Source organism: Erpetoichthys calabaricus, chromosome 10 (genome assembly GCF_900747795.2).
Source record: "Erpetoichthys calabaricus chromosome 10, fErpCal1.3, whole genome shotgun sequence".
In the NCBI taxonomy this organism is placed as follows: domain Eukaryota; kingdom Metazoa; phylum Chordata; class Cladistia; order Polypteriformes; family Polypteridae; genus Erpetoichthys; species Erpetoichthys calabaricus.
In genome coordinates, this window is record NC_041403.2 from 158,289,794 (window position 1) to 158,433,972 (window position 144,179).

At 42.7% G+C, this 144,179-nt stretch overlaps 3 protein-coding genes across 6 annotated transcripts; all 3 read left to right on the forward strand.

Annotated features, from left to right (window-relative positions):
- The first annotated feature begins 11,370 nt into the window (after positions 1-11,370).
- Positions 11,371-69,965, forward strand: LOC114659630 (plasma protease C1 inhibitor-like). Of its 2 annotated transcripts, none has more exons than XM_051932548.1 (12): positions 11,371-11,520; positions 16,809-16,902; positions 26,976-27,329; positions 32,036-32,380; positions 35,844-36,179; positions 39,788-40,126; positions 46,608-46,907; positions 52,368-52,508; positions 53,327-53,530; positions 57,348-57,487; positions 62,408-62,630; positions 69,419-69,965. In XM_051932548.1, the coding sequence occupies exons 2-12, from the start codon at positions 16,839-16,841 to the stop codon at positions 69,685-69,687; spliced, it is 2,715 nt and encodes a 904-aa protein (XP_051788508.1). In that variant the 5' UTR covers positions 11,371-11,520; positions 16,809-16,838; the 3' UTR covers positions 69,688-69,965. The 2 variants fall into 2 exon arrangements, with proteins under 2 accessions (XP_051788508.1, XP_028668046.2); XM_028812213.2 differs by having other exon boundaries at positions 11,378-11,541.
- Positions 69,966-92,679: 22,714 nt separating this feature from the next.
- LOC114659632 (leucine-rich repeat-containing protein 55-like) lies at positions 92,680-105,638 on the forward strand. The gene is made up of 3 exons (XM_028812216.2): positions 92,680-93,037; positions 93,345-94,877; positions 104,171-105,638. Exons 2-3 carry the CDS (start codon positions 94,079-94,081, stop codon positions 104,407-104,409), a joined length of 1,038 nt encoding a protein of 345 aa, XP_028668049.1. The 5' UTR covers positions 92,680-93,037; positions 93,345-94,078; the 3' UTR covers positions 104,410-105,638.
- Positions 105,639-113,955: 8,317 nt separating this feature from the next.
- nudt8 (nudix (nucleoside diphosphate linked moiety X)-type motif 8) lies at positions 113,956-138,745 on the forward strand. 3 transcript variants are annotated; one of them, XM_028812217.2, is made up of 5 exons: positions 113,956-114,171; positions 120,596-121,316; positions 130,889-131,021; positions 138,250-138,327; positions 138,432-138,745. In XM_028812217.2, the coding sequence occupies exons 2-5, from the start codon at positions 120,865-120,867 to the stop codon at positions 138,633-138,635; spliced, it is 867 nt and encodes a 288-aa protein (XP_028668050.2). In that variant the 5' UTR covers positions 113,956-114,171; positions 120,596-120,864; the 3' UTR covers positions 138,636-138,745. The 3 variants fall into 3 exon arrangements, with proteins under 3 accessions (XP_028668050.2, XP_051788552.1, XP_051788553.1); XM_051932592.1 differs by having other exon boundaries at positions 113,956-114,166; XM_051932593.1 differs by having other exon boundaries at positions 113,957-114,171; positions 120,596-121,298.
- The last annotated feature ends 5,434 nt before the right edge of the window (positions 138,746-144,179 follow it).

A 144,179-nucleotide genomic window follows, 5' to 3' on the forward strand; every position in this document is an offset into this window, starting at 1 on the left:
TTGGTACCCCTCCATGAAAAATGAAAAACCCACAATTGTCTCTGAAATAACCTGAAACTGAAAAAACAAATCAACATCCATCCTTGTTTATTGTGTATTTAACAAAAATCAGACTTTTGATTCAAGCGAGCATTTCGCATAATGACACAAAGGAAAATGGCACAGACAAAAATAGCAGGACCCTCCACCTAATATTTTTTGCACCTCCTTTAGAGTTTCTTGGAGCTCTCCTTGAGACTTCTGCACCTGTCCACAGGTCATTTGGCTCACTTGTCCTGACCAGAGTACTCCCGATGGGTCAGGTTTGTAGGGGGTCTTCTCCAGACTGCATGTGTCAACTCTTTTCATAGATGTTTGATGGGATTCCAATCGGGCCTCCTAGAAGTCCAATATTTTGTTCTTTGCCGTTCTTGGTTCTTTTCTCTGTGTGTTTTGGCTCCTTATCCTGTTGAATGGTCCATGACCAGCAACTGAAATGGAGCTTTCGAACACTGGTCAGTATGTTTCACTCTAGAATGTCTTGATAGTCTCAAGATTTCATTGTTCCCCACACAGACTCCAGGCACCCGATGCCAGATGCAGCAAAGCAGCCACAAAATATAGCCAGGCCTCCTCCATGTTCCACAGTAGGTCTGCTGTTCTTTTCATTGAAAGCTTCACTTTTCTCGTCTGTTGACATGCAGCTGATGTGGCTCACAAAGAAGCTCCGGTTTGGTCTCATCTGTCCAAAAGACCCAGAAGTATTGTGGTTTCGATTGAAGCAAACTCCAGTCTGGATTTTTTTTTTACCATTGGAACCCTCCTGGGTCATCTTCTTCCTTTCAGCCCACTGTCACTCAATAAGAGATGGATGGTGTAATCAGACCCTGATGGACCCTGACCTTGGAGTTCAGCTTGTATCTCTTTGGAATGTGTCCTTTGGCTTTTTGTCTACCATTCTCAATATCGTTCTGCCCATTCTAGGGTTGAATTTCATCTAGTAGGCCGTGTCCAGGGAGGTTGTCAACAGCCCCATGGAAATTAAACTTCTTAATTACTGTATTTTTCCAACTGTTGTTTCAGAAACATCAAGCTGTTTGGAGATGATGGTCTTCTAGCCTTTCACATGCTTGTCTTTCATTCTCCTTCTGATTTCCTCAGACGACTCTCTCCTTTGCTTTCTCTTCCATGTTCAGTGTGGGACACACAATGACACCAAACAGCAGGGTGATGACTTTTGTCCACTTAAATTGGATGAATGATTGATTGTACGATTGGAGATATGTGATGTTAATTCAAGAAAATGGCTAGTTTGAAAAATTACTTTAATTAAATACTTTAGGATCTGTTCTAGGGTTACCAACAAGTGTGTCCAGGTCTATTTTAGAAGATCTTTGTAGAATAAGCAACACTTGTCACACTTGCTTTGCTTTACTCGATGACATATCAAATGCACGCAGGTACACTGGGGACAATGGCTTTTCATGTCATCAGTTTTCAGGGGGCATACAGCACTCTTTAAATGAGCTGTAAGGGGACCAACAAATGTGTCCATTTCTGTACGTGGAGATGAAGCCTGCAAACAAAACGTGTGGCTCTGTTACACAGAAAAGTCACTTGTCATGAAATATATAACTAATATGTTATCAGGCAAAGACTGTTGCTTCTTCACCTGGAACATTTCATTTTGTGCTAAAGTCTGAAGATGAATAGTAACTTCTTTAATAGTGTCCTGCAATCTCCCATCAGCCCCTGTGCTCTCCTGCTGAATGCTGGGAATTGAAGTGCTTTTCAGTACAACTGCCATCACATCATCCCGATAACGAGCTTGTTAATTGTACAACTGAATACAGCAAAGCCTGCGTGGGGATTCCAGTCTTCCTTTTTTTCTGTTCTAAGAAAATCTCCACCCTCTTTCTTGAATCTTCCTGATTTAAATGGAGTAGACTGCTGTCACTCAAATCTCTAGCCCCACCCACGCTCCTCCCAATCACTCCTCTTGCCCTGTCCATATTCCTGATTTAAATGGAGTGGACTGCTGTCACTCAGATCTCTAGCCCCACCCACGCTCCTCCCAATCACTCCTCTTGCCCTGTCCATCTTCCTGATTTAAATGGAGTGGACTGCTGTCACTCAAATCTCTAGCCCCACCCACACCCCTCCCAGTCACTCCTCTTGCCCTGTCCATCTTCCTGATTTAAATGGAGTGGACTGCTGTCACTCAAATCTCTAGCCCCACCCACGCCTCTCCCAGTCACTCCTCTTGCCCTGTCCAGACTGTGCTACATGACCAGACCACCAACCTTCCAGTCCTGCCAGTAAAGAGCTCTCTGCACTGTGTTGCAATGTTTTCTTGCAAAATCAGTAATGGGCGGCGAGTCATTGATAAGGACATGGAACACAACGCCTCAGCTTCTCATGGTTTGATTTAGCCTAAAAAAATGCACCAAGAAACTTGTTTCTGTTTTCAAAAATGTATACTACTTTTTTGTGGTTGGCTCTGTGTAGATCTAATGAGGGGTTCCCTTTGGTTAGTGGGGCGTCCCCTGGTTAAATAGCATTTCAGTGCTCTCTCACGTGTCAAAAATATGCAGGTTAGTTTGGGGGAAAAGCTCAAGGCTTTGCATCTTGATTCTCCTCTAATCCCCTGGATTATGGACTACCTGACTAACACACAGCAGTTTGTGAGGCTGAAGGACTGCGTGCCAGAAATGGTGGTGTGTAACACTGGAGCAGGAAACTGTCCTGTCGCCCTCCCTGCTTGCCCCTCTACATACCCGACTTCCAACACAATACCAGCACTTGTCACTTACAGAAATGTTCAGATGACTCCTCCAGCTCTTCAGCAGGTTTGACTCATTTTTGTCAGTCAAGCCTCCCCCAACACTGCTAGCCTCTGTTAGCAAGCAGAGGAGGTTCTGGAATCCCAACTGCCATCTGCGTCCTACATGATCTTCTCCTACAATAACACCTGTGTCTCTAGCCCCCCATCCACTCCCTGGGTTGTGTGTCTCTGCTGATCAAGTGATGAGAGAGCTGGGAAAACTCTGCTTAAACGAGGCTTCAGGACCACATGGAATCACCCCCAGGGTGCTGAAAACATGTGCCAGACAGCTCTGCCTGGTCCTTCAGCATCTGTTCTCCCTTTCCCCGAATTTGTAAAAGGTTCTCCAGCTATGGAAAACGTCCTGTGTGCATCTGCATTAATAATAACAGAGATTAGTCAGAGTACAGGAAGGATGTGGAGTGCTTTGTCTTGTGGTGCAGGGACATCAACCTGCAACTTGACATCAATGGGATTAAAGAGCTGAGGCTGGACATCAGATGTGCCAGTGGGATCCTAAGACCTGTCACCATTCAGGGGGAGGATGTGGAAGTGGTGTAGAGCTACAAGTACCTGGGGGTACACATGAACAACAAACTGTGGACTGGTCTGACTACACAAAAAGGACCAGAGCAGACTGGACTTGCTAAGGAGATTCAGATCCTTTGATGTGTGTAACAAGATGCTGGAAATGTTCTACCAGTCCATAGTAGCCATTGTGGTGTTCTACGCCATGGTATCCAGGGCAAACAAAAGAGGCGCAGTGGCTGACCTAACTTATCAGGAAAGCCTGCTCCATCACAGAGTGAACCATACCAACAGTGGAAGCAGTTGTGGAAAAGAGGATGGAGGCAAAATTGGGATACCATCATGAAAAATCCCCTAAATCCACTACAGGAGATGCTTTCTTGGAGACCCTTTGGCTAAAAACTCATTCCACCTGCTATCGGGTAATTCAATGCTTCCACCCAATGTACTTGCTAGGTTTATTTTTATTGATTGATTGATTGATTGATTGATGGATTGGTTGATTTATCTGCGGTGGGCTGGCACTCTGCCCGGGGTTTGTTTCCTGCCTTGAGCCCTGTGTTGGCTGGGATTGGCTCCAGCAGACCCTCGTGACCCTGTAGCTAGGATATAGCGGGTTGGATAATGGATGGATGAATGATTGATTTATTAATTGAGTGGTTGGTTGGTTGTTTGATTGTATTGTGAGTCTATATCCTTGTTTTTCTATGTTTCTGCTGCTGTATGTGTCTGAAGTTCCCCCATGAGATTAATCTATCCATCCATCCATCCATTGTCCAACCCGCTGAATCTGAACACAGGGTCACGGGGGTCTGCTGGAGCCAATCCCAGCCAACACAGGGCACAAGGCAGGAACCAAGCCCGGGCAGGGTGCCAACCCACCGCAGGACGAGATTAATCTAATCTAATCTAATCTAATCTAATCTAATCTAATCTAATCTAATCTAATCTAATCTAATCCACATTGGCCCGTTCTGAGTGTAGATGTGTGTATGACGGTGGTCTATGATAAATCAATGTCCTGTCCAGGGTGGGTACCTGCAAGAATCCATTCTGACCACTCACACCTCCGTAACAGAAAGAATGGCCTTCAAAAATGGATGAATGGATGGAGTTGTTAAATGAATTTCACGCCAAAGCAATACTTCAAATGGAACTTGATTAAAGATACCTATGAGCAAAAGAAATCAAATTTGAGCACATTTAGTTTTCTTGTCCACTGTACATATTGCAGATGAGTAATCACGTTATTTCTCAATTGAAAGCCATATTTAGTAAAGTGAAGAAGACGAATCCGTCACATTCACACAATAAAGTGTCTTTCTCTGAAGTTTCCCATTGATGAGTGGGCATCAACATACATCAATATTATATCGCCAACATCACTGCCATCATCATCATCATCATTGTTACCAGTTTAATGGTAATTTCCAGGGTTTAAATGGGTTAGCTCAGAATTATTTAGACAATGGAGTAAAACAAAGTGTGCTAAAGACCAGTTAAAAAGTAACATGGAGCAACACGCAGACAGAGCAGGCAACAAAATGGGCGAACTGTGCGCCCAAGCAGCCTGCCAAGAAGCACAGGCTAATCCAAACAGCCCCATTGAATAAACATTAACAAAAACAAATATCAACAACATAGAGAAATGGATGGCATTTCCCAGAAATCACCTGCAGTGCCTGGCAAAGGCGCATTGGCACACAGTTATGAAACTCCTTTCTGTGATGCCAAAAAATGAAAGATACTCTTGGAGCTGGAAGATGCCCATCTGCACTCTCTTCTTTCATTTTTTTTCCCGATCTTAAGGATCCAAAACATTTCCATATAAAGAGGAGGTTTAAACTGCTACATTTTACTTTTTATATTTTTCTTTGCATTATACCATCCATCCATTATCCAACCTGCTATTTCCTAACTACAGGGTCACGGGGGTCTGCTGGAGCCAATCCCAGCCAACACAGGGTGCAAGGCAGGGCGCCAGCCCACCGGAGGGCACACACACACTAGGGACAATTTAGAATCTCCAGTGCGCCTAACCTGCATATCTTTGGACTGTGGGAGGAAACTCACGCAGACATGGGGAGAACATGCAAACTCCACACAGGGAGGACCTGAGAAGCCAACCCGAGTCTCCTAACTGCGAGGCAGCAGTGCTACCCACTGCGCCACCGTGTCGCCCCTTGCATTATACCATTTGCTCATTTTGTATTAACTTCATGAAATTAAACAGAATGATAATAGTAATAATAATAATTCATTACATTTATATAGCGCTTTTCTCAGTACTCAAAGCGCTATCCACACAGGGAGGAACCGGGAAGCGAACCCACAATCTTCCACAGTCTCCTTACTGCAAAGCAGCAATTCTCCCCCCATAAACGTGGAACAAATTCCAAGCAGACATTTTTGAAAGTATGAAAGATAAACCTTATAGTAGTTTCTCAGTGTTTGCATTAAATATCAGAAATTAAATTATAATGGAATAAAAAATCCTGGGAAGTCAATCATTTAATAAGACGTACGTTTCAAAACTGAAGCCGATTCTGAAGTACTGTCTGATGTGGAAACTTCTCCATACTGCTTTAAATGGAAACTGAAGCGTTTCAATGGCGACATGAGGTGCTGAACCACTCTGTGATTTGTATCAGACAATGTCATAATTCTGAGTGGCGTAGCAGTTGGCACTGCTGCATTACAAGTCTAGAGACCCGAGTTCCAATCCTCCTCTGGCTTCCAATCACAAATTCAATGATGCACTTCAGACCCTGACTGGCAACTCTAAACTACAGACGTGAGTAAGAGCCCACACTTCTGTGATTTGACATCCTCTCTGAGGCCGACTCCTGCTTTGTGGAGTGACACGGAAAGGGCATGACTTTATATTATCTGTCCATCTGCCCACCCACACACAGGCCATTTAATCCATTTCAAGGTGGCAGAGGTCAGAGCCTAGCCTAGACGTATTAGGCACAAGGCAGGAGCCAACACCAAATGAGGTCCAGTCCATCGCAGGTCACACTTTGTCATACCAGGCACCATAACACTCATATCTGCTTGGAGACAAAACTGATGAGCCCAAAAAAGAAAAAAGACACCAACATGGGGGTGAACAGACACACAGCTCACACATGCTGCCCTGCTTAGGAGCTGACCACTGGACCATCGTACACCCACCCACCCATCCATTTAAATGTTTAGTCTCTAATCTCTGTATCCAGTTCACAGTCATAGGGGGGGGGCTTTAGCAGCACTGAAAGCAAATAGGATATCACTTACGGACAGGACACTAGTCCATTGCACTCACGTGTATTATATTATATTATATTATATTATATTATATTATATTATATTATATTATATTATATTATATTATATTATATTATATTATATTATATTATATTATATTGGGAGGCCAAAGTGGAGGTAGATGTATAAAGTAAAAGAAGATCTGAAGGAAAAAAGCCTGACAGGTGAGGAAGTGCAAGACTGGGCTGTATGGAGAAGGGTGATCAAGAACACTGGCCCCACATTGAAGTGGAAAAAGAGGATGATGAAGAAGAATATTATATCATATTATATTACAGTAAAAATCCAAAAATTTGGATGACAAAAATCCAGGAACACCTTAGAATACAGATAAAAAAAAAAAAAAAAAAAAAAAACTTTTTAAAAGTTTCTGTGCTTTCATGTGTGAGAGTGCATGCAAACATGTGATCACTACCGGTAAACACAGCGCTATACAAAAGTATTTGAAGGAAATGGAGGAGCTCCTCAAGGAACCGTTCTTTATTTGCTTTATTCCTCATTCTGTATACCTCTGACTACAATTAAAACGGCAGGTCATGTCACTTGCAGAAATCTTCAGAAGATTCTGAACCTAAGGTTGTGTATTTATAGAGGAGGACGAGGCAGATGAAAAGAGTCAAGGGGAGAAGTTTGGGAATTGTCTGCAACTTAACATCAGCACAACCAAGGAGCTGCTTATTGGTGTTTGCCACAGCAAAGACCCTCTGTGTCTGGTCACTATTCAGGGAATGGATGTAGAGGTGGTCCACTCCTACAAGTACTTGGGGGTCCACATTAATGACAGGTTGGACTGGTCTCAGAACACAGAGGAACAATATAAGAAAGAGCTGCGCAGGCTATTTATCCTTTTCAGACTGCCTTACTTTACTGTGGGAAGTGACGTCTTTCATATCTTCTGTGATGGCCAGTGGTGGTGGTCTTTCTATCTATCTATCTATCTATCTATCTATCTATCTATCTATCTATCTATCTATCTATCTATCTATCTATCTATCTATCTATCTATCTATCTATCTATCTATCTATCATATAGTGCCATTCATATCTATCTATCTATTGTGATAGATGGCCGGGGCCCATGCCTGCCCGGGATGCCCCTGCACCATATGTACCAGGTGGGCAAGGGTGGGAAACCCAGTATCTCCCCTGGAAGCTAGATGGCAGCCTCCCTGGGTTGCAGCAGTGCCTCAGAGTCCCCCAGGGCTTCATGGGGGTTGAAGTTCTGTGCAGCCCTGTTGGGTTCTGCAGGTGCCGCCAGGGGGTGCTGCAGCAGGATCTGCTGGCCCCTTTTGGGCATTGGTTTTGACTTACCCATCAATCAAGCACCTGGAGCACCCAATGTGTACCCAATAAAGGGAGCCAGCGACCACCACTCAGGAGCCAGAGTCGGGTGGAGGAGGACACGTTTGCCTGGGAGGAGTGGTGGTGCCAGAAAAGAAGAGTGTTTAGTGCTTGTGTTGGTACTTTGAGACTGTGTTGTGGCTGAGGGACACGGGGAAGACGTGCCCTTCAGCTGAAGAAAATAAAAGATTCCTTGGTTTTTATACATGCCTCCATGTCCAGTCTGTGTAGTGTCGGGCACAATATAGCGCCTTTGTTACACTATCTATCTATCTATCTATCTATCTATCTATCTATCTATCTATCTATCTATCTGTCTGTCTGTCTGTCTGTCTGTCTGTCTGTCTGTCTGTCTGTCTGTCTGTCTGTCTGTCCATAGAAGCATCAGCAGATCAAACTATTGCCCAATTGACAAGCAATGCCATAAAAATCATGGGGATGATTGATTAAATATTTTCATTAAAATAATGCATTCTGTATTTGTTAATGAACGAACCAACAAAATGTGTCTGTCATTTTTATTCTTCCTTAAATTTTAATTTTAAAAAGCCCTGCCTGAGATTACAGAAAATCTGAAAATCTGGACTGACTAAATGCCTGAGCCGTCTGAAATTGTGGACCTTCAGTCTTGTCACACATCTGTGTCTGTGGACTACTCTTCAGGCTGATCAGATGTATGTAATACCACTTCACTTCACTGACATTCTCCTCCTCTGTTCCCACTGTCCCTGAGCTACAAATCCCGCTGCTGATGGGAGGAGTTGTGAAAAAAATATTCTGTTTGGAATTAAACAGGGACGAACGGGTTGGCACCCCAAACAGTTTCCAGGGGCGACTTACAATTCCTTCACTTGACCACACTGTGTATTATATTATACTAGCAAAATACCTGCGCTTTGCAGCGGCGAAGTACTGCTTTAAAATTTTTATGAAGAAGAAAAGTAAACCTTTTTAAACTGAGGGAAAATATACCAATAATTATTTGTTAAGGATCTCTTTGCATATCACGTTGTCAGTTCGGCCCTCCGGTTGTAATATGACCAAGTTGTGCGCTGAGCTTACTCTTGAGCATGCAACGTATAGTTGGCCATGTGAAAAGCAATCTCGCCTCAAATCAATGCCAACCTTTTGTAGGGTCTGTCCCTGAGACTTATTAATTGTCATTGCGAAGCAGAGCCTTACTGGAAATTGGAGGTGATTGAATTGAAATGGGTTTAATTGATAAATTGGCATCCAGCTTTTGAGAGTTTAAACATTCATAAACATCAAAGTGTCCACTACTCAAATCGTCACCTGTGAATCTAAGATGTTTAAGAGGCATTGGCGGTTGTCCAAAGGTATAAAATATTTGGCCATTTCAGTACACTTGAAAGCGACAACCAAACAATTCAGCAGCAGCCATCAACTCACATGCAGAACCATAGGTGAAGGGCTTAAGCATTTCACTCTTCTAGTGCTCCTGTGTAGTATAATTATCTCCTGTACCGTCATCAGTCCACACCTTGAACCTGTCCCAGTCATTCAATACATAAGACACAATGTTCTTCCGGATATCAAGAATGAGCCTGTATGGCCGTGCAATATGTAACACAGAGAATGGAAAAGGCAGGCGCAATCTCCAGGCATAGAAATCACTCGGTAAGTGACAGTTCTTTGATCGATGGTGATCACCTCAATAGACTTGTTAATGGGGGTACAGTTGGAATGATAAAGGAAATGGGTACCTGAACAATGTCTAAATTACCTACACAATAACTATAATCGTAATAAACGAACAATAAAACAGCGGAGAGGCCGTGGATTAAATAAAAAGGCTGCAGTTATCAGCAGGGAGATGTGAATACCGTGGCGAAGCAAGGAAGGGAATGAAGAGATCGGAGCGACGGACGGCCTTATATAGGTAGGCAGCCAACTACGTGGGAGGCGTGGGGATGGGGGACCCAACGCCGCCTCACACGGTGACCGAGCTGTAGGCTGTGGACGTATATATGTATGTAAGTAGGATTCAGTTAGCGTTGGGAACCCGCTTAACAAATTTCTTGAAGATGGGCCCATAAGTAACAAAGACCATTGGAAAGTTCAATATGGCGGCTGACAGTGGCGTCATACAACCGAAATAAGTACATACATCAGTTTCGGTTAGCGCAGGGAAGACGCCTACCAAATTTGGTGCCATAAATGAGAAAGTTTAACATGGCAAACGTTGTCGACCGTTACGTGTAGAATTTCAAAATGAAACCTGCTTAACTTTTGTAAGTAAGCTGTAAGGAATAAACCTGCCAATTTCAGCCTTCTACCTACACAGGAAGTTGGAGAGTTAGTGATGAGTGAGTCAGTGAGGGCTTTGCCTTTTATTAGTATAGATATTATATTATATTCCATCCATCCATCCATTTTCCAATCCGCTGAATCCAAACACAGGGTCACGGGGGTCTGCTGGAGCCAATCCCAGCCAACACAGAGCACAAGGCAGGAAACAATCCCGGGCAGGGAGCCAACTCACCGCAGGACACACACAAACACACCCACACACCAAGCACACACTACGGCCAATTTAGAATCGCCGATCCACCTAACCTGCATGTCTTTGGACTGTGGGAGGAAACCCACGCAGACACGGGGAGAACATGCAAACTCCACGCAGGGAGGACCTGGGAAGCGAACCCAGGTCCCCAGGTCTCCCAACTGCGAGGCAGCAGCGCTACCCACTGCGCCACCGTGCCGCCCACTTATATTATATTATATTATATTATATTATATTATATTATATTATATTATATTATATTATATTATATTATATTATATTATATTATATTATACTATCGTACATTTCCAAACACATGGAATCCAATTCGGAGTCGCAGGTAGTTGGAGCCTTTCCTAACAACATCAGGTCCCAAACAGCCCTGGGCAGATCCCAGTTGCGCTCCCACTCAGTCCATTTAGACTTATCCAGAATCCAAGCCTGCAAGTGTTTGAGGATGTGGAAGGAAAACTGAAGACTGCATGCAGCCATACTGTGGGACAATAACCAGAGGCAGGATTCCAGCCCTGAAACCAGATCAGTGTGGCTGCAGCGCTACCCACTGTGCCAACATGCTGCCCCTGTTCTGTTCTACCCCTGGTATTTTTGCAGTATTTTCCACAACACAAATCGTCATTTCACATGTGAGCTTATGCTTTTTGAAGATCGCAAAAGATTTAATGGAGACGTCTGCTTCTATCATTGTGACTTTACAGGTGACCAGCACCTCGCTGGACTCTCTTTATATAAAGGAGACATCTAAGTTGAAAATTAACTTACAACTGTGTAACAGACACACTGGTGCATCTGCCAAATCTCGACGGTAAATATGTGTGACTTACAGGAAAGAGGATCAATATTTTCAGGTTAAAAGTTGTACCCTTAGCACCCAGAATGCATTGCAAAGGCACAATCCCAGAAGCTGGTGAGCAGCACTCACTCGAGCAGCACAGCCGAGGCGTTTTGGTGAGACAGACGGCGACACCAAAAGGGATTTGTTCAGACCCCGAAACTGGTGGGTGTTTCCTGGCAGTTGGTGAGTTTCAGAGCTTTGGGGTTTCATTGTTGCATTTTATGTTTAAAAAATGTCTGAATGGCTATGTTGAGTGTTGTTGATGTTGCGCTACTTTAAGGTGGGTTTTGTTTTTGTTTGTCTGCTAAACTTAATTGTGGTGTTAATAAGAATAGAATACAAAAAATCAACTAAAGAAGGAATGATCACCCTCTTGAATCACTGTGCGTTCATTTTTTATTTCTAAAATATGTACAGAGAGAGGTGGCACTACTGCCTCTCAAGAAGGAGAATCGGGTTCAAGTCCCCAGGTGCTCCCTTGCATGTTCTCCCTGTGTCTGTGTTTATTTCCTTCCACAGTCCGAAGACATGCAGGTCAGGCGCACTGGCCATACTAAACTAGCTCCCTGAAGTGCGAGGGTCTTCACCCAGCGACGGACTAGCATCCTGTCCAGGGATTACTGCTTCCTTGCATCTTAGGATTGCTGGGTTAGGCACCAGCGTCCCCACAACATTACGTTTAGAAAATGGACGGGCGCATGTGCAGGAATCACCATCAGCCACTTCTTCAGTCTCCCCAGACTGCCTCATTGGAAGCAGCACCTTACACAGTGGGCATCATCAGAAGGCCTTTGACTGGCACAGACACACAATTTGTGGCATATCAATTGTTTACTTCAGGGGTGTTGAACTCCGGGCCTGGAGTGCCGCAGTGGCTGCAGGTTTTCATTGTAACCCTTTTCCTAATCAGTGACCAGTTTTCACTGCTAATTAACTCCTTTTCCTTTCATTTCAATAGTCCTGTTCTTAAGGCTCCAGTCCTCTGAGTTAATTCTTTTCTTCATTAAATGACAGCCAAACAGAGATGAGATGAGACCAGATTTTCCTACTAATTAACTTCCTTTGCTTTAGTTTTAATTAACTCGACTCAGGCCCCTTAGTTGTCTCTTTTTCTTTAATTAGCAGCCAAACAATAATGAGACACAAAACAAGATGCCACGTGACCAGCTCACCTGTGCCCAGCACACAATATCTGAAAATAAAGAAAGGTGAAGGTCTCGGTAAGGTGGATCTCTCAGGTCACCAAAACATCTCGACAGAGTTCTTAGGAAAAACAGAAAAATCAAGATTTTTGGAAATGTCTGCTGTGGCAGAACGAGAGCAGCGACAGGCCATGGAATTAAATAACGGCCTTAATTAACAGCAAGAATCGGCTTCTCATTAAGAAACTGGTTGGAGTGCGAAGATCCCAGTTTAGCTGGTCATCTGCTGGCTCGTTTCACGTCTCGTGTCTGTTTGGCTGCCATTTAATGAAGAAAAGAATCAATTCAGAGGACTGAAACCTTAAGAACAGAGCTATTAGAATGAAGGGAAAAGGAGTTAATTAGCAGTGAAAACTGGTCACTGATTAGGAAAAGGGTTAGAATGAAAACCAGCAGCTACTGCGGTCCCCCAGGCCTGGAGTTTGACACCTGTGGTTTAACTCATGTAATATCCTTCATTCAAAGCTGTGACACACCTTGTTTTATGAATTAATTTTAGCACAATATGAATCAATGTAGAGACACTGAATATCTTTAAAATGAAGCGCCTTACACTCCCTGTAAATACAGGACTACTGACAAAACACGTTGGACATTTGAGCACGGCACCCTGATCACATGAAAAGACAGTGTCCTCTCAAGGATTAACACAGTCCGTCAAATCAAAAAATAAACACGTTAAATTACTGCCATGGCATTCATGTGCTTCCAATCAAAGACAGAATGAAGCAGAATTAAATATGTGAAATTGCTAACCCAAACAAGAGATCTTCTTTATATCTTTTTGGTTTCTCCTCGACAGCAATGAGATCAGAAAGAAAGAAAATCGCGACCTGGGGCCTCATGTATAAATAGTGCATACGCACAAAAATGTTGCGTCCTCCCGTTTCCACGTTCAAATCGTGATGTATAAAACCTAAACTTGGCGTAAAGCCACGCATTTTTCCACGGTACCTCATACCCTGGAGTACGTAAGTTCTACGCTCGGTTTTGCACACTGGCGGCACCCAGCGTCAAAGCGGTGCTACTGTTCCTGTGTGGTTACCCTTTCTTTTTTAGGTCCACATCCCTGACACGGCTTTATACTGTAAATACACTGAAATTAACCGCATATTGTTTATTAGTTTAATGCATCTGATTGTAATTAACCAGTAACAATACAGTATAATGGTCCATAGAATGGTCATATTATTCCAAATACCATAACTGCTTTAGCGTTGTTACTCTCACTGCACCTTCTTCTTCTTCTGTCAGCTGCTCCCGTTAGGTGTTGCCACAGCGGATCATCTTTTTCCATATTACTCTCATTGCACCACTCAGAGTATTTATATCACTGTATCTGAGTGTGAATCACAGCTGTACAGCAGCTGATCGGAAAGAGAATTATCGATATACAGCATCAAGCACACGCTGCCTCAGCCATGCTGTCTATTGAACTGTTCTCATACAGCAAATGCTTCAGAGCTGTTTCTGTACTGAGCTCGCGGTTCACAAACAGTTTCATGCCAAGAACTGTAAACGCACTCAATCAGTCCATCAAGTGCTCCTTGTAGAACTGTTTGGACTTATAAGTACAATCACCTCACTGTAAACTTGCAATACAGTTATAATAATGCACAACTTGATCCACTTTATAAAGCGCGTATTTACATATAATGACGATATCATTTTTAAGATGAAATGCAGCAAAATATGTTTATTATATTATACAGATAAAACTTTAACTTTAACTACACGGTGTCACAGCGCTAGCGAGGAGCTGGCGCTCAGTTCACGGATTGTTCCTGCCTTGCACTGTATTCTTGCTGTGGCTGGCGCTACACTGGATGGATAGAATAATTAAAATGTTCCTTAAAAATTTTGAAGAATCGGCGTTCTGAGCTTACCGATGGCTTACCGTCTATTACAGAGCTGATTGTGTGGCGATTGGAGAAAGAAAAGGAAGGACAGGAATTGGAAATTAGTACATTTGAAAGAGACAGTACTGCTACAATAAAGTATTTCATCGAAGGTCGCGCATGGCACAGCAAGCCTCTTGCGTGAGACATGAACAATCACTGCGCCACCGTGTTCCCATGTTTAATAACATGCTTTAACTCCTATCATCATGAAAATGATATCACGTATACATCTCAGTATTTTAATTATTCAGAGAGCTGTAATATCACAAATGCAATGGATTCTGTGTCCCAAAGCCCAAAAGCACATAGTGCTTAACGTACTACTTTAGTTACGATGAGATTTGAGAAACTAGTAAATTAAACGATTTTAAGATGAAGTTTGTGATATAATAAGCTACGTGATTAAAGTGGAAATATCAAGATTAAAGTTGACATTTCGTGCTTTTTTCTCTCTGTGTGCCTATTTGTTTTCTCTGTACCCTAATAAGCTTTCATATGACACTCAGACTGTGGGCTACGATTCGGCTTTTCACAGCGACTTTGATATGTGACATCTTTTTTATTTCAGCACTGTGCGACTTTGTGAACTTGAGCTTTCGAGTTTCTCCAACACTCTGTCACTCGATCAACTTCCTTTTGTTGTTTATACCACTGTTTAAACCAACAAATAGTACGTTTTTTCTTTGCCTCCACTTGGTATTCGCTGAAATTCTTCTATTTTCCCCCGTGCTTTTGCCATTGTCTTTTCACAGAAGGCTGATCTTAAGGGCTATTTATATTGATTTGCATATTCAAAGAGGTGTAATTCTGGGAGGAGTTGGGGCAGGAAAGAAGGCGCATGCACGTGTGTTACTTTTCACGCTGACCGGGATTTATGGAGCGGAAGAACTGGTGTTCGCACAGATTTATGCATCTGGATTTTTTTGTGCGTAGGCACATTTCCGCTTTTGTGCTTACGTCATGTTATAGTGCGAATTCTACGCATGCCCCTGGTCTTTCTTCTCGTGCTTGTCAGATTCTTCTCCTGAATCCTTTACCCCATTCTCTCACAAGGGTCTCCTCGTAGCAAAGTCACACGATGGGCTCACATTCTCCAAGCAGCATCTTGATGATTTTTTTTTGTAATTTCAAAGTATTAGCATTGTGTGCTCAGTAATTTCCGGTGAAATGTATGGACAGCCATTTGTGGTAATAAAACGCTTTACTCAGATTACAAAACTGTAGTCCTTGTTTCTGATTAACACTGTTCATTGCTCTAATTTATATTGCTGTGCCCCAAATAGATCACAATCATCAGAAAAGAGGCAGGCAGAGTAGCACTGGCATTGAGACTTTGGACTTCAAACCCTGACTGAAGTCGTGGGTTTAAAATCCCACTGCTGACACCAGCGTGTGACCACAAGAAGTCACTTCATCTGCCTCTGCTCCGATTGACATGTAACCAATCATATCTCAGACATTGTAAGTCATGTGGATAAGGGCGTCAGTCTGATAACAAATATGAAGTCTTGAAAGAGATTAAAAGAAAACGAGAAGGAGCTCTCACAAAATATACTGTGCTCTTCAAACCAAATCTTCTACTTTGATCCCTTTTACCTCAGTTGTATCTCATGTCTCCTTTTTGTCTCTTTTTCTCCCTGTGGTCCACTTGGTTCCCCCTTTAACACCCCCCCCCCCCCCCCAAACCCATAGCATCAATTGATAACTTGAATTTCCCAAGTTTTAATGTGCTATAATAATAATAATTAATAATTATTTGCATTTATATAGCACTTTTCTCACTACTCAAAGCAGTCAGCAATTGCAGGTTAAGGGTCTTGCTCAAGGGCCCAACGGAGCAGAGTCCCAATTGCCATATAAAGAAGTGACCGTTTACTCTTTCGCTGCTGACATGGACACCCCCACCCCACAGTCCCAAGGTTCACCCAGAAGACTAACATCAAATGGTGAGAAAATGTCCTCAGTGGTTTGGTACTTTCAGATTTAGAAGAGCGTGTCTATTATTTGAAAGGAATTCATATCCATTTCTTCTAGGCAGCAGACTGATGATCCATCTTGGATTAGTGCAGTGGCCTCTGCGTCCCGTGCTATTTAACCGTATAAAGATGTGTTATATCTAAATAAATGTTTGGATTATACTTTGCATTTTTCAGAAGAATCTTTTTAGTGTTCCCTTTTGCTAAATGTTACAAACAATGACACGTTTGCTTGCTTTACACAGGGTAACTGGAACAAAGTTGTAGTTGTGACCTACGGCTGAAATAAATCAAGCAGACTGACCTGTGCTGAAGTGAACATTTCAACACCCGGACATCTCATTTTACAAACATTCTTTTTATTCTTGCAGACCATCAGAAGTGCTCTAAGTACACTGGCAATGGCTAAGGCTGGAATTTTAGCCCTGACGGTCACCGTTCTGCTGCTCTGCAGACTTTCCTCAGGTTGGGTACTCTAAAGCAATTTTTACTATTTAGTTACATTGTCCTTTTTTTAGGTTTTAGTTATTTAAAAATTAATCTAATTATGACAATGCCTGTGAATTGTAGCAATCAACACACTCCTGGATCACTAATGATTTTTTTATTGCTGTGGAGCATACAGCCAAGAAAAGCGAATTTGTTAGGTTAAAGCAGGGGTCTCCAGCTCTGGTCCTGGGGTGCCGCAGTGGCTGCAGGTTTTCATTCTGACCCTTTTCATTAATTAGTGACCTGTTTTGACTGCTAACTAACTTCTTTAGTATTTTAATTTGACTTGCTCTTGAAGACTTAGATCCCTTAATTGTTTCTTTTTCCTTAATTAGCAGCCAAAACAATAATGAGACACAAAACAAGCTGCCACATGACCAGCTAACCTGAAAATAAAGAAAAATGAAGGTCTCAGGAATGTTGATCTGCTCTTAGAAAAGAGAAAATTAACAATTTCAGAAATGTCTGCTATTACACAATGAGAGCAGCAACAAGCCATGGAATTAAAGAATGGGTTTAATTAATGATGAGACTCGGCGCCTAATGAAGCAACTAGTTGGAGTGAAATTGGTTGGAGTTTGAGGCCCTGACTTAGCTGGTCATCTGTTGGCTCACTCACCTCAAGTTTCACTTCTGTTTGGGTGCCATTTAAGGAAATAAATGAAACAATTCAGAGGAACAAACCTTAAAAAACAAGTCAAGTCAAAGGAATGTAAAAGGAGTTAATTAGCAGCAAAAACAGGTCACCAATTAAGAAAAGGGTTAGAATGAAACCCTGCAGCCACTGCGGCCCTACAGGACCGGAGTTGGGGACCCCTGTGTTAAAGGCATTAAATAAATAAAATCTTCTTCTTCTTCTTCTTCTTCTTCTTCTTCTTCTTCTTCTTCTTCTTCTTCTTCTTCTTCTTCTTCTTCTTCTTCCCATTATGGGATGCCACAGTGGATCATCCTTTTCCATAAGTTCCTGTTGTCTCCATCTTGCTCTGTCACACCCACCACCTGCATGTCTTCTATCACCATATCCATAGACCTTCTCTTAGGCCTTCCATTTTTCCTCGTGACTGCCAACATACAAAATTCTTACCCTCAGTTCCACTCTCTTTACCTTCCTCCTCTCCTCTTTCCTCCGGACATGTCTCTCCCCACTCTTCTTCTCCTTCTTCATCCAACAGTAGCCCAATATCCACCAGCACCCTGTTGGCTAACAGTACTGTTGGCAGTCGTTGTTAACCTGGGACTCGACCGATCCGGCATGTATTGTTGTCCGCATGTTGATCTACCCTTCCTAACGTAACCCTCACTGCAGAATTACACAGAGGAATATAAACCTACGTGTCATCAGTATAAGAGTGAAAGGAAACATTAAAGTTCCTCAAAAATAGTTCCTAGAGGATGACGAGATATGGAAAATAAAATATATATAAAATAAGTCAAAGGAATGTAAAAGGAGTTAATTAGCAGCAAAAACAGGTCACCAATTAAGAAAAGGGTTAGAATGAAAACCTGCAGCAACTGGGGCCCTCCAGGACCGGAGTTGGGGACCCCTGTGTTAAAGGCATTAAATAAATAAAATCATCTTCTTCTTCTTCTTCTTCTTCTTCTTCTTCTTCTTCTTCTTCTTCTTCTTCTTCTTCTTATTATTATTATTATTATTATTATTATTATTATTATTATTATGCTGACTTGCTGTTTGCCCAAATAATCTAATAATCTTCCCTCACACTAACGAACCAATCAGAGTAAATGTCAGGTGATATGTAAGCCTTAACTCAGCACTGTTATGTAAGTTCAGTTGTCTATGGGTATGTGTCTCTGTACCTCTGCTCAGGGTACTGTCCTTTAGTAGACTGCTGTAATGGGGGCATCCCTCTTCATGAAGAGAAATTAAAAGACACATGAATAAGCTTCCTCCTGCTTGGTTTCTGACTCAAAGAGGTCTTAGTTGAGGACAAAATTACTTTCTTTAATATGCTTCCAATTTATTTCTTCCACACTGGTGTTCAGTGTTTTTATGAGGGGGAGGTTGGGAGCATGAGCTGATAGTGCTTTGTCACACCCACCACATGATGACCCATCTAGATTGGGACCCGAGTGTAGTGGGTTACCCCTCAGCACTACATTGGAACAGTGGGCAGTTTTATTACAGTGGCTGGTGTGCCAATCCTCCCACCAACCCCCAAGTTTTCCCTGTAAGTTGAAGGACCTGCTCGCAGGGCTAGATGGAGATTAACATCATACCCAGGACAGAGTAATTGCAGGTTAAGGGTCTTGCTCAAGCACCCTACAGAGTAGAGAAGGCGTTTATGGAATTTGAACCAGCAACCTAACGAGTGCTGGCACAGATCCCTAGCCTCAGAGCCACCACTCCATCCTAGTTAGCTATACAGGACAGGAGACATAAAAAAGGTTTGGGGTATCCACCCTTTGTATTATGCCCTGGCTGCAAAACGGTTATTTTTTTGGAAGAGTTGTGTCTGGTTCAATGTACAAAAAAACAGAGCTGATGACATGTGGCAAAGGTGGCCGGCTTTAAAGGTCTGGGCAGGAAGTGATGTCATCATGGGCGCCAGAATCGGAAGTGATGTCACTGTGGGGCACCAGAACCCTGTGGAATTTCCCACAAATGTTCTGTAGAGGATTGAGAGAAAAAGTCAGTACACTCTGTCACCCCCTGGTCAGACATGGAATTGTCACTATTTGAGCCCTTTAGCTGCCTCCCATGCGCACGTGTGTGATGCTGATGTCTGTAAGAATGCCAGCATGTAGTCTTTACCAATGTCATTTTGATCAGCTTTCTTACAAATCAGCAAGATAAACAGAAAATGCAAAAATCGATGGAGATGTTAAAATGTTGACACTATTGAGCATTTAAATGCAATACCAGTGTAAGATTGCGTTAGTTTGGACATGTGCAGAGGAGAGATGCTGAGTATATTGGGAGAAGGGTGCTAAGGATAGAGCTGCCAGGGAAGAGGACAAGAGGAAGGCCTAAGAGGAGGTTTATGAATGTGGTGAGAGAGGACATGCAGGTGATGAGTGTGACAGAACAAGATGACTGTGGCAACCCCTAACAGGAGCAGCTGAAAGAAGAAGAAGAAGAAGAAGACCAGTGTAAGAAATTTCACAGTCATCTCTGAACAGAAATACCCCATACATGCTATTTGTATAGGGGGTCTTCAGTGGCTCAGCTGTTTAGCTCACTTGCAGGTCTTGACTCACGTACAATATTTAATTTTTCAAATCCTTCAAGACTGTTAATTTCCAAAGCTATCTCAGTCACTGTTCGTATGTAGTGAACAGCCAAGTCATCCGTACATTTTACTTTTTCACTGCTGTGGTGGGAAGAATGGAGTCCCATTTTGAGTCAAATATCTGAAGTCCGGTGCTGAACTTGCTACAATATGAACGGTTTATTTGGTCAGACTCATTAAGAATATAAGAAATTTGAAAAGCGTTCAGGAGACCATTCAGTCCATCAAGCTTCCTTGATTTGCTGTGTGATAAGGTCAGCCCCCGGACACAGACAGACAGCGAATGTCCCAAACACACACTATTTATTAATCTAAATTATATAAACACTACCACAATGCCTAAATCAGCCAACTCGGTCCCTTCTTCTTTCTTCTCTTTCTGCCACCCTTACTCCTCCACACACAACCTCCGTCTCCTTCCTCCCGACTCCGCCTCTCGAGTGGAGAAAGGCGGCCTCTTTTATAATCACCCGGATCTGCTCCAGGTGATCCTTGACGACCTTCCGGTGGAAGCGCTGACATCCAGGGGTCATCAATCCTCCGGGTGCCCCCTTGTGGTGACCACGGGCCCCAATACGGTTGAGCTTCCATGCTCGGTTCCTGTGGCCCCTATACAGGTCAGGGCGGCTGCCCTCTGGTGTAGTCTCTCTCCCAGTCCCTACCAGGTGTTCCAGCTGGGCATAAACCCCAGCTGACAGGATCATCCAGATCCTTCTTAAAGGTTCTCAAGGTTTCTGCTTCAACTCCATGTCTCGGTAGTTTGTTTCAGATTCCACCAACTATTTGCCTAAAGTAGTGCTTCCTGGCTTCATTCCTAAACGCTCTTCCATTCAGATGAGTTGGTAGGCTACACCAGTATTTGTGAGGTTTTGAGGTCCCCGATGATAATGCAAATCTGTTGTAGTCTACTGATGTAAAGTCATCAGTTAGGTAGCATCCCATTCTTTGTCCACCAAGCTTACTCTTTGTGATGTGCGCACTTTTACTTTACCAAATCGCTAATCTTATTGAGCCCAGATGTATCTCTCTCTCTCTTGACTAGACGCGAAGTCCCCATTATAACGATAAACTGTCTGCCTCCAAAATGGCTGAATTAACTCTTTCAAGGCTGATGTTGACTTTTGTCAAAATTCAGGGGTAGAGGATGGTAATCAGCTGTAATCTGATACAAAACTCATCCTTTCTTTAGTTTGAATCTCTTTGCTTGAAGGAAAGTTACGTAGCTTTGTTAATTTGACCTCGATTCCCTGCGTGTGCATGAGAAGTGAAGAGCAAACAGCCTTTAAAATGGCATCAGCATCTGGCGAGACTAAAACAAATGTTCAAAGCAAAATACTCCATGGACATTTTCTGTATTATCACTGAATCAGACTCTGATTTTTCGGACACTGAGTTTGATGCAAGTGATCTAGAGATGGATATCAAAAATGAAAGTGACTGTACCAGCATCAGCCTATTGGTCCCCAGCTGAACGTGGTGCTGAACATGTTTGTGTAGCTGATATGCTTACAGCAGCGTTTGTATAGGAGGGCCACCACTTATGATGACAAGAGGTACAAACCATATTGCGGCACACTACGACTGCCACCATCGCCCACCTGCTGTAGGAAGGCAGAGAGGTAGCCGGCCCACCGTGCATTCCTGCTGTCCATCAAGCTGCCCCTGCGCAGCCACTGCTACCAGAAATGCTGAACAGGATCATCTCCAGACAGAGGAGCAGCTTCAGCGACAGACTGCTGTCACCGTCCTGCTCCACTGACAGACTGAGGAGATCGTTCCTCCCCCAAACTATGCGGGTGGTGGGTTGGGTAAACGTTAACATTATACAAAGTTATTGTCTGTTTTTACCTGCATTGTTATCACTCTTTAATTTAATATTGTTTTTTGTATCAGTATGCTGCTGCTGGAGTATGGGAATTTCCCCTTGGGATTAATAAAGTATCTATCTATCTATCTATCTATCTATCTATCTATCTATCTATCTATCTATCTATCTATCTATCTATCTATCTATCTATCTATCTATCTATCTATCTATCTATCTATCTATCTATCTATCTATCTATCTATCTATCTATCTATCTATCTATCTATCTATCTATCTATCTATCTATCTATCTATCTATCTATCTTCTTCTTTTGGCTGTTCCCATTTTGGGGTCACCACAACAGATCATCTGTCTCCATCTATCCCCATTTTCTGCCACCTCTACTGCCTTCATGTTCTCCCTCACCACATCCATAAACCTCCTCTTTGGCCTTCCTCTTTTCCTCTTACCTGGTACTTCCAGCCTTAACATTCTTTTCCTGATGTACCCCTCATCTCTTCTCTGCACCTGCCCAAACCATCTCAATCTAGTGTCTCTCACTTGGTCACCAAACTGTCGCACCTGTGTTGTCCCCTCTAATATACGTTGTTTCTAATCCTGTCTACCATCGTTACTCTGAGTAAAAATTGTAGCATCTCCAGCTCTGCCACTTCAGGCTCTGCCTCTTGTCTTTTCGTCAGTGCCACCGTCTCCACACCATACAGCATAGTTGGTCTCACTGTCATTTTATGGACCTTCCCTTTCACTCTTGCAAGTGCTCTTCTATCACAAATCTCTCCTGTCACTATTCTCCACCCAGTCCACCCTGCCTGCACTGTCTTCTTTACCTTTCTGCTGCACCCTCCGTTGGTTTGGACTTTTCAACCCAAGGATTTAAATTTGTCCACCTTCACCACCTCTGCTCCTTCCAACTCCTTCCCTCTCATTCACTCACATGTACCCCTTCTTACTCCTACCGACTCTCATTCCTCTTCTCTCCCATCTGCCCTTCATCGTTTCTCTCCCTAACACCATACCTGCCCATCGCCTCCTCATCACCACTGTTCTCTTCACCAACGTGCTACCACTCTCTCTTCTTTTGGTATACTTTTCACCATTTTGTCTATCGGTAGAAAATACCTACAGATCTATCTATCTATCTATCTATCTATCTATCTATCTATCTATCTATCTATCTATCTATCTATCTATCTATCTATCTATCTATCTATCTATCTATCTATCTATCTATCTATCTATCTATCTATCTATCTATCTATCTATCTATCTATCTATCATATAGTGCCATTCATATCTATCTATCTATCTATCTATCTATCTATCTATCTATCTATCTATCTATCTATCTATCTATCTATCTATCTATCTATCTATCTATCTATCTATCTATCTATCTATCTATCTATTGCATTGTGTGCTTTTCAGAAAACTGAGTTTTTTGGAAAAAATATTCAGCCCTCAAAGAGTTAAGATACAGTGGGTTGAAAAAGTATTCAACCCCCTCTGGAAAGCCACCGTATTTCCATCTTACATCATTACAGCCCATAAAAATCACAAAGTATCAGAATATCACAGTGATCTTTTATTTCTCTGTGTACATATTTTGAAGCATTTTGAGCTTGGTGAACTAAACAAATGCAAATTGACAGCCACGTTGTGAAAAATGCTGATGAAAAAGTAATGGACCCCTTCACATGATACCCAGTCATGGTAGCAGCACCCTTACCCAATAACAGCTTGTAATCGCTTTGGATAGCCATCTACAAGTTTAGCACACTTGGACGGAGGCCATTTCTTCTCCATTCTTCCTTGCAGAACTTCTCCAACTGGGAAAAGTTTGAAGGCTTTCATTTGTGAACTGCAATTTTGAGATCACTCCACATGATTCAGATCTGGACTCCGGCTGGGCCACTGCAAAACCTGGATCTTCTTTTTGTCAAACCCTGCTTTGGTTACTTTTGCACGGTGTTTCAGGTTGTTGTCCTACTGAAAGTGGCAGTGGCAGATTCATCCGAATCCCAATTTCATGGCTGATGTTTGAAGGTTTTCTTCCAAAATCTGGATATACCTCTTACTATCCATTCTTCCTTCAGTACGGACAAGGAACCCAGTGCCTGTCCTGGTGAAGCAGCCCCAAAGCATGATGCTCTCCCCAACATGCTTGATGGTAGGTATGGTGTTTGCTGCATCATTGGCAGTCCCTTCCATCCACCAGACAAACGCCTTTGTGTTGAGGCCAAAAAGTTCAATTTTGGTCTCATCAGACTCCAGAATGCAGGAGTCTTGTCAAGATGTCTGTTAGCAAATTCTAATCGAGCTTTCAGATGACATTTTTTAGTAGTGGCTTTTTTTCTGGCAGCTCTCTGTGCAAAACCTTCGATATTGTAGTCTTGTGCACATCCACTCCAGCTGCAGGTCACTGAGAGTCACCTTAGCATTTGCTCTGACTTCTCCAACTAGTTTTGATGTTGACATTTTCTTTGTTATTTTAAAAGGCCGGTTCACTATGCTTCCAGTTGTCTTCCACTTCACTATGATGGCCTTCACAGTGGACACAGTGAGGCTAAGGAGCTTGGCAATCTTCTTGGCACCACTGCCATCTTTAAATTTCTTACTCACAGTGCGTCTCAAGTCATTCGAAAGTTCCTTTGTCTTCATTTTTGTCAGTTTTCGTGGTTTCACCTAATAAGTCACTTGTACTGATTTCTCAGTTGTATGTTCCTAAAGTAATCACTTATAGACCAGTCAGCAAGCTAAAGGATCAATTGCTTGATTGTTTATGCCTGTTTTCATTCCCCTTATTGCATTGTTAACAATTATACAGTCTCCAAGCCATTAGGGGTCCAATACTTAACACTCAACAGCACATTTCACTGTCTGCTGCAGCATGCGTCGCGTCGTGTGAAGTATAAATCCGGCCTTAAGCTTCAGCAGGAGTTTGCTCTCATTTTTCATGTATTCTTTCTTTCCCTGTCTTTGAGGAGTTTGTGACGCTATGCCGCCACAGTTTGTGCGTGGTCATGTGACTGCATGGCTACGTCTGATTGGTGAAATGGAGCCATGTGATTATTGTTGCTACGTCTGATTGGTGAAACGGAGCCATGTGATTATTGTTGCTACGTCTGATTGGTGAAATGGAGCCATGTGATTATTGTTGCTACGTCTGATTGGTGAAACGGAGCCATGTGATTATTGTTGCTACGTCTGATTGGTGAAACGGAGCCATGTGATTATTGTTGCTACGTCTGATTGGTGAAACGGAGCCATGTGATTACTGTTGCTACATCTGATTGGTGAAACGGAGTCTTGTAATTATTGTTGCTACGTCTGATTGGTGAAACGGAGTCTTGTGATTATTGTTGCTACGTCTGATTGGTGAAACGGAGCCATGTGATTATTGTTGCTACGTCTGATTGGTGAAACGGAGTCTTGTGATTATTGTTGCTACATCTGATTGGTGAAACGGAGTCTTGTGATTATTGTTGCTACGTCTGATTGGTGAAACGGAGCCATGTGATTATTGTTGCTACGTCTGATTGGTGAAACGGAGTCTTGTGATTATTGTTGCTACATCTGATTGGTGAAACGGAGTCTTGTGATTATTGTTGCTACGTCTGATTGGTGAAACAGAGTCTTGTGATTATTGTTGCTACGTCTGATTGGTGAAACGGAGCATGTGATTATTGTTGCTATGTCTGATTGGTGAAATGGAGCCATGTGATTATTGTTGCTACGTCTGATTGGTGAAACAGAGTCTTGTGATTATTGTTGCTATGTCTGATTGGTGAAATGGAGCCATGTGATTATTGTTGCTACGTCTGATTGGTGAAACGGAGCATGTGATTATTGTTGCTATGTCTGATTGGTGAAACAGAGTCTTGTGATTATTGTTGCTACGTCTGATTGGTGAAACGGAGCCATGTGATTATTGTTGCTATGTCTGATTGGTGAAACGGAGCCATGTGATTATTGTTGCTACGTCTGATTGGTGAAACGGAGCCATGTGATTACTGTTGCTACGTCTGATTGGTGAAACGGAGCCATGTGATTACTGTTGCTATGTCTGATTGGTGAAACGGAGCCATGTGATTACTGTTGCTACGTCTGATTGGTGAAACGGAGGGTGAAACGGAGCCATGTGATTATTGTTGCTACATCTGATTGGTGAAACGGAGCCATGTGATTATTATTGCTATGTCTGATTGGTGAAACGGAGACATGTGATTATTGTTGCTATGTCTGATTGGTGAAACGGAGCCATGTGATTATTGTTGCTACGTCTGATTGGTGAAACGGAGTCTTGTGATTACTGTTGCTACGTCTGATTGGTGAAACGGAGCCATGTGATTACTGTTGCTACGTCTGATTGGTGAAACGGAGCCATGTGATTATTGTTGCTACGTCTGATTGGTGAAACAGAGCCATGTGATTATTATTGCTATGTCTGATTGGTGAAACGGAGACATGTGATTATTGTTGCTACGTCTGATTGGTGAAACGGAGCCATGTGATTACTTTTGCTACGTCTGATTGGTGAAACGGAGCATGTGATTATTGTTACTATGTCTGATTGGTGAAACGGAGCCATGTGATTATTGTTGCTACGTCTGATTGGTGAAACGGAGCCATGTGATTATTGTTGCTATGTCTGATTGGTGAAACGGAACCATGTGATTATTGTTGCTATGTCTGATTGGTGAAACAGTCATGCAGTAGGTCCACTGGCGGCTTCTCTCTGGCAAAAATATAGCGAATATAATGGAAAAAAAGTAACAATTAGTATGTTGCCCAATGTGGCAGTGTAAGAGTAGCGTTTCTTCTTCACAAATGTACTCAAGTAAAAGTAAAAAGTATGGTGCAGTAAAACTACTCTTAGAAGTAGTTACTTCTAAGTTACTCAAGTAAATGTAACGGAGTAAATGTAACTCGTTACTACCCACCTCTGACCACTTTATTATTCTTTTCACAGGCAAGACTGTTGTGGAGATTGTGCAGTCCCCTCCTTTTGTGACAGCAGTAGAGAAAGAGTCCGTAGTTTTGCAATGCACCGTCAAACATCATCTGTCTGGTTTCCAAATGCGGTGGTACCGGGAAACGGCCAAGAGTAAGGGTCACTTCTACTCGGCCACCCCGCCACTTCATCGACTGAATGATGGCAGAGCTCGATTAATGAAGGAAGATGGGTATATGGTGTGGTCGCTAAACATCAGCGATCTGAAAGAGGAGGATTCTGGGGTGTACTACTGTCAAATGTATGAAATGATGGAGACAGGAAAAGAGGAGCTGAAGGCTTCAGGAACTGGAACTCATCTGATTGTAGAAGGTAAGATGTTCTTAAACTATCAGTGCAGCACAACAGAAACTTCTTGCACAGGTTTTCTTTTAAACTAGTCAAATTACCCATCAACAACAGGTGATAGAGTAAATATAAAAATATTTGATATCTCTTGCCCTTATTTGTACCTCTGTATCCTTCTCAAATGTCTCCAATGATTTTCCATAAAGCCTGCTTCTCATTTTGAGGCACCTCCTGTCTGCTTTTATACCTCCCGTCTTTGAAGGCGACTCTTAGGGTGCCTCCTAAGCTTTTACTTCTCCTTATTTGTCTCTCACTTGCATCACCAAAGCCAAAGTAACCAATCAGATTACTCTGAGAGACCGGACACACACACACACACACACACACCTTGGTGTTTAATTATACAGTAAACATTCCATCCAAAGGATTGTGATGGTGCAGGTCCGGCTCCATTGCTCCCTCTTCTCATTTAGGAGCCTCTTGAACTCCTTCTTTAGTCAGAACTGGGATGAGCCGTACAAACACCACATGGAACAAGGGGAAGGTGTAAAAGTGTTCAGTTTCTTTTATTAAAAACAATCCAAAAGAAGTGCTCAAAAGTGCAGTGCATAACAATATTCAATAAATAAATAAATCCAATAAAAATAGGTGCAAAACGTAGAGCTTAAAATCAAAACAAATCTTTTCCAAAGCAAGGTTAAAATCCACTGGCAGGTACAGTCCCCTGCGGTGGGTTGGCACCCTGCCCGGGATTGGTTCCTGCCTTGTGCCCTGTGTTGGCTGGGATTAGCTCCAGCAGACCCCCGTGACCCTGTGTTCGGATTCAGCGGGTTGGAAAATGGATGGATGGATGGATGGTACAGTCCCTTCTAAAAGCCCGGGACCTTCTTCTTTTAACACTGCTTATCCCGTAGGTCCTTGCAGCAGAGGAGTCGCCTTACCGACAGGTGCAGCTGACTTTCCACAGGTCTGGTTGCCTGCCGTCCCTTTTGGCTACAGACTGGCTCTCTCGCTGGACCGAGACTCGGGTCCCCAACGGCCATGGTGCTCACGCTAGGCCTCTGCTCCCAAGGCCGCTGCTTTCTCGGTCTCCTGTGGCAGGTCATGCAAACTCCCAGTCACTCCCGCTCCTTGTAACAGCTCAGCTGGAGCAACCGCTTCCGACTCACCCGAATGTCGGCTGCACACTCCTTCCCATGCTGCCTGCCTTCTCTCCCATGAGCCTGCGCTGTTTCACTCTCTCGCTTATGCCAATCAGATGCTGATCAGCAGCGGACCTCCCTTTACCAGAAGGATGACACCATTTTTACAGCATGCTGGGGTATTGGGATCCACAATCAGACAACAGGGTAAGCGCTCTCTGCTGACCTCACCAACACCTCTTCCAGTAGCAAGCCAAGCTTTTCCTAGATGGTCTCCCATCCAAGTACTGGCTGGACCTGCACAGGCTTAACTCTTTGAGGGCTGAATATTTTTTCCAAAAATTTCACTTTTCTGCAAAGCACAAAAAGCTAAGGTTTCACACATAAATTGTCTGCTGCTGCACTTGTTTTGGCATCTCTGCCAGCAGCAGCTGCTGTGTGGGGCAGCTTGATGGCCAGCAGGAATACGCGGCAGGCCAGCCTGGCTGTCTTTGCACGGTGGTGACAGTTTAGTTTGTACCTCTTGTCATCGTAAGTGTATCAGCCACACGAGCGTGTTCAGCACTGCGATCAGTTGATGCTGTAACCTCACTTTCGTTTTCGATCTCCAGATCACTTGCAGCGAAATCGTAGTCTGATTCAGTGATAATTCACAAAACCGTCATCCACAGAGTACTTCACTTTGCGCATTCGTTTTGGTCTCTCACCAGATCTCGATGCCACTTTAGAGGTTACTGGCTCTTCACACCTCACTCACGCACGTGGAATCAAAGTCAAATCAACGAAAACTAACTTTCCTTCTAGCAAGGAGAGTCGAACTAAAACGTAACGGCGAGTTTTGTCTCAGCTGATTACCCTCCTCTACCCCAAAAGTCGACAACTGCCCTCAAAGAGTTAACTTCAGGTGGATGGCCTCTTCTGAAGTTGAGGTGGTGTGTTTGCTGACAGAGGTGTGTGACGATGTGGGTTCGCTCCACGCTCCCATGCAGCTTCAGGGAGCTCTTGAACCCGACGCCGTCGGTAATGTTACCGATGAGCACGGCAGTGAGGCATAAAAGTTGGAGCAAGGGGATGGTGTAAAAAAGTGCTGAGTGCTTTTATTTAAAACAACCAACAACACAAGACAAATGTTCAAATAAATAAGTGCAGTGCATCCATAAGTCTTCAAATAAATAATCCATAAAATAAGTGAAGGAGTGGAGGTTGAAAATAATAGAAAAAAAAAACAATCCTTTAAAACAACGAGGTTAAAACAATGCTGGAAACAGTCCTTTAAAAACACAAAGCCCGGTGTCTTCTTTACCTGGCGGCTCCCCTGCTTCTCCCATCTGGGCCCCGCAACAGGAGAGTCGCTCTACCAGCAGCTGAAAAACTTTACATTTGTCATATTATTAAAGTGAGGGTTCAAAGGAGAGATTGGGATCTAAAATAACATCAAGATTTTTGACCTGTGCAGATAGGGGGCAATAAAGCCTGGAATTTCTGATGAAAAATTGTCGATTATCCTTACGGTACCTGGAAATGAAATAATGAAACCCTCAGTTTTTTCATTATTTCGTCTCAGAAAGTTTTCAGAACACCAATGCTTTATATCAACGAAAAGGCAACCAATTGAGCAGGAGGTAACGCTTGTGTAAATCCAATGTGTGAATAAACCTGTACGTCATCTGCATGACTGTGAAACCGTAGACACTACTGTTTTAATAATGGCGCCAAGAGAAAGCATAGCTACTATATAATAAAACACTAATGTCTATGTGTGTCCAGACCCTCTGAGCAATCTGATTGGTCAGTTTGGCTTTGGTGTGATTGGTCAGTTTAGCTTTGGTGACACGATCGAAAGAGGAAGTGCAAGTGTAAGATGCACAAAGAGGAGTAAATGTGTAACGGCCGACCCCTTACCCAGTCGGCAGCTACACCTCCAAGACCTGTGGCCTGGATTATTTACTGAGAATGAATCTAACTATCAAGCCGTACCTCTAACAAATTACACTTTTCTCCCACAATCGACGATGTAAATATAAGCACGCAAAAAGCAGATGATGTAAAAAATAAACTGATTAAATGTATTAAATGAAACCACAAGACAAAATGCAAAATAGAAAAATAAACACATATAAATATTCCACCACCAAAGCAACACCAAATATATATATATATATACACACACACAATAAACCCTCCCTTGCCCCTGTAACATATAACACACAACACGAATAACAAAAATGAATGATAAACTGAATGATTGTGAACTTGAGTCCGGTTATAAAAACTGTCCTGAATACGGAAGACTGAACTAGTGGTAAATGCGTTGTTTGATTTTCCCGGCAATTGGAGCGACCTCACTGTTATTCCTCGGCGTATGGTGGATGACGAATCGACCCCGGGGTCTCTGCAGATGAAGGATGGAATACAGTCCGGCAAAATGAAAAGCAAACTGGTGAAAAGGCACGATGTGACAAAACAGCAAGTAAGTTGATACGTGGTTGAAAACAAAATGGTCTCCTTTCTTTTCTCTCTCTCTTCTCTCCTCCTCTCTCTCTCTTGATGGTTTAAATAGTCCTGTGACGGCCGTAATTGATTAATGATGAACAGGTGTTTTCCAGGTTTGAGGCTGTGGTCTTCTTCCATCATCGGGGGACGGCATTTACTGATACACACACAAACAGCAAATGGGACAATGGAAACAAGACGCACTCAGTACTGACATTTTACACACTAATTATGTAGCCCCGCTACATTGGCATAGAATAACAATAATGAGAGTCTGAGAAGCAGACTTTACAGAACGCGCTGGAGAGAGTGAGTCTCGTTGAAGAGATGTTCACACATGCAAATACAAAGGAAAGGCGTTGAAGTTCCACATAGAACAAGAGATAGCAGAAGTTTTCAATTATTTGATTAAAAAGCAGTAGGGAGGTGGGCTAAGAACTGATCCCTGAGAGACACCATGAAACAAATGAGACTGGTCAGACCTAAACCCACCAATGGTGATAATTTGTTGTCGATCCTTAAGGTATGATTCGAACCATGCAAGAGCACTTCCAGTAATGCTTAATTCATGCTCGAGTCTAAACAAAAGAATATCATGATGCACTATATTAGACAGCAATAAGGTCTATAAAGATCATACAAGACCATAATCCACCACAACCTGGAGATCATTGATCATCCTGACCAGTGCAGTCTCTGTATTGAAACCAGACTGAAATTCCTCAAACAGATCAAATGATCCACAGCAGGACATTCATAAGACAATAGTCTATGAAGTCATCAGGATCAAGTCCAGATTTCTTAAGGAGAGGTGTAACAACAGCCATCTTATGGGTGGAAGGAACCAATCCAGTAGAAAGAGATGTCTTAATAATACTGGTGATAAAAGGGAGGAGGAAAGGCAGAGTAGCCTTAACCAGAAAAGAAGGTATGGGATCCAAGATCCAGGCAGTAGACTACACCATAAATTCATACAAGGACAACATTTCCCAGCCACCTCCATTCTGGCGGACACCTTACTCTGTGTACCTGCATATAATAATGAATACTTTAGTAACACTCTGACAATTCTGAACAACATCTCATTGTTTTCAGCTCCATTGACGATACTTCAGTACCCTTCACCTGCAGTTGTGGAGAAGAGCTCCATCACTCTGACCTGCCTCATGGCAAACGAGACACCTGAAGGTCCCGTCCGCTGGTTTCGAGAAACTGGCCGGGGACATGTTCACTTCTTTTCTGATATACCTCCCAAACACAAGCTGAATGATGGAAGAGCAAGCTGGGCCCACAATGGCGTAACAGGGGACTTGTCCATCACTGTAACGGATTTGACCGTGGATGACTCTGGGGTTTATTACTGTGAGAAATACAACATGCTCGACGATGAAAAAGAGGAGCTGTTGGCGTCAGGACCAGGAACAAGGGTCACTGTAGAAGGTGAGTTGAAATATAATATCCAGTAATTGAACAGGTTGAGCTTTCTAAACTTCTTGAGTGGTTACAACTTTTTTTTTTAAATTGATAATTTGTTAAAGCAGATGTGCATTGTAAAAGAATACATAAAACAACGTGAAAGGTTTGGGGATCCACCCCGCAAAGCAAAGATCTTACACTAGGTATGCTTAAAAGGTCGTTGAATTGCTGCTACAGCTCTTTGATGTCATGCATCATGGGGCACTGAAACAATAAAGGTTTGACTATACTGACCATAAAGCAAATTCTCAGAAAAGTATTTGATGAACAAGGTCACCGGTGAACACAGCATATTCGTTTCAGAAAACACTTTAGTAAATTTTGCCGATCAACACTAATGTTAATCAATGAGACCTGTAGCCAAACAGGTCCCCTAAGCGGAATCTTCTTCAATTTTATTAACCACTACAAGTACAGAATATGCTGCTTCTTCATGCTTTCATTTTCTTTTTTCTTTTCTGTGCTGCTGACTGGTGTTGACTTGAAGTCAACTCTCTGCTCATTATTGGGAAATGATCACAACAGCCAATGATGTTAATTTGTCAGTTCACGAAACAGCAAAAACCCCAATTGAGTTAAGCTGCGGACCTCCATAGCTCTGCTCCATTGGGGAGGTCATCGCTTTACATTATACTTCAGTGATGTTACCCGATACATTAAAGCACACCCTGCCCCCCCCCCCACCAACCCACTCCCAGAAGGTGGGGTCACTTCATGACCGAGCTCCTCTATAACTTGAGAAGAACCTTCAAACTTATTTGGCCCCAAGTTAACTGGAGGCTGCTGTTTTGTTCTATTTTGATTTTGTTTTTTGTTTTCCAGTTTTGAAGTAAATGGGAACAGTCGGGTTGGTGCCCCCAGAATTTATTTCGTCGAGACTGACATTCCCTCAGATAACCACAATGTATATTTGTTTATGTCTATAACATAATAAACACTGCTACAGGTGATATGTTTCATAAATCAGCAAATCATTTCTGAGTAATTAGAGAAAAGTCAAGCAGAATGACACCTGTTATTGGCTAACTAAAAAGATTACAATATGCAAGCCTTCGAGGCAACTCAGGACCCTTCTTCATGCAAGATGTAATACAGAGACTGGAGTTCCCTGTGTTTATATACACACTAGGACAAGAAACAACATTGGAAAACCTTTAAGTGAGACATCTTAAATGTAAAAAATTAATAGACTCTTTGAGGTTAAGATTCATTTAACAAGAGAGAAGAACAATGTATGGTCAAGGATAAGATAACTGTCCAACAAAGTCTTTTGAAGTTTCTGATGAGTTTTCCAATACAATGTGGATCTGTATTCAGGTTGTTAGTGTCAGTCTGAGAGATGCAAACAATCCTCACACCTGGCCATAAGACCCATGTCTCTATTCAAACCATGTTGTAATGTATTAAATTTTAGCATGAGTTTAACTTCCCATTCTTGTCTCTCTTGCTGTGTTCTAAAGTTGCCCATAAGCACTGTGACTTTATAGTCCCTCTCACAGTGTTCATGGCTGTTGAAGTGGGCTACATATGTGTTGCCATATTTAATTTGGAACCTATATAAATTTATTCTCTGGCGGAGTATTTGTCCAGTTTCTCCCACATAGAGTGCAGTGTCAGGACATTTCATGCAGAGAATTAGGTAGGCCACATTAGATGATCTACATGAAAATGATCCCTTTATGAAATATTCTAGTCGACAGTGTGGTATAACTACATGGTGTGTATTATAAATGTAAGCACACGTTTTACATCTTTTCTGTAGGCAGGGAGATGTGCCATTTTCTGTTGGTTCACTTAGGGAGCTTTGAACAATTAGTTACTGAAGGTTTGGTGGTTGTCTGCATGCCAGTAGGGGAGGTTCAGGAAATACATTTTTCAGTGTTTGGTCATTGTTTAGCATTGGCTATAATTTTCTGAAGTGCTCCAAGATGCGGGTTGTAGGTGACAACAAGCGGGATGCGGTTCTTGTTGTCTTTGTTTTTATATTCCAGAAGGTTGTCTCTGGGTATGGCAGTAGATCTTCTTATTTGAGTGTCTGTTGCTTTGGGGGTATAACCTTGTCTGATGAAATCTTGTCTGAGCTCCTGCAGTTGTTTATCCCGGTCTGTCGGGTCTGAACAAATACGATTGTACCGTATTGCTTGGCTGAAAATAATGGAGCGCCTTATATGCTTGGGGTAGAAGCTATCACTTCTTAGGTAGGTCCGTCTGTCTGTTGGTTTGTGAAAAACAGAAGTTACAAGGGTGTTGTCTTTCAGTTGAATGGTGGTGTCAAGGAAGCTGACTTCTGTATTTGAGTAATTCAGCTTCTGCTTTATGTTGGGGTGAAAAGAATTATACAGGTGCTGGTCATAAAATTAGAATATCCAGTAATCCAGGCCAAAGGAGCCCCAACTAAATATTGAGTGCTGTACATGCTCATACTTTTCATGTTCATACCTTTCAGTTGGCCAACATTTTTAAAAATCCTTTTTTTGCATTGGTCTTAATTAATATTCTAATTTTCCGAGATACTGAATTTGGGACTTTCATTAGTTGTCAGTTATAATCATCAACATTAAAAGAAATAAACATTTGAAATACATCAGTCTGTGTGTAATGAATGAATCTAATATACAAGTTTCACTTTTTGAATGGAATTACTGAAATAAATCAACTTTGTCATGATATTCTAATTTTATGACCAGCACCTGTACTCATTATGAAAATGGAGGAAGTCCTTCTCACTGGCAGTCCAGATTATGAAGATGTCATCTATGTAACGGAGATACAATATTGGTTTTGAGATGCACATTGTCATGAAATCTTCCTCCAATTTTGCCATAAATAGGTTTGCATAATGAGGTGCAAACCGACAGCCCATTGCAGTCCCCATTTGTTGCAAGTAGAAATCTTGTCCAAAAGAGAATAGATTATGTGTCAGAGTGAATTTTATCATTTCTGTTACTGGCTTTGTGGGTAAATCATGTTGTTTGAGGTACATTTCACATGCCAATATGCCATCATCATGGGGGATGTTTGTGTAAAATGCCTCAACATCCATTGTGGCCAGTAAGGTTCCCTCAGGTAAGGAGCCTATAGCAGACCGTTTTTTTAAGAAGTCAGTGCTGTCCTGGATGTAGCTGGTTGTATTGCAGGCGAGGGGTTTAAGGATGTGTCTCCTCCTAACCTGAAACATTTTCTGTAAGGGAGCCAATTCCCGAGTAATTAGAAGAAAAGGCATTAATGCAATTTGGGCTTTCTGAAAAGTTAAATGTACTCTTCTTTTGACTGATTTGTTTTTTTTTTCTGACGTGCATCTTTTTCTTAGGTGTCCATATCAACACTTAAAATGTATTGCTGCATCTGTGTGCTTTCCACTTTACTCTTTTTTTGTTAAATCAGATGGATACGTGCAACTAACATAACGTGTTGTTTTCTCACTTAGCTGAGATCATTCAGTTGCCAGCATCGGTGACAGTCAATCCTGGGGATTCAGTGACACTTTTCTGTACAATATCTGCGTCTCAACGATTTGTTCGCTGGATGAAGGAGACCAAACAAGAGCGAGTTCGGGTGGATCTTGCCAAACTAGGGCATGGGAAAGAGAACAGCAACAGGGTCCACTGGAAGAACAACAACAAGGAATGGGAGGCTTCGATCACCATCGACGCAGTGAAGTCTGAAGACTCGGGGGTCTATTACTGCCAAAAATATACAATAATTCACCCAGACAAGGAGCAGGTGGTGTCATCTGGAGCAGGAACTGAGCTCATAGTAAAAGGTGAGGAAACAGAGTCAAATGGATCTGCATGATGGGTAAGTCTCAGATTGCATCTTACATCCAAATTCTGGGTTACCGGTTTGATGGTATCACAAAGTTTTCTTAAAGTTTCTTCATCCACAAAGCACTATAAATAAGTAACATTAACATAGCTATTTTTTGCCAGGCTGTCAGTAGAGGTAGCTTACAAATTTCACCTTAAAATCAGAGGAATTTCCACACCAGAAACTTGTAATTACCATCTGTTAAATATCACGTAAACGCCAAATAACCTACAAAACAACAGCGTCTAAGAAAGAAACAAAATGGTGTCATTAATGGTGTCATAATTTAATGCTGTGTACCGTTTACATTGGATGTCAGAGCTGGGAAGGACATCACACCCAAGTTCACCTTGTTCCAGTAAAACATTTGGAAAAACAATATGGACGTGTCCAGGACAACTTTTGTTGTACTTGCTCAACTGGAATACATAGCAGAACATAATACAATACAATACAATACAATTAATTTGTGTGTAGCCCAAAATCAAACAAGAAATGCCGCAATGGCTGCCTTTTGACAGCTCCCCAGCCTTGACTCTCTAAGAAGACAAGGAAAAACTCCCAAAAAAACCCTTGTAGGGAATAAAATGGAAGAAACCTTGGGAAGGGTGGTTGAAAAGAGAGACCCCTTTTCAGGTAGGTTGGGCATGCAGTGGGTGTCAAAAAAAGCGGGGTAAAATTCAACACAATACACAGAACAGAACACAAGTAATCCTCAATAAAATATAATAGTGCAATAGTAATACTGCAAGTACAGAGCAGAATTTAACAGTAGATGATATCCCATAATACGATTTGGATTTGTTCAGAGTCCTGGAGACCTCGGCCATCAAGCTGCATCCCCCTATTGGCTATTCCACAGCTGAGACATCCAATCCAATGAAAGGACCCCTCTACCTGATGATTCCTACGATCCTCCATCAGAGATGACTTTACCTTAGGCAGGCAAATCAACTTGGTAGGTGGGCCGTGGCACCAAGTGCCACATTTGAGTACAGAGAAGAGAAACAGAATAGGTTAGAGTCAGTAACAAATTCTAACTATCATATTACTTACGTTTTAGTGCTAATGACTAACAACAGAGATGCAGTCTGTACAGTTAATCAGCAGCTCTAGTCAGGGTGTGCTAAACTGAAGTTGTGAGTCTTGAGCTGGGATTTGAAAGCTGAGACTGAAGGGACATCTCTTATAGTAGCAGGCAGACCATTCCACAGTTTAGGGGTCCTGTAACTAAAAGCTCGACCTCCCATTGTTATTTTATTAATCATTGGATTCATAAGCAGACCGGCATCTTGATATCTTAATGTGCGCTCTGGTTTGTAAGTCATGATAAGTTCAGACAAGTAAGCCAGACTTCGGTCATTTAAGGCTTTATATGTTAAGAGGAAGATTTTGAAATAATATAATAATAATAAGATAACAATGCATTACAAAGTATTTTGCTGATCCAAACATCGTTTGCAACACTTCCATGGATAGACGTTGGACAGCACTGTTTGTACGACTGATTTAATGAGACACAAATAGAGAGAAGCTCTAAGAAACTATATCCGGTCATTAAAGTTCACGGTATACATCACCCTTTTTGGGTTGACGTCAGACAGATTTGGAATTGGCAGACCGAGCCCGAGTTTCTGAGTTGGAAATCCAACTTAAGGGGGCATTCCAGATGAAAATTCCAACAAGCAACTCTGCAATTTTGAATTCCTACTTCCAATGGAATGCAGCAAAACACTACTGAGAGATAAGAGAGAAATCCAACTTACGGGGGCATTCCAGGGGAAAATTCCAACTAGAAATTTGAAAATTCCAGCCTGCCGCTTCAAATGGAATGCAGCATTTTGATTTCACCTACTGTAAGAGCCATTTGCTAGTTTTTTAAATTATAATAATTGTTTGCCAATATATCAGTGCATTGTCTATGAGAGGCTCTTACAACCCTCACAAGCTGAAATTAATTGGTATATTCGGTGAAATTTTGCAGTCTTTAATTAATAAAACTAGGGGGCTTTTCCACCTGCTCGCTTCGCTCGCCAATCCCCCTCCCCTCCACCTGCGCTACGCGCCTTTATGAAGAGGGGGGCTAAACGCATCCCAAGGAGATGCGGTCGCTCTTCCGAAACCCCCTCTTAAACGGTGATACAATGGGGAACAAATACATTTTTTTTACCTCCTCTTTGCTCGATCAGGTGCTGGCTTGCTGCTGCTGCCATGCCACATGATCTGCATCTCGTGCGGCGCTTCGAATTTTTAAAAGCCTGTACAGCAGCTGTCCTTTTGTCTCACTGCCTTGTCTCTCTTCTCCCCCAGACATCCTCAAACACTATGCAATCTCTTTTCACTGTTCCGTTATTTCACCAAGTAATATTTTTCGTTTGTTTGCACTAATGCGATCTTTACTGTCATCTTTTTGAGACGTTCGAATTTTCCTACTTCTATTATCTCTAACCTGCTCTACATGTGTATCACGGAACTTGCTTCCAAAGGTTGTAAGCATGACGTGACTTGACCGTCTCGCGGAACGTGAAAGTGTCTCTCTGTCTCTCTTCAAAAGATCACGTCTCATTGCCGGAAAAAAAAGTCTTGTCTCGTCCCAAGATTTTTTTTCATAATAGAGAGAGATGTAATTATTGTGATGGGTGGCCATGGACATTACCTGGCCAGGACGCCAGCTGGATGGAAGGACCAGGGAAGAGAGCATCGGCAGGGCAATACCTTCCCCTGGACGCTAGAGGGCAGCTCTCGTGGGCGGCCGTGGCACCATGGATTCCCACAGGGTATGCTGGGAATTGGAGTTTGGCACAGCCCCTGTTGGGTTCTATGGGGGGCCGCCAGAGGGAATCCTACATTGGGCTCTCACCACACCTGGGGGTAATTCCAGGTCTGATTAATGAGCCACCGGGAACACCCAGTGCCATCATAAAAGGAGCCACCTCACTCCAGTCAGAGAGCCAGAATCAGGAGGAAGAGGACAAAGTTTGCCAAGAGGAAGAGTGGAGTGGAAGGACAAAGAGAGGAAGAGAAAGAGAAAGAAGAGAGAAGATGTGTGCTCTGCTTTAAGTCCTGTTTTGTGGGGAGCAGAGAAAAGTGCTCCCCGGCTATAAATAAAACGTGTGGGCCGGACTGGAACTTATGTCTGCCTGTCTGTGTCAGGTTAGGACGGCTATTCACGCCTTGGTGGTCCACATTAATAAAGAGGATCATTCATTTTCTTCAGAATATTTCGTTATTATTTGCTTTTGGGTGCTCCCACCTATCCTGAAATACGGGTGAGACGCGGTCCAAGACCTGCGTCTTTTTGGCACCATTTAGGTCCACTGGGTATTCTTGTTAACGTCACATTTACCTAAATTCATGTAAAGCAGACACATTCTTATATAGGAAAGGCACTGATGCTCCACTGCCAGGATAGACAAAATGTCTGCTTCAAGTGTATCAAGTTTCAATGTGTTGTCAAACGATTCCACGAACTTCAATAGTTATGACAAAAACTTTCCTCCAAATTGTTGTCATTTGTAATCCTTGTTTTCTGCACCTCACTTGTCGGGTTATTTTTTTTTCCAGAACCTCCTGCCCTGCAAGTCTTCCAGCCAAAGACAGAGATCTCGTGCAAGAAGGGGACTAGCGTTGTGCTGAACTGCTTCACGTCCCCTCTCAGCCCCACTAGCATTGTGACGTGGTACCGGGACACGGCAAACGGAGAAGAGGCCTTTTACTCATCAAAGGGTCCTGGTGAAGATGAAACAGATCCCCGTGTCCATTTCACACAGCAGCATTCAGATGACATAGACTGGTCAATCACCATTGAGCAGCTGAAGGTTAAAGACAGTGGCGAGTATTACTGCAGAGTATCAGATACACATCAAACGATCACAAGTTTGGCTGTCAAACTCAATGTAACAGGTGAGTTACCCGAAACACGTGTTCACTCTCAGAGTGGCTTTCAGATTAAAGCCAGGCAATCCAATAAGTGACCTAGTCAGCCAAGGGGCGGCATGTTAGGGGGCATGAACGTTTGACACCAAGCCAATGGACATACACTTCTTAACGTCCATGGTGGGTAGGTGGGTTCCAAACACAGAGTCGAGTGGCACACACTCATTAAGGTCCGAGGTATCAGCAGGCTCAAGACACCGAGCCAAGGGGCATACACTTCTTAACATCCGTGTTATAAGCACAAAGCAGAGTGGGTTCCAGAAACCAAGCTGAAGGGCTTGGGCTCCATAAAGTTTTTGGTATAAGCACAGAGTGGCATGGGCTGCAGACACAGAGTCAAGGGGAAAGACAGGAAGGAAACTTTAATGAATGGTGATGATTAAACTTTGGACTGTGATTTGTCTGTTGAGTGAAGATACTGTTTAAACACACAACCTTTATTTGCATTTGCGACTGTGTGGGGTGTAATGGTGTCTCAGTGGCGCCCTCTTGGGGTCAGAACATGCGCTGATATTTTATAGGGCTCAAATCTCATCTTTATTTACCGAGTCCCTTATTTGATCTGCGCTTAGTGAATTCTGCTTCTGTGTTAAATGTAGGGCATCGTGCAAAATGCATTCCTCCACTTCCAGTCAGCTGACTGTTCTGTTAGTTCAGAAACGACACGGTCATATTTAATAAAGGGATATTTTTTAGGCAAAACTGAAAGCCTACGACTGTTAGGGGTGAAGCAAGTGAGAGATCAGCAAAAGCAAACAAAAATGTAAAAGTGAATGGCATTATGAAGTGTTCATTTCGTTTCAATAGGCCAGGGGGGGGTTCCCAAATGTTTTTAAGCCGAAGCCTCCCAAAAATGTTGTACAACCTCGTCAAGACCCAGAGTATAAACCCAATGCTGCGAAGCTGGGCATTATCCTGGATTTTGATTTCTGGTTCCAGCAGTCCCACAGCATGATTTTGGACAATAGCAGACCTGCAATTCAAAGCAAATGCTTAACTGTAGCAGAGTATTGATGGAAATGTGACCAAATATCATGTGAGAGCTCCCGGAGGAATTGGACTGTTTTGAAGCATTACCGTTTTTTTTAATCATAAATTGTTAAGTACTGAACACTTACTCTTACTAACTGTGATATTTTGTTAAAATGGGATTAATAAAGTATCTATTGTGACAGATAAAGGGCGCTCTCGCTCCCTTGAACCCTCAGACTATATGCCAAACACCAGATAAAAGTCCAGATATAATATTTATTTGAACAATAACGTGCACAAAGCAGCCTCCTCTCCACAATACTCATAAATACACAATAACAATAACTAATAAACAATCCTCCACTCTCCCAGACGCGTTGCCACCCTTCCAGAGCTCAACTCTGGGATCTCCCACAGTCCTTTATATAGTCCGTGACCCGAAAGTGTTTCCAATCCCTCAGTCCACGTGACTTCCTATCACTTCTGGGTCAGATCAAAAGTCCTCTTCTTCATCCCGGAAGTACGTCATTCCCTCTGTTGCCGTGACTAAGACGTACTTCCGGGTTATATGAGAAACCCAAGTCTCAGGGCCTTCCTGCAGCGTCCCCTGGAGGCCCCCATAGTATCCAGCAGGGCTGTGATGAAAAACTTCACTGTCCATGATGCCCTGCTGGAACTCGGGGCACCTCTATGTTGCAGGCAGGGTTCCACCTGGTGGCCTGGGGATATTGGCCTGGATAAAAGGCCTGCCATGTCCCACAGTATCTATCTATCTATCTATCTATCTATCTATCTATCTATCTATCTATCTATCTATCTATCTATCTATCTATCTATCTATCTATCTATCTATCTATCTATCTATCTATCTATCTATCTAAAACAAAATTGTATTTTGGAATTTCAACAAGGGATAATTGATCGACGTTTTTTTTTTTCAATTTCCCATATACAGAGACGTCCATAATGTTTGGGACAAAGAAACATTTCTCCTTGATTTCTCCCCTCTACTCTCAGTTTGAAATGACAAATCATACAATTCAGACGTCGTGGTTAAAGTGCACATGGTAGACTTCCATTTAAGGAAATCTACAGACATTTTGGTCACGCAACACTTTTTCTATAGGGTGTCATCCCCCCATTTCAGGGCACCATAATGTTTGGGACAATCACAGGTGTTTATGATTCCTCAGGTGGGTTTCATGGCTTCATAAGATACCCCAGCTTGCATCTACAGTGCCCTTTGGAGCCTGTATAGTTACCATTGTCCAACATGAGGACAAGAGCTGTGTCATGACACCATTATGGCAGGTCTACTAAAGCCACTGTATTTAGGACTTTGTTGCATATCCCTTGCACGCAATAACTGCTTGAAGTCTGCGATTCATAGACATTGCCAGGTGCTGAGGGTCTTCTCTGGTGATGATCTGCCAACTTCTTTTTAATGAAGATGAAAGAAAAAAATTTGGATGTGAGCATCAGCAGGCTTTGTGTCCTAGGAGCCAAGTTACCTGAACTAGATAGATAGATAGATAGATAGATAGATAGATAGATAGATAGATAGATAGATAGATAGATAGATAGATAGATAGATAGATAGATAGATAGATAGATAGATAGATAGATAGATAGATAGATAGATAGATAGATAGATAGATAGATACTTTATTAATCCCAAGGGGAAATTCACATACTCCAGCAGCACCTTACTGATACAAAAAAACAATATTAAATTAAAGATTGATAATAATGCAGGTAAAAAATAGACAATAACTTTATATAATGTTAAATGTTAACGTTTACCCCCCGGGTGGAACTGAAGAGTCGCATAGTGTGAGGGAGGAGTGATCTCCTCAGTCTGTCAGTGGAGCAGGACGGTGACAGCAGTCTGTCGCTGAAGCTGCTCCTCTGTCTGGAGATGATCCTGTTCAGTGGATGCAGTGGATTCTCCATGATTGACAGGAGTCTGCTCAGCGCCCGTCGCTCTGCCACAGATGTTAAACTGTCCAGCTCCGTGCCTACAATAGAGCTTGCCTTCCTCACCAGTTTGTCCAGGCATGAGGCATCCCTCTTCTTTATGCTGCCTCCCCAGCACACTACCGTGTAGAAGAGGGCACTCGCCACAACCGTCTCATAGAACATCTGCAGCATCTTATTGCAGATGTTGAAGGACGCCAGCCTTCTAATGAAGTATAGTCGGCTCTGTCCTTTCTTACACAGAACATCAGTATTGGCAGTCCAGTCTAATTTATTATCCAGCTGCACTCCCAGGTATTTATAGGTCTGCACCATCTGCACACAGTCACCTCTGATGATCACGGGGTCCATGAAGGGTCTAGGTCTCCTAAAATCCACCACCAGCTCCTTGGTTTTGCTGGTGTTCAGGTGTAGGTGGTTTGAGTCGCACCATTTAACAAAGTCCTTGATGAGGTTCCTATTCTCCTCCTCCTGCCCACTCCTGATGCAGCCCACAATAGCAGTGTCGTCAGCGAACTTTTGCACGTGGCAGGACTCTGAGTTGTATTGGAAGTCCAATGTATATAGGCTGAACAGGACTGGAGAAAGTACAGTCCCCTGTGGCGCTCCTGTGTTGCTGACCACAATGTCAGACGTGCAGTTCCCAAGACGCACATACTGAGGTCTGTCTTTAAGATAGTCCACGATCCATGCTACCAGGTATGAATCTACTCCCATCTTTGTCAGCTTGTCCCTAAGGAGCAGAAGTTGGATTGTGTTGAGTTGAACTATTGAGTAGGACTATTCTCTAACATTTCAGCAATTATTTACCGCTCTGATGCTGATCTTTCTGATCATAAAATAGGTCAATCCAACAGCAATTTACAAGAAGAATTCATAATTAATTGCAGAATTACGATATTTGAGGGTTCCTCTAGAGTGCCTCTTCCTCAAGCAAGACTTGGCTCAAAAAGTAATCAGCACATCGTCATCTCATAACAGGCTTAAGTTTTGAGTTTGGTATTTTTCCATCCAGCCTTTTAAACTCTGGACCGTCCTCAAGAAACTGTGACACACAGAAACACACAATTTGTAGAGATAGGTCCATCCACATGTGGTCTATGATAGATCCATCCACACATCCACACATGCCCAAAATAGTGGTTTTTGGGTGTGTGTGAGTGTACCCTGAAACAGACCGGTGCTCAGTCTAGGCATGGCTTCCTCCATGCACCTGGCCACGTGTGTAAATAGATTCATCCTCACATGGTCCATGATAAGTCCATCCACACATGCCCAAGACAATGGTTTTTGGGTGTGTTTGAGTGTGTTCTGCAGTGGATCGGTGCTTAATCTAGGCATGGATCCTTTCTTGCACCTTGTCATCAAGGTGATAAATGAATGAACAGAATAAGTATGACTGTGTGCTGACATGTAAGTGTGTGCACCTTATGGTAAGCTGGCACCCCATCTAGGGTTGGTTCTGGTCTTGTACCTGATCCTGCCAGGATAGGCTCCAACCTCCACAACTCTACTGAAGTACCCACATTTTTCAAATAATTTGATCAAATAAACGTGACTTAAAATGAATATGTGTGTGCCTTGGCTAGACTGGCTTGATGTTCAGACTGGCGCTGGAATAGGTTACAACCTTCATGACTCTTAATAAGCAGATTTTATATAATGAATAAAGGAATGAATTGAATAAAATAAAATAAAAAATAGACATCTGAGCGAGTCCATCTGCAAGCTGACATCCTGGCCTAGCTTATGTGGCCGGGTGCAGGAATGACAGGTGACAAGGTGGACAAATAGTAGGGATACCAACCGGGCACTCCTGTTTAATACAGGAAAGTCCAACAAAAAATCCGCCTCCTGGCTTCAATAAGCAGTCCTCTTAGGCAAATAAACAACAAAAGTAAATCGTCTCTTTGCCATTAAAGTTAGTGTCAGTCGCAGGAGCTCCGTCCAACAGCTCAGTCAGTTTTCAAATGACGCGTCCTTCTGGGCATCCGGCCTTCTTACATCACACGAGGCTGAGTGGTGGGGAGAAAAGGAGAAGAGAATGTTAGCAGCAGCGCCCCCTCTGGCCCTGGCGGGTTATCATTTACCTCATTCGAGCCGGTGAGGAGATCCTCCAACATGCATGCTTGACCCATGGTTCCTGCCTTGTGCCCAGTGCTGCCGGGAGCGGTCCCTGCTGCCCCTGCAATCCCGTAGAATACACAAATTTGTCAGCTGTGACAAAATGAACTTGATAACAGAATTAATGGCACAAGCATTTCTGAGTAAGCCTCTACATATAAATGAAGATTGCTTAACTGATGACAGCTGCTGACCCTCAAGTAGGCCTAATTAAAACGATTACAGGTCCCAAAAAGTAAATTAAACTATCAAGTTATAATTTCTATAGCACCTTCCGGAGCACTGATGTTCATGTACCATTTGAAAAAGCAATTAACGTGACAGAACCAGGTGAATGTGCCAGAACAGCTCCTGAATTTAAATGAAGCCGCAGGACCGTTAAGTCAACAGGGAAGCAAAGCGAGGAGGGCAACATCCCAGTTGAGAAGGAGGTGTCATAAAAGTGCCCGGCATACAAATGAGAAGGGGCTACAGCCTGAATTTTAATACAAGAGTAGCACAAGAATTGCCACTGTCTTGACACAAGGCAGGCATTATGGGATAAACAGCATAGTCAGGTGCTGAGTGGCACATTGGGAAGAAATGGAAATGAGGAGTTAGGCTGCCCCTACACTTACACTTACTACCTCTCGACAGTTACATAATTTAAATGTAATATGAAGGTTTGATTTGTCAAAGTGACTTAATAACAGTATTGTAAAATATTGGATTTGTCTAATTTTTAATGTGATGGATAACAGGCGTGGGCACTGGAAGGGTGCATGATTCCTTACCTGCTTAGGAGACTTCCATATTTGCCTACCTTTGCCAGGAGGTGCCAATTTCAAAGTGAATCTGCTGGCACCCGGGTAGGGATGGACTGAGGTTCCTTACCAATGTAATGGAGGGATAGGGGAAGACAGATGATCTATCTGGGTTAGGGTTCCCACATGGACATCCATAAGGCATGCTGGGATTTGTAGTCCCATGTACTACAGGGGGAGCTACCAGGATTAGTAATCCCTACTTTCACCGGTCTTCTGTTTAACCCTGAAGTGCTTCCAGTGGGCTATGCCCCAGCACCAGAAGTTCTCTCAGTTCACAGATAAAAAGAAGCTGCTCGACCTCGTCCAGGTGAGTTGGAGTCGGATGTGGAGGGCTGATGAAGCCCGCCTGGGAAGTGTGAAGGGAAAGAAAGAAAGAGAAGAGAGAATTGTGGTTGCACCAATGGTGTTGAGAAGTTCTTTTGTAAGGTATTGAATAAAATAAACCTTTTAATTGAACAAAGATTTGTGTCTGGGGTTTGGGGTGATGCAACACCCCTTAGATGTTGCAACGTGTTGCTTGAGTTAAGTGAGATAAAGCTTTACTTTATTTCATCTTTTCACAAATACAGGAGATGACCAAGAGGAGGAGGAGGAGAATCCACCCACTGCAAGCCCAAGTCCAAGCCCAAGCCCAAGCCCAAGCCCAAGCCCAAGCCAAAGCCCAAACCCTCTACCTTACTGTCACCGTTACGATGTTCCTTGGGAGTTTTGTGAATACGGCCCTTCAGACTCGGGAAGGAAAATTCTTTCTGAATCTCTTATTGAGTTTGCTTTTCAATTCTACAAGATGAAGGCAACAGAGAAGCCAGACGCCAACGTGGTATTCTCGCCTTTCAGCATAGCCAGCACCCTGTCACTCCTGCTCTTGGGTAAGTACTGGAGGGAGAAGATGGGGCCGAGCCGTGGAATGTGAAGCACTTTCTCTACACTCAGTCCAGATTAGTAGCCAGGTGAAGCAGGCCATCCATTTATTTTAGAAGAAGGAAAGATATAACGTTGGACAGTGTTGTGCAGGAACTAATTCAAAAGAGGCGCCTTCATTGAACAAGCTCATTTCTCTATAAATGGTGAACTTAACGTAACGTGTTTGCAAGTGAAGAACATAAGCGTGAGCTAGTTCAGTGTTATGTGACATTCTGGAGCTGGTTTAGGTCCAGATTAAACGTTTTGCCTTACCCCAGCGTTTCTCAACCTTTAAGTATTTGCAACCCCAGTTTTCATAACAGTTTTAATCGTGCCCCGCTAACGTTTTTTTGAAAGGAGCCCACTAATACCAATTTGTTCTTTTTTAATTAATGATATATCATAGATGCATATTTTATTAAACCTACTTAACTTTTAGCGACATTTATCTAACTCTATATTTATTTTTCTAGTATCAGAATGTAGTTTAAGTTAATTTGTTTTGGTTTCAATAGACGTATTTTTCATATTTTCGATTCTTGTTTTCTTTTTTCACATCTTCGCACCCCCCTTTTTGTTACTTCGCGCCAACCCTAGGGTGGCCCACCCCACAGTTTGAGAACCACTGCCTTACCCTGTAATGTAGAGGTGGAGCAAAATCCAAATACTGTATTCGGATAAGCACAAATCTTTACAAATATTTATTATCGTACAAATGTTTTGTCATTTATTTGTATTCGGAAAAAATGACATAAAATCAAACAGGCACTGTCTGTGTCTGCCTGCTTGTGAAACGAGCATACAGTGTAGCAGTAGGGGGCACTAGTGCTCCCTTGAACCCTCAGGTACCACACCAAACATCAGGTAAGATTCCAATTATTATTTATTTTATAATAATAATGTGCACAAAGCACTCTCCACTCCACACTACTCATATAAATCAATACAATACAATAATCACCAATCCTCCTCTCCCAGACGCGTTGCCACCCTGCCACCCAGCTCAGCTCACTCGTCTGGGGTTTCCCAGAGTCCTTTATAGTCCCTGACTCGGAAGTGGTTCCATCCCAACAATCCATAAATCCTCATCACTTCCGGGTCAGATTAAAAGTCCCTTTCTTCAACCCGGAAGCACGTCGTTCCTTCCGGTCATGTGTTCATGACGCACTTCTGGGTTATAGGGCACGTAGCACTCTGTAAGCCTCCCTACAGCGGCTCCTGGTGGTCCCCATGGTATCCAGCAGGGTTGTTTATAAAAACTACAATGTCCATAATGTCCTGCTGAGATTTGGGGACCTTCCATGTTGCTGGGAGGGCTCCATCTGGCGGCCTGGAGGTGTGGACCGGAATATTTGTCCAGCCATCCCTCACAATAGTGAAGTTCCGCTTTCTCTTTTTAGAAAAACGTTGTACTCCACCAGGCCACTTTATATTTTTCCCAGTTGGACATGCAATATGTGACACGAATTTTGACCGGCAGCGTAATAAGTTAGTTCACCTACTGGCTGGCTTAGGGTTGCCAGATTAGAAAATTAGAAATACGGGACACTCTTGAAATCTCTCTCTATATTACTATATATATAAATTTATACATGACCCCTACATACCCAGACCAATATCTCTATATATCTCTCTTAAGAATCTCCTCCAGGCTTATAATACTGAAGACTGTAGTACTCCAGTCACACCTCAAAACACAGACATTCAAACTAAACAAATTGTTGTGCTTTAAATTAACTAATCTTTATATATAATTTTCATTTGGATCTTGAGCTTTGTTTGTCCGCGAATTCCACGCATGCGTAGACCACCTTCCAGTTTAGTACGTTGTTGTTACTCACAGGTGTCAACAATGTGCCGGAATAACGAAAGGGGTGGTGGACAGTGTTATGCTGGTTAGCTCCTGAGGCCTGGTTAGAGAATGAGATTGCCGAAGATAAAAGGTACGTGCCTACGTAACATATGAATGAAAGAAAGACAGTGGATAAAATGAATGACAACAGCACGTTCCGGAAATTATTATTGTTACGTTGTAGCCGGCGAGTGCTGTGCGTCTCACAGTTGGTACCGTGGCTTGCTCACATGTCAGTGAAGTGATCCCTATTTATGCTTTAAAGAGCCTGGATACCTATGTGTCCCCCTTTTATAACCATTGCTCCGTGTATATTGCCTTACTCTTTGGATTGCCACAAAGCAACCTGCGAGATTGGAGAAAGGTTGAGAAGAGATCGTGAGAGTAAACGACAGCGTCATGAAAACAAGATGGACTGTGAACGGAGAGAAGCAGAAATGCTCCTCCACCACCACATAATTACTATTCGGACAGTGATTCCGAGTAGGCCGTTCCTATTGAATCAATGTCCAAGGGTTTTGTTTTGTAATTTTGTTTCCCTTATAAAAAATCATAATGCTGTGCGACGAAGGGCCCAGTTCACGACTGGCAGCCGCGTTTAAACAGGGAGCCCTTCACAGACAACTTTAACACGCTCAACGTAGTTGGGCGCACATGGCTAGTATTATATAAAAGTAGAGACATAAGTTAAAAACATAAAGCAAGGATTTTAATGGGTTATGAGGAAAACAAAAGTAAAATCATTTGAAAATAATTTAATAGAAGGGGACACGCTGAGGAGATGCGGTCTGATCGGCTGCTGTCTTTCTGCCACTGCTGCCGAGCTGCGTGTTCTGCTTGTTGCGCTGCGCGTCGATCATATGAAAGTCTGTACAGCAGCTGTCCTTTTGTCTCACTGCCTTGTCTTGCGGGACATCAAATTGTCTTCTGAGAAGATCACGTATCGTCTCCTTCCAAGCCTTCCAAGATTTTTGTTTATAATAGAGAGACAAGCTAAAAAAATTCTGTCAAAGTGAAGTAATTTGAAAATATTTATTTAAAACAGACAACAGAGAAATGTTATTATTATTTAATACGGGCAGTCAGAAAAAAAGTGGGCCATGGCAAGTAGTAACAACCTACTTTGTTGACCCCGTATGTTGCAGTGCTGACCCAGAACTGCACAGCACTGAGGCTGGAGAGCAAAACAGTAACAGTGTTGTTGTCCCCAGCCAACCACAGCAACTGAACAAGTTGCAAACAGGCAGCAAACACAAATTTCCTCGTTACATTTGGGTTATTTTCATCAAGAGAATCTGATAAAAGAAAGTAAAATTACTTATAAAGTTACAACTAAGTACCGTAAGAAGGTAGTAAAAATATATTTTTATTAAGAAAGTTGAAAATGAATTTGGGTATCCCTGAAAGGTCAGTACGGGACAGGGGACAAAACTATAAATTATGGGACATGTCCCGTATATTAGGGATGACTGGCAAACCTACGCTGGATCCACGGTCACTGTTTGTGTCAAATACAGCGGTCATTTATACAGTATGTATGCTTGCATGCATTTAATTTCTGTTTTGACCGGGAGGATATTAGCACACAGTCATATGAAAAGTTTGGGAGCTCCTCTCAGCCTGCATAATAATTTCCTCTCCTTTGAACAATAAAGATAACAGTGGTATGTCTTTCATTTCCTAGGAACATCTGAGTACTGCGGTGTTTTCCAAACAAAAATTTTTAGTGAAGCAATATTTAGTTGTATGAAATTAAATCAAATGTGAAAAACTGGCTGTGCACAAATGTGGGTCCGCTTGTAATTTTGCTGATTTGAATGCCTGTCACTGCTCAATGCTGATTACTTGTAACACCAAATTGGTTGGATGAGCTCGTTAGGCCTTGAACTTCACAGACAGGTGTGTCCAATCATGAGAAAAGGTATTTAAGGTGGTCAGTTACAAGTTGTGCTTCCTTTCCTTTGACTCTCCTCTGAAGAGTGACAGCATGGGATCCTCAAAGCAACTCTCAAAAGATCTGAAAACAAAGATTGTTGAGTCTCATTGTTTAGGGGAAGGCTACAAAAAGATCTCTCAGAGGTTTAAACTGTCAGTTTCAATTGTAAGGAATGTGATCAGGAATTGGAAGGCCACAGGCACAGTTGCTGTTAAACCCAGCAGGTCTGGCAGGCCCAGAAAAATCCAGGAGTGGCATATGAGCAGGATTGTGAGAATGGTTACAGACAACCCACAGGTCACCTCCAAAGACCTGCAAGAACATCTTGCTGCAGATGGTGTATCTGTACATCGTTCTACAATTCAGTGTAATTTGCACAAAGAACATCTGTATGGCAGGGTGATGAGAAAGAAGCCCTTTCTGCACTCACACCACAAACAGAGTTGCTTGTTGTATGCAAATCCTCATTTAGACAAGCCAGATTAATTTTGGAACAAAGTGCTTTGGACTGATGAGACAAAAATCGAGTTATTTGGTCAGAACAAAAAGCGCTTTGCATGGCAGAAGAAGAACACTGCATTCCAAGAAAAACACCTGCTACCTCCTGTCAGATTTGGTGGAGGTTCCATCATGCTGTGGGGCTGTGTGGCTAGTTCAGGGACTGGGGCTCTTGGTAAAGTCGAGGGTCGGATGAATTCAACCCAAAATCAACAAATTCTTCAGGATAATGTTCAAGCATCAGTCACAAACTTGAAGTTACGCAGGGGTTGGATATTCCAACAAGACAATGACCCAAAACACAGTTCAAAATCTACAAAGGCATTCATGCAGAGGGAGAAGTACAATGTTCTGGAATGGCCGTCACTGTCCCCTGACTTAAATATCATCGAAAATCTATGGGATGATTTGAAGCAGGCTGTCCATCAAATTGAACTGAACTGAAGAGATTTTGTATGAAGGAATGGTCAAAAATACCTCCATCCAGAATCCAGACACTCATCAAAGGCTATAGGAGGACAGCGTCTAGAGGCTGTTAGATTTACAAAAGGAGGCTCATCTATGTATTGATGTCATATCTCTGTTGGGTGCCCAAACTTATGCACCTGTCTAATTTTGTTATGATGCATATTGCATATTTTCTGTTAATCCAATAAACTTAATGTCACTGCTGAAATACTACTGTTTCCATAAGGCATGTCAGATATTAAAAGGAAATTACTACTTTGAAAGCTCAGCCAATGAGAAACAAAAATCCAAAGAATTAAGAGGGGTTCCCAAACTTTTTCATATGACTGTATGTGGTTATACATGTTTGTTGCTGGGTATAACTCAATAAAGTGTATTAAAATAAAAAAATCTTCAGAATTATTGTATGTTATTCAAGAACGCTGTAATAGCCTAATACAGTATAAGACATGCACAATTGAAAAAAGTTAATCTATCTGTCATTTTATTCTCACTCCTTAAAAAATACAAAATGAAGTGAACATGAGTTCAAAATTGAAATGGTGACCTATGACCGTGAATTGATTCATTTTAATCTGTGCGAACTGAACTTTGAGCGAGTTCTCATGCAGTGTGACACTGGAATCTTTGCTTTGGTTCAACCCTTTCCTGCTGGTTGTGCTTTCATTGTAGGAGCAAGAGGCGACAGCCGTAGAGACCTCGAAAAAGAATTGCATTATCCGGAGAACTTCACCTGTATTCACGAGGAGATGAGACACGTTGCTAAGACGTCCCTCAATCTGCTGACTGCCTCCAAGATATTCCACGGGGCAGGTGACTTGTTTTCTTTTATTTTTTATATTGTCATGTTGGGTCCTGTAAGTATGGTGGCCCCACAATGGGACCACCAGACTGAAGCTTACGTTTGTCTCAGTGCATCATCTAACATCATGAAGACTTTAGGGGTACGGCACATCCACACGTGCCCACTTACTCCAGATGACACTAAATCACATACATTAAGGAAAGGATGCAAGAAATGATAAGAAGGCAAACCAGCCTAAAGGAGAATGCCGCTCATAAAGATATGCATGCCAGCCTTTATATGTGGCCAGAAACAATTTAAAACAGCATTAATGTGACAACAATATGTCAGTTTCAAAATGAATCGTTGCCAGTGTTCATTCTTCCTCCTGCTTTTTGATTCTCTGCCTTCACTGACTGCCATCTTGAGGACACCCATATGACGTTTCACAGAATGTGTTCAGACCCTTTTCACTTTTGTCACGTTGCAGCCTTCTACTAAAATCCATTTAAAAATTTTGGTCCTTCATCAAGCAGCGCTCGTCGCTGCCGCACCTCACGCTTCTCCCCTTTATTTGAACAGGATATCAAATTCAGCGATTTTGACTATAAAAATAATCAAAATTATTGGAAAACAAATTTATAGCACAGACCATTGGACACATTTGTTTTATGTTATTATTATTATTAGTTTGTTTTTTTTTATTTTTCATGTGGCTCTGCCTCCCCTGACCGCACATCCCTGTAGTTACCTGATTAGTAGTTGATTTGATGTTATGACCGGTGATTGCACTTTGATTTTTCGTCTTTCTTTTAAACGTTTCTCATTTTACTTTTCTCTTGATTAGGCACTGAAATGCAGCCTTTTTTCATCAACCAATCGCAAGAGTTCTACGGAGTGCTGCCTGAGCAATTGACAAATGAGAGCTCAGTGAACGCCGAGATGATCAATCAGTGGGTCTCTGAAAAGACGCAGCACAAGATCACCACGTTGGTGGACGATGTGGGTGCAAACACTGATATCATAATACTGAATGCCATCTATTACCAAGGTAAGAATTAAAACTCTACCGGCTCCATCTGTGGCTGGGAACACAAAGGCCATGCGGAAAGTGTATCTGAAAACTTAAAAGGATTTTTTTTTAATTTGGTAAAAGAGTACAAGTTGGCACATTGTGGCATCTTATATAAACTGATGTTCTTGAGGACCAAGAGACTGTTTGCTTATCAGGCTGGCAGTCTAATAGGTGACAAAATACTTTAACAACCTCTAAAATCATTTGACATTGCAAACCACTAGGGAGCGTTGCAGCACCTCACACCCCAGACACAACAACACAGACACAGTCCCAGATGCCAATAAAGAGATTTATTGGCACAAATATCTTAATACACTCCAGAGCTCCAGTAGTATGACTCTCCCCTTCACTCCACCCTGGTGAGCTTTGTCCGACTGCTTTCCTGAATCTGAAGCGGTGGCAGCTTTCTTTATTCCAGATCCTGCGAGTACTTCCAGTGCTATCACGTTTTATCCAAGAAGCATTTCGAGGTCAGACAGAACCTCCCCATGATAGGAGACTCTGCTAATGATACCCAAGGACCCCAATAGGGCGGCCCACCAAAACTACAACTCCCATGCATCCCTGCAGGTATCAAAATAAGATACATATGTCACCAGTGGGGAAGCACATGGCCCTGGGATGCAGTCGCCCACCTGTCCATCCATTATAATGGCCGCCCAACCAGGAGAGGAATCACAAACCAACCTGGTTGGGATTTGTCAATTTATGTCAATTTATTTAAAGAGCACATTTAAAACAACATCAGTAATGCTGTAGCCAAAGTGCTTTACATTAAAACATACAATAAAAATAAAATAAAATAAATAGAAAATACAGTAAAACACGATACAACCAGCAGTAAATTGAAACAAACATGGAGGGACCCATCAGTATCTCCGAAGTTCTCGGAAAGCGAGAGAAGAGAAATGCGTCTTCAGTCTGTAGTTTTAAACAGTTCAATTGAAGGAGACTCCTTAATGTAATGAGGTAAGGAATCTCACAGATGAGGTGCTGCCACTCTCCCCCTTAGTTTTGCACTTTGTGTGAGGGACCACAAGAGACCACTGACTGGCAGATCTAAGCCCTCAGGATGGCAGGTGTATAACACACAATTAAACAGCTGGGAGCAAACCCATGTAATGATTTAAAAACCCGGCAGCAAAATTTTAAAATCAGTTCTAAAGCTAACTGGTAGCCAGTGGAAAGAGGCTAGCATTGGAGTTCTTAGCTCCAACCAAAAACCGAGCAGCAGCGTTCTGAACCAACTGCAGGCAGCATGTCAGGGATTTGCTGACCCCAGAATACAATGAGTTGCAGCAATTAAGCCGAGAAAAAAAATTAAAATAAAAGCATGAGTAATTTTCTCATGGTACGTAGGACAGAAAAAGGGCTTAACCCTGGCTAAAAGAAGAAGTTGGACAAAGCAACTTGTCCACAGAGCGAATCTCTTTCTCAAAAGAGAGATCACTGACAAAAATAACCCTACGATTCTGAACTTACGGTTTACAAAAGTCCAGGAAAAAGCCAAGGAGTTCAAAACCGTTTGAGCTTAGGCTGCAGGACCAATAATCAGCAATCAACCATTTTATTTTGATTAGGATCGAGAAAATTGTCAGCCGTCTAGTATCTTAGTTCTTCAGTTGTGCAACCAATTCATTGCAGAATTACACTTCTACTTCTTCTTCTTCTTCTTCTTCTTCTTCTTCTTCTTCTTCTTCTTCTTCTTCTTTTTTCTTCTTCTTCTTCTTCTTCTTCTTCTTCTTCTGCTTCCCATTATGGGATGCCACAGTGGATTATCCTTTTCCATAAGTTCCTGTTGTCTCCATCTTGCTCTGTCACACCCACCACCTGCATGTCTTCTATCACCACATCCATAGACCTTCTCTTAGGCCTTCCGCTTTTCTTCTTGACTGCCAACATTCAAAGTTCTGACCCTCAGTTCCACTCTCTTTACCTTCCTCCTCTCCTCTTACCTCCGGACACGTCTCTCCCCACTCTTCTTCTCCTTCTTCGGCCAACAGTAGCCCAATATCCACCAGCACCCTGTTGGCGGTCGTTGTTAACCTGGGACTCAACCGATCCGGTATGTATTGTTGTCCGCATGTTGATCTGCCCTTCCTAATGTAACCCTCATTCCAGAATTACACAGAGGAATATAAACCTACGTGTCATCAGTATTAGAGTGAAAGGAAACATGAAAGTTCCTCAAAAATAGTTCCTAGAGGATGACGAAATATGGAAAATAAAATATATATAAAATAAGTCAAAGGAATGTAAAAGGAGTTAATTAGCAGCAAAAACAGGTCACCAATTAAGAAAAGGGTTAGAATGAAAACCTGCAGCCACTGGGGCCCTCCAGGACCGGAGTTGGGGACCCCTGTATTAAAGGCATTAAATAAATAAAATCGTCTTCTTCTTCTTCTTCTTCTTCTTCTTCTTCTTCTTCTTCTTCTTCTTCTCATTACGGGATGCCACAGTGGATCATCCTTTTCCATAACTTCCTGTTGTCTCCATCTTGCTTTGTCACACCCACCACCTGCCTGTCTTCTATCACCACATCCATAGACCTTCTCTTAGGCCTTCTGCTTTTCCTCTTGACTGCCAACATTCAAAGTTCTGACCCTCAGTTCCACTCTCTTTATCTTCCTCCTCTCCTCTTTCCTCCGGACACGTCTCTCCCCACTCTTCTTCTCCTTCTTCAGCCAACAGTAGCCCAATATCCACCAGCACCCTGTTGGCTAACAGTACTGTTGGCGGTCGTTGTTAACCTGGGACTCAACCAATCCGGCATGTATTGTTGTCCGCATGTTGATCTGCCCTTCCTAACATAACCCTCATTGCAGAATTACACAGAGGAATATAAACCTATGTGTCATCAGTATAAGAGTGAAAGGAAACATTAAAGTTCCTTAAAAATAGTTCCTAGAGGATGACAAAATATGGAAAATAAATTATATATAAAATAAAATAGGACGCAATATGGATCCCTGAGGAACACCAAATTTAACAGGAGCAGCAGACGAGGAAGAGGGATTGAAAGTCACTGAAAAGTGTCTACCAGTAAGAAATGACCTGAACCAGTTAAGAGCAGCCCCTTTAAGGAAGGTCTCAGGGTCAATAGTGTCGAAAGCTTTAGAAAGGTTTAGGAGGATGAGGGCTGCTGCCCCACCTGAGTCGGTAATGAGAGAGGTGTCAATAAATACTTTCAGGAGGGCCGTCTCGACGCCATGATAACGGCGAAAGCCAGATTGGCTGATCTCCAATAAATTATCGGAGTTAAGGTGCCTCATCCTTCTTTTAAAAAGGCCTCCCCACCCTGGCCGTGATGCCAGCAAACCCACGTGGTCTATCACAACATGCACAAGTGTGCCTTGTGAGGAGGTCTTGTCCTGCACCTGATGTCAGAGGTGGATTGAGGTATGGCCAGACTTATTTATTAAGATGATATTGTTACACCCTCTGCTCCTTTATGTATGGTCTATTTATTTTTATTCTGTTTTGTTTCTTGTGATGGTTGAGTGTAAAGAGGTAAGTGCCGGACTGTGACACTGATATAATGAGAAGTGAATTATTGAAGGGTCTCCTTGTTCCAGCCTGCCAAAGTCATGGTTGCTCTTTCCTTGCCTTAAACTTGCCACCTAGAAAATGGAATAGAATTCTTTAGCACTAAGATAGGCGAGATAACCGTCACCGTGTCATCCTCTCATCCTCTCATCTGAGCTCCAGTCACCAGTCAACTCCCTTTTTGTCATGTTGATGCTTCTAAACCGATGGTCTTATTAACTGTAGTCATATTTTCTGTGCGCAGGGACATGGCTGACACAGTTTAATCCTGAAAACACAACAATGGACTCCTTCTGGTGTCCAGAGAAGACTGTTCAAGTGCAGATGATGAGGAGTGAAAATTACAAGCTGTTTTTAAAAACCGACTTCCACCTAAAAGCCAAGGTAGTGTTTTTTGCTTTCCCTCTTCCGGTTCATCTCTCTTTTGAGCTGCTCTCTCAGACTGGCAGTTTCAGAAATCCCAGTCTAGGTTTGGACTTTGTGTTGCTCACGAAGTCCCGAACGAGGCACATTGCCCGCATTGTGAGGGAGCGTCGGTTACGGCACTACGGCCATGTGGCGACATTACCCGAGGGTGATCTGGCTTGCATTGTTGAGGACCAGGCCAAGGGGACACCCCCTGACTGCGGCAGATAGAGGGTGAGACTGGACTGTGTGTCTACCTGCTGCTAACCAGAATCCTGAGCTGTTTCGTCGTGTGGTGAGTGCAGCAATGCGCCGTACCAGTGCATGTCCCCCAATCTGACCTGACCTGACCAGTCTAGGCAGTGAACCTGCAGCCACAGACTTGAACTGGTCTGGAGTCCTGGACACTGGTTCAGTCTGAGACAGGAAAACATTCACCACCAGTTGCATACGTGCACCAATAATGGACCATTCTTTTGTCTTTTGTGACCAAATGATTGTGAGAAGTCAAGCAAAATGACACCTTTTATTGTCTAACTAAAAAGATTACAATATGGAAGCTTTCGAGGCATCTCAGGAAGAAGGGGCCTGAGCTTGCATATTGTAATCTTTATAGTTAGTCAATGTAAGGTGTCATTCTGCTTGACATCTCACTCCATCCATAATGGCTGACACGGTACAACACCCTAGTACTAGTGACCAAATTATAAAATTTATATACAGTTCAATGCCAAAAAAGACAATTACTTTTTAAAGGTGAAAGATAAAACAAACACCCCCTCGCTCTTTAGAGACCACTCTTTAGGGACTGAGGAAGACTGGGGAAGTCACTTGGATGAGTTATGTAACGTATCTCCCTGGAAAAGAACTATGTCCAGATGAACTGAATCAACTTTCTAGAATTTCCTTACCTGGATTATTGAGCATACATCGAGACACTCTTTAGGGACCACTTGTTGTCTGTTTGCATCGCACACGTTCTCCCCATGTTGGTATTGACCGATAGATAGATAGATAGATAGATAGATAGATAGATAGATAGATAGATAGATAGATAGATAGATAGATAGATAGATAGATAGATAGATAGATAGATAGATAGATAGATAGATAGATAGATAGATAGATAGAGAGATAGATACTTCATTAATCCCAAGGGGAAATTCATATACTCCAGCAGCAGCATACTGATACAAAAAACAATATTACATTAAAGAGTGATAACAATGCAGGTATACAGACAGACAATAACTTTGTATAATGTTAACGTTTACCCCCCCAGGTGGAATTGAAGAGTCACATAATGTGGGGGAGGAACAATCTCCTCAGTCTGTCAGTGGAGCAGGACGGTGACAGCAGTCTGTCGCTGAAGCTGCTCCTCTGGAGATGATCCTGTTTAGTGGATGCAGTGGATTCTCCATGATTGACAGGAGTCTGCTCAGCGCCCGTCGCTCTGCCACAGATGTCAAACTGTCCAGCTCCATACCTACAATAGAGCCTGCCTTCCTCACCAGTTTGTCCTGGCGTGAGGTGTCCCTCTTCTTTATGCTGCATCCCCAGCACACCACCGTGTAGAAGAGGGTGCTCACCACAACCGTCTGATAGAACATCTGCAGCATCTTATTGCAGATGTTGAAGGACGCCAGCCTTCTAAGGAAGTATAACCGGCTCTGTCCTTTCTTACACAGAGCATCAGTATTTGCAGTCCAGTCTAATTTATCATCCAGCTTCACTCCCAGGTGTTTATAGGTCTACACCCTCTGCACACAGTCACCTCTGATGATCATGGGGTCCAGGAGTTGCCTGGGTCTCCTAAAATCCACCACCAGCTCCTTGGTTTTGCTGGTGTTCAGGTGTAGATGGTTTGAGTCGCACCATTTAACATTTTTTTTCTTTGGGTGCTCTGGTTTTCACCCACTTCTCAATGTGCCCTTTTACATGCACACACATAACCGTTTAGGGCAGAATCCTGGATTTCTTAAAAATCCACATTTACATACTCAAGTAATCTCCTGGAGTTCTCCGTTGTCAAAACACTCTGACATTATTAAACTGTGCAAAAAGAGTTAAGCGTCATCATCGGCCACAGTGTATCCAAAAATAAGCGTGACGCCTGTGATCATTGTCTTATGTTTAGTCAAACTTAGAGGTTTCTATTACCTGTAACTGAAAGGATGCAGTAACCTCTTTCTTCTTGGCGGTGCGATTGAGCCTCGCAAAGGATCTGCTATGTGTGCTTCTCTCTTTACACAAAATGCTGCAGGAATTAGAATAACCCAGGTACTTTTACTTCAATAATATAATCATTGCATTATATTACTTGTTACATTTAAAAGTAATCAGACTATGTGACAAACACATTTAACGTGTTACCCTACTGCAGTCGAGCTTGTGCAGCTGACTTTAACACCGTATGTTCAGCTCATCAGCAGGAATTGAACAATTTCTGAAATACTGAACCAGCCAGAAGAAAGAATAACGTGACTTCCCGAACATTTGTGTCAGGAAATTTATTTTTGTGGATGCTTCCGCCATTGCGTCTGCTGAAAGCGTGTGCCTAGCAAATAAAAGTGCAACAAACGAGCGTAGACTACAGAAATCCTCAGGTGTGCTTGACGGCTTCATACGATCTTTCGGCTTCGCTTCTACCCTTTGGCGTCTCTAGCTGCCATTGTACACGTCCTACTAAATTGTGAAAGCTGTAATCATCCGAAAGCATTAACAGAATTCATTTGCAGGCTTCTTTTGCAATGCACTTGTAACAGTTGATCACTGGAGTTTTCTAAAATGAAATGTTTTTTTGTTGAATGACTTTTTTTTATTGTCTAGGCTACTTTTTAAAATATTCCAGTAGGACATTAAACAGACCTACAGCTACTATGACCTGAAAAGTGAGAAATGACAGTCACCAATATTTGAAAGAAATGATTTTTAATAAATAGAATTTGATTGCTAGTGGAGTTCCCAGAAACTGGTGTTCCATGAGTACAAATGGTAAGGTTCACGGAATTAAACAACCCAATATACGATGCATAACACCATCACAACATTATATACAGTAAACACATTTACAGAACTCTCCATGATGTTTGGGACAAAGACATTTTTTCCATGATTTCCCCCTCTGCTCCAAAGTTTATAATTACAAATCAAACAATTCAGACATTGTGATTAAAGTGCACATTGCAGACTTTCATTTAAGGGGATTTCCATACATTTCGGTCACACAACACTTTTTCTATGCGGCCCCTCCATTTCTGGGCACCATAATGTTTGAGACAATTGGTATCACAGGTGTTTGTGATTCCTCAAGTGGGTTTCATGGCTTCATACGATATCTCAGCTTGCTTCTACCCTTTGGAGTCTGTAGTTGCCGTTGTTCAACATGAGGATAAGAGCTGTGCCAGTGAAAGTCAAAGAGGCCATTATGAGGCTGAAAAACAAAAATGAAATCATTAGAGACATCAGGAAAACCTTTGGATGAGCAAAATCAACTGTATCATGAGTATCATGAAGAAGAAAGAACACACTGGTGGGCTCAGGAATCACAAAGGGACTGGTAGGCCAAGGAAGACCTCCACTGCTGATGACAGAATAATCCTCACTATGGTCAAGTAAAAGCTCCCAACCGCCTGTGTGACAGATCAGAGACAGTCTTCAGGGGTCCGATGTGTGTGTGTCAGAGATGACTCTCAGCAGAAGACTCCATGAACAGAAACACAGAGGACACACTGCAAGATGAACACCACAGAAACAGAATGAACAGATTACAGTTTGTGAAAAAGGACTTCAAAGAGTCTGCAGAATTCTGGGAAAAGGTCTTGTGGACAGACGAGACAAAGATGAACCTCATCAGAGTGATGACAAAGTGTGAAGATGACAAGGAACTGCTCAAGATCTTAATCAGACCACCTCATCTTTTGAAAATGGTGGTGGTGGGGGTGTTGTGACTTGGGCATGTATGGCTGCCACAGATCCTGGCACACTTCTCTTCATTGCTGATAAACTGCTGATGGCACAATGAATTCCAAGGTGTATAGAAACATCTGATCTGCTCAAGTCCGGTCAATGCCTCCAAACTCACTGGAAGGCACTTCATCCTCCAACAAGATAATGAGCCAAACACACTGCTGAGGCAACACAGGAGTTTATTAAAGAAAAAATGGAAAATTCTGAAATGGCCAAGACAGTCACCTGATTGCAATCCAAATGAGCAGGACTTCCATATGCTGAAGAGAAAACTTAAGGGGACAAGATAATCGAAACAAGCAGGAGCTGAAGATGGCTGGATTAGAGGCTTCATTACCAGAGAAGTCCCTCAGCACCTGCTGATGTCTGTGAATCGGAGACTTCAAGCAGTCGTTGCATGTGAGGGATACGAGACAAAGAACTAAATATGACACCGGCTTTAATAGACCTGCCATTGCTGTGTCCAAACATTATGGTGCCCTGAAATGAGATGTGTAGAAAAAGTGATGTGTGACCAAAATGTCTGCAATGAGCACTTTAATCTCATCTGAATTGTCTACTTTATAAATTTAAACTGTGGAGCAGAGGGGGAAATCAAGGAAAAAGGTGTCTTTTCCCAAAATGGAGGCCACTGTAATGCCGACCTGAGCTTCCTTCACTTTGACCTAAATAGGCAGAGGTGGTCCTCAAGTGTGACATCAGTGTGGCCTCTTGGGGTACCTTGAAAACGTTATCTAACAGGTCACTGCAGCTTTTTATATACAACCTGATAATCCTTTTAAATGCATTAATGTTTTGCATTCACCCATTTTATTTCTATAAATGAATTCTTTTCAAATCATTGACTTAAAACTACTTGTTGTTATATTTATGATGTGTAGCTCCAATGCTCTGCTGATTAATCGTTTCTTTGCTTTTTTTTCCCAACAGGTTGCTAAGTTCCAGCTGTCTGGGGAGACCAGTCTGCTGGTCTTGTTGCCTTTTGATTCCACTCCAAGTTCACTCTTGGACCTCGAATCAAAGCTGGACCTTGATACGTTCCTTAAGCTGATGATGGATCTTAATGCAGCAGGACTTACGGAAACCATGGTGACTCTGCCCAAAATTATTCTTGACGCCAAAACTGACTTAACGTGGCTACTTGCGGACATGAGTAAGCAAACCACAAAACTGAATGATTTGGTGCAACCCTTTACCCTCAGCCTCATGTTTGTCAGTTTTCTACTTACTTTGATTGAAGTGGCTATAACGTCAGCATATCTCACTCAATATGCATGTTCCATACCTCAAAGTAAAGGTCAGACATTCCCCTCCCAGAATTTGTACTTCTATGTTGTACAAATGCAGAAAAAGTCACAACATTTACCACAAAACGCACTTGGAATGTTATCCTTACTTCCACAGGTGTTGGATTAGGCTAACAAACACAATGAAAGTGTCAGTGAAGGTGTCAGGAACTCACAGAAAAAAAACAAATTGTCGTGAATTATCTGCAAGTCATACATCTTGTTTTACTGCTTTGAAGCAGTACAAAAGCAGGATTGATTTTCTCTGCTTTTACTGTTTTCAAATAAGAATCCATCGCATAAATATCCATTATTGAAGACTCCTGGCCTATGTATCATTGTGAAAGGGAGTTCCTACTCAGTCAGAGCATATCTGGTCCATAAAGAAATGATACTGTGTTATCCATATTTATTGTATTATGCTTCAGAATAAAAATATTCTGAAACATAGAAAGTGGTGTCACAAGAACGACAAATAGACATCATAAAGGTTTGGGGCAGCCACCCATATAATGTGCCCTGGCTGCAAAAATGGCATTTAAAGATAGTTTACAAGACTGAGTCCAAAACAGAATTGCGGTATTGAATCAAAATGGCGGCTTTAAAGGCCAGTGTAGGAAGTGATGTCATCAGCAGGTGTGGAAGTGACGCCATCAGAGGCGGGGGCCAGAAGTGACGTTATTGAAGGCGCTGGAACCGGACATGATGTTATCAAAGGCACCGTAATCCTGCAGGATTTCACGAGAATGATGGTAGTGAGACCAGCTATGTTATATGGGCTGGAGACGGTGGCACTGACCAGAAAAGCAGGAGACAGAGCTGGAGGTGGCAGAGTTAAAGATGTTAAGATTTGTATTGGGTGTGATGAGGATGGACAGGATTAGAAATGAGGACATCAGAGGGTCAGCTCAAGTTGGACAGTTTGGAGACAAAGTCAGAGAGGCGAGATTGTGTTGGTTTGGACATGTGCAGAAGAGAGATGAGGGGTATATTGGGAGAAGGGTGCTAAGGATAGAGCTGAAAATAAAGAGGAAGGCCTAAGAGAAGGTTTATGGATGTGCCGAGAGAGGACATGCAGGTGATGGGTGTGACAGAGCAAGATGTAAAGGACAGAAAGATATGGAAGAAGATGATCCGCTGTGGCAACCCCTAACGGGAGCAGCCGAACAAAGAAGAAGAAGAGATCTGGAAGGGATCGAGAAAGACAATTAGTGCACCCCGTCGCCCCCTGGTCAGACATGGAATTGCCATTATTCAGGCCCTTTGGTTGACTCCTATTCGCACACATGTGACAGTGGAATGTGGTATTGTCTGAAAGTTGAAACACCCCTCTCCTTTAGCAGATGATAGTCTGACCATTGGACTGTACACAATTGAAACAGGACGGTCAAGAAAGTCATTGGGTTCGGGAATCACAACGATGCTGCAATCTGGCCATTTGTGAGGGAAGAAAAAATAAAAACATTGCAACATGGCATCGAGGTATGTCATACGGAGCAGGGCCTAGAGGTATTTTCACCTGAGGCAGGAGGATAAATTTGCGCCCCTATGTATACAGTTTTTTATTACTAATAAGTATTAAATAAAAATACTTACTAGAGCAAAATCATACGAGGAAATGAGTGCATCGAGCAACAGCGTCCAATGCGAATCGTCAGTTTGCTTAAGGTGTTTGACGAACATTGCCACATATATTTGGCTTTTTTCTCTTTTCTTTTTTATTTTGCAATTTATTAATTGTCATTTTTCATCAATTTGGCACCCTTTCCCATTGTTCACCTGAGGCAAGTGCCTCATTTGCCTCACCCTTGTCCTGGCCCTGATGTCATATGACATTCTCACTGTTGTTTGGTCTCGTCAGCAGGTCCAAAACAATGACACTCTTTTTAAAGGGGTTAAGAAAGAGGGTCTGCCCCAGCAGTTGTTCATTGTGTTTGCGCTGAATTAAATTCTTTCCTCAAATGTCAATCTATTGCCCCAAAAGCCTACGCCAGCAAATAATCTGGTCAGTTGATTCACAAAATATGGAATCTTAGTAGCATGGTGGTCATTTTCTTTTAAATTGATAAAAGAAACTCCCACCTCGGTGTATAAATACCCCTAAATGTCCACAGTCCAGCAGTTCACCTGTCCCTACACTGAGACATATCTCTGATACTTTGTGCCTCCTCGCTAACCATTAGAAACTCATCCGTTTACCATGACACCTCCCAGACAATGCTAATCAGTATGTATTAGCTTTAAATTAAAATGTTGTGATAGCTTTCTAAATTCATGTGTTGATAAGCAGGGCATTTACATGCACAACGGCAATGATGTTTTTATATGCGGCATCCACTCATCTACTGGCCCCACTTAATCCAGTTTTAGTGCCACATCTTGGCAATGCTACCTACAGTGCAGGATCCAACCCTACTTTTGGTGCCAATTTGATAATTTCCTTAAATTCAATTCACCTTTGTTTTACATTTACCATGTCATCTAGTGCGTTCCGCCACAAACCACTTGAGTAAGAATATAATGCAAAGGGATTTTTGAAAGACCACATCTGAGTTTAGGTTAGATGAGATTAGATCAACTTTGTTAATTACAAAGGGAAATTCAGATGCATACAGCAGAAGAAACATAATAAAACAAGGGTACAGACTCACAGGACAGATAATACAAGCAATGAATGAATGAATTAATCAATCAATCAATCGATCAATGTATACTGATCAGAAATATCAAAATAAACTTGGACAGGACATTGACTCATCGCAGGTTACCCTCACACACATACCTACACTCGGAACAGTCCAATGTGGAATAGATTAGATTAGAATAGATTAGAATAGATATGATTAGATTAGATTAGAATAAATAAAATTAGATTAGATTAGATCAACTTTATTAATCCAATGGGGAAACTCAGATGCATGCAGCAGCAAAATATAAAAAACAAGAATACAGACTGACAAGACAAATAATGCAATCAATCAATCAATTAATCAAAACACAAGTACAAGTACAATATAACAAGTACATTGGGTAAAAGCATTCAATTGCCTGATAGCAGTGGGCAGAAAAGCCCCCCAGAGGTGCTTCTTAGCACATCGTGGTGGAATGACCCTGTAGCTAAAAGTGTTCCAAGAGAACGCCTCCTGCAGGGGATGGAGGGGATTTTTCATGGTGGCATCCGATTTTTGCCACTATCCTGAGCTTCTAGTGTCCAGGGTTCAATCCTTCATGATTCCCGGATAATGTGCAAACTCCAGGGTTCACAGGCTTCCTGATAAGTTTGTTCAGGTATTGTGCTTGTTTTGAGCTCAAAGTGCTTCCACAGGAGACCACAGCATAGAACACCTACTACAGATTTCTAGAACATTTCCAGCAGCTTGCTACACACATTAAAAGACCCGAGTCTCCTCAGGAAGTCCAGTCTGCTCTGACCTTTCTTGTCCAACACCACTGTGTTGTCAAACGAGTCCAGTTTACTTACCTTGGCAGTGACATTCATATTTCTGGTGACTCTTCCTATGAAGTCAGTAGACTGATTGGGAGAGCATGTAGGGCCATGAGGTCGCTAGAAAGGGGTGTGTGGCGCTCCTGATTTCTTTGCACAAGTACAAAGGTCCAAGTCTTTAGAGTCCTGGTGCTTCCTGTCTTGTTATATGGTTGTGAGACATGGATGCTATCCAGTGAGCTGAGATGAAGACTGGACTCCTTTGGTACTGTGTCTCTTCAGTGAATCCTTGGGTACCATTGGTTTGACTTTGTGTTGTTCATGGAGTCCCGAATGAGGCACATTACCTGCATTGTGAGGGATCGTCAGTTACGGCACTACGGCCATGTGGCGCAATTCCCAGGGGCTGATCAGGCTCACAGGATCCTCATTGTTGAGGACCAGAGGGGCTGGACCAGGCTAAGGAGATGCCCATGTAACACGTGACACGTGACTGCGGTCATTTGCAGAGGGTGGGCCTGGACAGCATGTCTCTCTGGTGGGTTGCCAAACAAGATCCCAAAATTTTTTGTCATGTGGTGGGTGCGGCAACATGCTGTACCAGTGCATGATCCCCAACCTGACCTGACCTGATCGAGACATTAAGTTTAAAACGAGTGCATTAAGAACACAAGGACACAGATGGAAGCCTGTTAAGGGCAGATTTCACACAAATGTTAGAAACTTTTTCTTCACACAAAGAACCATAAATATATGGAACAAATCACCAAGTAGTGTAATGGACAGTAGAACATCAGGGACTTTCAAATCTCGACTTGATGTTATTGTGGGCAATGTAGATGAACACAATGCAGAAGCTCACTGGGCTGCATGGCCAGTTCTCATCAAAGCTTTCCTAAAGTTCTGATGTTCTAAGTAATTAGTCCTGCTGCCTCATAGTTCCATTTGCCATTTACTGTGTGTAAATGTACTTTGGGTCCATCAAATTGCCTCCCAAAAACATCCAGGTCATCTTTACTGGTGACCCTAAATCTACAGTGGACTGGCATTTCATCCAGGGTTGGTTTGGCCTTGTGCTAGATACTGCTGGGGTAAACTCTGGGTCTGCACATCACTTGATTTAAAAATAAATCAGGAGTGGTGTCCCCTTGACTCTCTCGTATACTCAAATATGGGGATGGATATTTGAGGAGTAAACCACCAAGACAATGATTATATTTTTATAATATGCATATTAAAGAATGATCAACAACAAATCAATTTAATAATATATTGAACAATTATTATAAAAGTAATATTGAAAAAATCGGACTCTGCAGCTCCGTGAATAAAAATGTACCACTTCCAGTTAGCGGAAATAGCTCAGAAGTTGAACGAAATCTATGTTTTGTACCTAATACTTGTATGCAAAATTTGGTTGACTTAAGTGAAAGCGTACTCAAGTTATCGTGTTTACACACACACACACACACACACACAGACAGACACACAGACATAATTCCAAAAATGATATTTTCGGACTCAGGGAGGTGTAAACCATCGAGATTCATCAAAATCTCGAAATCGTATTTTTGGACGATTACAATGCTTTCCCTACGAGAAAGTAAATCGGACTCAGGGAGGTCTAAAATGTCAAGCTTCATCAAAATCCTCGAGGTCGATTATTTGGACGATTACAACACTTTCCCTCTACTTTGTATACAAGAAAGCAAAAAAGCAACTGGTTAGAAAGTTTCAATTTTACGAAGGGTAGGGGTCGTGCTTCACCTCCCAGAAGTCACTAGAGGGAGCTCAAGGAAAGGGTTTGATGAAGAAGTTTAGGAGGGTTTGGAGAGCAGTGGAGGATTTTATCATGCGTAACAAATGCTGATGATGAAAACAATAGAAATTAAACAACCTGAGCCTTGTTTGTCTCCATCAAAGTGCTTTTGCTAAACTCATAACCATCTCACAGGTATTCACAAAAAAGGAATATTATAAAGATAACGAAAAGGATGATGCATTTCATCTAACGCAATCACGGAAAGTTCATATTCCTCATGGAGACCTTTAATGATCAGAAATTAATTATAGGTAGACCACGCTCTCACAAAGGTGTTCAATTGGATTCGGATCCAGCGACTGGGAAGGCCACTGAGGAAAAAGTTATACAAAATTTATAACCCATAGGAAAAATTTACCACTCAAAGGTGGATCTTTGATGGCCCATGAGACTTCACAGAGATTCTCATTGATGTTATCTCCTACTGTCTACCACACTACTTGGTCACTTATTCTGGGTGTCTATTCAATAAGCACAACTAGAAGTACACCGATGAGTTCTTAACTGGGTCGTGTGGTTCTTTGTAGAACCTCTGCTTTACAAATCACCATTTCATTCTGGGAAGGTTTCTTTGTATATTAAGTTGTTTTTCTTTAGATCATCAATCAATGCTATGTCGTTGTCATTACATGTTCACTGAGGACATTGTTAAGACATCCATACTAACACCGAGTTGGGCCTCCTTCTACCCTCAAAACAGCATCAGTTCTTCATGACATGGATTCCACAAGATGCCGGAAACTTTCCTTCAGTATTGTGGTCCATGTTGACATGATTGTGTCATGCTAAGTGTCAGCTGCACATTCATCTCTTGTTTTAACAGAATCCCCCGGTTTGAATATCAGTGCAGTCCCAGCTAAGGTGGAGTTTGCACATTCTCTGGGAATCATGAAGGATTGTCTTCAACTACAGCGGTTTGTCTTCCAACATCTCAACAGCGTGCATGTTGGGTTCATCCGCAAGTGCAGGTGTCTCCTGTGACTTTCGGTTACGCTCTGCTTAGACTTTTTACCACTCCAGAAGGATCGTTTGTAACATGGCCTGTCAAGGGGCCTCCTTGTGGATTGGTCTCCCTCCACCTGTATGGGTAGTACAATAAAGAAATGCTCCCAAGCCTCCACCATATCTCCACTGGTCCCCTCATTGTATTAAATTAATAAGCCCAACTAATTCATATAATAGGAATGGAGCAAAACCGAAAAGACAAGAGAGGTTGCTGATCCTTCTCTTGTGCACGCTGAATGGTCTGTTATTGTCTTACATCTAACCCGCAGTGTGTTATGAGTAGATCCTCTCATTTAATCTTATTTGTGCAACTCTGGATTCATGAATAAGCATTGTAAACCTGACGTTTCAACTTCTGATGCTGTCTTTTCTCTGTTCCCCAGATTTCATAAGTAACTACAAATCTCCCAATTTGTGCGGAATGACTCTGAAGAACCCACTCCTCATCTCAGACTCCAAACATCGAGCAGTCATTGAGCTGAGCGAAAGCGGTGTGGAGGCTGCGGCGGCGACGTCCGTGTCTGTTGCGCGCACCATCAATGTGTTTGAAGCCAACCACCCATTTATTTTTATCCTCTGGGATGAGAAGAATGAATTGCCACTCATCATGGGTCAAGTTGCTGACCCTACTTCAACTTCACAAGAGGTGTAATTCATGAGCTCTTATTGTTCGTGTCTGTTGTCAACAATCTTAACCTGTATGGTCAGTTACCACTGTAGGCCAATCATTTTCTAAGAGTTTTATAAGACTGTTCTGAGTTTTGTGATCTTCTTTTCTTGTAATTACAATATTACTCTAATTTTACATGCATTTTAATTTTTTACATTACTCACCACAAGCGTTGCTTTTATCTGGTCCTTAACGACCTTCAGTTGTGCTCCTGTAAGGCTCTTGATTGCATAGACAATAAACAATCACAATCTGTCTAACTGTCTTCTATTAATGCAGACCCCGAGAACAAAGCACAGGTCAGCTCTACGATCAGAGGAAAACGACCAACGTGAGACAAATCACGACTGCTGCTCTTGTTAACTTTCAGTACACGCAGTCTACTGTGTCTGAAGGCCTGCTTTCAGGGGTGCGATTAAGTATTGAATTGCATCTGAGTCATAAATATAGATAGATAGATAGATAGATAGATAGATAGATAGATAGATAGTTAGATAGATAGATAGATAGATAGATAGATAGATTAGTGTAGTTGGCAGGATAGATAGATAGATAGATAGATAGATAGATAGATAGATAGATAGATAGATAGATAGATAGATAGATAGATAGATAGATAGATAGATAGATAGATAGATAGATAGATTAGTGTAGTTGGCAGGATAGATAGATAGATAGATAGATAGATAGATAGATAGATAGATAGATAGATAGATAGTGTGAGAGTTTTAAGGGTCCCCGTAACCCCTTGAACCCTCAGACCACACATCAGACACCAGGTAAAAGTCCAAATATTATATTTATTAGGACAAATCGTGCACAAAGCACCCTCTTCTCCACAATCTTCAAATAAACACAATAAACAATCAATAAATCAATAATCCTCCTCACTCCCAGATGCGTTGCCACCCTTCCACCCAGCTCAGCTCAACTTCTGGGATTTCCCATAGTCCTTTTATAGTCCTTGACCTGGAAGTGTTTCGCCCTCTCTGTCCACGTGACTAGGAACACTTCCAGGTCATATAAAAACTCCAGTTCTTCACTCCAGAAGCACGTCGTTCCTTCCAGTCATGTGTTCTTGACGCACTTCCGGGTTATAGGGCACGTAGCACTCTGTGAGCCTCCCTCCAGCGGCTCCTAGTGGTCCCCATGGTATCCAGCAATGCTGTTTATAAAAACTACAATGTCCATATGGCCCTGCTGGAATTTGGGGCACTTCCATTTTGTTGGGAGAGCTCCATCTAGTGGCTTGGAGGTGTGGACCGGAATATTTGGCCGACCATCCCTCACAATAGATAGATAGATAGATAGATAGATAGATAGATAGATAGATAGATAGATAGATAGATAGATAGATAGATAGATCTTTATTGTTATTGTCACTTTTACAAAGGAACAGCAAATTGAAGGTGCAGTCGACTCAGTGTGAGGCATAAGAGTTAAAAAGACAAGAAGAGAGAAAATAATAACAAACCAAATAGTAATAAAAGTACTTTACAAAATATACAAATTGCACTTGTTAAATGTACAAATTGCACTTAAGGTCTATATTGCACATTGGGAGCATGATACGGAGCAGTTTTATTCTGAGTTCAGGGCCATGATTGCTTTTTGATAAAAGCTGTTTTTAAGGTGGTTTCTCCTGGTTTTCATTGCTCTGTATCTCTTGCCCTATGGCAAAAGCTGGCAGAGGCAATGACCGGGATGTGATGAATCCTGTGAAATGTCTATTGCTTTTTTGCGGCATCGGGAGGTGTAGATTTGTTCCAGAGTGGGGAGGATACAACCAATTGTTCTCTCTGCTGTCCTGACAACCCAGAGGAAGTGCAGCTACCGTACCACACACACAGTCACACAGTCCATATGTAAGCACACTCTCGATGGAACAGTGATAAAAGGCAAGGAGCAGATTTTTGGGGAGATGATTCTTTCTGAGGATTCACAGAAAATACAGTTTCTGATGCGCCTTCTTCAGCAGCTCCTTGGTGTTGGCGCTCCAGGTCAGGTCATCCTCCAGCTCAATGTCTAGAAACCTGAACAATGTCCTCCATAATGATTGAGACAAAGTCACATTTTTTGATTTACCCCAAGGTCCACGGTTTAAATTTACAAATCAAACAATTCAGTACACACTGCAGACTTTCATTTATTGTGGAAGGACCTGGCAAAAGAGTGGGCTTCAGGGCATTATCTACCCAAGTACACTAGAGGGCAGCCCCCCATGGGTTGCTGTGACACTACATATTCCCGCAGGGCATGCTGGGAGTTGGAGTTTGCTGCAACCCTGTTGGGTTCCATGGCAGCCACCAGGGGGAGCTCCAGAGCCCTACTATTTTGGAGTGAGTCCAGACCTTCCTAACAAGCCACCTGGACTACTCGTGGGTACGGCTCAAATGGAGCCAGTGGGCACTACTTGTCAGGAGGGATAGAGACATGAAGCTTCCTGGAGGAGGAGTGGAGGACAAGACAGAGAGAGAGAAAGAGAGAAGAAGATAAGAGAGTACTCGTTTCTTTGTGCTTCATCGGTGTTATGCAGTGTGCTGCTGTCGGGAGCAAGAGAGAAGCGCTTCTCCACATAATAAACGCGTGCTGTGTGCAAAAACTTGTGTCTGGTGTCTGCTGGTGTCCAGTTTGGGTGGCTGGTGAGCCCCCTCCAGGCCACAGCATACATTTTGTTCCAACAAACACTTTTTCTGCACATTCCCCCCATTTCAAGGCACTATAATGTTTGGGCCAATTGGCCTCAGAGGTGTTTGTGATTCCTCTGACTCTGCAGCAGCACTAAGCAAGCAGCATGAAGACCAAGGAGTACTCCAGTCAGGTCAGAGACAAAGTTGTGGAGACACAGAGATCAGGGTTGGTTTATAAAATAATATCCCAAACTTTGAATATCCCACATGGAGCACCATTAAATCCCTTATAACAAAATGGAAAGCGTATGGCATTACTAGAAACCAGGCAAGAGAAGGTCACCCAACAAAACTCACAGACCAGGTAAGTCAGTCGGTCAGTCATTTTCCAACCCGCTATCTCCTAACACAGGGTCACGGGGGTCTACTGGAGCCAATCCCAGCCAGCACAGGGCACAAGACAAGAACACACACCGGGCAGGGTGCCAACCCACACTAAGGATGATTTCGGATCACCAATGAACCTAACCTGCATGTCTTTGGACAGTGGGAGGAAACCGGAGCGCCCGGAGGAAACCCACACAGACACGGGGAGAACATGCAAACTCCACAAAGGGAGGACCCGGGAATCGAACCCAGGTCTCCTTACTCCAGCGCTACCCACTGCGCCACTGTGCTGCCCAGACCAGGTAAGGAGGGCATTAATCAGAGTTGCAACAAAGATGCCAAGGATCACACTGAAAGAGCTGCACCACTGAGATGGGAGTATCTGTCCATAGGAGTGCTTTAAGCTGTAGACTCCACAGAGAAGGGCTTTATAGAGGAGTGGCAAGAAGAAAAGTCATTGCATAAAGAAAAAAATGAAGAAAACACGTTTGGAGTTTGACCAACAGCATGTTACAGACTTCCCAAACATATGGAAGATGGTTCTCTGTTCAGATGAGACTAAAATGTAACTTTTTGGCAATCAAGGGAAACACTATGTGTGGCGTAGACCCAACACTTCCCATCACCTTGAGAAGACCATTCCCACCGTGATGCATGGTGGTGGCAGCATCAAGCTGTGGAGACAGGAAAGCTGGTCAGGATTGAAGGAAAGAGGGATGGCACTAAATACTGGGCTGAAAGCCTATTTCAGTCTGCCAGAGAGAGGTCTGAGACTGGGATGAAGCAGAACAACCAATGACCCCAAACATACTGCTAAAGTGACACTGGAGTGGTTTAATGGTGAAACACTGAAATGTGGCCTCGTCAAAGCCCGGACCTCAAGCCAATGGAGAACGTGTGGCATGACTTGAAGATGGCTGAACATCAACACAACCCATCAAACTTGAAGGAGTTGGATCAGTTTTTTTTTTTTGCCCTGAGGAATGGTTGAAAGATCCCAGTGGCGAGGTGTGCTAAGCTTATAGAGCCATTCAGCAAGAGACTCGCAGCTGGAATTGTGACAAAAGGGGGCTCAACAAAGTATTGACTTTGGGGGTGAGGACCTATAAGCACACTCTGGATTTCAATCCATCCATCCATTATCCAGCCCGCTATATCCTAACTACAGGGTCACGGGCCACGAGCCAATCCCAGCCAACACAGGGCGCAAGGCAGGAAACAAACCCCGGGCAGGGCGCCAGCCCACCGCTATTACAATACATCCATCCATCCATCCATTATCCAACCTGCTATATCCTAACTACAGGGTCACGGGGGTCTGCTGGAGCCAATCCCAGCCAGCATAGAGTGCAAGGCAGGAACAAACCCCGGGCAGGGCGCCAGCCCACCACAGGACACACACACACACACACACACCAAGCACAATTTAGAATCGCCAATACACCTAAACCTGCATGTTATTGTCTGTTTTTACCTGCATTATTATTAATCTTTAATTTAATATTGTTTTTTGTATCAGTAAGGTGCTGCTGGAGTATGTGAATTTCCCCTTGGGATTAATAAAGTATCTATCTATCTATCTATCTATCTATCTATCTATCTATCTATCTATCTATCTATCTATCTATCTATCTATCTATCTATCTATCTATCTATCTATCTATCTATCTATCTATCTATCATATAGTGCCTTTCATGTAGATCTATCTATCTATCTATCTATCTATCTATCTATCTATCTATCTATCTATCTATCTATCTATCTATCTATCTATCTATCTATCTATCTATCTATCTATCTATCATATAGTGCCTTTCATGTAGATCTATCTATCTATCTATCTATCTATCTATCTATCTATCTATCTATCTATCTATCTATCTATCTATCTATCTATCTATCTATCTATCTATCTATCTATCTATCATATAGTGCCTTTCATGTAGATCTATCTATCTATCTATCTATCTATCTATCTATCTATCTATCTATCTATCTATCTATCTATCTATCTATCTATCTATCATATAGTGCCTTTCATGTAGATCTATCTATCTATCTATCTATCTATCTATCTATCTATCTATCTATCTATCTATCTATCTATCTATCTATCTATCTATCTATCTGTCTTTGGACTGTGGGAGGAAACCCACGCAGACATGGGGAGAACATGCAAACTCCACACAGGGCAGACCCGGGAAGCAAACCCATCTCTCCTAACTGTGAGGCAGCAGCACTACCTGCTGCGCCACCGTGCCACCCGTCTTTATTGTTTGTGTCCCAATAAAAAAAACATTTTACAGCTTCAAAGTTGTGTAAATCAAATGGTTGCTAACCCCACCCAGATCCATTTTAATTCCAGGCTGTAGTCTGACACAAACAGATCAAACACCGAAAGGGGATGAGGGCTTTTTTCTGCAGAATTTTTTCTTGCCTTCTCAAAGAGTCAAGTGCCCACTGCGGCATTTCTTGTGTGATTTTGGGCTATACAAAAAGGAATTGTGCTAAATTGTATTGTAATAGCGGTGGGCTGGCGTCCTGCCCGGGGTTTGGTTCCTGCCTTGCGCCCTGTGTTGGCTGGGATTGGCTCCAGCAGACCCCCATGACCCTGTAGTTAGGATATAGCAGGTTGGATAATGGATGGATGGATGGATGGATGTATTGTAATACTTTCACAAGGTAAAGTACACAGTGAGAATGTAACATTAAAAAAAGCACAGACCTCACTATGCATTATAATTCCTTTCCAGACACTTGCAAAGAAGAAAACCACAAAGGAGCTTGTAATCAAAATCCCCTTGTTTCAGAGTTTCTTTATTTGCCATTGCCCTTGACGTGGCTGTTGTGGAGATTTAGAAAGCAGAACCACTGGTAGTCCATTCATCACCAAGCGGAGGGAGGGAGGCTCCGAACAAAAGGATCTCCTCTGATTTAATGAGTGTCATGAGGAAAGAGCCGCTGACGTACTTCAGGCCACTCTGCGATCGGTTAATCGGGGCTGACGTGGCACCTGCTCGGAGTCTACTGACTGGCAAGTCCCCCGCCCCCGCCTCGCTGGCACAGATCAGTAGGCTGACTTCAAATTATTTTTAAACACATAAACATACATTCACCCGCCTTCCTCTCGCTCACAATGAATGAACCTGCATTCTCCCTCGATTCGCCCACTCCTTGTCTCTTCTCTCACCGCACATGCTGAAAGCTATATTTAAAGCACTTTGTTGCCTTGCTGTGACTGTTGTTTTATTATTTTTTTTTTTGTCTGCCTGCCTTTCTGCCATTTCTTTTGTCCCTCTCTGGGTCAGAAATGAATAAAAAAGAAGATCCTTGCATTTTCAGCACACATTGACATAATTCACATACATCAACAAAAACAGGGAGATCTCAAAGAAGGAGCACCGCGATGTGCTTTTAGGTTTGCTGCTACAGATGTTATTAGAACGTTGGAACAATCCAGACGAGAGCAGGCCATTCAGCCCCACAAAACTCGCCAGTCCTGTCCACTTCATTCTTCTAAGAAAACATAAAGTCGAGTTTTGAAAGTCCCTAAACTCTGACTGCCTACCACGCTCTTTGGTCATTTATTCCAAGCGCCTGTAGTTATCTTATGGTATTGCTTCAGGTTTGCAGCCTTCAGTTACTCAGCATATCTAAATCAACCTCAGCCCTGAATAAATACTGGCTTCACGAGCCGCTGTGCATTGTGGTTATTGCTGGTAATGAAATTAGGAACAGTCCTGCGGTGGGTTGGCACCCTGCCCGGGATTGGTTCCTGCCTTGTGCCCTGTGTTGGCTGGGATTGGCTCCAGCAGACCCCCGTGACCCTGTGTTCGGATTCAGCGGGTTGGCAAATGGATGGCTGGATGGATGGAAATTAGGAACAATGAATCCCTTTCTCTGTTGGATGTCTACGCTTCAAATATATTCTATATATAGGAGCCATTTGTTAGTTAGGTTAGGTTAGGTTAAATTAAGATATTTTCCTAGTTATGTTAAAATGTTTGCCTATATATTAATGCATAGTCTATGGGAGATTCTATTATAACCCCCACAAGCTAAACGGAAATGGAATATTTTAATTATTTCTTGTCCCTCTGACTACAGATTAGTCCCAATTTGTGATCTGCCTTACAGTTAGTAAGACAAATGCCAGTGCCGGTGTGGTTCCCAATTTACCCGACGAGGTAAAAAGGCGGTATCGTGGCAGCAGAGCCGGCACTAAGCTAAAAATGAAGCGGCTTGCGAGAAAGTGGCATTTTAAGCCTTCGGTGCCTTCTGTGATTCTGGGGAATGTGAACTGAATCTCAAATAAGATCGACGAACTGGCTGCGCTGGTGAAAAATGTCAGAACCTACAGAGAATGCAGTTTGTTGTGTTTTTGTGAAACGTGGCTAACTACCACCATCCCAGATGCTAATGTGGAGCTACCCGGGTTTAGCACAGTTAGAGCAGACAGAGACGCAAGTACCTGTGGGAAACACAAAGGAAGCGGACTCGCTCTCTATGTTAATACACGGTGGTGTAACTCTGGACATGTTAACGTTAAAATCTCCACTTGCTGCAGGGACATCGAACTGTTGGCCGTAAGTTTGCGTCCCTATTACTTGCCCAGAGAGTTTGGACACGTCATTATTGTCATTGTGTACATCCCTCCTCGGGCGGACGTGGAGTCAGCGAGTGACATCATCCATTCTGCTGTTGCTAAGTTACAAACGCAGCACCCTGAGGCGCTTGTGCTAATCGCTGGAGACTTTAACCATGTGACGCTGGACAAAACATTGCCTGCATTCTCCCAGTATGTGGACTGTAACACCCGGGGAAATAAGACTATTGATTTACTGTATGCAAACGTTAAAGACGCATACAGTGCCACCCCGCTGCCTGCGCTTGGGAAAGCAGATCATAACCTGGTTCTGCTTCAGCCTCACTACAAACCAAAAGTGAGAGTCCTACCTACAACCACACGATCATTCAGGAAGTGGACCCCGGAGGCTGAGAATGCTCTGAGAGACTGGAACTACAGACTGGGATATCCTGCAGAGGTCACATAGTGAGAACATTGAGGAGGTTGTTGACTGCACTACTGACTACATCAACTTCTGTATGGACATTGTAGTTCCTGTAAGAACTGTACGCTGCTATGCTAACAACAAGCCATGGATTACAAGTGACATCAAGGGCCTTTTGAACCAGAAGAAAAGGGCTTTTAAAGACGGTGATCAGCATGAGCTCAAGCGCGTGCAGAAGGAACTCCGACTCCAGCTCAGGGTGGCGAAGGAGCAGTACAGGAGAAAGCTGGAGCAGAAGTTGCAGAATAACAGCATGAAGGAAGTGTGGGGGATGAAGATCATCACTGGCTGCAGCTCGAAGCGGGGTGCCACCATCGAGAGAGATGTGAAGAGAACAATCCAAATGAACAACTTCTTTAGCAGGTTTGACCACCCTAACCCACTCTCACTCTCACCTCGGAGTACTGCACCCTCCACACATCCTTCTGCTGATACCAGCATAGGAGAGACATCCCCACCCATAATTACAACAGTGCAAGTGATCAGAGAGCTGAGAAGACTTTGTGCCAGCAAAGCAGCGGGTCCAGATGAAGTATCGCCACGACTGCTGAAGGTCTGTGCATTGGAGCTGGGGGGTCCTCTACAGCGCATCTTCAACCTGAGCCTGAAACAGGGGAGGGTCCCGAGGCTTTGGAAAACATCTTGTATCACCCCAGTCCCAAAGGTATCACGTCCTAGTGAGCTGAATGACTTCCGGCCTGTTGCTCTGACATCACACGTGATGAAGACCATGTAACTGCTGCTGCTGCTTCACCACCTGAGGCCACAGGTACGCCACGCCCTTGACCCTCTGCAGTTCGCAGACCAGGAGAAGGTGGGAGCGGAGGATGCCATCATCTATATGCTACACCGATCCCTCTCTCACTTGGACAGAGGCAGTGGTGCTGTAAGAATTATGTTTCTAGACTTTTCTAGTGCCTTCAATACAATCCAACCTCTGCTCCTTAGGGACAAGCTGACAGAGATGGGATTAGATTCATACCTAGTGGCATGGATCATGGACTATCTTACAGACAGACCTCAATATGTGTGTCTTGGGAACTGCAAGTCTGACATTATGGTCAGCAACACAGGAGCGCCACAGGGGACTGTACTTTCTCCAGTCCTGTTCAGCCTATATACATCGGACTTCAAATACAACTCGGAGTCCTGCCACGTGCAAAAGTTCGCTGATGACACTGCTATCATGGGCTGCATCAGGATTGGGCAGGAGGAGGAGTATAGGGACCTAATCAATGACTTTGTTAAATGGTACGACTCAAACCACCTACACCTGAACACCAGCAAAACCAAGGAGCTGGTGGTGGATTTTAGGAGGCCAAGACCCCTCATGGACCCCGTGATCATCAGAGGTGACTGTGTGCAGAGGGTGCAGACCTATAAATACCTGGGAGTGCAGCTGGATGATAAATTAGACTGGACTGCCAATACTGATGCTCTGTGTAAGAAAGGACAGAGCCGACTATACTTTCTTAGATGGCTGGCGTCCTTCAACATCTGCAATAAGATGCTGCAGATGTTCTATCAGACGGTTGTGATGTGCGCCCTCTTCTACGTGATGGTGTGCTGGGGAGGTAGCATTAAGAAGAAAGACGCCTGGACAAACTGATGAGGAAGGCAGGCTCTATTGTTGGCATGGAGCTGGACAGTTTGACATCTGTGGCAGAGTGACGGGCGCTCAGCAGGCTCCTATCAATTATGGAGAATCCACTGATATCCACTAAACAGGATCATCTCCAGACAGAGGAGCAGCTTCAGTGACAGACTGCTGTCACCGTCCTGCTCCACTGACAGACTGAGGAGATCGTTCCTCCCCCAAACTATGCGACTCTTCAATTCCACCTGGGGGGGTAAACGTTAACATTATATAAAGTTATTGTCTGTTTTTACCTGCATTATTATCAATCTTTAATTTAATATTGTTTTTTGTATCAGTAAGGTGCAGCCGGAGTATATGAATTTCCCCTTGGGATTAATAAAGTATCTATCTATCTATCTATCTATCTATCTATCTATCTATCTATCTATCTATCTATCTATCTATCTATCTATCTATCTATCTATCTATCTATCTATCTATCTATCTATCTATCTATCTATCTATCTATCTATCTATCTATCTATCCTGCCAACTATACTAATCTATCTATCTATCTATCTATCTATCTATCTATCTATCTATCTATCTATCTATCTATCTATCTATCTATCTATCTATCTATCTATCTATCTATCTATCTATCTATCTATCTATCTATCTATCTATCTATCTATCTATCTATCTATCTATGAAGGGCAAGCAGTTTTCAAAGCATATCCCGTAACGTATCGTATTGACCACAATGAATGTGCCGTACATATTGAACATACAATATGATACAATAACAATTCTTTGCATTTATATAGCGCTTTTCTCACTACTCAAAGCACTCAGCAATTGCAGGTTTAGGGCCTTGCTCAAGGGCCCAACAGAGCAGAGTCCCTATTGGCATTTACGGGATTTGAACCGGCAACCTTCCACAATACAATTTATTTTTGTATAGCCCAAAATCACACAAGAAGTGCCACAATGGGCTTTAACAGGCCCTGCCTCTTGACAGCCCCCCAGACTTGACTCTCTAAGAAGACAAGGAAAAACTCCCAAAAAAACCCTTGTAGGGAAAAAATGGAAGAAACCATGGGAAAGAGCAATTCAAAGAGAGACCCCTTTCCAGGTAGGATGGGTGTGCAGTGGGTGTCAAAAGAAAAAGGGGGTCAATACAATACAATACACAGAACAGGACACAAGTAATCCTCAATACAGTATCTCTCAATTATAAGAAAAAGTCTTGGAAAGGGACATGAGACGTGACTTTCTCAGAGAGACACTTACATGTCCTGCGAGACGAGACTTTGTACCAAGAGATTTAACCACACTTCGGGGCCGGAAATAAAAGACAAAGAGTAGATGGCAAAGTAGAATGTCGTAAAAAATTCAAAAACGTTGGCAGAGCAAGGTTAGACATAATGGAAGTACGAAAAAGTCTCAAAACAATGATAGTAAAGATCACATTAGCGCAAACAAAGGGAAATTATTACTCAGTGAAATAACGGGACAGAGAAGAGAGATCGAATACTTGGACATAGGTGATATGACAGAAGTATGAAGTTATTGTTTGGCTTTAAACTTTAAGTTGTCTAATTTGTGCTACCATCAGGGAAAAGTAATACTTCTTGCCAATGAAGAGGCGTATCCGTGAGAATTAAAAGATTTGTTGTTTGGTGAAAGTGAAATCCCTTGAGAGAAAATTTCAAGCTCCATGACACAAGACTGTACGCAAAGTGATTTGGAAAAGTCCTGCCCACATCTAAAACATTTACAGCCACGCACACGGTTCAATCATTTGTCATTTGTGTGAATGCTATTGCCAGACACATTTCTTGTAGAGAGAAAGAAACAATATTCACTCACAGGCAGTTATACATTGTGTTGTCACGATGTAATTCCAAACATGGAATCAAAATTCAATGCGATATTGAATATAAGAGATTGAATATATGGACATAGGTGATATGACAGAAGTATGTAGATATTGTTTGGCTTTAAAGTTTAAGTTGGAGACTTGCAGATCGTCTAATTCATGTTGCCATCAGGGAAAAGCAGTGTTTCTTCCCAATGAAGAGACGTATCCACGAGAAATAAAAGATTTGTTGTTTGGTGAAAGTGAAATTCACATACGCAAGCGGCAGAGACGTGAAGTTGCTAGCATGTAGTGCAGGCAGAGGGGTTGGCAAGCAAAGCGAGCAGGGGGCAAAGCCTCCTAGTAATCATCTTTAATAAAATCCCTTTGTGTGTCCAGGTGTCTGTGTGTGTGGGTGTCTTCTGGTGAAGTGCGCATGCGCGGGGCACGGTGCGACACGCGATATTACTGTCAGAGTAAGTTAGAGGCGTTTTACGGAAATACAAACCAGTATTACTGCGAGAGGAAATTAAAGGTACACAATACAGTGACGCATATTACAGCCACATACAAGCCAGTATTACTGTCAGAGGAGATTAAAGGCATATTACCGACGCGCACGCCTGTATTACCGCCAGAGAAAATTAAAGGTATATTACGGACGTACAAGCCAGCGGACGTACAAGACGGTATTACTGTCGCAGAAAATTAAAGACACACAATACACGGCGGCAGCCCACGAAGAACGGTCAGCTCAGCAAGTAAACATCAACAAAAGAAAGGCTGAAAGAAAGAAAAATACGACCAACAAAAAGAATGAGGTCAAAGTCCCTTGCCATTTAATATAGACTGTTCCTACTAATGTTAATGCACTACTGTTCTAGCGCACGTTATTGTAACAGGCTAAATGACTATTAGTAAAATAAAAATATTGCAAGTATAGAGCAGAATTTAACAGTAGATGATATCACAAAATAGGATTTAAATTTACAGACATACAGAATGTAATAAGTAAAGCATATGTAAGTCTGCCATAGAGAAATAATGCAACCTTTAAATATAGAAAGTAACTGAAGTTTAACAAGGAAAAGCTATGTTTGTAGAGGAAACATTTTTTTCCTTTTTTGTCTTTTAGCTTGCATTTTTAATAACTTTTTTTTCTCTATTTTTATGTGAACTGTTTTGCGTTGAATTTTCACTAAACCTTTTTTCAAACGAACTTTATGGGACTGAGAAATATTTTGTTTGTTACGCGCTTGACTCATGCTGGTTCCTACCTTGTCAACTCAGTAGCGGCTCGGTTTCGGGAAATCGGGAAATATGCAGCTACACTGTATATTGGTTTCTAGATCCGTTAAAAAACAACGCATCAAGTGTAACTTAGACGGGATAAACAGGAAAAATGCTCCTGTAGTTAACTGATTATGCGTTTCCACATTTCAATCATACAGCGGGCAAAACAAAAGCTCCAAAACTATGACATAATTAGGAAAAACACTCTTACCACTGTAGAGAATCCATCCACTTTCTATACCTACTTAATTCAAAGTCACAGGGACGCAAGGCTTACCCTGTTAGCAACCCTGCCAGCCCCCCACAACAAGGCAATCATTCATAGTAGGCCAATGAACTGTCGCCAATCAAGCTAAACTGTTCAACTCTGAGATAATAAATAATAATAATAATAATTCTTTACATTTATATAGCACTCTCCTCACTACTCAAAGAGATTCAGTGAGTAGGAAGCCACTTCAACCACCACTAATGTGTAGCACCCACATGGATTATGTGACGGCAGCCGTTTTCATGCCAGTGCACTCACCACACAATAAGGGAAAAAGGTGTGAGGGACAGTTAGCCAATTAGAGACAGGGGATGATTAGGGGTCCAGAATGACAAAACTGTGGTGAGCAATTTAGGCAATTTATCCAGGACATTGGTATACAGTGCATCCAGAAAGTATTCACAGCGCATCACTTTTTCCACATTTTGTTATGTTACAGCCTTATTCCAAAATGGATTAAATTCATTTTTTTCCTCAGAATTCTACACACAACACCCCATAATGACAACATGAAAAAAGTTTACTTGAGGTTTCTGCAAATTTATTAAAAATAAAAAAAATTGAGAAAGCACATGTACATAAGTATTCACAGCCTTTGCCATGAAGCTCGAAATTGAGCTCAGGTGCATCCTGTTTCCCCTGATCATCCTTGAGATGTTTCTGCAGCTTCATTGGAGTCCACCTGTGGTAAATTCAGTTGACTGGACATGATTTGGAAAGGCACACACCTGTCTATATAAGGTCCCACAGTTGACAGTTCATGTCAGAGCACAAACCAAGCATGAAGTCAAAGGAATTGTCTGTAGACCTCCAAGACAGGATTGTCTCGAGGCACAAATCTGGGGAAGGTTACAGAAAAATTTCTGCTGCTTTGAAGGTCCCAATGAGCACAGTGGCCTCCATCATCCGTAAATGGAAGAAGTTCAAAACCACCAGGACTCTTCCTAGAGCTGGCCGGCCATCTAAACTGAGTGATCGGGGGAGAAGGACCTTAGTCAGGGAGGTGACCAAGAACCCGATGGTCACTCTGTCAGAGCTCCAGAGGTCCTCTGTGGAGAGAGGAGAACCTTCCAGAAGGACAACCATCTCTGCAGCGATCCACCATTCAGGCCTGTATGGTAGAGTGGCCAGACGGAAGCCACTCCTTAGTAAAAGGCACATGGCAGCCTGCCTGGAGTTTGCCAAAAGGCATCTGAAGGACTCTCAGACCATGAGAAAGAAAATTCTCTGGTCTGATGAGACAAAGATTGAACTCTTTGGTGTGAATGCCAGGTGTCACATTTAGAGAAAACCAGGCACCGCTCATCACCAGGCCAATACCATCCCTACAGTGAAGCATGGTGGTGGCAGCATCATGCTGTGGGGATGTTTTTCAGCGGCAGTGACTGGGGGACTAGTCAGGATAAAGGGAAAGATGACTGCAGCAATGTACAGAGACATCCTGGATGAAAACCTGCTCCAGAGCGCTCTTGACCTCAGACTGGGGTGACGGTTCATCTTTCAGCAGGACAACGACCCTAAGCACACAGCCAAGATATCAAAGGAGTGGCTTCAGGACAACTCTGTGAATGTCCTTGAGTGGCCCAGCCAGAGCCCAGACTTGAATCCGATTGAACATCTCTGGAGAGATCTTAAAATGGCTGTGCACCGACGCTTCCCATCCAACCTGATGGAGCTTGTGAGGTGCTGCAAAGAGGAACGGGCGAAACTGGCCAAGGATAGGTGTGCCAAGCTTGTGGCATCATATTCAAAAAAACTTGAGGCTGTAATTGCTGCCAAAGGTGCATCGACAAAGTATTGAGCAAAGGCTCTGAATACTTATGTACATGGGATTTCTCAGTTTTTTTATTTTTAATAAATTTGCAAAAACCTCAAGTAAATTTTTTTCACATTGTCATTATGGGGTGTTGTGTGTAGAATTCTGAAGAAAAAAATGAATTTAATCCATTTTGGAATAAGGCTGTAACATAACAAAATGTGGAAAAAGCGATGAGCTGTGAATACTTGCACTGTACACCCTACTCTTTATGAAGGATGCCCAGAGATCTTTTATGACCACAGAGAGTCAGGACTTTGATTTAACGTCTCATCTGAAGAACGACACCATTTTCACAGCACAGTGTCCCTGTCACTGCACTGGATCCACATTCAGACCACAGGCACTGGCCTCACCAACACCTCTACCAGTTGGTCTCCCATCCAAGTACTGGCCGGGCCTGAACAGGTTAAGCTTCAGGTGGATGACCTCCTCTGAAGTGCATGTAGCATGGCTGCCGGATGACAGATTAAATTTGAGTAAATTGAAGAACCCCATGACAATACAGGAAAGTTGTGCAGCAAGAGAGACTTGAACCCTTGATTCCAGAGGCTGTAGGGCTGGGAGGCATCATGCCACTAATCAGAGCTGATCAATCCATAGGCAGCTGCCGAGGGCACCAGTTATGAAATTTGTCGTAGAAGTTTGATAATAACGTCCACGGTCAGCACAAAGGTGCGTTGTTTGAGTTTCTGAACGACTGAACCTACTGAGTGGGCACCGATTATGAAAGTGAAAGTGTGCTCGCTCAGTGAAGTCTGTGGTATAAGCAGAGTGGGGTGCCTTTTGTGTTGTTGAAGGGGCTCACATTTGAAGTTTAATAATGCCAGCTATTGACAACAAGAGATGGCGTCCGTCAACCCCGTCAAGGGATCCAGATGGGCTCTGACTGCCACTAAAATCTTTTGCAGGCCAGCTGCACAACGGTAGGCTCAGTGCCCTGTATGTATAAGATGTAAAACGAATATTAAAGTGAATAAAACAGCCAACTGTGAGGCCGCTAATCCTACAGGTTGTGCCGCTGCACAGCTTGCTTGTTTCTTGTACAGATTTTATCGCAGCACACTGCAGGAAGCTGTGTTGTCAGACGCAAGATGCCAGGATTTTGACACTGGTGTATCCACAGTTGAGTCACAAGAAGACTAAAGGTACTGAATTTGTGTGTTCAGTTGATATCCGATTCTATTCTGGTAGCCTTTAAAAGTTTGTTGTGAGAGCTTAAGCTGTAAATGAAGATATATAAACGTATGTATGAAGTATGAAGTTCTGAATTGGAATGTTTTACTGATGCTAGATTGAAAATAAGAAAATATGCAGTGCCCTCCACAATGTTTGAGACAAACTGCCATTTGTTCTTGACTTTCCCTTCTGCTCCACAGTTTAAAATCACAAATCAGACCATTCAGACATTGTGATTAAACTGCTCGTTGCAGACTTTCATTTAAGGGGTACATTTCTACAGGGTCCCCCCATTTCAGGGCACCATGGTAGCTCTATTAAAGCTGCCATATTTAGGACTTTGTCTCATATCCATTGCACCCAATGAGTGTTTGAAGTCCGAGTTTCATGGACTTCACCAGGTAGTTATGAAATTTAGAATGTGGAAAAGACAGAAAGTGGAACGTGGCATCGTTTGAAAGTTGAAACACCCCTCTCATTTATTGGATAATAGACTGTCCATCAAATTGTACACAATTGAATCAGAACATTCAAGAAAGCCATTGGGTTGAGGTGTCACAATGATGCTGCAATGTGGCCATCATTGAGGGAAGAAAGAAAATCATTCCAACATGACATCAGGGTATGCGATATGACATTTTAATGGGGAAACTCTGTATTTTAATTAATAAAATTGTTTCATCATTGCTATAATTTAATTTTAATTTTCATTATTGTTTGGTCTCGCCGGCAGGTCCAAAAAAATGAGGCTCTTTTTAAAGGGGTTAAGAAAGAGGGTCTGCCCCAGCAGTTGTTCATTGTGTTTAAATTAAATTGTTTCTTCAAATGTCAATCTGTTGCTCCTAGAGCCTTACCCTAGCAGATAATCAGTCAGTTGATTCACGAAATATGGAATCATAGTAGGATGGCAGTCATTTTTTTTAAATTGAGAAAAGAAACTCCCACCTCGGTGCATAACTACCCCTAAACATCCACAGTACAGTGGCTCACCTTTCTCTACACTGAGACTTATCTCCAATACTTTGTGCCCCCTCACTAACCACTAAAAACTCAACCGTTAACCATGACATCACCCAGACAATGCCAATCAGTATGTTGTGGCGCTCGGCCCGGACACAGACAGGCAGATATTGTTATAAGTCACCCAGCACATGCTTTATTTATAAATACTATATACAGTGAAGCACACAACCCCAAAACGCCCCCAAATTTCAGGTCTCTCACAATGATGCCTCTCTCTCTTCAGGCCGCCTCCTTTCTTCTCCTCCCGAGCTCCGTCCTTCTCCACTCCCAACTCAAGTCATCAAACGGAGGGAGGCGGCCCCTTATATAATCACCCAGATGTGCTCCAGGTGCCTCCCGATAATCTTCTGCCGGCACTCCCCAGTGTGGCGGAAGTACCGGCTGCGCACCCGGAAGCACTCTGGGTGTCCCTGGTCATCTTCCCCCCAGCACTTCCGGGTGTGGTGGAAGTGCTGAGGACCAGGGCTCTCCAGGCATTGGGGCACTCCCTGGTTGTGACCACGGACCCCTATAGGGTTGCATTTCCAAGCTCAGTTGCCATGGTCCCCAAAGCCATCAGGGTGGTCGCCCCCTCATAGACTGGAGGAGGCGTAATCTCTCCTCCGGTCCTTCCAGTCCTGCCACAATGTATTAGCTTTAAATTAAAATGTTGTGACAGCTTTCTGTGTCATGTGATGATAAGCAGGGCATTTACATGCACAACAGCAATGACGTTTTTATACGCTGAATCCACTCATCTACTGGCCCCACTTAATCCAGTTTTAGTGCCACATCTTGGCAATGGTACCCACAGTGCAGGATCCAATCCTACATTTGGTGCCAATTTGACAATTTCCTTAAATTCAGCCTTATTTTACATTCACCATTTCATCTAGTGCCCTTTTCCATAGGGGTGTGGGTGTTGCTATGATTCTTCAATTGGGCCATCTCTGAGGGAAGAAAGACAAACAATGCAGCGTGGTTTTGGGGTTTTAAATTTTGCATTATTGTTTGATCCCACCGGCAGGTCTAAAACAATGGGGCAAAGTTTATTAAGGTGGATTGTTATATTTCATAATGCATTTGGTTATGTGCAAATGTATGCATTTGCAGTACTGTGCAAAAGTTTTAGGCAGGTGTGAAAAAATGCTGTAAAAAAGGATGCTTTCAGAAATATAAATAATGATTGTTTATTGTTATCAATTTACAAAATGCAAAGTGAGCGAACAAAAGAAAAATCAAATCAATATTTGGTGTTACTACCTTTTGCCTTCAAAGCAGCATCAATTCTTATAGGTCCACTTGCACAAAGGCAGGGATTTTGTAGGATTCTAGTCAGGTGTCTGATCAACCAATTCTACCAAACAGGTGCTAATGATCATCAATGTCACACGTAGGTTGAAACACAGTCATTAACGGAAACAGAAACAGCTGTGTAGGAGGCTTAAAACTGGGTGAGGAACAGCCAAACTCTGCTACCAAGGTGAGGTTGTGGAAGACAGTTTCATGTCATGGCAAGATTGAGCACAGCAACAAGACACAAGGTAGTTCTACTGCATCAGCAAGGTCTCTCCCAGACAAAGATTTCAAAGCAGACTGGGGTTTCAAGATGTGCTGTTCAAGCTCTTTTGAAGAAGCACAAAGAAACGGGCAATGTTGAGGATCGTAGACGCAGTGCTCAGCCAAGGAAATTTAGTGCAGCAGATGAAAGACACATCAAGCTTATTACCCTTCAAAATCGGAAGATGTCCAGCAGTGCCATCAGCTCAGAACTGTCAGAAAGCAGTGGGACCCAAGTACACCCATCTACTGTCCGGAGAAGTCTGGCCAGACGTGGTCTTCATGGAAGAGTTGCAGCCAAAAAGCCATACCTCCGACGTGGAAACAAGGCCAAGTGACTCAAGTATGCACAAAAACATAGGAACTGGGGTGCAGAAAAATGGCAGCAGGTGCTGTGGACTGATGAGTCAAAATTTGAAATATTTGGCTGTAGCAGAAGGCAGTTTGTTCGTCGAAGGGCTGGAGAGCGGTACAAAAATGAGTGTCTGCAGGCAACAGTGAAGCATGGTGGAGGTTCCTTGAACGTTTGGGGCTGCATTTCTGCACATGGAGTTGGAGATTTGGTCAGGATTAATGGTGTTCTCAATGCTGAGAAATACAGGCAGATACTTATCCATCATGCAATACCATCAGGGAGGCGTATGATTGGCCCAAAATTTATTCTGCAGCAGGACAACGACCCCAAACATACAGCCAAAGTCATTAAGAACTCTCTTCAGCGTAAGAAGAACAAGAAGTCCTGGCAGTGATGGTATGGCCCCCACAGAGCCCTGATCTCAACATCATCGAGTGTGTCTGGGATTACATGAAGAGACAGAAGGATGTGAGGAAGCCTACATCCACAGAAGATCTGGGGTTAGTTCTCCAAGATGTTTGGAACAACCTACCAGCCGAGTTCCTTCAAAAACTGTGTGCAAGTGTCCCTAGAAGAACTGATGCTGTTTTGAAGGCAAAGGGTGGTCACACCAAATATTGATTTGATTTAGATTTCTCTTTTGTTCATTCACTGCATTTTGTTGATTGATGAAAATAAATGATTAACACTTCCATTTTTGAAAGCATTCTTTGTTTACAGCATTTTTTCACACCTGCCTAAAACTTTTGCACAGTACTGTATTAATTTCAGACAGTCAGTTTCCAACCCGCTATATCCTAACACAGGGTCACGGGGGTCTGCTAGAGCCAATCCCAAATCCCGGGCAGGGTGCCAGCCCACCACAAGGCACACACAGGACAATATAGGATCACCAATGCACCTAACCTGCATGACTTTGGACTGTGGGAGGACACGGGAAGAACGTGCAAACTCCACACAGGGAGGACCCGGGAAGTGAACCCAGGTCTCCTAACTGTGAGGCAGCAGCACTACCACTGCACCATCGTGCCACCCTTATTGATTTCATTTGTTTTGAAACATTCCTCTGTATTCAGATGCTCAAAATACTTCACGGATATTTTAAAAGGGTATAATGGGAATGGAGAAAGAGGAAAAAAAAAATTAACAAAAAACAACTCCTATGGCCTGGGGTTGGAATAAAATCACACTTCCTGTGGAGTGTGGTACAAAAGGGCATTTGGTCATAAAAATTTCTTCTCCAATCCAAAGTCATCTCTCCCACTTTTTGTTACCGATTGTCCGACCTGAGTATACCTGGAACAACAGAGACCTAATCCTAGCTAGACGCTAATACGAGAAACATTAAGCAATAAATACAAAACAAGTAAGTGAAGCACAAACATCTAGAAGACAAGTGAATGCAGAACATAGCACTGATAACGAATTGAGTCATTAAAACCAAGTGGGAGAAAACTGAGAATGACGACAAGAATGGCTGTGTTAGTCAAATGCCTTCTTGAATTGTTGGGTTTTATGCTGCGTTCACATGCTGTTGGAGTTTTGGAGTGGGCAATCACTCGTGATGGGGCAGGGGGCACATGCTGGACTTACCCCTGTAATCAGGTAGAGCAGGGGACAGTATTTACCTTTGCCATTGATTAATAATTGAACAATATAATTGCTACCAAGAATATCATCCATCCATCCATTTTCCAACCCGCTGAATCCGAACACAGGGTCACGGGGGTCTGCTGGAGCCAATCCCAGCCAACACAGGGCACAAGGCAGGAACCAATCCCGGGCAGGGTGCCAACCCATCGCAGGACACATACAAACACACCAAGCACACACTAGGGCCAATTTAGAATCGCCAATCCACCTAACCTGCATGTCTTTGGACTGTGGGAGGAAACCGGAGCGCCCGGAGGAAACCCACGCAGACACGGGGAGAACATGCAAACTCCACGCAGGGAGGACCCGGGAAGCGAACCCAGGTCCCCCAACTGCGAGGCAGCAGCACTACCCACTGCACCACCGTGCCGCCCAAGAATATCATGCCTTCAATAAATAATAACACATCTAAGATCAAAACTTCCTTATATGGCAAAACTTGAATATCCAACCCCACCTGACATCTGACCCTGTCTCATCCTGTGTCCCGCAGCTAGGGTTACTTGGAGCTTTCGGAGCTCATTCCAGATTCCGGGTGCAGCAGAACTAAAGGCTCTGCCACACATAATAGACAGGATAGTGGCGGTGGAGGAGGCTGAGGCATTCCAGGACTGAGGGCAGACTCATCTCTCATCTTGTCTCATCTCGTCTTCTGAAACTGCTTTTCCTGGCAAGCGCTGTGGTGGCAGCAGGCCAAGGAGGTCAGCCAAGACTTTCCTGTCAGATTCCAGGCTTTTACAAGCCAGCTGAGAGATATCATTCTTGCAATGTGTCCCGGTTGTGCGCATGAGCCACAGAATTCCTAAGTCAAGCAAAGCACAGACGTCTACGCTGCAGACAGTTCACCAATCAAAAAACAGAACATGCTAGAGCCCGCCCTCTCAACTTTGACGAGTGAAAGCGACAGTGTTCACTTCAGGGTTTATTTTATGTTATGTGTGTGTTTCAGTGAAATAAATCAATGAAGAAATAAATACATAAGAAGTATGCAACAAAAAACAGTTTGTAATAGACTGAATCATTTGCACTCACATATCATTTTGCTATTACTAGATTAGATGAGATTAGATCTGCATTGTCACATACACTAATGTAAGGGTTCCCAGCTCCGGTCCTGGAGGGTCCCCAGCGCCTGCAGGGTTTCATTCTAACCCTTTTCTTAATTAGCGACCTGTTTTTGGTACTAATTAACTTCTTTTGAATTCATTTTATTTGACTTGCTCTTGAAGACTCAGACCCCTTAATTTGTTTCTTTTTCCTTCATTAGCAGCCAAACAATAATGAGATACAAAATGAGCCAAAATAACTGGTGTCCATCATACCAATATCTGAAAATAAAGAAAGATGAAGGTCTCAGGATTGATGATCTGCTCAGGTCCATAAAACATTTTAACGGCACTCTTTGAAATGAGAAAATCATCAATTTCAGAAATGTCTGCTAATGCACAATGACAGCAGCAACAAGCCATGGAATTAAAGAACAAGTTTAATTAACGACAAGAATCAACGCCTAATGAAGCAAATGGTGGGAGTCTGAGCCCCTGGCTTAGTTGGTCTTCTGTTCATTTCTGTCTGGGTGCCATTTAAGGAAAGAAATGAAGCAATTCAGAAGAACAAATCTTCAAAAACAGGTTAATTAAAGTGAAAGGAAAAGGAGTTAAATAACAGCAAAAACTGCTCACCAATTAAGAAAAGGGTTAGAATGAAAACCTGCAGACACTGCAGCCCTCCAGGACCAGAGCTGGGGACCCCTGGACTAGTGCATAGTGGTTCAGGTAAGTATATACTGCTGATAAGGCAATCAAATGATGCATAAATAAACAGCTGCAATAAACAACAAAAACAATAAAAATGCTAACTTTCTATTACTGTTCAAAGAAAAAAATAGTAAAAACGAGTCACTTTTCATAATGCATTTTATTTATTATTTTATTAGTTATTTCATTTTGTCCAAAAAAGGGTCTTCCATTTTAGAATGGTGTTCAATAAATAAAATGTATTACCAATTATGTAAATTGGGTGGTCTCCATCACATCTCCGTGTGTCATATTAACATGGCGCTTTCGACAAGCTTTTCCAAGATGAACGGTTACTACATTACTTCGTTTCTCAGTTGACATGCTGTGGGCTTTTCTTCCATCTGGATCTCGGGCAGACGTCACAGACGGTCACTGAGGTGACATGCGAACGGGGAACGTGAGGAGGAAACGCCGTCACAAGAGGGATTTCGCCGCGTCTGGGAAACCACGACGTCGCAATGCCCCTCCCGCCCCGATGACTCCCGAGGAGCCGACCAGATGTTCTACGCATGCGCCCAACGTCTCCCACCGCGTGCCGCTAAAGCGGTTCCGTGACGTCAGGCGTTTGATGAGCTCGGCCTTTGATTGAGTGGAGTCGCGAGGGAGACAATGTGTGTGTGACGCTCTCTCTCTCTAGCACACACTCATACTTACACGCACGTATACTAACTAGCATGGTTCGGCTGTTCGTACTTGGGAGATCTGCTCGCCCAATGGCTTTGACAAGTCAATCGAAGAAACCCAAATAAAAGAGGCTGCACACGCCGGTGAGAGGGCAGCCGCAGCGGTGCTGCCAGTCGACTCGGTCCGGTTTGGGTCTGCTCCGTGCCGCGCCGCCTTTCGCAGACACGCCTCCCTGGCCACCGTGACACCGGTGAGTGTACTGGCGAGTTCGAGACAGAAACCGACTCGCCGGGAGAAAATGGCAGCGGCTGTGCGGATGCTTTTAAAACGGGCACTTTGGACCCGTCTGGTGTTTGCTTTCCAGCGGCTGAGTGCCCTCCCGGACCGTACGCCGCTGTCCGGCGCTCGCCTCTTTGTGTGACCGTAGTGCATGCTGTCACTCGTAATGGCCAAGCGGAGCCAACTAGCACAATGGACAGGGGAAGAGGGGGGGGCGAGGAAGTTGTTAGACTGACGATGTGTGCGCACCCCGCTAATAAACTATGCTGTTCTTTCAGAGCCATTTGGTAGACCTCCACTTCGGCGATGACGGACTCGTTAAGCGGCTGAAGGAGCGACGACGGTGGCGGCAGCGGCGACAGCTTTGGGAAGAAAGCGAAGGCTGACCAGGTGTCCCTTACCTGCCCTTTTCACTCTGAATGATTTTTGGAAAGGAACTGTCAAGGAAGAGAGTGGTGCATTAACTCACAAATCACGTATCCCTTCCATACAGATCATCCTTCCCCTTCACTGGTTTAACGAGCCTTTTATTTTTTTCCATTTTGTGATGGACAGAGTTTGTGCAGAAACGCGTGTGGCACCTTTAGGTCTAGTGGATGCTGGAACTTTCAAGTGGTTTTTTATCGAAAGCAATTTGTAACTCGAATTTCTGTAAATAAGAAAGGCAGTACCGTCCACCGAATAAAAATAAAACAAATGCTTCTCATTAAATTATATCCATTGTAATCTGACATGACTGCTGCACTCAGGATATCGTCTGCCTTTCTGGGGGCTTTTTAGCAAGGGTGTTATTTTCCAATGCTCACGCAGTTAATACTGAAATGAGCTTATTCCTCATCAATCATTATCTTACAAAAACCAATGCTTTATTGAAATTAGCCTCTTTGAATTCCTTCACAATGACCTCCTTACCATGCAGAGCAGTGAGCAGTGGGCTCAGCTTGTAATTTTACTTACTGGAACTGACCCAGTCTCCTTTTCAGTTCATGTCCTTTGACGCAAAATTGGTGCCATGCTGTCCTTTAAACACTTAGAGAAGTTTTGTAGTTATCCATCTTGTTGTTATCCCTTTATATCATTAAGCCATTCTGTCTCTCCTTCTTCACCTTTGTTCTTCTCTCTCTCTCCCCCTCTTCCTCCACGTGCTCCCTTTAATCTCCCCAGTTTCTTCCTGTCTGCGATTCTGCTCCTTTTCCTCTGTCTGGTTGTTGCACCGTCCTCCTTTTCTGCTGCTCTGGGTTCAAATAGCGGCAAGTGCCCTCCCTTGTGCACTTGCACCATGAACCTGACATCCGTTGACTGCAGCAATCAGCAGCTCTTCTCACCACCTCCTCTGCTGCCAAGGGGCATCCGTAATCTCAGCCTTGCTCACAACAGCATTGAAATGATGCCGAGTGGGTACCTGTCTTGCCAGCCAGAACTTGTTTGGTTGGACCTTAGTAACAACTCGATCATGACACTCCCGCACGGAATGTTCTCCAGCCAGGCAAAGCTGCAATTCTTGGATCTAAGTAGAAACAACCTCACCTCCCTGCCAGCTAGTCTTCTTCATCCAGCACAGAGGCTGACCTTCCTCCGGTTGGCCCGCAATCCCTGGTTAACGGAACTGGTTGTGGACCAGTTTGCCGGACTAGCGCTTCTTCAGGAGCTTGATGTTGGTCACTGTGGCCTCAGGGTGTTAAGTGTGCAAGTACTGGATGGTCTGGTAGGACTGTCAAGCCTACAACTGGAAGGAAACCCTTGGGTGTGTGGCTGTGCAGTAGAGCCACTCTTGAACTGGGTGCGCAACAAGATCCACCGCTGCAGTGCAGGTGAGTGAACAAAAGAATAAAAATAAAAGACACAACTTCACTTCCGCCAAACAACACACCGACACAGAGTATGGGGTCCGCAGAATGACAAGGGTTTCAAACCTGCACCAGAGAGTCCCTGCCTCCGATGTGTTACATGTTGGGCAGACATCAAAGTTAACGTTTCACTGCATTCTGTACACGTGACAAAACTAATACTGTGAACAACAGGGATTTGTTGTTTCTTGGAATAGCCCTACATATGATTTGAATTAATCAATTCATTAGGCTGGGGTTTGATGGGAAATATATAATGGTGAACAGCCTTTAAAAGCTAAAGTTATATGAAAAGTGTATGGTCAGCCACAAATCAAAATTAAGACAGGACCGGAGTTCATCAGTGCCACAGGGCTGAGTGTTAGCACCTCGCTGTGCGTCCTGGCCTTTATTCACACCTGTCTTTAAGTCTTTATTACACAAAATCTCAGACAAGTATGATGTTTGGAAGCACTTTTCCCTTCCCTCACGGTTTTCCTACTGTATTTTATGCGTTTCATGACTCAGTAGGAATGAACATGGGTGTGCATGCCCTGTCGTAGGCTAGGGTCCCGTACGAGGCTGAGTGCTACCTACTGGCACTGGCACTGGGTCTCTGTGTCCTTAAATTAGATTAGGCAGGTTCAGTAGATCAGTGATTAGATGCTTATGTCGATCACTCATACAATTGTCAAAATCAATTCATAATATAAATTAATAAAGGCACTTGGTTTGGAGCTGTTTATCCTGGGATACAGCAGTCCATATTTAAGGTGATGATTAGCACATGTCCATGAAACAACACAAACATATTCTTAAAACTACAGCAAGGTTGAGACTAAAGGTATGTGCAGTACTGTGCAAAAGCCTCGGGCCAAAGTCAAAAGATGAGTTATGGCAAAACCTTCTAGAAGTTTCTAAGAAAAGTTACCACAGCCGTACATGGGAGGTATGGAAACAGCAGTATATCAAAGCGAATCACTTCAGTCTTGTTTTCTGTCAAGAGAAGATGCCACTCTGGCAAAATAAATAAATAAATTTGATTAATTAATTAAAGCACCATTGAATGCCCCAATGAATACACACTAACAACAATAAATTGAGCACATATGATTCAATCTCTCATGAAATATATATTTTTGCTGCCTATTTCTGTATGTATTTAATTATTTCTTCATGTGTTAATTTCTGTGAAACCACACGTAACATAATCAAAGTCCTGAAATGAAAACTGTCAGTTAAACTTGTCAAAGTTGGGAGGGCGGGTTCTAGCGAGTTGTGTTTTTGATTGGTGGATTGTTGGTTGATAGATAGATAGGTGGGTAATGAAAGACATTATATAATAAAGATAGATAGAAAGGTAGGTAATGAAAGACATTATATATTAAAGATATATAGATAATGAATGGCACTACATAATAAAGATAGATAGATAGATATGAAAGGCACTATATAACAGGTAGATAATGAAAGGCACTATATAATAAAGATAGATACTGTAGATATGAAAGGCACTATATAACAGATAGATAGATAGACAATGAAAGACATTATATAATAAAGATAGATAGATACTGTAGATATGAAAGGCACTATATAACAGATAGGTAGATAGATAGATAATGAAAGGCATTATATAATAAAGATAGAAAGGTAATGAAATACATTGTATAATAAAGATAGATAATGAATGGCACTACATAATAAAGATAGATAGATATGAAAGGCACTATATAATAAAGATAGATACTGTAGATATGAAAGGCACTATATAACATAGATAGATAGATAGATAGATAGATGATGAAAGGCATTATATAATAAAGATAGATAGAAAGGTAATGAAATACATTATATAATAAAGATAGATAGATAATGAATGGCACTACATAATAAAGATAGATAGATATGAAAGGCACTATATAATAAAGATAGATACTGTAGATATGAAAGGCACTATATAACAGATAGATAATGAAAGGCACTATATAATAAAGATAGATATAAAGTGCCTTTCATATCTACAGTATCTAACAGATAGATAGATAGATAATGAAAGGCACTATATAATAAAGATAGATATAAAGTGCCTTTCATATCTACAGTATCTAACAGATAGATAGATAGATAATGAAAGGCACTATATAATAAAGATAGATATAAAGTGCCTTTCATATCTACAGTATCTAACAGATAGATAGATAGATAATGAAAGGCACTAGATAGATAGACAGAATTGTATTTGTCCCCAGGAGGAAATCTGGCTTTTTACTGAAGTCCTTTACCGCAGTGGGCTGGCTCCCTGCCCGGGCTTTGTTCCTGCCTTGCGCCCTGTGCTGGCTTGGCTCCAGCAGACCCCCGTGACCCTGTGTTAGGATATAGTGGGTTGGATAATGGATGGATGGATGGATGGATGGATGGATGGATGGATGGATGGAGGGATGAAGTTCTTTAAATAGATAGATAGATAAACATACACACCCCAATGACTAAAAAGCAAGAAAATTACAAATTAAGAAACCTTCTGACTTGGCAGTTCCAGTCCCAGAAAGGTGCTATACAACATATTGCCTTTCAGTATGAAGGAGCCCCAGTCACCTTTCTTCACACACTACTGTTGAATAATTTGTTAGTTGAAAGTCCTCAGTGTTGGTGTGTCAGAGTGAGGATGTGCAGCATTGTTTAATATGGCATTCAGTTTTGTTGTCATTCTCTCCTTTGCCAGTGCTTTTCTGTCAGAGAAATGGCAGATAAAATTTTGAGCAAAAACCGGGAGATGAACGTAAAAACAAACAAACATGAATTTTTGTTCATATGGCACCCAGTTGGTAGAGTAAACATAGACCATCGGCCATCAAGTGCCCCACTCACAGCAGACCGACATGTTAAACAACGCCACCTGAGGTTGTGCACATTGTTGCCGCACTCCTACATGTTGTAAAACGTTACTAAGCTTGAGATGACACAGTTAATTCACATACAGTCCATATTCTGATAATACAAAAATGCCATGATGCGGCACATCCTTGAAATAACAAAAGAACAATAAAAATAGTATATAATCATATACTAGAAACATGTGAGAGAAAATGAAAAACATTAGCTTTAGACAATAAAGATAGATAGATAGATAGATAGATAGATAGATAGATAGATAGATAGAATTTTATTTGTTGTCAGGTATGAAATTCGGCCTTAAACATAAGCTGTATAATAATAATAATAATAATAATAATAATATATATATATATATATATATATATATATATATATATAGCAGATTGCTGGCCAAGCACAAAGCGTTACCTGGTAGGTAACCACCCACACTATCAGATTGTGACACAGACTTCGAATGCCGTGAATATATATATATATATATATATATATATATATATATATATATATATATATATATATATATATATATATATATATATATATACATACACCAGAATGATTTAAAAGGGAGAAAATAAACTTCTGGCTTTGCAGCCCCAGTCCCAGTGAGGCACTATACAGACATATTGCTGTGTGTATGAAGGAGCCCCCAGTGTTTCTTGACACACTTCTGCTGAGCGATTCGTTGGCTGAAAGTCCGTAGTGTTGGTGTGTCAGAGAGAGGACGTGTAGCTTTGTTCATTATGGCACCCAGTTTTGTTTCATTCTCTCCTTTGCCAGTGCTGTTCGGTCAGAGAACTGGCATATAAGAATTCTGAGCAAAAACCTGGAGATAAACGAAAAAACAAACACACATGCGAAATGAGAGCGAATCCCAGTACGTGAGACAATCATCGTGGACGAGAGAACAAGAGGGTCGAAACCGAAAGTACACGCGAGAAAAGATACACTTTCAATATTTCAGAGATGTGGTATCGGCAGATCAGATCATGCTTTCATGCATTCATTGCAGTTCTTTTATCCCGTCGTGTTCACCTCAGAGGCCACGCCCCTAGCAACACTGGAAGCTGACCTAACGACAGTAATAAACACAGACGGCCTTTGAGGACCCAAAATCAAACCAAATCATGACAGCTACCTCCAGGGGAGTCCAGAGTGTGTCCTATAACGGTCTTTAAAAGCAACGCAAGTATGTACAGTACATTCTGCATCGCTTCTATTGTCTGTTTTGCGATTGCGCGGTTTGTTTCTCTAAATGCCTTGGCCGTTCAATCAAACACCACCTCTCGTTAGATCCCGACATTTCATCTTTGACAATTGAAACTGACAGTTTTCATTTCAGGGCTTGTTTCAACTTGCGGCGTCACTGAAACACATAATTGAAGAAACAATACATAAATAAGCAACAGTAAATATATTTAGTGACACATTAAATCATTTATTCTCACATATCATGTTATTTTTTATTCATTGCCACATTTACAGTACTTTTAAACATTGGCATATTTATCTATTTTGATTTGTGAGAAACATTCCTGAATAGCAAAATCTCGATGCATGTCAGAAAAGGGCTGGCGATACTCAAGGTCTAAAAAGCAGAAATGTAACACATGAAATTCTCGGCGTTCACTTACAGAATAGAGAAATCAAAGAAGCTCTTGCTAAGCCAGATCTTTGAAAAAATTCAAATACTATATTAGACCTTGAACGTAAGGTGCCTTTCTATTAGTAAGCAGTCTCTTTTCTTTGCTCTATGATGTCACAAAATGCTTGGTCTATCTAATGGCATAAAAAAATTGAGTATGCTTTTCAAAATTTCTGTATAATAAGCTGGAAACTACTTCGCCCCTAAAGGAACACGTAGAAAAAAAAACAAAAAACACGAGATATATTTTGTGCGCGCACGCGATCCCCTAAAGGCATACGAGTTTCCCAGAAACGTTATCGCGTGCGCGCGCAATAAGATGTCGTGAGCACGCAAAATCTTATCGTGCTCTCGACAAGTAACACACATTTCTAAGATAGGCTAGACAAAGAAAAACTATTATTGTTACTTTTATAGTATCAATGTTTATTTTTTATTAGTGTTTTCACAACCTGAAGTTGTTCCATTTATCCATCTTGGCAATTGTAGGGTGTAAGGCAGGAACAATCCCTGGACAGGACATCAGTCCATCACAGAGTGAACACACGCACACACTCACACACACCATGGCCACTTTATCAATACAGTTCACCGAATCTGCACGTTTTGGGGTTGTGGGTAGAAACTGGAGTATCCAGAGGAAACTGGCATGGAGACAAGGAGAACATGCAAATGCCACACAGGGAACACATACTGTAGAACATGAACCTTAATCTGCTTACTGCCAGCCAGCAGTGCTACCACCTGCAACGCCGTGCAACCCATAAGCATATTCTTCCAAGATAACTACATTAAAAGTCTTAGTTAGTATGGTGATAAATATAAAATAACGTATATTAAATGTATCATTTATAGATAGATAGATAGATAGATAGATAGATAGATAGATAGATAGATAGATAGATAGATAGATAGATAGATAGATAGATAGATAGATAGATAGATAGATAGATAGATAGATGCTTTATTGATCCCAAGGGGAAATTCCCATACTCCAGCAGCAGCATACTGATAAACAAACAATATTAAATTAAAGAGTGATAACAATGCAGGTATACAGACAGTAACTTTGTATAATGTTAACGTTTACCCCCCCCGGGTGGAATTGAAGAGTTGCATAGTTTGGGGGAGGAACGATCTCCTCAGTCTGTCAGTGGAGCAGGACGGTGACAGCAGTCTGTCGCTGAAGCTGCTCCTCTGTCTGGAGATGATCCTGTTCAGTGGATGCAGTGGATTCTCCATGATTGACAGAAGCCTGCTCAGCGCCCATCACTCTGTCACGGATGTCAAACTGTCCAGCTCCATGCCTACAACAGAGCCTGCCTTCCTCACCAGTTAGTCCAGGCGTGAGGCGTCCCTTTTCTTTATGCTACCGCCCCAGCACACCACCGCGTACAAGAGGGCTCTAGCCACAACCGTCTGATAGAACATCTGCAGCATCTTATTGCAGATGTTGAAGGATGCCAGCCTTCTAAGGAAGTATAGTCGGCTCTGTCCTTTCTTACACTGAGAATCAGTGTTGGCAGTGCAGTCCAATTTAATATAGTTTATTGTGATCTGTAAGCGAGTTTTTAATGTATGTTTATTACACAAGTAAACACTTTCCTAGACTACAAAGCAGGAGGTCCAAATCCTTTAACATACAAAGGCCCAAAGGTTAAAATAAACAAAAGTTTTTGATAGCCAGAGAGATACAAATGAAAGGCATTATATGATAGATAGATAGATAGATAGATAGATAGATAGATAGATAGATAGATAGATAGATAGATAGATAGATAGATAGATAGATAGATAGATAGATAGATAGATAGTTAAAAAATGACTTCCACCTAAAAGCCAAGGTAGTGTTTTTTGCTTTCCCTCTTCTGGTTCATCTCTCTTTTGAGCTGCTCTCTCAGACTGGCAATTTCAGAAATCCCAGTCTAGGTTTGGACAGGCCAAGGGGACACCCCCTGACTGCGGCAGATAGAGGGTGACACTGGACTATGTGTCTGCCTACTGCTAACCAGGACCCTGAGCTGTTTCATCGTGTGGTGAGTGCAGCAATGCGCTGTACCAGTGCATGCCCCCCAATCTGACCTGACCTGACCTGACCAGTCTAGGCAGTGAACTTCCAGCCACAGACTTGAACTGGTCTGGAGTCCTGGGCACTGGTTCAGTCTAAGACAGGAGAACATTCATCACCAGTTGCATATTTATTATTATTATTATTACGTGCACTGATAATGGACCGTTTTTTTGTCTTTTGTGACCAAATTATAGTGAGAAGTCAAGCAAAATGACACCTTTTATTGGCTAACTAAAAAGATTACAATATGGAAGCTTTCGAGGCAACTCAGACCTCTTCTTCAGGCAAAATATAATGAAGAAGGGGCCTGAGTTTGCATATTGTAATCTTTATAGTTAGTTAATGTAAGGTTTCATTCTGCTTGACATCTCACTCCATCCATAATGGCTGACACGGTACAACACCCTAGTACCAGTGACCAAATTATAAAATTTATATACAGTCCAATGGCAAAAAAGACAATTACTTTTTAAGGGTGAAAGATAAAACAAACACCCCCTCGCTCTTTAGAAACCACTGTTTAGGGACTGAGGAAGACTGAGGAAGTCACTTGGATGAGTTATGTAACGTATCTCCCTGGAAAAGAACTATGTCCAGATGAACTGAATCAACTTTCTAGAATTTCCTTACCTGGATTATTGAGCATGAATCGAGACACTCTTTAGGGACCACTTGTTGCCTGTTTGCACCGCACACGTTTTCCCCATGTTGGTATTGACTTGATAGATAGATAGATAGATAGATAGATAGATAGATAGATAGATAGATAGATAGATAGATAGATAGATAGATAGATAGATAGATAGATAGATAGATAGATAGATAGATAGATAGGATATAAAGGCAATATATAACAGATAGATAGAACTTTATATTATATAGTATATTATATAAAGAAATCCTGAGACAAGACAAGACTTTTTTCAAGAGTTCAACTCCTGCGAGACGAGACTTTGGCCATGAGATGTTTTTCAGGTCCTGCCCTCCTCTCCACCATATTCAGCCACACACACGGTCCTCTCACCTCTCATTCGTGTGAATGCTTTTGACAGACACAGTTCTTGTTCTCTCAGCACTTATAAATGTTAACATTTTCCTCTCTTTAAGTTCCCAATTAAAGAAGACGTATTATGTCCAAATCTTATTGAAGAATTTCATCATAAAGGGTTATCAACAGAAAAAATGAGTACACGGGCAATCTTAGCACCGAGAAATGATGAACTCAACTCAAACGAGTGCCAAAAAAATTGATCGGTTACACGGCAAAATGGTTAAATGTGTATCAATATACTATGCTGAAACAGTTGGTGGTGATGGTGCGGAAGATGAAAACATCAATTTATAACATCCCAAAGAATATCTACAACCGTTAACACCATCTGGTCTTCCACTACACGGATTACTGTAGAATGAAGGATGTATCCAAGAAAGGCAATGTAGTACATCTTCAGGGGATAACATTAGACACCAAAGGAGATCTTGATATGTCATTCGTATTAAAACATTAACAGTTTCCCGTTAGAATAGCTTTTACAAAGACAATTAACAAATGTCAGAGCCAAACTTTCGAAAAAGTCGTTTTATTTAATAGAGAGAAACGAACGAAATTCACTCACAGGCAGTTGTGCGTTGCGTTATCACGATGAAAGTCCAAACACAGAATCAAAATTCAATGCGGTATGGACAAAAATTTAATTCAAAAAATTGTTTTTACTGAAGTTTTACAGTAAAAGTGTAAATTTAAAAATTAATTGTGTGTTAATTTCAAAGCCAAACAGAACGAAATCGTATTACGTAATGAATACCTCTAACGCAACATGAAGCATAATTGACTTTCAATTTATTATGTTTTACTCTTTTTTATTATGGCTAATTACTCTCTGTAATGTAAAATAGTTAGTTCTGTTATGTATATGTAACAATTGCCATGAAAATAAAAATCTGTTTAAATTGTACTTCCACATCCCCATACGCGAGCGGCAGAACTGCAAAGAGGCTAGCGAGTGCAGGCCATGGGGTTGGTGAGCGAAGCGAGCAGGGGGCAAAGCCCCTAGTATATATATATATATATATATATATATATATATATATATATATATATATATATATATATATATATATATATATCTAAGAAAAACAGTGAAGTACAAATGACATCTGCTGCCCATCTATGCCCAGGACTATGCCTCCTGCTGCTCTATAAATGGACATGTGATCATCGCAGACCCCACTGCACTGTTGTAAGACCACTGTCCGGCCCTATAGGCTCCCTCACTTGTTTTGTTATTAGCAGTAATCTTCTTCTTCTTCTTCTTCTTTCAGCTGCTCCTGTTAGGTGTTGCCACAGCTGATCATCTTGTTCCATATCTTCTTGTCCTCTACATCTTGCTTTGCATTTATCTTTCTTTTGTCCCATAATTTCCTTGCCTTAATCTCTGGGGGGCACATGTTGTTTCAAGTAGGCCTACAATCTTAAAAGGACACGTTCCCGGGGAGTACGCATCCCCTGCTGGATATGGTCGCCCTAAGGCTTTTCCATAGTACAGTGCTTGTAGACCTTGGCGAGTGTTCATCCATTTTTTTTATATTTGTGAAGTTGGCCTTCAACAGATTATGTGGCTGTTAAACTTGTTGTGTTAAACATGGACGTTTTTACTTTTCCAGGTCCCACGTTGACAGCCGAGTGCCATTCACCTCCTGAACTCGAGGGCATCCCCCTCTTCTCCTTGACAGAGGAGAGTTTCCGGGCCTGTCGCTTCGCCCTGTCACTCGATGACTACCTCTTCATTGCTTTTGTCGGCTTTGTGGTTTCCATTGCCTCGGTTGCAACTAACTTTCTCTTGGGCATCACGGCAAACTGTTGCCACCGGTGGAGCAAGGCCACAGACAGCGAGGAGATCTGAAGAGCAGAAACCGAAAAACCCACCTCTCCCCACCCCCAACTCCCTCTTCCATAGAAAGTGAAGAATGAAGCATCCGGACCAGAGAAAACAAAAGCAGGAAAAGGAATTGGAGCTAAAGTTGTCCAAAACCTCCCTACCTGCTTGACCACACTGCATAGCTCTACTTTAGTCAAGGCCTCAGATGGTCCATGCTGCAGTTGGGCCACGGATGGCACGAGAATGGAGTGGGAGGCGTGTACAGTGAGGGGTGGTCTTCTGATTGACCATTTAGACTAGAGCAACGTTGGATTGCGCAGCTGTCTGTAGGCCTCAGACATGAAGAACTTGATGGCTGGGGATCAAGCCAGGAATTTTGTTTAGTGAAATGAAAGGGCTCTTCTAAAAAGACACTCAGTCCTGTATAGAAAAAAACACAAAAACACAAACCTCAGACAAGCAACCGTAAAGTCTGACCACCCTGTGGCTATTTGGAACAGGAGCACCCGGTTTATTGTCCAATTCATTAAGTGTCATCATGCACTACAAGTTCGTCCGTATTACGATTCTGGGCATTGCCTCAGTAGCACGCAGTGTAATTAAACTATGTAAGGGGTACAGTGGCAGTGTTGGGGATATGTTGTAAGTTATATTTGTAATATACCGTCTACTACTTGTGCATTAGCTTGACGTTATATTTGACATAGTCAGGTTCGTTGTTCCAGTATAACTCTGTTGTGTGCGCTGTGGGTTTGTGTAAACTGTTTGTGTTGTCATTGAAATGAATGAACACTAATGGCGTTACTACTAAAAATAAAAGGATAGTCAGATATACTCATATGATCTCTTTCCAAACTGAAAACAAAAAACTTTTTTAAAACAATAAAATAATGATACTATACGTTTATGAACTATAAAGCAACTTCAGAAAGTATTCAGATTGCTTCACTTACTGCAAACTTTACTGTGTTGTACATTTCATTACTAATGGGCAGCAACTGCTGAAGATGGTATTAAAAAAAGTAAGCAGGCGACTCAGTTAAACACAGTATTAATTAAAAATGCTAATGAGCAGCTGTCCAGCTGAAAGTAACAACTGTTGCTCAATCTAGCGGTGTCAGTGCTAATGAGAGAGGAAAGTAACTGTGTGGGAGGGCAGAGGTTTTTATTTGTACTTTCTGCTTATCTCAGGCCGTGCAGGTCTAATACAGTGGGATTAGGAACGTCTTCAGACCCCTTCATTCTCTGCACACTTGTGTTGTAAATTTAAACATGTGTTGTAGATTTTAAAATATGTTTTCGGAAAGGTTTACAAATAAAATTAAAAACTGAAATCTCTCATTCATTGCAGTGTTCAGACCCTTTGCTGTGGCACTCCACATTGTGGTTGGGTGCATCCTCTTGTTTTAATTCTCCTTGAGATGTTTCAAGAACTTGACTGAAGTCCACCTGTGGGAAGTTTCATGCACAACTTTTTGTTGTAAACGAGGCTCCTGGAAGGACACCATTGTCACTTCATTCTCTTGTCTGCCAACAAATCCCATTATTTTATTCTATAGCTTATTAGAGCTCTCATTCTGTCATGAAACAAAATTGATTTCTTGACACACTTCTGAATAATTTATTGGCTGAAAGTCCTCAGTGTTGATGTGTCACATCGAGCATCTGCAGCATTGTTCATAATGGCACTCAGTTTTGTTTTCATTCCCTCCACCATTACGACCTCCAGGGTACCCAAAGTGTGTCCCATAACTGAGTGTGTCCTTTAAATTAGGTTGGCCTCTCTTGAAGTGATGTTACCAGCCCAGCACACCACAGCATACAAAAATCACACTGGCCTTCACGGAGTTGTAGAAGACGTGAAGGATTTCACTTCCTACGATAAAGGAATGCAGTCTCCTAAAGAAAATCAGCCTGCTCTGCCATTTCTTACATCGTTCCTCTGTGCTCTGAGACCAGTCCAACCTGTCATCAATGTAGACCCCAACGTACTTGTTGCAGTGTACCACCTCTGCATCTACTCCCTTAATAGTGACCAGGCACAGAGTGTCTTTCGTGCAGAGAAAATAAATCACCAGTTCTTTGGTTTTGCAGATGTTAAGATGCAGACAATTCTCTTTCAAGCAAGAAACAACATTCTCCCCCTGACTCCTCTCCTCTGTCTCATCCTCTCCTATAAATACACCCCATAAGTGCAGAATCATCTGAGAATTCCTGTTATATTTATAGTCAGAGGTGCACAGAGTGAAGAGAGGAGCAGACAGGCCTGTTCCTTGTGGAGTACTGGACTGGTAACATCACTTCAAGAGAGGCCCACCAAATCAACGAGCTAACTAAAAGGGCACACTCAGTTACGGGACACACTCTGGACCTGCTGGGGGTCATACTGGAGGAGAGAATGACAGCAAAACTGAGTGCCACTATGAACAACGCTGCACATCCTCTCTGTGACACACCAACACTGAGGACTGTCGTTCAAAGTATCATTCAGGAGAAGAAAAAAGTGTCGAGAAACGTGACTGGGGGTCCTTTATAACAGCAGCTGTATGCCTGCATTGCTCTTGACTTGACTGTGAGAGTCACATCAGAAGGTTTTTTTGTTCTTTCTTTTTAAATGTTCTCACTTTTTAGTCTTTCTGATGTGTGTTCAGACCACAATATATATATGTATATACAGTACAGTTATATATTATATATATATATATATATATATACACAGTGTATATCAATTGTAAGAAAACAAAGACCATAATAAAGAATTGGTGCACCACCCTGAAGACCCCATATATGTGAATTGAAAAAAATCACAAAAAAATATAAATAAATAAATAAATAAAATAAAAACACACACACAATAATCACAGAAACATCTTTCCAGATGTGCATTCCTATTTATCTATATGTCTATCTATATAGTAACTTTCATAGCTAGCTACTGTATCTATATAATAATAATTATAGTATCTTTCATATCTATCTATTTATTACACTGGTCTACAAAAAATATTTTTTGTTTGCTACTGGGAACTTCAGAGCAGCTCTTTATTACGTTTTTTACATTTATTTCATACATGAAATCAGAATTAAGCTAGCACGTCAGATTTTTGAAATACACATCATTGCTGTTTTTGACACTTTTGAATATCAATATAATAAATCAACACATTACCTGGAGTTTGGACTCTGTCCCACCAAAACTGTTTTGATGTGTTTATTCTGAAATCAAACCAGAAGTCGATACCAGAGATACTCTAAAACATGTTTATGTCAGTTTACCTCGATATAAAAGTGAGGTCAGCATGCTCAAATATTTTTGAGGCACTCACTTTTGCGCTTGTACCGCACATCCGTCTCTCTTTGCAAGAACCAACAGCGGTCACCCATCATGCTCGGAGTGAATTTTCCCCGATATCAGTTTTCCATCACCTTTGTATTGTGATGAAATCTTTCCCCATACTCATCTTTGACATCGCTTAGATTTGGTGGAAGAAAGTCGAGATGAGAATGTAAAAAATGCGTCTTCATAAGCTGATATACTTTCAGCAGGTTCTCCACAACCTCAGCATGATTCTCTGCTCTGCTCTGTGACTGTCAAGAAAATTCTGGGCAACCTGCACGAATGAGGCTGCTGATTCAGTGGGCTTCAGTTTCCTTTTGAACTCATCGTCAAGCATCAGTTCATGGACTTCAGGACCAACAAACACACCTTCCTTAATTTTGGCTTCACTTTTCTTGAGACCAAACTTATTTCTTAAATGCTGAAATGCATCGCCTTTACTGTCCAGTCACCCTAGTTGTCCAAGACCTGGAACATCATAACTAAAAAACGGGACTTGCTGGACGAAAACGGTTTTCAGATTTGGAGTCAGCAAGTGAAATGTGTTAAAGTACAGGTGAAAGTATCCCAGTAGCAAAATGCCTGTTGACCAGTGTTATATAGTGCCTTTCACATCTATCTGTTGTGGTAAGTGGCCCAGACACAGACAGGCGGACACTGAAGGTTCAAACACCAAGACACGTTTATTCATATTTTACATACAAAGTGTACCACGCACAACCCAGTGCCTCAGCACCAATCACCCTTCAGTCCTGGCCTCTTAAGAATGCCTCTCTTCTCTTGACCACCTCCACTCCTCTACACCGAGCTCTGTCCTCTTCCACCCAACTCCAGCCATTGAATTGAGGGAGGAGGCCCCTTTAATATTCACCCGGACTTTCTCCAGGTGTCTCCCAATGAACTTCTGCCGGCACTCCCCGGATGTGGTGGAAGTGCTGACGACCAGGGCTCTCCACGCATTCGGGCACCCCCTGGAGGTGACCACGGGTCCCTATAGGGTTGAGCTTCCACACTCCTTTCCTGTGGTCCCCATAGCCACCAGGGCGGTCGCCCCCTTGTGGTCCGGAGGAGGTGTAATCCCTCCTCCGATCCTTACGGGCGTCCCGGCTGGGTACCGTCCCCAGCCACTCGCCACACTGTATATGTCTATCTATATAGTACCTCTCATAGCTATCTATCTATCTATCGATCCTCAGAAGAATTGATTTATAACATAAAGCCACTGTCAAAAAAATGACACAGAAAAAGTTTGGTTTCTGAAATGAACTGTATGGCTTTTGGATATACATTGCATGTTCTGCTCACTTATGGTAAAATGATGAGCTGATAATATTTTAGGCATAACTTATTGCAACACAGCCTAAGGAGTCTTGATGGACTTCTCTGCAGACCTCCAGCCATCTGATGAGGTGGGCCTGCCTGGACCCTGCCACACCTCAATGTTGTTCATATCTCTCTGGCCACAAGTATTTTTCAATGGTGCATTACCTCTGACGTCTTATGTTCTGGGTTTGGATGCTACCTCGTCCTCTTCTTCCACTCATGCATTGATTACACTCGGCTCAACATGATGATAACTCCTGGATGCGAATCAGTAAGCAAAGAGCTTGCTGCTTGCTCAGGCAACACAAGTGCTGAGATAAATGTAAACCTCTTTCTTCATCATCATCATCGTTATTTTGACTCTGCTTACACTGATGATGGCAGCAATAGTAACATGCTGAGCTGGGCTGACCAGGCAAGCCCTCCAGCGGAATTCCGAGGCTCTCCCAGGTCAGCCTAGAGTGCGACAATCCCTCCAGCGTGTCTTGAATCTTAAAAATGGAAAGCCAAGCTTTAATTCTACCCGTTGTGCAAACTCATCAGCAGGTTGGGTTCTGAAGCCCTTTCTTATGCACTCACCCCCCCCCCCCAATTGCTTCTTATGTCTGCATGGGTTTCATGTGGGTGCTCTGGGTTCCTCCCACCATCCAAAGACAGGCAAGGTAGATGGATTGGCAATGCCAGATTGGCCCGTGTGTGTCTGGGGTGTGTGGGTGACTGGGTGTGTTTTCCTTGTGATGGCCTGGCAGCCTGCCCCTCCAGGTTTCTTCCTGCCTTGTGCCATGTATTGGCTGGGATAGGCCCCAGCACCCAATTTGTTGGCTCACATAATGTTTCCCATCTGAACCAACTAAATTAAACTTGCATTCGTCACTGAAGTGAACTTTGGACCAGTTCTCCTCAGTCTACACAACAAACTCCTCGGCCAAGGCTTTTGTATTCTTGTCGCTGACAAGAGGCTCGGTCACTGCAGAGTGGGCCTTCAGTCCCAATTCTCTCCAATGACAATGACAAATTCTCGCCTAGTTCAGCACTGAAATGGCAAGCAATTCCAGCTGCAGTGTCGAACCGATCCCCACTGAGAGTTTCCATATTATTCTTTCCTTGTGCACTCATCTATATGTGAACAACCGATCAGATTTCAGGACTTGAATAGCTTTATCTCTTTGCAAAACTTCAATATTGGTGAAATTATATTCTTGGAATGATCAAAGTCTCTTCCAACGGCTTACGAGGACATCCCACCAGCCTTCATCTGAACAAGCTCACGTTGTGGCTCACCCTCTTGCAAAATGCCTGCCAATGTTGACTAATCACTTGGTGTTGCCTGGCATTTCAAGACATCGCCAGATAAGAATGAGCGTTTAACTAGGACAACTCCTTCTGTCATTTATTTAATCAACGGCCTTCTTCAATTATATTGTTAAAATCTTTTACGTTGTCATGTGGGAACATTTTCACTAATAAAATATGATTACAATATGGCTCTTCTGTTCATGTTGGATTTGGATAAGCAGTGACTTTATAAATTCTAAAAATGTTATTTTTTCTCTAATTTTGATTTCCTCAGCCTCCCTGGAAAAGTCTATTCGGGGGTTCTGGAGAGGAGGGTCCGTCAGATAGTCGAACCTCGGATTCAGGAGGAACAGTGTGGTTTTCGTCCTGGTCGCGGAACAGTGGACCAGCTCTACACCAGGGTCCTGGAGGGTGCATGGGAGTTCACCCAACCAGTCTACATGTGTTTTGTGGACTTGGAAAAGGCATTCGACCGTGTCCCTCGGGGAATCCTGTGGGGGGTGCTCCAGGAGTATGGGGTACCGGACCCCTTGATAAGGGCTGTTCAGTCCTTGTACAACCGGTGTCAGAGCTTGGTCCGCATTGCCGGCAGTAAGTCAAACCCGCTTCCAGTGAGAGTTGGACTCCGCCAGTGCTGCCCTTTGTCACCGATTCTGTTCATAACTTTTATGGACAGAATTTCTAGGCGCAGCCAGGAGTGTTGAGGGGGTCCGGTGTGGTGGACTCAGGATTGGGTCACTGCTTTTTGCAGATGATGTTGTCCTGTTTGCTTCATCAGGCCGTGATCTTCAGCTCTCTATGGATTGGTTCGCAGCTGAGTGTGAAGCGGCTGGGATGGGAATCAGCAACTCCAAATCCGAGACCATGGTCCTCAGCCGGAAAAGGGTGGAGTGCCCTCTCAGGATTGGGAGCGAGATCCTGCCCCAAGTGGAGGAGTTCAAGTATCTCGGGATCTTGTTCACAAGTGAGGGAAGAATGGAGCGTGAGATCGACAGGCGGATCGATGCGCATCCGCAGTGATGAGGGCTCTGCATCGGTCTGTCGTGGTGAAAAAGGAGCTGAGCCGTAAGGCAAAGCTCTCAATTTACCAGTCGATCTATGTTCCTACCCTCACCTATGGTCATGAGCTATGGGTAGTGACCGAAAGAACGAGATCGCGAATATAAGTGGTTGAAATGAGTTTCCTCCGCAGGGTGTCTGGGCTCTCCCTTAAAGATAGGGTGAGAAGCTCAGTCATCCGGGAGGGGCTCAGAGTAGAGCCGCTGCTCCTCCGCATCGAGAGGAGTCAGATGAGGTGGCTCGGGCATCTGATCAGGATGCCTCCTGGACGCCTCCCTGGTGAGGTGTTCCGGGCACGTCCAACCAGGAGGAGGCCCCAGGGAAGACCCAGGACATGCTGGAGGGACTATGTCTCTCGATTGGCCTGGGAATGCCTTGGGATTCTCCCGGAAGAGCTAGAAGAAGTGGCCGGGGAGAGGGAAGTCTGGGCATCTCTGCTCAAGCTGCTGCCCCTGCGACCCGACCTCGGATAAGTAGAAGAGGATGGATGGATGGATGGATGGATGGAAGGATGGATGGATGGATGGATGGATGGATGGATGGATGGACGGATTGCTAGTAAATGTTGCCTGGCAATAAAGTTCAAGTTTGGACATGAAACTATCTTAAAATTAAAATTCAATGTACAAAGAAGATGCCATTCTCTTAACTATCTTCATACTCATGGCAATCAAAATAATATTGTTTAAAAGAAGAGAAAAACCTAGCAATATATTATTACCAATAGATATTTTGATATCATTCTAAAGTATATCAGTATAACTGCTGGTCCTTAAAAATGTAAAATAGTTTTTAGGTGCAACTTACAAAATGAACATTTTAAACTAATGTCATATTCTGTAAGAAGCTTCCAACAGGGCAAGATTTATGAATTAAATGAAATGATCTTTTTATCTTATTAGTTAAAAAAAATTACAGTAGTTGCAAAACCATTTTCCAGTTAATATATGTAGTAGTAGTAGGGTGTTGTATTGTGTCAGCCATTATGGATGGAGTGAGAAATCAAGGAGAATAACACTTTACATTGACTAACTAAAAAGATTACAATATGCAAGCTCAGGCCGTAATAGAGAAGGGGCCTGAGTTGCCTCGAAAGCTTGCATATTGTGATCTTTTTAGTTAGCCAATAAAAGGTGTCATTCTCCTTGATTTCGCACTACATCCAGTTAATAAATTTGCAAAAATCTCAAGTAAACTTTTTTCACGTTGTCATTATAGGGTGTTTTGTGCAGAATTCTGAGGAAAAAAATGAATTTAATCCATTTTGGAATAAGGCTGTAACATAACAAAATGTGGAAAAAGTGATGTGCTGTGAATACTTTCCGGATGCACTGTATATTGAAGTAACTTATGTCAGTTTGGAATTATTGAAGGGACAGAAGACATAAAGCTCTTGTGTTTTACTGTTCTTTCTACCAGAAAATGAGAAACAAGTCTTACCACCAAAGGATTTCATTGGTTCATCTGATGAAGCTGCATTTCTATCCCAATGTCTAAACAAAACAAACACGGCAGATGGAACTGCCCCAAATGTGATTTGCAAAATATTTTGGGGTTTCAGGCACACTCTTAAAAATAAAGATGCCAAAGTGGTTCTTTAGAGTGATGCCACAGGAGAACCATCTTTGGTTCCCAAACGATTTGCATGAAGGCTCCAGAAGATCCATAACTGGTAACAGAATAAATTGATGCTAACAGATTCATGAAATACCAATGGGTTCCTGATTTTAAAAAGACTCTTGTCACACACAATAACACAGGCGAAGCTCAGATTCTCATGATCTGTTAGTATCCTTCTGGTAACCTGCAGTACATTAAACATTTCTGTTTTGTCTGCATACAGTATATTAAAAAAATAAAAAAAACTTTCAAAGCCCAAAGAACCACCTTCATATACAGTACAAAGAACCCAGATTGAAATGGTTCTTTGTCAAGCAGTGACTCTGCACAACCCAGTAAAATGTTAATAAGGATCCATTGTTTTTCAGAGTCTTGTGTCTTGATAGAAAGTCCAGGTAACTGTACAGCAAGGCTTCTTTATTGCATAATTGACTCACTGGCATTACAACAGCATGAAACCACACAAATTATATATACTGAATAAAATAATACAATTGATTCAGATAAAACAGGTTTGTGGGGAAACGTTAATGCTCGTATATAAGAGCTTATGCCAGTAACGCCTGTTGATAAAAATGGAAAGCTTGACAAGATCAAATTTAGACCTCCACAACGAGATAAACACATGTTGAAGAATCGGATTGCAAATAGATGTTAGGTTTATCAAAGGTCTATGTCAGTTTATTTTTAAAAACGATGCTCAGAGCACTAAAATCAATGTACTGTAAACAGCCATTGTTGGATGAGTTTAGAAATACCGAGTTTTTAATATAACGGCTCTTAAACCGCTCCACAAGAGATGAGACCATCACAACCAATACTGCACGGCGCTAATGATTCAAGTGCGGCTCTGAGGGCGTGCTGATTGGCTTGAGCATAACGGTGACGTCACAGCGCGGTGGGCGGGGCTTTCGCGTGACAGGAGAAGTTGCGCAAACCAGGAGGAAAGGAACAAAGCGGCTAGCGCCACCTCGAGTGCTGGCAGGGTCAAGTTGTCCTTTGCTGCGTCCGCTGTTTCGGCTTGCTTAGGAATCTTTGCCCGGTGCCGATTCGAAGAATAAGTATAGCGACAGCATGCACTGCCTGGCTTGTTCTACATTTGTGCTTCACGGACTGAAAACAAGAAGTGTGTAAAATCTTCAAGAGGTGAGGTGAGTTGAGTTGTTGTGTTCATTCCCGGCGTAACAGACTGGTTTTTGGGTCATAAAATATGGGTTCTGTTGTCCGTGCCAGTGTGAAGGTGGCCTGCGTGCCCGCACTATGACACGTGATGTTTTATGTCGTTCCTTGATTTTTTTTAACCAGCTTTTTAAATTAATGGAGAAATGAAAGAACAGCGCGGTTCCCGCACCGGCATCGACCCGTGTCATACAGGCGCCTCTGAACCGGATGAAGAATTATATTTCGGCTGGTGAGCTGAGAGGGTCCCGTAAAGATAAGCATAATTGGTGACTGAGGATTACATGCTGGTGGTCTTCAGTGACCGATGTCCCTTGTGCAGACCTCGTTTATCTGGAAGCTTTGTGTTTCATCTCGACGGGTAGATTATTTACATGCCAGAGCGGTGCCGATTTTGCTTAGTTTGCAGAATTCAACTTTTCTTGTTGATGTGCCTACAATGTCGTCTCGATTTATGAAGTAATAATTTTCTTATCAACAGTAGAAGTCTTGCCTCCTCGTAAAACATCTCCAACCGCTTGCATGGAATTAGCAAAATAGTTACAATAAGCGGTCACTTGCAGGTTGAGTCCGAATGTCGCACAACTGCAGGTTGTTTAACGTAACTTTAATTCAGAATTTATAGGAAAAAAATATGTTTTGCTTCCATAAGAAATGTGCCTTAACTTTCGATAGTGTGTCTGAAGTGTAGCATAAGAAAGAAAAGAAACAGAAATAGGAGCGGGAAGAAGGTAAACTCGAATGTGACCTTTCACTGCATGCCACCTTGCCACACATTTCTCGGTGCCGCTGTACGTACAGTGAGTGATTGCGACAATGTCCTCTCACCTGACAATTCTTCAAGCCTGTCGTCTCCTTCACACAGTTCTGGAGCTTATCCCAGCCAGGGGTGTCTTAAATTATGGGCGCGTTGTTTCTGATTCCAATGTAGTTTTCTGTTTTGCAATCAAAACAGGGGCCCCAGTGCACTACTTTGCCCCCACATCCCTGCTATCGTGTTGGATTCCCATCAGCACAGGACCCAAGACAAGAACTGACTTTGAATGGTCTGTCAGTTCTATACAGTGTGGTGTATTACATTAGACATGACATTTTAAAACCACAATGTCGCGAGTTGGATTCTGCCCTTTACCCCTGCTTGTGTTTCAATAACTGAGGTGCTTCATCATCTTGTAAGTCACTTTAAATAAAGACATTAGCCAGATACTAAAATAATACAAGAATGTTTAGAGTCTTATAAGTTCAAGTTTGTCATTTGTGCAGAGCCAAATGAGAGTCTTAACTTGCATGCCTCCTGTAGATTAGTGACGATAGTATGACAGGTCAGGCAATAAATAAATCCAAGAGCTAACGGCAAATACAACATCAGACTAGCATTATATATACATTTGCATTCAAAAGTTTGGAATCGCTCAGAAATTTTCACATTTCTTTTAATTTAATTAAAAAATACAGTTAAGACATTACTAGTGTGTACAATATAATGTCTATTACTACTTGACATGACTGACTTTTTTGCTTTGTGCCCTCCTCAAACCATAACCTATCGTCTATGGGGGAGGAACAAAAGTTTTAGATTCGACAAAAATTTTGATCTCCAGTTTTCGGGTCCCCTGATACTGAAGGGGGATGTCAGGTGGGTGTCTCTTAAAAGATAACAAGAGAATGTACAGTATTTACATTTTTGTAGACTCTCTTGTATACACAAATAAGCTTAATTATACCACACATACAGATTGATTTTTAAGGGGCTACGGCATGAATTTGCATGACACTGTTGGCGTCGTACTTTTTGCTTTGTACCCTCCCCCACCATAACCTATCATCTATGGGGGAGGAGTGAAAGCTTTAGATTCGTCAAAAATTTAGATCTCCAGTTTTCGATGGATCTCGATGTTTTAGGGTCCCCTGATGCCTCAATGACTGGGTGTGTGTCACAATTTCTTGAGGATGGTCTAGAGCTAAAACGACTGGGTGGAAAAATACCAAACTCAAAACGTAAGCCTGTTATGAGATGACTAGACATTAAGCCCGTTACAATAACGAGCGCTAGAACAGTAGTCCATAAACATTAGTAGGAACAGTCTATATTAAATGACAAGGGACCTTTTACCATTAAATTTTTCCTGTAAAATGCCTGTAATTTTCTCTGACAGTAATACTGCCTTTGCTGTCTGTAATATGCGTTTAATTTTCTGTCACAACAGTGGGCAATCAGCAGATTCTCCCCAGCAACTGATGTAATGTGCGCGAAAATAAATCTATTTTTAAAAGTCATTGTATTGTAATATCATCAAAATTCATATATTTAGGAAAACCCCTTCAACGACTGACACTTTACACTTTACCGGGCCAAGCTTCTTAATCACAAATCTGACATCCTCAGAGTGAACACTTGCACAACAATGGGGAAGCTGGTCTCCGTGTCTCGGTACCCAATCGGATTTTTCATGTTTTCTGTTTTAGGTCTTACCTCATTTATCGAAATCCGATTGGATCTGCCGCGCGATATTTTATAGGTCCCGCCCTCTCTGTCTTGTGTGACGCGTCAGGCGGCCTTTGAAGCATTTGCTTTGAAGCATCGCACCGTGCCCCACGCATGCGCACTTCAGCAGAAGAGACACACACACGCGGACACTGGACGCACACAGGGGTTTTATTAAAGAGGATGATGTGCTGATTAGTTTTTGAGCCAAATTGTTCAAGAGAAAGAGGCGATCAGAGGAACCCTCAAATACTGTAATTCTTCTTGTCAATTGCTGTCGTAATGACCTATTTTATGATCAGAGCGGTAAATAATTACTCGGCAGCAGTTCCTTTAGTGTCCTAATGGTCAACTCCCTTAGCTTATCTCTAATGAATCACATTTACATGCTACAGTATAATCCCTCTTAACCGGCCACCTTGGGACTGAACCCATAGCCGGTTGCCATTTTGGCCAGTTAATCCGACGCATACCTATTTTCATGTAGAAAACTATTCTCTTCACCATTCGTTTACCGTGCTTTTCCCAACACCATGTTCGGCACAAATTTTCGCCATGGAATCACTGTTATCCAACTGAAAGACACGTATGCTTTGAAAGACGCATATGCATTGAAACTACAATTCGTTTACATTTTGTACTCGTCGTAAAGGGAAACGGTTTGGTAAAAAAATCAGAAAATACTTCGCCCTCCCTTCTCCACTTTAAATTCCGAGAATGTTTGCTTCAGTCATACAAAAGTCGCGTTCTTTTATTCGTTCCACGTACTCCGATGTACTCAACTCCAAATCGTTGTTTTATTACCCCCTCCACTTGTACTTGCCTTATAACTTAAATGTAGCGTGGGTGCATTCAACAACGATTTGGCACTCCACCCTACTCCTAGAACGAATAAAAGAACTCTGCTATACTCGTCGCAAGCTAGCCAAATTGATTCGTGGAAAATTCATAAAGGAATATTTAAACGGAAATCACTCTGAGTGTAGGAGCCCTCTCACTTTCCAGGAAAGAACGAAGTGCATTCATATAATATAAAGAAGAACTCACAATTAAAAAAATGTTATTTTATTTTAACAGGCTGGTTAATCCATCGGCCGGTTAAGAGGGATTGTACTGTAATTGGTTATTAGAGAAACCCTTGTCATATTGAAACCTGTTGTTTTGTTCACTTGGGTTGCAAGGTACTGGCATTCCCAAAGTTCAGCTGTGGTCTCAAAACTGGCCAAAATAAAACCGCTTTACTAAGAAACGTTAAAGTCTATTGGTTTTTTTAACAGAATAAAGGTTATTCCATGGGACAAAAGTGCCAAGAAACTGAACACTTTGTACAAAGACAGGTGTCTGTTACTGTCTTGAGAGAAAACCTACTGAAATTAACCAGAATAGAAAAAGAATGGTAGGCTCTGTGGCTGAAGGATCTGAGGGGGTAACCTGAAGATCGCCGGTTTGAATCCCCACAGTGACAGAATGAATGCTACTCTGTTGGGCCTTTTGAGCAAAATGCTTAACCTGCAATTGCTCCAGGGGCGCTGGACAAATAGCTGACCCTGCACTCTGAGCCCCAAAAAAACTCTCAGGAGAGTAAGTTGGAGTAGGTAAAAACAGACAAATTCCTCATACAAGAAATTGTACACAGCGATTAAAGGATTAAAAATAAGTCTCAGATGCACAACTGCACAAGAAAAGAATGGCATCGTAGTGTGAGAAACAAAGACCTTAGAGGTCCTCAGTTGGCTTCTTCCTTAATTACACACCCAATGCAATTGACCTCTGCAACAGTGGAAAGATGACTCCTAGATGCTGGCCTTAAAGTTTCAAAGGAAAAGCCATGTGTGGCACAGACAAATAAAAAGAAAAAGCTTAAAATGGGCAACGGAACACAGAAGATGACTGGAAAACAACAACATTTATTTTTATAGCACATTTTCTTACAAATGATGGAGCTCAAAGTGTTTTACATGATGAAGAAAGCCAAAATAAGTAAGAATTAAAATAAGGGAACACTTTTTAACATAGAACAAAAGTAAAGTCCGATGGCCAGGGAGGACAGAAAAAACAAAAAAAACTCCAGACAGCTGGGGAAAAAAAAAATTAAAATCTGCAGGGGTACCGAGGCCACGAGACCATCCAGCCCCCTCTAGGCATTCTGCTTAAAATAAGTGACCTCAATCAGTCCTCATTGTATTCAGGGTTTTCATGGAAGAACTTGATGATGACGGTCACATAGACTTGTGGCCTTCAATCCATCAATGTAGGGACTACACGGTGCTTTGATCAGGTGGTGGTGGCGCAGATCAGAAAACCGGAAACAGAACAGAAGAGGAAGTAAGGGTTGGTACGGATTACAGAGCCACCAGGAATAATAATGATAATTAAACGCATATACAGATTATCAGGATTACACTAAAATGAAGCTATGAGAAAGCCGTGTTAAAATAATGTGTTTTTAGCATGTTTTTTAAAGTGCTCCACCGTATTAGCCCTGCGAATTCCTGTTGGTCAGAAATTCCAGATTTTAGGTGCATAACCGCAGAAGTCCGCCTCACCACTTCTTTAAAGTTTAGCTCTTGGAATGATAAGCAGACACTCATTTGAAGATCTAAGGTTACGATTAGGACTGTAAGGTGAGAGGCACTGTGGAAAGTATCACAGTTTGAATGTTTTATAACATTTGTGAATATTTTTACTCTGACTGTGTATATTAAAGAGTATAATAAAGCAGTTAAAGAATTGTGTTATTCAGATACCAACGGAGCAAGATTAACACGAAATGGCAAGAACCATCAATGCTGATTTGTAGTCTCATGAATAACCTGTAAACCTATCTCTATAAAATGCTAAGGATCTGTCGCCCAAAAATTCTCAAACGTCAGGGCCCTGAACCTCGATCTTGGTCTTAATCGAGATCTTATGATGTGACACACGTAACACAAGCCAGAAATTGGAGGAGTGGGCTGCCTGGACCACCTAATTAGGGTTCCAGTCCTACACACAGCCAGCGACAACACAGACACGCGTCCTTAGCTGGCAGGAACACCGTGTTGCTACTCAACCTCACGCCATTGCTGACAGGAAATCAACTGTGGCGACCTCTGACCTCAGTAAAGCACAGTTGCATACAATCAAAAAATTGGAGGTGTGAACCCCCAAAACCCCTGCCACAATAAGAATGGACGCGACAAGAAAAGCACAGCCGCGTGAGCATATGACGTATCTGTTAGAAAAAGAGTCACGGTGACATCACTGGCCAGCAAAGGACATTGCAGAAACCTCAGAAGAGTGACCGGGACTGTTGCGTTTTGTGAGAGGTGCTCCTTTAAGGACCAGGTCAGGTTGAGGAGCATACACTGGTACAGAGCATTGCTGCACCCACCACACAATGAAATGGCTCAGAATTCCTGTTGGCAACACAACCCCCCCCAGGCTGACACAGTCCCATCCAGTCCCACCCCTGGACATGACCATCTACCTGCCGCAGCCAGGTGTTATGTGGACGTCCCCTTGGCCTGGTCCATCCGCTTGGGTCCTCAACAGTGAGGATCCTGCCAGCCGGGTCACCCTCTGGGAATCGCGCCACATGGACGTAGTGCCGTTATTGATAGTTGCTCACAATGCTGGTCATGTGCCCCAGTATCTAGGATTACTAGTATCTTCTTCTTCTGCTTTCGGCTGCTCCTGTTAGGGGTTGCCACAGCGGATCATCTTTGTCCACATATTGATATGCAAAATTTTCCACCGGATTACAAGTATAAAAAATAAAATCTGAAACATTTGATTATTTAATAGTATATCATTTGGTAAAGAAGTGTCACCCATTAGCCTCCTCGTATGGCAGCCTGACTGTGGCTAATTCACAGGTTTTGAATTCATTTTGCTTTGTAATGACTTTCTTTTCTTCTTTTCCCTTCTAGGAGAGCTCATAAATTCTCTTATTTAGCTACCCGCTCTTCTGTCAGCCGTTGGGAAGAAACCTTCATCAGTCGGCAGACATCTCGAAGTCTCTGTGAATTCCAAAGCTACTGTTGTGTGCCACCCTTCACTTCAGCTGCCCAAGTTGTTGCATGGCTTTTTGCAATTTGCCTGCTTCCAATGCAGTTACAAGTACCTTCAGGTGTCAGGACAGAGCCTCAAAGCATGCAAAAGATGGAGCAGCAATACACGGTGGCTTGAGTGGGGAAAAATGACAGGCAGTCTTCTCCGGTGGAGTGTCCATTTTAGAACTTCTTTATGTTTAGGTTTGACTGCCAAGAGCTTTGGGCCTCCCAGTGTGGCAAGCAGGGCTGGTTTTGGGGGCACTCAGTTCAGCACAGATGTCGGGGATTTGTGTAAACCTTTGCCCACGGAGTACTTTTGCAGAAGACGTTGCAGCTCTGGCTTGAGAGAACTTCACAGTCTGACTCCTCACGACTGCCTTTCTGCCGAGAATGAAGCCCGATGTCGATCAGAACTCGCCACATATGTGGATTTGTACTCCTCGAGCTCTTCTCCAGAAAAGAAAGGTCAGGGCTGTTCAGCTGCTATACTCGTGTCTGTCTGCACGGCATGCGGTGAACCCGCCTTCCTTCTCACCCTGAGGTCTTGCAAGCTTACTGGGCGACACAAGGGGGATGTCAGGTGGGTGTTTCGTAAAAGGTAACGAGAATGTATAGTATTGACATTTTTGTAAATGCAAATAAGCTTTAATTATACTACACTTGACGGATTGATTTTTAGGGGGCTACGACATTACGCTATTGGCATCATGCTTTTTTCCCTCCTTTGTAGTGTTTCTACATTAACTTTAGTTTATTTAGACATTTTCACCTGTTGCCACCAAACTCAACAACAACTTCATGCATTGTAATATAAAAGATCAAAATAATTACTAAACATGCTTAATCCTTTTTTAGGGTCATGGGGGGTCCTTTCTGGCAGCAATGTTCCCCAAGACATGATGGAGCGCCAGTCCATCACAGGGTCCACATTGCTGAGCCATTTTAGAACTGGGTAATTAACCTAACACGTTTGTTTTTAGGGATAAAAAACTGCAGTACCTGCTGAAGGGTTGGGGTGGGGGGAGCGGGGGACCCCAAAAACAGCCAGACAAAAGGCTTAGTGTAAGTCACCCTAATTTGGAGTGTCTATATAAGAAATGTAACAATGTACTTCATGAGTACATAATTAACAAGAGACATTGTGTCAGTACATTTGAAACGTTAAAATGTGTGCTTCGATTTAAACGTCTGGATATTCTCGATTATAATACACATTTGCTATTTTTCACCCTCTGATGGAGGTCCGCACAGAGCTAGATCCCTAGTAAAGAATCCAAAAAACAATTCAAAATAACATCCTACGAGAATAAATCAAAAAATGAAGGCAATTTGAAAATGACGTGGTTACTGCAACGGAATGAAGCTGATGCAGTACAACACAATGGCTTATGGGTAGTTCAAACACATACAGCTCATCGCTCTTCTGTCAGTCTAGTTGAAGCCAAGGTCAAATGAACATGGATGGTCCACTGCAGAATTGCACCACTGGTGAACAATGTGCTGCAGTGAGAAGAACCTGCTGAAATTCGTCAAAGGCTGTTGGCTTGTGGAAGATCAGTGAGCTGTTTGGGTGCCCACCTTGTGCAAACTTTACGGTACCCCAAGTCATCGTGCACTATGGTATGTGCAGATCCATAGCTGATCTCCAAATGTGCACCGAGAGTAGACAGTGTAATCCGCCAGTCCTGTCTGATGAAGGCATTCGCCATGTCGTTGTGGGCTTGTATGCTGGTAGAACTTTGTCTCTTCCACATTTTCTTCCCACTTTAAACCTTTCTACCAATTCATAAGCTTTTCGTTGATTCATGCTGCTTTCACATCTGTACTGAGCCGACAACTATGTGAAGCGGCTTCCTGTTTGTTTATTGCTTTAATTTTCCGGATTTATTTAACAATAGTTTAGTGGAAAAATACATGCGTTTTGTGCATTGTGAGTATACAACTGGATGACTTGACATATGGATTACACAACAGAAGTGACGTGAGAGTTCTTTTCATGAATATTTTTGATATTGTTTACTGTTTTCCAACATTGGGTCCTGTTCTTTGAGAAAAGTTAATGTTATTTTTTCCACGGAATCTTATCGCAGTATGTTAAAAGGTCATGGTGTTAAATGTAACTCTGCCTTAATAGTTGACAAAAGACTTGCAGAGGTTGTATCTTATACTTTTCACTTCAACAAATCAACAAAGTGTGTCATTTTTCTCAGGGTTGCCCCAACGTTTGCATAACACTGTGTACAGACTGGTTCTTTTATCTGATCTTAGAAGTATACAGCTGCGGTGGGATGGCACCCTGCCCGGGATTGCTTCCTGCCTTGTGCCCTGTGTTGGCTGGGATTGGCTCCAGCAGACCCCCGTGACCCTGTGTTCGGATTCACCGGGTTGGATAATGGATGGATGGATGGATAGAAGTATACAGTCTGCTAACTTGTTTAGTGTTTGTTTTCACATTTCTATATCTCTCGGTGTTCTTCAATTTATTTGCATGTATCTCAGCATCCACCCTCTCTTGATAAACATCCTATGAGTGACTATCATGTGTTATCTTCGGCCCAAAAGGGCACCTGCCAAAAAACTCTTGTATAAATACACACTATTGGAATGTAATGTTATCTTTCTGAGTTTGTTCAGTTAAAAGGTACATCTTATCTGCTGTGCCCTCCATAATGTCCTTGATTTCCCTCTATGCACCAGAGTTTAAAATGACAGCGCTAGAAAAAGTCCAGGGAAGAGCAACTAGGCTGATTCCAGAGCAACAGGGGTTGAATTATGAGGAAAGATTTAAAGAGCTGAGCCTTTACAGTTTAAGAAAAAGAAGATGAAGAGGAGACCTGAGTGAAGTGTTTAAAATGATTTTAGTCCAGTGGATCGAGACGGTGACTTTAAAATGAGTTCATCAAGAACACGGGGACACAGCTGGAAACTTGTTAAGGGTAAATTTTGCACAAACATTAGGATGTTGTTCTTTACAGAGAATGATAGACACTTGGAATAAGTGACCAAGCAGTGTGGTGGACGGTAGGACTTTAGGGACTTTCAAAATTCAACTTAATGTTATTTTAGAAGAATGAAGTGGATAAGACTGGCGAGTTTTGGAGGGCTGAATGGCTGTTCACGTTAAGATTGTTCTAAGACAGTGGTTCCCAAACTCAGTCCTGGTGACCCACCGTGGCTACAGGTTTTTTGTTCCAATCAACTTCTGTTTTTCATTGGACTCTTTGCCTAATTAAGTCAGTCATTATTTCCCATTTTCAGTGTTTTGGAGTCAATGTAGAAATTACAAACTAAGTTTGATACATTTTTATGTAGAGAAAAGCCAAGCAAAATGACACCTTTTATTGGCTAACTAAAAAGATTACAATATGCAAGCTTTGCAAGATTACATCTTGCCTGAAGAAGGGGCCTGAGTTGCCTCGAAAGCTTGCATATTGTAATCTTTTTAGTTAGCCAATAAAAGGTGTCATTTTGCTTGGCTTTTCTCTACATTCATAATGGCTAACACGGTACAACACCCTAGTACTACAGATACATCCATCCATCCATCCATTTTCCAACCCGCTGAATCCAAACACAGGGTCACGGGGGTCCGCTGGAGTCAATCCCAGCTAACACAGGGCACAAGGCAGGAAACAATCCTGGGCAGGGTGCCAACCCACCGCAGGACACACACAAACACACCCACACACCAAGCACACACTAGGGCCAATTTAGAATCGCCAATCCACCTAACCAGCATGTCTTTGGACTGTGGGAGGAAACCGGAGCGCCCGGAGGAAACCCACGCAGACACGGGGAGAACATGCAAACTCCACACAGGGAGGACCCGGGAAGCGAACCCAGGTCCTCAGGTGTCCTAACTGCGAGGCAGCAGCGCTACCCACTGCGCCACCGTGCCGCCCACTACAGATACATTTTTATTAAAATGTACTAAGCTGTTATATGGAGAATATGTAGTTGTTGATTTTTTTAAGTCGTTAACAGTATTTTCAACCTAATTTTTATTTTACTGTTCTGTTTATTTAATTGATTATTTAGTAATTAGCAGGTCTGACACTGAAGTCATCATCCTGGGTGTCTGCTATGCTGGTTGCTAATTGTCAGTATTAGGGTTACATGAAGGGAGCAAACTACCCACGAAAATGGGAAGATAATAGGAAAACAACAAGTGTTAAGCAGTTACAGGTTTAGAAAATAAAAATAGAAATATTTCTAAATCTTATATGCAGTGCATCTGGAAAGTATTCACAGCGCATCACTTTTTCCACATTTTGTTATGTTACAGCCTTATTCCAAAATGGATTAAATTCATTTTTTTCCTCAGAATTCTACACACAACACCCCATAATGACAACATGAAAAAAGTTTACTTGAGGTTTTTGCAAATTTATTAAAAATAAAAACACTGAGAAATCCCATGTCCATAAGTATTCACAGCCTTTGCTCAATACTTTGTCGATGCACCTTTGGCAGCAATTCCAGCCTCAAGTCTTGTTGAATATGATGCCACAAGCTTGGCACACCTATCCTTGGCCAGTTTCGCCCATTCCTCTTTGCAGCACCTCTCAAGCTCCATCAGGTTGGATGGGAAGCGTCGGTGCACAGCCATTTTAAGATCTCTCCAGAGATGTTCAATCGGATTCAAGTCTGGGCTCTGGCTGGGCCACTCAAGGACATTCACAGAGTTGTCCTGAAGCCACTCCTTTGATATCTTGGCTGTGTGCTTAGGGTCGTTGTCCTGCTGAAAGATGAACCATCGCCCCAGTCTGAGGTCAAGAGCGCTCTGGAGCAGGTTTTCATCCAGGATGTCTCTGTACATTGCTCAGTCATCTTTCCCTTTATCCAGACTAGTCTCCCAGTCCCTGCCGCTGAAAAACACCCACCATGCTTCACTTTAGGGATGGTATTGGCCTGGTGATGAGTGGTGCCTGGTTTCCTCCAAATGTGACGCCTGGCATTCACACCAAAGAGTTCAATCTTTGTCTCATCAGACCAGAGAATTTTCTTTCTCATGGTCTGAGAGTCCTTCAGGTGCCTTTTGGCAAACTCCAGATGGGCTGCCATGTGCCTTTTACTAAGGAGTGGCTTCCGTCTGGCCACTCTACCATACAGGCCTGATTGGTGGATTGCTGCAGAGATGGTTGTCCTTCTGGAAGGTTCTTCTCTCTCCACAGAGGACCTCTGGAGCTCTGACAGAGTGACCATCGGGTTCTTGGTCACCTCCCTGACTAAGGCCCTTCTCCCTCGATCGCTCAGTTTAGATGGCCAGCCAGCTCTAGGAAGAGTCCTGGTGGTTTTGAACTTCTTCCACTTACGGATGATGGAGGCCACTGTGCTCATTGGGACCTTCAAAGCAGCAGAACTTTTTCTGTAACCTTCCCCAGATATGTGCCTCGAGACAATCCTTTCTCAGAGGTCTACAAACAATTCCTTTGACTTCATGCTTGGTTTGTGCTCTGACATGAACTGTCAACTGTGGGACCTTATATAGACAGGTGTGTGCCTTTCCAAATCCTGTCCAGTCAACTGAATTTACCAGAGGTGGACTCCAATGAAGCTGCAGAAACATCTCAAGGATGATCAGGGGAAACAGGATGCACCTGAGCTCAATTTTGAGCTTCATGGCAAAGGCTGTGAATACTTATGTACATGTGCTTTCTCAATTTTTTTATTCTTAATAAATTTGCAAAAACCTCAAGTAAACTTTTTTCATGTTGTTATTATGGGGTGTTGTGTGTAGAATTCTGAGTGAAAAAAATGAATTTAATCCATTTTGGAATAAGGCTGTAACATAACAAAATGTGGAAAAAGTGATGCGCTGTGAATACCTTCCTGATGCACTGTATATATATATATATATATATATATATATATATATATATACATATATATATATATATATATATGACTGTAACAATCTTGCAGTCTTCTATGTATGTTGTCATCCAGCTGACACTTGGAGCGTTTACTGAAGCGCCATGTGTCGGCTGATTAGGAAGCTGACATGTAACTCTCTGTCTATATCTGTATCTAATATATATAAAATCCAACGTCTGTCTGTATGTCCGCTCTTCACAAGAGAACTACTTAACGGATTTAGATCGGGTTTATTCTATAATTTGCTTGAACTTTCTGGTTGATTTTGCGACCTCTCCCTTCGCACTAAGTATAACAATTCACTTGTGGTACTGATTTATTATCGCAAATCTGAGTGACATGCAGCAGACCCGAGGCCCTCCTCACTCACGCGCCAGTCTTGGAGTGTGTACCTTACCTCCACCTAGCTAGTGAACAAGAGACCTACTTAACGGATTTTTATAGGCTTTTTTTCTATAATTTGCTTGAACATTCTGGTTGATTTTGCAACTTCTCTCATTGCACTAAGAATCATAGTTTGCTTGCAGGAGCTACCTATTCATGCTAATCTGAGAGAGAAGCTGTGGGCCGATGCGAGGGGGAAGTGTGATGTCAGGAGTTGGGAGCTGGGCAGGGCCCTCCTCACTCGCTTGCCAGCCTCCGTTCGAGTTGGTGTACCTCTGCTTTTTGGTGTGTACCTTGCCTCCGCTTATCTACTGATACCTGTTTGTTTATTGATTTTTAAAGTTTGTCCTGTTTCATTAGATAGATAGATAGATAGATACTTTATTAATCCCAGGGGGAAATTCACATACTCCAGCAGCAAAAAATATTAAATTAAAGAGTAATAAAAAATGCAGGTAAAAAACAGACAATAACTTGAATAATGTTCAACGTTTACCCCGTCTGGTGGAATTGAAGAGTCGCATAGTTTGGGGGAGGAATGATCTTCTCAGTCTGTCAGTGGAGCAGGACAGTGACAGCAGTCTGTCGCTGAAACTGCTCCTCTGTCTGGAGATGACACTGTTTAATGGATGTAGTGGATTCTCCATAATTGATAGGAGCCTGCTGAGTGCCCGTTGCTCTGCTACGGATGTCAAACTGTCATTACTACATGGGCTGAGCCGCGGGGGGGACAGCTAGTGTCTTATAAATGTAAAAAACATTCTGTTGTGTTTTTTTCTGAATGCAGAATAAGAGAAGAGTAAAAAAGACCAGCCAATTAAATGAGATCAGTTCTTATCGATTATTATCACCGATTGTGTATCTTGTTGGAACAAAAACCTGCAGCCACAGGGGGTCCCCCGGACCAAGTTTGGGAACCACTGCACTAAAGCGTACTGTTTTGGCCACTATGAAACACTATCAAAATCAAAAGGGGCTCCAGCATAAGCCCCCTAACTGCATCCTTTTTACCAATGGAATATTTCCTCCCTTCTCTGTAACTAAATCAAGAGCAGGGTCTCATTGGTGGTTTCTGTTTTGGCTACTGTGTTAATAGGTTTGTATTGCCATTATTGTCACGACAACTAGTCTGAAATTCCAGTACCGTATATACAGTGGTGTGAAAAACTATTTGCCCCCTTCCTGATTTCTTATTCTTTTGCATGTTTGTCACACAAAATGTTTCTGATCATCAAACACATTTAACCATTAGTTAAATATAACACAAGTAAACACAAAATGCAGTTTTTAAATGATGGTGTTTATTATTTAGGGAGAAAAAAAATCCAAACCTACATGGCCCTGTGTGAAAAAGTAATTGCCCCCTTGTTAAAAAATAACCTAACTGTGGTGTATCACACCTGAGTTCAATTTCCGTAGCCACCCCCAGGCCTGATTACTGCCACACCTGTTTCAATCAAGAAATCACTTCAATAGGAGCTGCCTGACACAGAGAAGTAGACCAAAAGCACCTCAAAAGCTAGACATCATGCCAAGATCCAAAGAAATTCAGGAACAAATGAGAACAGACGTAATTGAGATCTATCAGTCTGGTAAAGGTTATAAAGCCATTTCTAAAGCTTTGGGACTCCAGCGAACCACAGTGAGAGCCATTATCCACAAATGGCAAAAACATGGAACAGTGGTGAACCTTCTCAGGAGTGGCCGGCCGACCAAAATTACCCCAAGAGCGCAGAGACGACTCATCCGAGAGGTCACAAAAGACCCCAGGACAACATCTAAAGAACTGCAGGCCTCACTTGCCTCAATTAAGGTCAGTGTTCACGACTCCACCATAAGAAAGAGACTGGGCAAAAACAGCCTGCATGGCAGATTTCCAAGACGCAAACCACTGTTAAGCAAAAAGAACATTAGGGCTCGTCTCAATTTTGCTAAGAAACATCTCAATGATTGCCAAGACTTTTGGGAAAATACCTTGTGGACTGATGAGTCAAAAGTTGAACTTTTTGGAAGGCAAATGTCCCGTTACATCTGGCGTAAAAGGAACACAGCATTTCAGAAAAAGAACATCATACCAACAGTAAAATATGGTGGTGGTAGTGTGATGGTCTGGGGTTGTTTTGCTGCTTCAGGACCTGGAAGGCTTGCAGTGATAGATGGAACCATGAATTCTACTGTCTACCAAAAAATCCTGAAGGAGAATGTCCGGCCATCTGTTCGTCAACTCAAGCTGAAGCGATCTTGGGTGCTGCAACAGGACAATGACCCAAAACACACCAGCAAATCCACCTCTGAATGGCTGAAGAAAAACAAAATGAAGACTTTGGAGTGGCCTAGTCAAAGTCCTGACCTGAATCCAATTGAGATGCTATGGCATGACCTTAAAAAGGCGGTTCATGCTAGAAAACCCTCAAATAAAGCTGAATTACAACAATTTTGCAAAGATGAGTGGGCCAAAATTCCTCCAGAGCGCTGTAAAAGACTCATTGCAAGTTATCGCAAATGCTTGATTGCAGTTATTGCTGCTAAGGGTGGCCCAACCAGTTATTAGGTTCAGGGGGCAGTTACTTTTTCACACAGGGCCATGTAGGTTTGGATTTTTTTTTCTCCCTAAATAATAAAAACCACCATTTACAAACTGCATTTTGTGTTTACTTGTGTTATATTTGACTAATGGTTAAATGTGTTTGATGATCAGAAACATTTTGTGTGACAAACATGCAAAAGAATAAGAAATCAGGAAGGGGGCAAATAGTTTTTCACACCACTGTACTCCCGTATAAGTCGGGTCTTGAAACCCAAAAAATCGATCATAAAATCGGACCCCAACTTATACACCCATTCAAAATGTGACAGTTTTTTACATCTTCTTTCCTTCTCCAATCTCACATCAAATTTTGTTGCAGCAGCACAGTTACCAATTTCTTTCACTACTTCAACAACTTTTAATTTATAACCAGCTTCATATTTTCTTGTGATCGAACGCTCCATCGTAGATAAGGGATGTTCTTACGATAAAGCTGTATGAGGGTGTAAGATACAAAAAACACAAATCAGTGCAAACGTCTCTTCAAAATAGTTTGGGTATTACCGTGTGGTCATGTAGGCACAATACATAGAAAACAAAAAGGCCGTGTGCTCCGTGGTTACTCTCTCAGGTGGGAGTTAGCATATCATAATCTCTTGGACCAATAGCGTGAGTTTTCCGCATTCCATTTATACAAACGACATTATAAAAATACCAGAAATTATACGGTAAAGTCAAGCCCCGACTTATCCGCAGGAGAACTTAAACGCGAGTATATACGGTAATTGTTTTTTTTTTTTTAATATTGGTCATTTTTCTTGGTAACTGAGACTGAAGTGTTTTAAACGTTTCTACTCCTAATATGGACTTGACCTGTAGAACTTAAGCATGGTGTCACAATAATGAGACACACTCAGATAAAGGTTTGGGGCAGCCACCCATATAATCTGGTATCCTGGCTGCAAAGTCGTTTTTTATGAAATAAACAGCACTGATGTGCTCATACAACTGAGTCCAAAACAAGACTGACAAATAGGGAAAAGGGGAAGGCTTTTAAAGGGGAAGACAGGAAGTGAGGTCATAAGGATCAGGCCCATGTTCTTTAGCCATTGGTTCGAGCCCGGATGTGACCTCACAGGGGCTGGAGCCGGTAAGGTCTCCTTCCATTGGCTCAGTCCCGGAAGTGATGTCAAGAGAGCCAGATGGAATCTCCCGGGAACAGTCTACAGGAAAGAGATAAAAAGAGTCAGTGCACTCTGCCACATCCCGGCATGCCTCAGAACTGCTGTCACTCAAGCCCTTTAGCTGCCTCCCATGCGCACGTGTGTGACAGTGGATATTTTTTAACAGTATGGTTTCACTTCTTTGTGTATTTTAACCAGTTTTCCAGGTGGGAAGTGTGACCCCTCTGATAAAGATGTCATTGCCACAGCACTTCGTGAGGCTAAGGAGGAGCTTGGAATATCGGTGCAGGAGAGCAACGTGTGGGGTGTCATGAAACCTCTGAAGGACCGGGTAAGCATGCCGAGTTTGTTAAAAGAAGTTTGAAATTGCAGGCTAAAGACTGGTTAATATCAGTGTGCCCAGTGGGTAGCTGTTGGGGTGGTGCACACTGTTCAGCTTGTTGTGGGACAGTTTAGTTCTTCAGTCTTTTTGACTGATGTTCACCACACCATCGTTGTATCTGTGTGCGCCTCACAGATGCCACTTTAGATTTTACCAGTTTGAATTTTGCACATTTATTCTCATGCAGTGTTTAGCATAAAGCTGCACAATAGATGGAAATGGAGCAGTGAATAACTAGTGATAAACACCCACCAGAAACTCCCAATTTGGATAGCCCACATACAGAATAGGGTGGCACGGTGGCGTCCTGCAGTGGTAGCACTGGTGTTGCGCAGTAAGGAGACCAGAGTTTGCGTCCCGAGTCCTCTCTATGTGGAGTTTGCATGTTCTCTCAGTTTCCTCCCGCTGTCCAAAGACATGCAGGTTAGGAGAATTCCATCCATCCATCCATTTTCCAACCCGCTGAATCCGAACACAGGGTCACGGGGGTCTGCTGGAGCCAATCCCAGCTAACACAGGGCACAAGGCAGGAACCAATCCTGGGCAGGGTGCCAACCCATCACAGGGGACACACCCACACACCAAGCACACACTAGGGACAATTTAGAATCGCCAATCCACCTAAGCTGCATGTCTTTGGACTGTGGGAGGAAACCGGAGCGCCCGGAGGAAACCCACGCAGACATGGGGAGAACATGCAAACTCCACGCAGGGAGGACCCGGGAAGTGAAAAGGTTAGGAGAATTGCCGATGCTAAATTGTCCCGCGTGTGTGTGTTTGGTGTGTCTGTTTGTCGTGCAATGGACTTGCACCCTGTCCAGGGTCTGTTTCTGCCTTGAACCGTATGCTAGCTGGGATAGGCTCCAGACCCAAAATGACCCTGGTCCAGATTAAATCGGTTAGAAAATGTCATGACCTATAGAATACAGATTATAAAGATGATGCTGTAATATCTCAGTCAGGGTTCGTGACGGTCCAGGTTGCCACAACATCCTTGAACTCAGAACTGTCAATAACATGACCGGGCAAATGAAGACGTATACAAGCAAGAGGTAGGTTTAAAACATACTTGAGTGCTTCTGCCCAAATACAGTCATGGGTTCAAAATGCAGTTCAAATCAGTTAAGTGCTCTTTAATAAATAAATAATCTATAAAACCAGGTGGTTTTCCATGAAAGTTAGTAATCAGTCATAAAATCTGTGCTCCACAAAACCATGGAGATATTGGCTTTCTCTTTCTCTCCAAGCCCAGTGCATCTTCCATTGTCTGCCACCCCAGCTCACCCTACTCAGATCTTGCAGCCGGCGGAGACGCCGGCATCTTCAGTCGACCTCCTTTGGCTCTTGCAACGACTGCTTCCATTGGCATCTACCGTGATGCTCCGAGTCGGACTCTCTGTCTTCCTCAGCCCTGCTGGCACATAGTGGGTCCCCAAGAGGCCTTCTCTTTCATCCCACTGCTCCTTCTACTGCTCAGTGTGGGATGATCCACTCCTAGAGTGTCGCCTGCACACTCCTCCACGGGTATACCGACCGCCTGCTTCCCACCACCACACTGGCACCAGCTCCCATATTCTTTCTTCTTCCTCATCCCCTTCACTGTCTTTTGTTTTTATGTTTTTCATTTTTCGTCTTCTTTTATACCTCAGTGAGTGCGGCGTCTCAATTACGACCCATGAAAAGTCAGTGAGGTGTTTGGAACCATTTACTGCTCCCTGAGCCGGCACGGTTATAATATGCACTGCCAACCTAAATTGGCAGCAAAGAGAGAAAAAAAAATCTGTGGTTGCAGCAACCAACACTATTTCCCTACTAGACCACCACACCAGCGAAAGCAAATGTTGAGATAAATGAGAATTGTTATTATGCAGTAAATAAGAAAGTGTACAAAACAAATAAACCCCTCAGTATACATAGTACCACAATGCAGTGCTTCCACCCCGACACGAATCCAGAACCAAAACTCTCAACAAAATACACCACTAATACACAAATGTGAGAAAAACAATTTTTGAAAACCAGAGTCCTGTTAGGCATGATCATTTACAGTCCATTTTTGTGAAGGACGTACCTCATGTCCTGGGAAACGTGATCATACACAGTCTCTTATGCTGGCCCGTCAGTCTCTCTGGTCTTCAGGCAGGTATAGCATGTCCCTGACCACAGCTCACAGCAGAGGCCATCGTTGGGATGGCTGGGATCTCTGAGCATTTTCTTTGCCCTGGTCGGACATCACTTGGTATAAATGTCCTTGGAAGTTTGTGAGTGCACACCCAGTGATGCGTTCAGCTGACAACACCACTCTCTGTAGAGCTTACAGGTTTCCAAACAAGGTGATAATACTTCTTGTCGGGATATTTTCGTTGGTAGATGTGTAGAAGTTATTTAGTAGTTGGGAGGGGAGCCTGGTATATCCAAGGTGGTAAAGATGTTGTCGTGCCTTCTAACAGGTGTTGATATGTTTGGACCAGGACAGGTCCTTTTTGATGTGGGCACTGAAGGTATCTGAAACAGTCCACCCTCTCCACCTGAGTGTTGTTAATACTGATGGAGTAGTGCTGCCTTAGCAGTTTTCTCCCAAAGTCCACAATCAACTCCTTTGTCGTGTTGGCTTTCAGGTGAAGACTGTTGTTCTGACGCAAGTGTGTCAGACTCTCCACTTCATTCAGATAAGCCTGCTCATTGTTGTTGGAGATCAGGCCTACTACTGTTGTGTCATCAAGAAACTTGCCAATCATGTCAGAGTCCTGTGCAGCTGTGTGGTTTTATGTGTAGAGGGAGTACAGCAGAGGACTTGGCACACAGCCCCGTGGAGAGCCTGTGTTGAAAGTGAGGGATGATGAAGTGTGGCCACCCATGCAAGCCACCTGGGGTCTTTCTGTCAAGAAGCTAAAGAACCCAACTGTTCAGTGAAGTGCTCAGACGCAGGTCCCCAAGACGAGATTAGACAGGTTTATTCTGTCAGGTACAGAGCTACAGTGCATCCGGAAAGTATTCACAGCGCATCACTTTTTCCACATTTTGTTATGTTACAGCCTTATTCCAAAATGGATTAAATTCATTTTTTTTCCTCAGAATTCTACACACAACACCCCATAATGACAACGTGAAAAAAGTTCACTTGAGGTTTTTGCAAATTTATTAAAAATAAAAAAATTGAGAAATCACATGTACATAAGTATTCACAGCCTTTGCCATGAAGCTCAAAATTGAGCTCAGGTGCATCCTGTTTCCCCTGATCATCCTTGAGATGTTTCTGCAGCTTCATTGGAGTCCACCTGTGGTAAATTCAGTTGACTAGACATGATTCTGAATGGCACACACCTGTCTATGTAAGGTCCCACAGTTGACAGTTCAGCGCACAAACTAAGCATGAAGTCAAAGGAATTGTCTGTAGACCTCCAAGACAGGATTGTCTCGAGGCACAAATCTGGGGAAGGTTATGGAAAAATTTCTGCTGCTTTGAAGATCCCAATGAGCAGAGTGGCCTCCATCATCCGTAAGTGGAAGAAGTTCGAAACCACCAGGACTCTTCCTAGGGCTGGCCGGCCATCTAAACTGAGCGATAGGGGGAGAAGGGCCTTAGTCAGGGAGGTGACCAAGAACCCGATGGTCACTCTGTCAGAGCTCCAGAGGTCCTCTGTGGAGAGAGGAGAACCTTCTACAAGGACAACCATCTCTGCAGCAATCCACCAATCAGGCCTGTATGGTAGAGTGGCCAGATGGAAGCCACTCCTTAGTAAAAGGCACATGGCAGCCCGCCTGGAGTTTGCCAAAAGGCACCTGAAGGACTCTCAGACCATGAGAAAGAAAATTCTCTGGTCTGATGAGACAAAGATTGAACTCTTTGGTGTGAATGCCAGGCGTCACGTTTGGAGGAAACCAGGCACCGCTCATCACCAGGAAAATACAATCCCTACAGTGAAGCATGGTGGTGGCAGCATCATGCTGTGGGGATGTTTTTCAGCGGCAGGAACTGGGAGACTAGTCAGGATAAAGGGAAAGATGACTGCAGCAATGTACAGAGACATCCTGGATGAAAACCTGCTCCAGAGCGCTCTTGACCTCAGACTGGGGCGACGGTTCATCTTTCAGCAGGACAACGACCCTAAGCACACAGCCAAGATATCAAAGGAGTGGCTTCAGGACAACTCTGTGAATGTCCTTGAGTGGCCCAGCCAGAGCCCAGACTTGAATCTGATTGAACATCTCTGGAGAGATCTTAAAATGGCTGTGCACTGACGCTTCCCATCCAACCTGATGGAGCTTGAGAGGTGCTGCAAAGAGGAATGGGCGAAACTGGCCAAGGATAGGTGTGCCAAGGTTGTGGCATCATATTCAAAAAGACTTGAGGCTGTAATTGCTGCCAAAGGTGCATCGACAAAGTATTGAGCAAAGGCTGTGAATACTTATGTACATGGGATTTCTCAATTTTTTTTATTTTTAATAAATTTGCAAAAACCTCAAACTTTTTTCACGTTGTCATTATGGGGTGTTGTGTGTAGAATTCTGAGGAAAAAAATGAATTTAATCCATTTTGGAATAAGGCTGTAACATAACAAAATGTAGAAAAAGTGATGCGCTGTGAATACTTTCCGGATGCACTGTATAGTCTATAAATAACATTCACACATAATTCCCTCTCTTGTTGTGCAGGTGAGCCAGTACTGTATGTCAAGGTGTCGACATCCTCTGTAAATCTTCTGGAGTAATATACAAACTGTAATGGATCATCCGGTTCTTTTGTTAGAGAAGAGTTCTGTGTAATTTTTGCCTAGCTTCTTGTAACACTTCAGGCGTTAGTGCGACAGGACATATCCATCGCTCACCAAACTTTTGATAGTTTTGGTATTTATTTATCGTCTCCAGTTTTTACAAATGAGCAAGCATTTGTTACTTTTTTGAGAACAAAGTTAAAGTTAAATAGTTTTGATATGGAAAAGAAAATGAAACTAATTCCAGTTTACTTAAAATTTTAAATATGTTATTTAATTCAATTCTTTATTATTGTCATGTGTACACGTACCATGTACAATGAAATGCTTGCTTGCATGTGCCCCGCAGACAGTGAGCATACATCCTTTGATCCATTTTGTTATCTTTTGTGCTCACAGCCTTAAGTGGTATGCACCTGTCCAGAATTACTGCCTACTTTCCACGGATTATGGGGTGTTGTTACGGCTACTTCTGTTATAGTTTTGCACTCAAATGCAGTCTACTAAGGAAAGAGAGCCTCCTCTGCCCTTTCTTCTATGGTTCCTCTGAGTTCTGAGACCAGTCCATCCGCTCACTAATGTGGACCAGCATGTACAGTTGTAATCACAAGTTTCCATACACTTAGGGTGAATTCTTTAAAACTGGCTTCATAGATAGATAGATAGATACTTTATTAATCCCAAGATGAAATTCACAATAATTTCATAATTATTGAAATTCATAAGCCCTCCGCAAATTTTATACTAACAAACTGTAAATGTGGCATATCGTTTAAGATGTCTACTTTGTGTCGTGGAAAACTCATTTTTTCCATTAACATTCACATACGTCAGAGTATTTCACTTGCACTTGTGTGTCACTGCGATATTTTCATTTTTGATTTTCTTTTTTTAGTAGGTTTGCACAAATTCCTACAGTTCTGTTTTTGTTTTGTCATTTTGGAGTACTGAGTGTTGTTTGATAAATACAATTACAGCATCAAGGTGCGTCATAACAAAATGTGTGAGAAGAGAAGGGTATACAGGTAGTAGTATACAGGTCCAGGTTACGGACATCCGACCTACGACTTACGAACGAGGCCAAGGCTGCGATGCATGCGCCTCAGTAACTGCCGCTCCATCATCTTCGGCCTGCAGATGCTGCAAGCGGAGGCTGGAGGGGGGCGATTTCGCTGCTCACGCAGTGTAGTGTCCCTCAGGTAGCTTCCAGCAGCAAGCGGTGACCCATGGTGTATAGTCACCGGCGGCACAGCTATCGCTCATGTGCAGGACGATGGTTCGCTGCCCGCCCACTACGCCGACGCAGCTACTGCTCCTGACTGGATGGAGCGGAGGGGGGCGTTTCACTGCCCATCCAGCACACACGGCTGGTAATGCTGCAAACGGTGACCCGGTTGTGGCTGAACGGAGGCCATTGAGGGTGAACGGGGCGGCGGAGATGGCATTTGTAGTGTGCCTCGGATGGCTGCCTGTTGAATTGGGGTTGGGCGATTCACTACCCGCATTTGGCCGCACCGTGTTCGTTCTCGGTGGACGGACACTGCAGGCACTGTAGTGGAGGTGACTGTGAGGTGGGCTGGTGATGAACCCCCCCCCCCCCCCTCGCCACCCCCAGTTATTCTCAATAGCAAGCCTGCTTGTACTGTTACCCAAATATCAGGAAGTTGTCTCTTGTCAATGTATCAGATGTGTTGACGGGTGCCTTCCTGCTGTGATAGCGTGTACAGTATAGCGCTGTGCAGAAGAGCTCATCTTAACCTTTTGTCTTCACCCTTCAAGAATGTCTCTGAAACACAAATCTGATGCAAGTACTGGTGCTACAGTAAAGAAGAGAAAATCATCACCATTGAAAATAAAGTAGAAATAATAAAAAGGTCAGAAAGAGGTGAAACTCCATCATTCATTGGCAGAGCACTTGGTTACAGTCGTTCAACAATAGCATTTATTAAAATAATAGACCTGTTCCGACTTGCATACAAATTCAACTTAAGTACAAACCAATCTCGTACGTAACCTGGGGACTGGCTGTACTGAATTAATCCCCGAGGTGAAATTCTCTTTTCCGCATACCCCAACTTACTCAGTTTTTTTTGTTTTGTTTAGGGGCAGAGCGCAGGCTCCGCTATTAGTACAGAGCCCCTCAAGTAACTGCAGATTAAGGACCTTGCTCAAGGGCCCAATGGAGTAGCAGTCCTTCTGTCACTGCCAGGATTCAAACTGGCAATCCTCGAGTTACCGGCCCAGATCCTTCAGCCACAGAGCCACCACACTGGCCTGAGAACTTTTTGAAAGCACTGTATGTGAACGATGTTGTACATAAAAATAAAAAAGTGAAATCAACGCAGTTTACCTAAAGTATTAGTACCTGCGTTACTTCATTGATTATTTGTTAGCACCCTAGGAATCAGAAGGCCGTTAATCTAAAGTGAAGTTTGCTCAAATGAATGTCTTTTTCTCAACAGACTGGAATGGTGATTGCTCCGGTAATTGCTAATCTGGGCCCTGTGGAAGGACTGTCCCTTCATCCTAACCCTGATGAGGTAGGGGGTCAAGCCGTCAAAATTGCTTCCCTATAAGACATTTTCAGACAAAACTTCACATTTTATAAACCTCTGTCTCTCTGCTTTGTTTTGTTTGTTTTTAGGTCGAGGACATTTTCACGTTATCATTTTCTCACCTAACTGACCCAAGAAATCGTGGCTACACTCATTTTCGGCAAGGAAATTCCTACAACTACACATTACCTGTTTTCAGAAATGGAAAGTACAGGGTCTGGGGTCTGACTGCTGTTGCTCTGGACTTGGCCCTGAAACAAATTATTCCAAGGTCTACACCACTCAGGTCCTGATTAGTACAGAGCCACGACTAACTCCTAATTCTTTAGTCTTTACATATTTTGCCCTTAGAGAACTGATTGACTGAATAAAGAACTATCAATAAAGACTAATGAGAAACCGATAGTATTTTCGCCTGCAGCATTACATGTTAAACTGTTTAACTGTCTAATTTCATATACTTGAAAACCATGCAGATGATGGAGTTGCACAGGTTTGTTCTAGAGAGACATCTTTGTTTGAAACATTCATTCTAACCAAACTCGAATTTTTGCTCAGCTGTGAACTCCACATTTTGCTTATACGAGGGTGAATCAAAAACTTAAAGCAACTGGAAAATTACACAGCAGTAGACATAAGCCAATGCATCACAACAATTGCAATGGTTTGTGGGTAGTCTGTACACACACACAGCGCGGTGTAGTTGAAGCCAGGGTCAAATGAACATGGACGCCGCGCTGCACGATCGCACCACTGTTGAACAACGCACCGTCGTGAGATTTCTTTGGGCAGAGGGAGAGAAATATGGGAGGGAACCTCGCACATACCTGAAACGACAAGTATGGCTGACCGAACACATTGCTGCTCTGCCACAAGCACAGTCCCTCAATTACATGTCCAGGCCCAGAGCAGCCATATTTACGGCCTTCGATGTTATGGCCCCCATGCAGCAATGACAGACAAGGCCAACCGCACACATCGTCATGCGTTACTAGCACGTCAAGTATGGCTGAGTGAAGATGCTGCAGGTCAGACACAAGACCAACTTTGCCAGCTGGAGACCCTCTCAGTAATTTTGGCAGAGAGACTAGGACTGCTTCCTTTCGTGAGAGATGCCTGCGACACCTGCTATGACGTACGTGCAGGCCGCATCCTGGATGGGATATGCAACGTGACAAAAGGTGCTAACGGAAACCTGTGTTACACAAGCAGGATGATCCTCTTCATTGTTCTCATTAGTCAGATGTTAATTTACCCACCACAAGTCCATGCCACCTTCTACTGTCAGACAAGTTGATGGTGCCCTCCACAGTGTGAACTCGGGTCAAGTGTGTGGCCACATCCTAGATGGAATACACAACATGACAACAGGTGCGGATGGAAACCTGCATCACATGAGCAGGCTGATCCTCCTTCATTGTTTGCATGAGTCAGATGTTAATTTACTCACCACAAGTTCCTACCACCTTCTACTGCTGGACAAGTTGATGGCGCCCTCCACATTGGGACCTCAGGTCGAGTGTGTGGCCACAACTTGGACGGGATACACAGCATGACCACAGGTACTGATCCTATTCATGGCTCACGTGAGTCAGACATTTACAGGCAGGTCCCCAAGTATTTGGACAGTGACACAATTTCAATAATTATGGCTCTGTACGCCACCACAATCGATTTTGAAATCAATCATTGTGTGATTGAAGTGCAGACTTTCAGCTTTAATTTAATTTACTAAAAATATTGTATGTGCCAATTAAGAATGACAGCCATTTTTATACATGGATCCCCCATTTCCAGGTGCTGAAAAGTATTTGGTCATTTGACCGACAAGTTGTTTCATAGCAAGGTGGGAGCAGTCCCCTCATTATTATGTTAGGTCTTGAGTTGATTCCAAGTATAGAATTGGAATTTGGAAGCCGTCACTGCGAACTCTCAATATGAGGTCCAAAGAGTTGTCCATATGAGTAAAAACAGGCCATCATCAGGCTGAGAAAACAAAATGAACCCTTTAGAGAGACAGCAGAAACGCCAGGAGTGGTCAAATCGACCATTAGGTACATTCATAAAAAGAAGGAACAGCAGAAGGCCTGGACAATCATGGAAGACAACTGTGCTGAATGATTGAAGAATTCTTTCCTTAGTGAGGAAAAATCAATTCACGGCATTTAACCAAACCAAGAACCCTCTCTGAGAAGTAGGCCTATCATTGCCAAAGTCTGCAATCAATAGAAGAGTTCATGGCAAACCACTAGTACACCTCAAGCATAGGAAGGTCTGGTTAGACTTTGCCAGAAGATGGTTTTTTAAAAGCCTGTCCAGTTCTGAAACAATTTTCATTGGACAAAGCAAACTGAGATCAATACATACCAGAATGTTGGAGAAGAGAAGGAATGGTTTGGGATCTGTAGCAAACCACATCATCTGTGAAACATGGTGGAGGCCGTGTTAGGACATGGTCATTGCCTGACTGTCAATGGAAGTCGGTCACTGGTGTTTATTGATGATGTGACTGTTGGCAGAAGTAGCAGGATGAGTTCTGAAGTGTCCAGGGCTGTACTGTCTGCTCAGATTCACACAAATGCTGCACAACCGATAGGACAACACTTCATAGTACAGATGGACATTGAGCCAAAACATACTGTGGCAGCAAACCAAGTACTTTTTGAGGCAAAGAAGTGGAATCTTCTTCAATGGCCAAGTCAATCAGCTGACCTTGACCCCACTGGAGATGCAATTCACTTGCTGAAGACAAACTAATGGCAGAAGGTCCAACAAAGAAGCAGAACCTGAAGACAGCTGCAGTAAAGGCCTGGCAAAGCATCAGTATGATGGAAACCCAGCAATTGGAGATGGCCATGGCCTCGTGCTTCAGGCAGTCATTGACTACATGTAATTATTGAAAAATGATCATTATATTTATGATTGTTAGCTTGTCCATTTTGATGACCATGTATACAATTGGCCGTCTTTTAAAAATGGCTCATTCAGTGTTTTTGTTAAACCCCTTGAATTAAAACTGAAAATCTGCACTTCAATCACATCCTGTTTGCTTTGTTTCAAATCCATTGTGGTGGTGTACAGAGACAAAATTTTGTCACTCTCCAAATCCTTATGGACCTGAAGGTATTCACCCACCGCAAGTCCTTACCACCTTCTCCTGTCAGACAAGGTGATGGTACCCTCCATAGTGTAACCTCGGGTCACATGCATCTAGGTGGCCACAATCATACACACTCCCTGTCTTACTCACTTCTTAGATCGGGCACGCCAGCGACCTGAAGAAAACCAGCGCCATCGCCTGACTTTCAAAGTACACCAGATACACTTTATCACAAAACTAAAGCACAAACAAAGCAATGCCCTAATGAAGCTGCTAACAATGTGCACCGGCATTCAGAGAAAGGTTGTTGTTATGGCACCATATGGTCAGATCTTTCATCTCCCTCCTTGTGGGCAGCCTCATCACTGTCGCTGATGAGGCCAAGCACCGTGGTGTCATCTGTCAACTTAGTGATGCCGTTGCCCTCGTGCTTTCATAGGTGAATAGACTGTATAGCAGTGGGCTGAGGCAGCAGCCTTGCAGGATGGAACGTCGACGTTGGTGAACAGCATGGACGAGTCATTTTTGCCAATCCTCACTGACTGGGGTCTATTTGTCAAATAATGTTATGCTCACCAGCTTTGAAAAGAATAAATGCTCCACACAGTCACACATTCTCTGGCCTCAGTCTTGCTAGTGGTGTTGTATTTTAATGCTCTCCCCTTTTTAAACACATCAGTGAAGCTGTGTATAAAGTTACCAGAGAGCAAATCTTTGGTGATCACATACCGTTTCCTGGATGTAATTCATCTTTTCATGGTCAGTCGCCAGATGTCTCATTTCCTTTCATTCTTTTTTTGGCTCTAGAGCTGCCTTGGCGTCTGAAGGGTCCCATCGTCTAGATATTCTTACGAGCTGCCTTGGACTTGACGCAGATACCGTAGGAGATGGATGACTCAGGCGTTACCTCGCCACACGTAGTTTGGTTGACGTTTGTTGGCAACAAAGATTACATGAAACACCTGTTACTGCCCCAGTGATTCCAATTAAATAGTTACGTGTCGTTCCATGGGACACTGGGTAGTGCTGGAATTGGGAGGCTGTCAGTGTAGTTGGGCATTTAAAATGCTTACAATTTTTCAGTATTAAAAGATATTCAACTTGTACGCATTAGGTTTGTTTGGGCAAAATAAGTAGGTAGACTGGTTACAATGGGATCGAGAGCTGGGTCGACTCTTGAGGTGTAAGAAATAAAGACGTTTCTAGAGAGATTACAGATGTAGTAATCCTCCAGGAAAAAAAGAAGACCCCACAAAATCACATCATTGTTTATTCCGTATTCATTATTAGAGGTTTGATTCAACGGAAAATTTCAAATAATAACACAGAAGAAAATGGCCTGAACAAAAATGACAGGACCAGGACCGGTCATTAAGGCAAATTTAAGCATTTTGAGGGGGAACCATCTATATGGGTTAGCTACCGAACAGTCAGTTGGAGCGCTAATAAGCTTGGCTTAGGATGCAAAATAACCTACCACCGGCACTGGATGGGACCTGTAACCAAAAATTTTGTTGCACGACCTTTAGAGTTTGCAATCACTGCAAACAAGCGATTCCTGGAGCTCTCCATGAGACTTCTGCACCTGTCCACGGGTTGTTTAGCCCACTCGTCCCGAGTAAACAGCTAGGTCAGATTTGAAGGAGGACTTCTCCAGACCGCATGTTTCAGTTCTTTCCATAGATATTTGATGAGATTCAAATCACAGTTCATAGAAGGCCACTTCAGAATAGCCCAATGTTTTGTTCTTAGCCATTCTTGGATACTTTTAGCTGTGTGTTTTGGCTCCTTATCCTGTTGGTGGATCCATGACCTGTGACTGAGACAGAGCTTTCTGAGACTGGGCTGCATGTTTCACCCCAGAATGTCTCGATATTCTTGTTCATTGTTCCCCGCGCAGGCTCCATGTACCACATGCTAGATGCATGCAGCAAAGCAGCCCCAAAACTTAACCAGGCCTCTACCATGTTTCACAGTAGGTCTGGTGTTCTTTCCTTTGCAAGCTTCATTGTTCACCTGCGCACACAGAGCTGAAGCGACTTGCCAAAAAAGCTCCAGTGTTGTCTCATTGGTCCAAAGGACATTCTCTCGAAAGCACTGTGGCTTATCAATATGCATTTTAGCAAATTCTGGTCTGGCATTTTTATGTTTTTCTTTCAAAAGAGGAGTCCCCCTAGGTCTTCTTTTATTGAGCCCACTGTCACTCAAAAAGCGACAGATGGTGCCATCAGACCATTGATGGAGTTCAGCTTGTATCTCTTTGGATGTTCTCCTTGGCTTGTTGTCTACCATTCTCACTATCCTTCTGTCCTTTCTGGAGTCGATTTTCCTCTTTTGCATCCACGTCCAAGGAGGTTGGCTACAGTCCCATAGACCTTACATTTCTTAATAATATTTGCAACTGTTGTCACAGGAATATCAAGCCTGCTTGGAGATGGTCTTTTAGCCTTTGTCTTTAACATGCTTGTCTGTCATTTCCTGATCTCCTCAGACAACTCTCTTCTTTACTTTCTCTGGTCCACGTTCAGTGCGGGACACACGGTGGCACCAAACAGCAGAGTGACGACTTTTCTCCATTTAAATCGGCCGAATGACTGATTGCACGATTGGATACGTGTGTGATGCTAATTCAAGAAAACGGCTAGTTTGAACACTCCCTTCAATCCAATTATTGATGATCTATCCAGAGTCCACACAATCAATAACCAATACTTGATCTCTTGTTACACTTGCATTG

Excerpts from the sequence above, each read along its gene's own strand:
- LOC114659632 (XM_028812216.2), top strand. The coding sequence starts at position 94,079 with ATGCTGTCCTTTAAACACTTAGAGAAGTTTTGTAGTTATCCATCTTGT. Across the intron at positions 94,878-104,170 it reads GATCCACCGCTGCAGTGCAG|GTCCCACGTTGACAGCCGAG; the intron begins GTGAGTGAACAA and ends TTACTTTTCCAG.
- nudt8 (XM_028812217.2), top strand. The coding sequence starts at position 120,865 with ATGACAGGCAGTCTTCTCCGGTGGAGTGTCCATTTTAGAACTTCTTTA. Across the intron at positions 131,022-138,249 it reads TGAAACCTCTGAAGGACCGG|ACTGGAATGGTGATTGCTCC; the intron begins GTAAGCATGCCG and ends TTTTCTCAACAG. Across the intron at positions 138,328-138,431 it reads TTCATCCTAACCCTGATGAG|GTCGAGGACATTTTCACGTT; the intron begins GTAGGGGGTCAA and ends GTTTGTTTTTAG.
- LOC114659630 (XM_051932548.1), top strand. The coding sequence starts at position 16,839 with ATGGCTAAGGCTGGAATTTTAGCCCTGACGGTCACCGTTCTGCTGCTC. Across the intron at positions 27,330-32,035 it reads AACTCATCTGATTGTAGAAG|CTCCATTGACGATACTTCAG; the intron begins GTAAGATGTTCT and ends CATTGTTTTCAG. Across the intron at positions 40,127-46,607 it reads TGTCAAACTCAATGTAACAG|GAGATGACCAAGAGGAGGAG; the intron begins GTGAGTTACCCG and ends TCACAAATACAG.